The 140,381-nt window shown below is 40.8% G+C and overlaps 12 protein-coding genes and 3 non-coding genes across 19 annotated transcripts in view; 13 read left to right on the forward strand and 2 right to left on the reverse strand.

Annotated features, from left to right (window-relative positions):
• Window positions 1-17,162: 17,162 nt before the first annotated feature.
• zyx (zyxin) lies at window positions 17,163-33,243 on the forward strand. Of its 3 annotated transcripts, none has more exons than XM_073485800.1 (10): window positions 17,163-17,493; window positions 25,206-25,441; window positions 26,574-26,833; window positions 27,637-27,732; window positions 28,478-29,053; window positions 29,322-29,463; window positions 29,849-30,018; window positions 30,169-30,347; window positions 30,757-30,877; window positions 30,988-33,243. In XM_073485800.1, exons 2-10 carry the CDS (start codon window positions 25,219-25,221, stop codon window positions 31,099-31,101), a joined length of 1,881 nt encoding a protein of 626 aa, XP_073341901.1. In that variant the 5' UTR covers window positions 17,163-17,493; window positions 25,206-25,218; the 3' UTR covers window positions 31,102-33,243. The 3 variants fall into 3 exon arrangements, with proteins under 3 accessions (XP_073341901.1, XP_073341902.1, XP_073341903.1); XM_073485801.1 differs by lacking the exon at window positions 17,163-17,493 and adding an exon at window positions 17,901-18,040; XM_073485802.1 differs by lacking the exon at window positions 17,163-17,493 and adding an exon at window positions 18,136-18,210.
• Window positions 33,244-34,754: 1,511 nt separating this feature from the next.
• Window positions 34,755-42,717, forward strand: kel (Kell metallo-endopeptidase (Kell blood group)). The gene is made up of 18 exons (XM_073484557.1): window positions 34,755-34,948; window positions 36,768-37,062; window positions 37,158-37,457; window positions 37,595-37,716; window positions 38,841-38,999; window positions 39,107-39,178; window positions 39,281-39,469; window positions 39,561-39,721; window positions 39,814-39,931; window positions 40,030-40,125; window positions 40,224-40,322; window positions 40,402-40,479; window positions 40,623-40,729; window positions 40,807-40,896; window positions 40,999-41,066; window positions 41,874-42,034; window positions 42,122-42,211; window positions 42,292-42,717. The coding sequence occupies exons 1-18, from the start codon at window positions 34,922-34,924 to the stop codon at window positions 42,436-42,438; spliced, it is 2,379 nt and encodes a 792-aa protein (XP_073340658.1). The 5' UTR covers window positions 34,755-34,921; the 3' UTR covers window positions 42,439-42,717.
• Window positions 42,718-43,511: 794 nt separating this feature from the next.
• emg1 (EMG1 N1-specific pseudouridine methyltransferase) lies at window positions 43,512-46,476 on the reverse strand. The gene is made up of 5 exons (XM_073485534.1): window positions 46,305-46,476; window positions 46,036-46,137; window positions 44,353-44,494; window positions 44,041-44,246; window positions 43,512-43,953 (listed from the first exon to the last, which is right to left on the reverse strand). The coding sequence occupies exons 1-5, from the start codon at window positions 46,452-46,454 to the stop codon at window positions 43,840-43,842; spliced, it is 714 nt and encodes a 237-aa protein (XP_073341635.1). The 5' UTR covers window positions 46,455-46,476; the 3' UTR covers window positions 43,512-43,839.
• Window positions 46,477-46,721: 245 nt separating this feature from the next.
• On the forward strand, window positions 46,722-53,780 carry nop2 (NOP2 nucleolar protein homolog (yeast)). Its single transcript, XM_073485656.1, has 16 exons — window positions 46,722-46,811; window positions 47,847-47,974; window positions 48,100-48,142; window positions 48,222-48,286; window positions 48,509-48,858; window positions 49,156-49,384; window positions 49,478-49,677; window positions 50,194-50,283; window positions 50,627-50,714; window positions 50,835-50,975; window positions 51,269-51,408; window positions 51,507-51,596; window positions 51,692-51,814; window positions 52,625-52,722; window positions 52,813-52,949; window positions 53,044-53,780. The coding sequence occupies exons 2-16, from the start codon at window positions 47,869-47,871 to the stop codon at window positions 53,463-53,465; spliced, it is 2,322 nt and encodes a 773-aa protein (XP_073341757.1). The 5' UTR covers window positions 46,722-46,811; window positions 47,847-47,868; the 3' UTR covers window positions 53,466-53,780.
• Window positions 53,781-54,338: 558 nt separating this feature from the next.
• Window positions 54,339-59,481, forward strand: ing4 (inhibitor of growth family, member 4). Its single transcript, XM_073485265.1, has 8 exons — window positions 54,339-54,388; window positions 54,874-54,945; window positions 56,400-56,566; window positions 56,704-56,818; window positions 56,917-57,028; window positions 57,143-57,287; window positions 58,520-58,581; window positions 58,715-59,481. Exons 1-8 carry the CDS (start codon window positions 54,352-54,354, stop codon window positions 58,752-58,754), a joined length of 750 nt encoding a protein of 249 aa, XP_073341366.1. The 5' UTR covers window positions 54,339-54,351; the 3' UTR covers window positions 58,755-59,481.
• A 192-nt stretch (window positions 59,482-59,673) lies between these two features.
• ncapd2 (non-SMC condensin I complex, subunit D2) lies at window positions 59,674-82,384 on the forward strand. Its single transcript, XM_073486172.1, has 32 exons — window positions 59,674-59,783; window positions 60,315-60,434; window positions 60,557-60,632; window positions 60,715-60,773; window positions 60,869-61,044; window positions 61,489-61,631; window positions 62,140-62,267; window positions 62,466-62,589; window positions 62,705-62,852; window positions 64,484-64,681; window positions 64,762-64,896; window positions 64,986-65,073; window positions 66,519-66,723; window positions 66,856-66,974; window positions 68,698-68,898; window positions 68,984-69,158; window positions 70,072-70,156; window positions 70,344-70,480; window positions 72,972-73,104; window positions 73,324-73,399; window positions 73,483-73,698; window positions 73,796-73,956; window positions 76,025-76,136; window positions 76,278-76,401; window positions 76,978-77,133; window positions 79,026-79,203; window positions 79,317-79,411; window positions 79,600-79,680; window positions 80,186-80,369; window positions 80,449-80,617; window positions 80,726-80,845; window positions 82,104-82,384. Exons 2-32 carry the CDS (start codon window positions 60,317-60,319, stop codon window positions 82,184-82,186), a joined length of 4,203 nt encoding a protein of 1,400 aa, XP_073342273.1. The 5' UTR covers window positions 59,674-59,783; window positions 60,315-60,316; the 3' UTR covers window positions 82,187-82,384.
• Window positions 61,088-61,399, forward strand: LOC141012696 (small nucleolar RNA U85). Its single transcript, XR_012180400.1, has one exon. It is a non-coding gene; the product is annotated as a small nucleolar RNA U85 (small nucleolar RNA).
• LOC141012697 (small nucleolar RNA U85) lies at window positions 63,691-64,009 on the forward strand. The gene has a single exon (XR_012180401.1). It is a non-coding gene; the product is annotated as a small nucleolar RNA U85 (small nucleolar RNA).
• On the forward strand, window positions 65,139-65,460 carry LOC141012695 (small nucleolar RNA U85). Its single transcript, XR_012180399.1, has one exon. It is a non-coding gene; the product is annotated as a small nucleolar RNA U85 (small nucleolar RNA).
• A 2,418-nt stretch (window positions 82,385-84,802) lies between the features above and the next one.
• nppcl (natriuretic peptide C-like) lies at window positions 84,803-85,402 on the forward strand. The gene is made up of 2 exons (XM_073486072.1): window positions 84,803-84,901; window positions 85,106-85,402. The coding sequence occupies exons 1-2, from the start codon at window positions 84,803-84,805 to the stop codon at window positions 85,400-85,402; spliced, it is 396 nt and encodes a 131-aa protein (XP_073342173.1).
• A 4,548-nt stretch (window positions 85,403-89,950) lies between these two features.
• gapdh (glyceraldehyde-3-phosphate dehydrogenase) lies at window positions 89,951-96,368 on the forward strand. Its single transcript, XM_073484954.1, has 12 exons — window positions 89,951-90,127; window positions 90,610-90,655; window positions 92,966-93,065; window positions 93,900-94,006; window positions 94,114-94,204; window positions 94,315-94,430; window positions 94,882-94,963; window positions 95,135-95,286; window positions 95,392-95,470; window positions 95,634-95,717; window positions 95,800-95,897; window positions 95,984-96,368. Exons 2-12 carry the CDS (start codon window positions 90,633-90,635, stop codon window positions 96,051-96,053), a joined length of 1,002 nt encoding a protein of 333 aa, XP_073341055.1. The 5' UTR covers window positions 89,951-90,127; window positions 90,610-90,632; the 3' UTR covers window positions 96,054-96,368.
• A 4,905-nt stretch (window positions 96,369-101,273) lies between these two features.
• opn9 (opsin 9) lies at window positions 101,274-107,624 on the forward strand. The gene is made up of 8 exons (XM_073484632.1): window positions 101,274-101,394; window positions 102,127-102,277; window positions 102,436-102,575; window positions 102,918-103,056; window positions 103,142-103,256; window positions 104,906-104,986; window positions 105,057-105,567; window positions 107,506-107,624. The coding sequence occupies exons 1-8, from the start codon at window positions 101,274-101,276 to the stop codon at window positions 107,622-107,624; spliced, it is 1,377 nt and encodes a 458-aa protein (XP_073340733.1).
• On the forward strand, window positions 107,462-119,894 carry iffo1b (intermediate filament family orphan 1b). Its single transcript, XM_073485616.1, has 9 exons — window positions 107,462-108,717; window positions 113,564-113,624; window positions 114,607-114,702; window positions 116,318-116,458; window positions 116,554-116,738; window positions 116,845-116,971; window positions 118,202-118,294; window positions 118,883-119,013; window positions 119,613-119,894. Exons 1-9 carry the CDS (start codon window positions 107,774-107,776, stop codon window positions 119,695-119,697), a joined length of 1,863 nt encoding a protein of 620 aa, XP_073341717.1. The 5' UTR covers window positions 107,462-107,773; the 3' UTR covers window positions 119,698-119,894.
• Window positions 119,895-126,065: 6,171 nt separating this feature from the next.
• On the forward strand, window positions 126,066-132,736 carry LOC141011641 (uncharacterized). Of its 2 annotated transcripts, XM_073484865.1 has the most exons (11): window positions 126,066-126,159; window positions 126,327-126,396; window positions 126,576-126,618; window positions 126,963-127,073; window positions 127,272-127,409; window positions 129,610-129,706; window positions 129,898-129,950; window positions 131,305-131,421; window positions 131,629-131,654; window positions 131,760-131,862; window positions 132,067-132,736. In XM_073484865.1, the coding sequence occupies exons 2-11, from the start codon at window positions 126,328-126,330 to the stop codon at window positions 132,351-132,353; spliced, it is 1,044 nt and encodes a 347-aa protein (XP_073340966.1). In that variant the 5' UTR covers window positions 126,066-126,159; window position 126,327; the 3' UTR covers window positions 132,354-132,736. The 2 variants fall into 2 exon arrangements, with proteins under 2 accessions (XP_073340966.1, XP_073340964.1); XM_073484863.1 differs by lacking the exon at window positions 126,066-126,159 and having other exon boundaries at window positions 126,241-126,396; window positions 132,067-132,727.
• Window positions 132,713-140,381, reverse strand: part of LOC141011642 (uncharacterized) — a 10,892-nt gene continuing 3,223 nt past the window's right edge. The window contains exons 2-7 of one of the 2 annotated variants that reach the window (XM_073484867.1): window positions 138,800-138,941; window positions 138,578-138,700; window positions 134,810-134,956; window positions 133,606-133,662; window positions 133,405-133,500; window positions 132,713-133,265 (exon numbers count right to left, since the gene is read on the reverse strand). In XM_073484867.1, the coding sequence (XP_073340968.1) occupies window positions 133,120-133,265; window positions 133,405-133,500; window positions 133,606-133,662; window positions 134,810-134,956; window positions 138,578-138,700; window positions 138,800-138,941 (711 nt within the window). In that variant the 3' untranslated portion in view covers window positions 132,713-133,119. Of the gene's footprint in view, window positions 133,266-133,395; window positions 133,501-133,605; window positions 133,663-134,809; window positions 134,957-138,577; window positions 138,701-138,799; window positions 138,942-140,381 lie in introns of both variants that reach the window. The other variant, XM_073484866.1, reaches the window with a different exon arrangement.

Here is a 140,381-nt window from a genome sequence, read left to right on the forward strand (position 1 = left end):
CCTCGTCGGGCCAATTAGTAGATTAGCAGTCACTCTCTCCCCACATGAATCACAATATGGCTCAAGAGTCCTCTGGACTGCAGCAGCACAAACTACCACTACGAAGCCCTACAGCCTCTACACAGCAATGGACCAGAATCATTAAGTACATTGTGTGCACCTTTGTTTGTATATTATCTAATGTGTGCGAGCTTCAGCCTCATATGAGATTACATCAAAGCATGTGCTATTTGTGAAGTGAGCCAGGAGGGTTTGGATGTCTATATTATGCTGAGATTAGTCAGAGTTGTTTATAGTTCTCAGAATATCTCTATAGGTGATGGGTCAGTAGTCATCACCCAGCATCTCAGTGGTCTCTTCCACCACTGCACGCTCTGTGTTTCTATACTCGTGAAGGTGAAGCTCTGGGGCTCTCAGCAGCACAGTAAACGAATGCGTAATTCTGCTCCTGAGAAGCCAAGCAGGATCCCTCCTTGAGGAAACAGCAACAACAACGGAGCACATGACCGGAGCTCTGAGCCAGCTTTTCTTCCCCTGGCGCTCTCCCTCCTCCCCCGCACAACACAGCGGTGCGGTGCTGGATACCCCCCTGCGGTCATAGGGGAGCCAGGCTTAGCTCAGCCGAGGAGAAGGAGCGAGGAGGAGGAGTGAGGGCGGGTGGGGAGATGGAGGAGAGAAAAAAAAGAGGGAGCAGGGCGGCCGTGCGTAACGAACAGCCAAAGATCTGCAGCGGCTGCACTGTCAACTCCGGCTCTGACTGTAGTGGCTTGACGGCTCCCGCTGAAGTGGGAAGCGTTTGAGCGTCATCTGTCTTTTGTAGTCCCTGTGCCCTGCAGCACTAACGGCGAGGAACCAGGGGGCTTGGTGCTTGTTTACCGTGACAGCTGCAGTACGGCTGGTTGCCACGATGGGGTACCGGCTTGGATGGCAGCCCTCTTGCAGCGATATGTGCAGTTGCTCCAGAGTTCAGCAAGGAAACAGCTGAGGACCAGAGGCCAGATGGTTTTGAGAGTTTGTTTCGAGGGAAAAGGAGCTAAGTGTGTCTCAGGATATAATCCGCACATGTGCAGGGGCTCTGACTCTTACGTAGACACTCAAGCACAGCATGAGTTTCTGTCTTTTACCTGGTGAAATGGCATTCCCAATCTACATGTCCCTGTCTTAGACAGGCCTGACACACCTCATTAATCTATTTAAGCATGGATGTGTCTGCCTCCATCACTGATACAGGGTTAGTTACTGTGGTAACTGTAGCTTGGCACGTGCAGCTGCAGCCCAGCATCATAAACCTGGATCACTCCCATAAACTTCCTGCTGTCCTACTAAATATATAATGACATTTAGACCTGAAAAGGACAACATATTGTGAGCTGATTGTGTATAGACAAAGAGACGACAACCTGCAGGGACAGAGGAAATCAACCTTGTGAGCATTGTATCCGGGAAATCTTTATTTTCTCCCCGTCTTTCAGAACACAGCCTTTTCTTCTATATCAGCATTGAAGTGGCTTTAGTCGCTGCAGATAACGATGAGAATATCAGCGCTGGTTGATGCTGAGCACATCCACAAATGCACATAAATTCAAACACTCACATGGATCAAATTGTAGGGATGTTTCACAGAAATATGTATCAATTCTGTGAGTCACATTGTTAAAAAAAACAATCAAGCCTCTTACTTCTGACCTGCCACATGCACACACAGGCTGAGAATGATGTGTACAAGGGCATGCACGCACGCACACACACCCATATACATTTAAATCAGTTCCCCTCCAGTAATGATCCAGGATTGCAACATCCATTGACAAGGCGAACCATAATAGCACGCAGTTCAGAATATGACACAGAGACTCCCACACACACATAAATCAGGAGGTAAAGACTTCACGCTACATGCGCTACATTGGAGTCCTTGGATGTTTAAGCATACACACACTCACATACACACTCACTCACACGCGCTGACACACACTCACACAGGTAAGGGTCATCAGGTCCCGCTGTGTCTCTGAGGTACTACATCACTGAGTCATTCACCTTGAATGCGTTCATGTGCACAAGGCTTTTCCAACCTGGACACGAGCCAATCAATCAGCCTCCACCTCAGTCCGCCAGATCTGCTAGTTAACAGGCAGACTGCGAACTGGTAAATGCTGGGACATGGTTGTTGACTGAATGTGTGTAAAGGTTTGGTGCAGCGGGGGTGTTTGCTTTTTTTTTAATTTAATGGCAGGGAATCCCTCTCTGTAATGCAGCAGCAAAAAAAAAAGAGTGATGGGACACCATGTTGAAGCAACAGTGGCGCCTATACAGTATTCCCACCCACACAAGGGCCTACGTGCACATAAATATAGCAGCAGGAGGACGTTCATGCGAGATGTAAACTTAAGGTCATTCACTGATGCGTGCATGAACACGTATATACACATAAACATGCAGAAACAGAGGCTCTCAAGCTGGGGACTGTTGGAAATGATTCAAAATCAGCTATATGATCACTGAGTATGAAGAGATCCTTGTTTCAATATCTTCAAGGTCATATTGATAACACAGATAATTTTTCGAGCTTGTAGAAAGGTGCAGAATTAAAGTATATATTTTCCGTAAAGACATTTTTATGACTGTGAATTAATAATTTTACAATGAATGTCAGGTTCAAAATGATTGTTTTCTTTATCTCTGTGTAAGAATTCTGACAGTTGGTTCCAGCTTCTAACGAGGTTCATCAGCCAATAGTTTAACGCTGTTGGTGTCACGTGGTATTCGTGTTTTATCAGCTTTTATCAAGTTGCCAGTTTGTGGGGGAAAAAAATGTAAAAACGGCTGAGTTGTACAATATGTGCCCAGCATACTGTAACACCCTAAAGTTAATGTTAGCTAGCAATAGCAACATTAACATTTGCGTTGTCTTAGCTAGTCTCCATCTACTTCAGTTGTTCAGGAGAATGCTTCAAAGTTGTTTTGCTGTTAAGCTTCATAAATGTTTTGTGGATAACAAAACTACCACCTGACCTTCCATCTGCAGAGGGGTGAGTATATAATGACTGATATTCCATTTTTGGGTGAACTTATCCTTTAAATCCCTCTTGTTTGTATTGTCTTTATAATGCAATATGAACATTTTCTAAATGTCTTCTTTTTAATGCATTCTATGTCTCTGTAAAGCACTTTGAATTGCCCTTTTTTTCTGAACGGTGCTATATAAGTAAACATGCCTTGCCTAAATATTGTCTAAACACAGCTGCTGTGCAACAACTTTGACTAAAATTTGCAAAATGTTGACACAAGTCAGGAACTATCCGATCAAAGACTAAGCCAGACATTTGATGCCAGCTTTCAGCACTTGTGCTACAAACACTTTTCAGTCAGTACCGGAAAAATATGTGTGCAGACACTCACACACAAAAACAGAATCAGCTATTAGTGCTTATTGAATCAGTAAGTGGTGTGTCAGCAGTGGCACTTTACCAAAGCTAACTTAGAGAAGGTGAAGAGTGAGTGAAGGAGTCTGCTCACAGGCAGAACAAACAGGTGAGAGTGGTCATAATGTCCCACATTCATATCTATAATTTCAGCACTGCAGCCCGACCCACTGCAGTTATCTTCACACTGCACATAATGCCCTGAATTACACAATGATTAATGTTTCCAGCACTCACATGCACAGTGTGGTCTGGTTACTATATACAGAAAACTGCTCCTGGTGTGTAGCTTTTAGCACAGTGATGGGTAATAGCATTATCAACATCACATCTACAAATGTGATCAACATCATGGTGCTGTGACAGAATTACTAACACTGTGTTTGGCAGCTGTTGAAATCTGCTCTCAATGAGGCGGACAAAAGCTGTGTACTGCACACCCGAGCTGAGTCACTGACGAAAAAATACAGTTTGTAGTTATTTTGCAGTAAATCTCGTTGCCTTTCCTCGCCAATGAGGTGAAGAAGAATGTGCACCGCCCAGCGACCGCTTCTCAAGGCCTCTGCTCTCTGAAGCGGTGACGGATGCAGACACCTCATCTACTGTACATCGGTGTCTGTCTTCACCTGACCCAGTAAGCAGTGCTGATGAGGGGCAGCTGGGCTAAAGCAGATGTTTAATGTTTGGGGTCAGTACATTTTTCTTAGACTTTCAGTTTAAAACATAACCCAGAATAGAGTGCTGCAGGGATGACGTATTTTTTGTAGGCCGACCCTGGCTCCCTTGACAAAAAGCCTGTGGGATTTTTTCATTTGATTTTTGGTTGTTGCAGAAAATAAGTTCTGTGGCAAACAAAAGTTGATGATTTTTGAAGTGTAAATGCAAACACCAGAAGTTAAAAGCTAACATTAGATTGTAAAGGAACTACATTGCAGAGAAATGACTTCAATGTCACTACCGCTAAGGTTCTTACTACACTACTATACACACTTTACTATAGATTGATCAATAAACCAAGTTGAATAGACGTTTAATGTCCCCGAAAACCTCTGTAGTCTCGTTTAGCCAATATTTTAGGACATAAAAGCTTCAGAACTCACAAGTGGAGTATTTTATGGTCTAGGACAAATCATGAAAATCTCTTAATCTTGAGTTAACCACCAACCTTATTTCAGTATCAAAGAAAACACTCATTCAAATCACCCTTCGACACTGAAATAAGGAACTGCATTGATAAGGGAATTATTATTTGTAGACTGAACCTGTTATCCGCAAAACAGACTCTTAAATTCTCTAAAGAAAACCTCTGTGGATGGTAAAACTGAATTAACCCCAGCCCTGGAATTTATTACAGCCCTCATTTTCCATCTGGGTCTGAATTAAGAGCCACAAACTCACACACCTGCAGTAAAAACAACTATCCTCACAAATTGGAGTCAGGGTTTAAATTTTTTTTCTGCCTGCAGGTATCAATGTTTGCTGCTTTTCTGGCTTGAGTTTTTAATGTCTAGCCTCTGAAAGATCTCTAATAGCAAGTGATATCAATGTTAAAGGAACATTTGACCCAAAATCAAAAATACATATTTTTCCTTTTTCCTGTAGTGCTAATTTTCCATCTAGACTGTTTTGGTGTGAGTTGCAGAGTTTTGGAGATATTAGCTGTAGAGATGTCTGTCTTCTCTTGAATATAATGGAACTAGATGTCACTTGGCTTTTGGAGCTCAGAGGGTCAAAAAATTAATTTAAAAACCTCAACAGCAATGTCTCTTTCCAGAAATCATGACCCGGTTACTCAAGAAATCAACAGACCTTGTTGGGAGCAGTTTTATGTAGTAACTATTTTTCTTTCTAACAAACAATACCCACTAACTGTATCAGAGCTAGCTAGCATTACAGCTTGGCCAAGGAAGACAACATTAATGTCTACATCCTGCGCTGCCACGAGCATGAGTCTCTCGTCCATGAGTAGATGCACGCCAACCGTACCCTGGCACATTGGTGGGTGTAGTTTGGTAGAAAGAAAATAGTTCTTACATGAAACTCAGCACAAGGTCTGTAGATTATCTTGAGATTTTCAAATGTATTTTTCAGCACTTGGAGTGACATCTAGTTCCACTATATTTATGAGGAGGCAGACATCGCTATCTCCAAAACTCACCAACTCACACCAAAACAGTCTAGATGGATGAATAGCACTACAGATAAGAGAAAAAGTATGCATTTTCTTTTATTTGTGGGTGAACTTTCCCTTTCAGAATTATGTAGGGTAAAGCATTAATCTCACAAGGGGTGATAAAGGTTTCTATTAATATCGCTACTACCAACAAGATGCAACTATAGTTTCTTCGGTGTCACATTACCTAGGACATCCAAAACAAAGTAAAATGTACAGCTTGGTGCAGTATGTCACAGGAACAGATCTCATACTATGGCAGTGTGTGGATACAAACAGATATCGCAGTCTAACCACGGAGCACACTCCCAGATATGATGGAGCTTGGAGAGATAGTGTTACCAGCGGGCAGACAGATACATCAGGGCTACTCCTGTACGGCAACGGATCCAACCCTGCTGCTCCTCCTGTTGATCTCTGCTTGGCAGTGTGGACTGCAGTTGAGAGGACCGATCAATAGCACACACTACAGCCATTCTCACCCAGGATAAACAACGACCGCGCCTCGAGTCCGACAGCACTGCTGCTGCTGCTGTTGCTTACAGGGGGATCTCAGACTCCAGCTGCTGGTCTTACTTGCCTTAAGTAGTGCTTATTTACACATTGATGTTCGATTATAATGCACACATCTTAAGATAACGACAAACTGAAGGGAAATATTCCATTAAGTGGATGTACTATCTTTTCTACATGTGACTGGCAGGCTTCAGTGTACTTATGCATATTCTCCTTTATCACAGCGCTCCATCTCTTATCCCTGATTAGAAAATGCTATTACTAAACCAGTCTTATTGAATTCCTAAGCTTCTGTGATCACTTGTAGAAAAAGGAGCATCAGTATTCAGGTGGCTGACAATCAGATTAATGTGGCACCTTTCCAAAGCCTTCTGTCTACTTCAATCACATTATTTCCCATCGCTGGGCTCCTGTCTTGACCCGAGTGTTGACAGAGGATCCTGCCCTCATCTCCTGCTCTGCAATCTGTCAAATACTGTCATGAGGAAGGGCCTGAGCTAGTGTATAACACCGTTTCTGCTGTATTCAGCTCACACCTGCCTTCCTAACTGTGTCATGCTAGTGCTCTTACTTCTGCACTCACATATTCTGGATATTTTTAAAATCCTCTTCATCAAGAATTTAGTTCAAAAACAGGGTAAGCTGTGGAAATCCCTGCAAGCTGGTTTTGACATTCACGACCCCTGTAAAGGTTATGCACTTTTGTTTGCAGACTGGCGCTTTCCATAAACATGTTTAAGAGACCGATGTGCTAAGTGGCTCATTAATATTTAACAGCTCAGGAAGTCTGTGTTTATTTTTACCTTTGAGCGTGTTAAGACGTGCAGGACCTTAAAGTGCACTGCACCGTATCTGAAATAGACTCATGCAAATAGCTGTCCGTTTGACAAAAATCTCCCAATCTTTCTCCACATAACGATAGTCCTGATGTCGATTTAATTATCGAGGAGGGTCCTCACCTGAAACTCCCATCAATCCCACACAACCTCGCCTGCACATATTCGCCCCTCCCTCTCCCCCCTCTCTCCATCACCATCCGTCCGTCTCCCCTCCTCCCTGCCTCCCTGCCTGCATGCACTGAAATTCTTCCTCTGCTGCTCGTATCTTTATCCCTCTCTATCCCTATTATTCATGCAAATAATAACTAACTGTGCAAACACCCCTGACAATGGCATTATCCTTTTCCTCTTTTTCCTCTCTTTCTCCAAGCCACACCACCCTATAAATAAGCCCTATCTTCTGCCTCTCTCTCTCTCTCTCTCTCTCTCTCCTCTCCATCCCTCTCTCTACCTCCTACTCACACACATATACATACTGCCAAACAGCATCATAAATCAAGGGATGGGAGGAGGGAGAGGAGTGGGAAGGTGGGGGATGCAACCACACACACACAGTAGCACATCTTAACACATATTGTCTCTGACATTTTGCCTGTATACTCTGTACACAACCTCTGTGAGCATACATCCACAGCTCGCTTATACACTGAAAGAGAAGCAAACAGCTCACACACACACACACACACACACACACAGACACGTACACAAAGCCTGTCCGTAGTCTCCACACAGACCCTCGCTCCTGCAAGAACCCCATCCTCCCACCACCCTCAACCCGACCTCCCCTCTTGCCTGCAATGAGAGAGAGAGAGAGAGAGAGAGAGGGGAAGAGAAGTGGTGCTTACTCAGTCTCCTGGAGCCGATGCATCCCATGGTGTATTCACAAAGGCCCTGGATACAAGCGTGGAAGTGTTACCCAGACGCCGTGCATTCTCCCTCTCCCTCCTGCGACTCTCTTTCTCTCGGCTCGAGCTTCTTTTTCTTGCTCTCCTGTGCTCTCTCTTTTCCTCTCTCCCTCCTGCACCCACTCGATCACTCACACTCTCTCCCTCCCTCTCCCTCTCCCTCTCTCTCTCTCTCTCTCTCTCCCTCCCTCCCTCTCCCTCTCTCCGGTGCAGTGTCTTAGAAGAGATCCGGTTAGTAAGTCAGTATGCCTGAGGGAAATATATTGGGACTAAATAAAGATGTGAGGCATCATTAAAATAAATATGTCTTTTATGTATCAATATCACCAGTATGTCACCTGTAATTTCATGTTTAAAATATCCAGTTCAATTTGCAGTCATTATTACATTCACCTGAGTTACTGATGATTAAAACAAACAATTAGATTGACTGTGTGTGTGTGTCTGTGTGTGTGTGTGTGTATATTGGGTTGCCACTACAAGATCAATAGCACAGAGCTGAGAGTGCCGGGCTGCCATTGTTGTAGATATCTCTGCACTGCTGTAATATTGTTGAGCTAAAATGGGGGATTCTCTCTCTGTCTCCCTCTCCTGTGTGCGCTCAGCCTAACAATGTGCTGCAGCGGTTTCCACGCCACCTCCTCTCCCCTCTCCATCTCCATCTCCATCTCCATCTCCATCTCAATCACCCTCCCTCACACCGATCCCTCACAAAAAAAAGGAAAAAACGTAAGCACATACACCAATACTAAACAATCCTGAAAAAAACAGACAAGGGTTTTCCTTCACACTCTCAGCCGGTGCTGAGTCTCCACCTCTTTCTCTGTCGTCTCTCCGTATCGATCCGCCCCTCAGTCATCCCTGCGCCTATATTTTGCTTTCTGAGTCACATCCCTGCATCTTTAGTGTTTTCCTACCCTTCATCCCATCTTCACTGGAGAAAAAAAAATAGATGAGTGGCTATCATTTACAGCTCTCTCTCTCATTAGACATGTATCTATATCTCTAACATCACCACACCTTAAAGTCCTACCTCCCTGTATTTCTTACTCCTCTTCTGTCTGGGCAACCCCATGCCCTTCTCTTGGCTGATTACACATGTATGTGTTTGCTCCAGCAAATGAAGCAGGAGCAGTCTGGACAGTGAAGACGGTGTCTGTGTGGTCACTCATGTTTTGCTGACTTTACATACATGGGGCGAAAGAAGAAAGAGAGAGGAAGACAGCATGACAGATGGAAGGACAGACAGACAAAGACAACATGGGCAGATGGGGGGGGGGGGGGGGGGGAGTGATGGGAGTGATGGGAAGGAAAGCAAAGAACAGTTGAGTAATGTGCGGGAGAGGTGTGGATACGATGCTGTGTGAAATAAGAATTAGCACTCCAGAATGGCCGCAGGAAAAAGACAACAATCTAACCGCCTAGTTTGAGAATTAAACAGATGCGGAAAAGAGATGTAGGGACATGGGTATAGCAAGAAAGGGTTTAAAGTGGATGTGTGACTTGCCAGACATAACAAATCATACATAATCCAGCCAATCCCTGCGCTGTGAGTTTATATATAGATGTGTGTTAGCTCTCTCCCACTGGGACAGAGGAGACGTGGCTGTAGGCTGCTGGAGGGGTCAGCTTTACTCAGGGGTGTTGTTAAAAAAAACAACAGGACTACTCCCCTCTGATATGAGTAATTGCAGAATGAGTATGTTGTCTTCGACCCCCTGTCTCCCTCTCTGGCTCTATTCCCCCTCCATCTGCCCAACACTGTCTGGAAGTCCGTATAATGATTCAGTCATCTGTCTCTTGTCACAGCGCCCTCACTAAAATCCTCAGTTAACCCTCGGTGTGTCTGTCCTGCTCTACCTGTTGTCCCTTGTCAGTGTGACTCATATTTGGATCTCATTTTCTTTCACACACTCTTCTGTATCAAAGTGCACAAGCTAAGTCAGATAACTGAGACGCTCCCAAAGAGTGTAAAAACACTCAGGAAAAGTTGATTGTGGTGAATTTTCCATTAACAGGATAATCATGAATCATGAATATCTTCACGAGTGACTTGGAGGAGCTGTCTAGCTCGCTAAAGTACAGTCCTATATTGATTTCCGGTTTATTTTGAATTGCCACAAGGCTGCAGCGTATTTTCATTTCAAAATCCTAAGCCTGTCCCCATGACTGACAGCACAGCTTGTCCACGGTATCCCTCACAAAAGAAAAAGTTAATTTGATGTGGGGAAATATATTCAACACCTTCAGTCTGCACTCCCATCTCCGTCTGTACAACATTCTTTCCTAAAAAACTGTGATGTCAAGTGATTTAGGTATGTTTTCGTGCCAACTACTTTTGCAAGCACATATGGCAAATGTTTGGTGATTCCAGCTTCTTAAAAGGGAGATTTTGCTGCTTTCATTCTCTTACATCACGATGAATTGAATATCTTTTGGTTGGTTGAACTATTCCAAGACATTTTATGATGTAACCTTGAGCTCTAGAAAATCGTGAGCCATTTTTCTCTGCATTTTTGAGGTTTCAAAAACCAAGCAAATAAAGTAGGGGCATAGATAGGGATATAAAAAATAGGGACCTTTAGATGAATCTATGATGAACATTAGGGACATTATGGACAGTTATCGGGGCAGATATTCGGCATTTCTCTGATTATCAGTGATTTCTCTGTCAGATTGATAAACTAATTTAAAAATGTGCTACTTTGGCTCTGATGCAGCATCCTCTCACACAATGCCCCACCTACAACAATCTCTGATTGATAACACATCACAGTTAATAGCCTATAAACAGTGAATAATCTGAATCTGCAAAGCAACTAGTAACCACATTTATCTTCTAAATGTAGTGGAGAGGAAGTACGAAGTAGCAGAAAATGGAAATACTCAAGAAAAGTATCTGAAAATTGTACGTAAGAACAGTAAGATTATCATTTTTACTCCAAATGAATATTGTTTCCAAATATCAGTTACTGGTCTCCTTGATTTCTAGTAATCCTATTGGTATCGACCCTGGAAAAGCCACATCGGTCGACCCCTAATGAAAATAATCGTTTGTTGCAGCCTGATTACGCACACTCAAATGCTTCGTATCTATACAGTACACCTGTGACAACATGGTGATCTATGATACGGGCCGTCGATGCGGGACAAGGTCAGCCACAGAGGGAAGAAATTCTTTACACTAATCTCACTCATGACACAGCGATGACTACCTCTCACCGCCTGTCTAAGTCTTCCACATACTAACAAAGCATGTGCAATAACATGAAACCTCCCTGCAACACATGACACGTACGACTTCTACCATGTTCCTGTCAGCACGTCTCTTGTTTTCTTATCTGGGGCGAAGATGCTGTGTGGAATTTAAATGCAGCAGCCTCTGTTTAATATTATCTCAGGGACCCACACAGACCTCATTCCTGTAATCAGTGACTTTCATGTACCTGTCACTATCTGTCTATCAGCTCCGGGCTGTTATGTAGGTTGCACCTCAAGGATAATGAATAACAGCTTTAATACTGTCTCATTCAAGCACTCTAAAGATGTTCTGCGCTGATGAATGGAAATGCCTGTTTAGAAAAGTCGTTGTAAAGGTTAGAGAATCATTTTTCTTTAGAGAAAACTAGCTCTGACTGGTTAAAGATGCTGTTAAACGTGCAAATATCTATTGCCCGTTGTCTTTTCCTCATCACTGCCCACTGCTTTCCACATACCTTCCTTCTGTGCTCCACTGAGCCTAACTGCTGCTAGTGTGTGTTATTACATGTGTTAATTGAAACCACATGTTACGCATCTGCCCTCAAGGAGCCACCAAGTTAGTTAGAAGGGGAATGTGTGTGTGTGTGTGTGTGTGTGTGTGTGTGTGTGTGTGTGTGTGTGTGTGTGTGTGTGTGTGTGTGTGTGTGTGTGTGTGTGTCTGCATTGGGTTTCACATATGAAAAAGAAGAAGAGAAACTATGTGGGGAAGGAGAAGCGAAGGGGGGAAGAGTGGACGGAGAGAGACGAGAAGAAGATGAAACGGGAAGTAAAATGAGGGGGAGGAAATTATGTGGCTTGTTTTTGAGGAGAGAAGGGGCGTAGGAGGTGGGTGGGGATGAGGGAGAGATATAAATGTTGTTATGAAAAGAGGCAGCCTCTCATACAGTGTTCTCTAATGGCTGTGCTTATCTGATTAGCTTTGTGTTAGCCGGTGGGAGATACACTTGATGTGTATTATTACTTGCTGCCTTGGGCAGGCAGGAATTTTTTCAACACACACAATTTTTGGGGTGTTTTATATTTGTGCGTGGGTGGTATGAGGAGTCTCTGTGCCCATGATGTCTGTGTGTGTGTTTGTGCACTCACACAAGACCTTGCGTATGAGGAGTTCCCAACTCTCCTCCATTATTTACAATTCTCTTTCCTTCTCTCCTGCACATTACCCCACATTCTCTCCCGCTCCGGCCCTCCTTGTCTGGACCTCCACCACCCACCACTGCGGCTGCACTGTTCATCCTCCTGCTGCTCATGTGTCCAGCTATTTTATCATTTCATACATTCTCCTCAAAAGTCTCTTATATGTCAGTTTCTGTGTGACTCCTCTTCACACACCCTGCTGTCCTTTATCACATCTCTGACTGATGTGGATTTGCTTTCTGTCAGAGACTCTTGGAGAATCTTCTTCCCTCGAGGCATTTTTAGTCTGGCTGTGCATGCCACCGTAATGCTGTGTATCAGTCTGACACCTGCTGGTGGGACTGGGCCACTGCAGTCTCACACTGGCTTTGAATGGAAGCCAGTTTGGCAGCAGAGAGATTTTTCCTCCGGGTGCTGAGTGAAGAGACCATGTTCTGTCTCAAGTATGCAGGTTTTCATCCTGTCTACAGTACGCCGGGAATTTCTGCTTGATGGCTAAACGGTTTATGCTTTGCGGGCATAGCTATCGTCATCCATTGCAGGCTACACTTTATGCTTATACAATATTGGGGAAGATTTGTAGTTTGTACTATTTTACAGCCTCTTTCATCAACTGTATCTTGAACTGTATCTTTAGTTTTTAAGGGAAGCTAGTTAGTGTTGATTATAGCTAAAAGAATATAAAATAAAATAAAATGTCATCACAAACAAAGCTATTTATGTACATTTATTTATTGGAGCATTCACAAGAATCACTCAAAATCAATAGAGGAGGTGCATAAAAAACAGCTGTTTACGGTTTTAAGGAAGGCAAGATCCAGCATGGATAAAGCTCTTTCATACTTGTTGGGGTTTTTTGTGTATTTTAAACCTTTCCTTGTGTGCAGTAATGTCACTACAGCAAGATTCATGGCACATTTAAGCAGCAAAACTAAAAACTATAGTTACAAACTTGGCAGGACAGAGGAAACTCTCCAGAGGAAACAGAATTCAACTTTTAGCTGCTGAAATAAATATTTTTTAGACAGCTCTGATGGAGCTCAGGATTTATCAGGTGGACAGCTGCTTTACTCCAAACAATTTCACTGTATGAATCTGGACTGTCTGTGTGTGTCCTTTGGGATGTGTGGAAGGACACGGTTAATGTAATTAACATTAGATTCTGACTGATTCTGTCAAGAGATTTAAACAATCGCTGAAATTAAACTGCTGTGTCTTGTGCGTAAATGTACACGGGGGACGCACTTATGTTACTGCCACTGGGGGATTGCTGCAGGTAATATAACTAATATTTACATCCCATCTGCTATTAATCATAATGTTGATTTTATGATCAGGCCTCCCAATCCGTGGATTAGCCTGTGGATGTAACTGCGATCCGACGTCACTAAATATGAATAATAGTTAGCAGTAAATTTATGGAAGGCTTAACCGCCTCAGGCCTACATTATTCACCACCCCTGCAGTTTGTTATTAAAAATATATCGACAATATCAATTCCAGCATTAAAGGCTGTGTAGGAGGCATTTTCCCATACCGGTATTGGCATTAGAACAACCCTATATGGAAGCTTGAACCCCCACTCTCTACAGCTACAGTAAAAGATCATGTTTAGTCTTGGAAAGATATACAAGCCTTATTTGGATTTGTCATAGACATGATAACTGGTGGTGGAATTGTTATAAAATAATGCGACCATCTTTGTCTAACCTTTGAAAAACACCTTTGATTGTGTGTCTTGTGTCTTGTGTCTTGTGCATGTGGGGCCTGGGGATGCAAGAGCCTGGACCAGTGCGTTTATTTGTACATTTTGTTCAAATTTGAAAGCTTGAAAACGCGATTCTCACATCAAGTAATTTGTATGTGCAACATTTTATATCAATGGAGGAAAAGTGGAAAGCACGACAAAGTTATAATTTTCAGCTGCTCAGACAGAACACAAACAGACAGCCTCCTCTGCCTTGCTCATGTTCTTTGCCTTCGGGTGTGAGCGATTAAAAACATTTACCTTACATTCAAGTGGCTTCCAACTTTTCCTTTGTTGAGAAAATGAGTGTGTCCAGAGAGAGAGAGAAAGAAAGAGACTATGCCTCTGTGCAGACCAGGAATGATCCAAGATCAGGATATTAACTCTGATCACTGTGGTATTATGGGCAGGTTCTGACTCACATGAGCAGTGGGAGGTGGTAAGGGTGGAGCGGAAAGAAAGATGGGAAGGGAAATAAAAGTGCAGCGTATGGAGGGCTGACTGGGAAATAGAGGGATTGGGGGAGAAAATTGGGGGAAAAAATGCAGCATAAAGAAGAGAGATGGAGAAGGAGGGAGAGAGAAGTATGGCACTTAAGAGAGGGAGGGGGAGAGGAACTGTTCATTCCAAGGTTTGGCTGCATTCCAGCCTGTCTGGCTCTGATTCTGACGGCCTCCTGTTACTTTTTTTTTTTTGTTTTACCTCCAGACTGACTGGACCCCAGAGCTGCCTTCTCCCTGCCTGATCCAAACTTTCCAAACTTCAGTCACCACCTGATGTTTGCAGCTGGCTGAAAAAGAGGCAGAAGAGTGTTACACATCTGTCATTTCAGCGTCCTCACTCCCCTCAGACAGAAAGCAAGCCCATGAATTGAAAGCAAGCCCATGAACGACCTCTTCCCTTTGCATTTCACCTGCATGAGAGCCGGCAGCCGGGATGGGATGTGCTTTTTTTTCCTCTCAGCACCAGAGTTGCTGTGGAAATCTCTGAGTGGAAATCCGACACAGTTTTTTGTCCCAGTGGAAGTGGGGAGAGACTGGAAACATTCCTTGCGGGACAATAGGCTATCAAAGACCCCAATGACCACTCCCTGTAGGTCATAGACATGAATCAGGCAGCAACAGGTTACACAACAGTTACTGCAGGGGTTTGATTGTAGCCTATAGTTTCACAACCTGAATTAAGTGTAAGTGTGCTGTGTCACAACCTGAACTTCATCTGGTGATCAGCAATCTTGTAAGAGGTGCCATGAGTCAGAATAAAAAGTGCAGAAGAAATGACTTCATTCACTTGAAAGACATTAATTTGAAAATGTTATTCATTAGCAATTTTAGTCATTAGCAAAGATATGACAGAGAAAAAAATTGCCAGTAGGACGAGATGACTGATCTGCTGATTATGGTTTTACTTTGTGATTCTGTGTGTGTGTCTCTCATCATAGCTTAATGTGGTCCATGAGGCACCTTTTGTAACGGAAACTTCCTCAGAAGCGATTTTGGGTATTTTGCCAGGTGATTATATGTCTGCCGTCGGTCTGTGGATAGATTTTTGTCAGCGTGACAGCTTCACAGCTGTGCAAAATACAGTCACCACACATTACAGGTGTGCAGTTGAGATCACAATGAGGCCGAATTAGAAGATGGGTGTCATCCGAGCAAGGGGGCCAGAACTAGGGAGGTTGGTTGTAGGAGAGGGGCTACTGGCCCCCAATGTTACGCCCCTGGCCCACATTCTCTTGTGCAGCTGGTGTTGTTTTCACCCTGTCTGTGTGTGGACAGATTTTGTCACCGTGATGCGTCACAACCGTGTAAGAGGCAGACATGAAACTTTACAGGTGTGTAGTCGAGATAAAAATGAACGCCAAGTTCAAAGATGGGTGTGGTCTCAAATAATAACGTAATCACTACTGAATAGTCATGGGTTAGAACAAGAATATGTTGGCAGGCGTTTGGCTGGTGTGATCCCATCAGAGGATCACATTTCTCATTTTCTCATTTTTAAATAATGTTTGGTAAAATAAAAGTCACACATAATTAAATTGCTTGTTTTGTCCAACCAACACTCTAAAAACTGAAGATATTCAGTTTATTATCACATAAGAAAAACAGAGAAGTATTTTACCTTAATAACTGACCTGTTATTAAGAATAGTTGATTATTTATCTGCTGATTGACTAATTAATGGACGGACTTCAGCTTTAACACAGAACATGGTATTCTTACTGCAAAGTTGACATTAATTCAAGCAAAATCTTGAATTCTTGAATTGTTTTGTGTAAGGAAGAGGGTGAAACATCTCACTCTCACTCTTCAAAATGTTAAAATTAAAAATGTGATATAACAAATGTCAGAATAACATTAAAATTAATGTAGAAATGTTTCCGTTGTTTGCTTGGTACAAGCAATGACGACACCTGAAAGTGTGATAAGATAAAAATGTGGGTTTCGAGAGCATGATGTCTGTGTGAGTGTGGTGCGTGTGGGTGGGTGACACATAAAAGGATATTAAGTCATAGAAGTGGCTGATGTGCAGGATGGGAGGTGTCATTTAACACCAGTTTGAGGGCGATCACATCCTTATTGTCAGGAAGAACAACAGTAAGACTTCAGAGAGAGCCATAAAAAGTACTTACTCTCTATAATCAGGCGTACTAATCGTGTACAGAGGAGCAGTCTAAGCCTCTGCATGTTTACTGCCTTAGTGCAAAGCAAATAACGATGTGGCAGCGCACTTGGCAGACACAATAACGCCTTTACAATCTGATCCTCGGCTTTGCCTGTCGAGGCAAGTGGAAGAAAAGCATAAAAACCTGCCTTATTTTTTTCCTGCCAGTAAATAAAGCTGAAATAGTGAACCTTCTCCACAGCCAAGCCCTTTCTGAGCATACTTTCTTCAGCAGTTATGCCTTCTTGTGTTTGAAAACCCTGACCGCTTTCAGTGCCTGTATCTAATCAAGCCTCTAGCCCCATTATCTCTCCCTCCCTCTCGCTCTCTCATTCCCTCAGTCTGACCTTACAAGGAGAGGCAACAGGGTTGATGTCATTGACTGAAGAATGCTGCAAGAATCCAGAGAGAAAAGAGAGCAGGAGGAGGAGGAGGAGGAGGAGGAGGGGTCTGACTGGACAGTTTATGAACACACACACACACACACACATATCCACACACACTCACGGAGAGAGAGAGAGAGAGAGAGAGAGAGAGAGAGAGAGAGAGAGAGAGAGAGAGAGAGAGAGAGAGAGGTGCTGTTTACATAGTAATACACAAGTACTGAGCCAAAGTCTAACGAGAAAGAACTTGTTTGGAAGGATGGTGTCATTCCTTTTCCAGACCGAAAAGCACAGGGGGAGGGTCCAATAGCTGGAGAGGGGAAGAGAGAAAGAGAAGTTACCATTACAGTCAACTCTTACTCAGCCTGGACCAAGAGAAAAAGCAGAACAAAAGGAAGAGGGGGAAGGAAAAGGGAGATTCACATTGAAGCTGCAGTAACAGGGTGAGTACAGTGTGTGTGTGTGTGTGTGTGTGTATGTGTATGTGTGTGTGAATGAGGATAATAGCTGGCATGTCATATTTTTTTTTTTTGGGAGGGGGGCAGACTGTTGGAGATTACCTAATAAGGTAAAGTCTTTTGTCAATGCGTGGATCATGATAGCACAGATTTATTGATCACAAAGTGAAGGGTGCTGTTACCACCTCAGGGAGTGACATCTTTGTGAAGTGACAACCACTGTGGGTTATGCTATACGTGACATATAAAAAAAAAACTACTGCAGACTCCCTGTTGAAAGATACCTTTCGGTGGGTGAATGAGAACAAATCTCTCTGAACTGCACTGTACGCTGCAACACCAGCTGATGGACACCGACCGATAAGGATCGCGCTATGCGGAAGCTCCAACAGGAAGTCCAGCTAAAAAGTTGACCAAGCTAGCTAGCTTGTTAGCAATGCAGCTGTGAGCGATAATGCGCTTCAGAGAGTAGCGAAATTATTAAACTTGATGACAGCACAGCTAAGGGAAGCCGTCTTCTTTGCCATATGAGGTAAGAAAAAAAAAATGGGGCGGCGTTTCGCCTCCGAAACTAACTGACCGACGCTCAGGAGTGGTGGTTAGGGGTGTGTGCGAGCGAAGCTAACATTACCGTGGTGTGATTGATGACAAGCCAGAGAGGTTGATCGTCAAAGAAAAGGTGGCTGGTCCTCACACTCGCAGGTCAGTGGGATTTCTCATTCAACCGTGTGTGGATTAAACGTCTGCGCTAACGTGTGTTGAAGCTATGACCTGATTCAACCTGGAAGACGAGCGTCATGTACTTTGAATACTCTGTAGGCTAATGTTAACATAAACGTGATTTGTCCTCTTAGCCACCTAGCTAGTCCATGACGTCCATGCTTCAGCTTGAGCTAGAGCTAGAAACCTCCATTGCCCCCCTTCTGTATATTGCTAGTTAGTGGTGAAAGGTTGTGTTTAATTAACCTATAGCTGTCTGCCTTCATTTGCTGTGTTTGTGACCGCTCACCCATAGCTGTCAGCTGTCAGAGCAGTGGCTAACAGTTGGCTAACCCTGTCTAATCAATGGAGGGAGGTGGGTGGAGCACCCTGGCACAGTATGTTTAACTTATTGATAGTGCCAATTACATGGGAATCTGTTATCAGGTGCCACGTTTGAGGAGGCCTGCAAGTATAGTCTTCACAATTAAGCTAGCTATATTGCTGCCTGATTGGGTTTCAGGTCATGTATGAGTGGATGTGAAGAGATGTGCCACAGCTCTCTGCACTAAACAGAGGACGTTGGGAGAATACATGAGAATTAAGGCCATTTCATCACAGGATTTTCAATGTGAAAATCCTGTGATTATCAGTGTTTGTGCCTTGCCTCTCTAATTTGCCTTTTCATCAACAAAATAGGAGGGGAGCCTCAACCCAAGACCACAGAAAGCCGTGTTTAAGAATAACTTGTAACAAGAAGGCTCGGGTTTGCCTGTGGTTAGTGTGGTGCTTGTGTTTGAAAAGACAGAGATTTAATCTGTGAATGAAGATGATCTATGAACAGCTATGTGCTCAATCTTCTTGACTTGGGTGATGAGGAATCCTCCTTAATTGTAGCCTACGTGAGTCAAGATAAGCAGGCTATTTTAGGGCATCCCTTTGCCCAGAATCACAGCATGTCTAGCTCCTTGATTGTGTCTTGTGACTCTTGTTTGGCCCACTCCATTCTAGTGTATGTCAGTGCGAGCAGATAAGGTTGTGTTTGGGTGAGAGCTTGACACTGAGCCCATTCGCTGATGTTATTACCAGTTTTTGAAATGCTGTCTGTTCAATCATTCATCTAACTGTAGTCTGAGAGTGAGCATAACACTGGTGCTGCATGCATGTCCAGTGACCTGTAAGACTGGACTTAATAGGGTTGTTTGTCCCCGCATTAGTGACCCCCGGCCTAGACACGCTTCCCCAGAAACTGGGTGTGCTATTAACATCCGAACAATGGAGAGTTTCATCAACAACACGCTGGTCACTGATACAATGACTGACTAGACATGGAAAGAATTGGAAACTGTTTAGGTTTCTCTACAGGTTAACTATTATGGTACCTGCCTTTTTATAAATGTGGAACTGAGTTTCTGTTTTTATTTGACTTCTCTACTGTTTTAAGAGCTGCAACTAAAGATTATTTTCATTATCAATGAATCTGTCACTTACTTGATTATTGGTTTAGTTGTTTGGTCTATAAAATGTGAGAGAAAGGCAAAAAACTGTTGATAACTAAAGATATTTAGTTCACTGTTCACTATAGAGGACTAAGGAGACCAGAAAATCATCAGATTTTAGGAGCTGAAATCAGAAAATTTGGGGCATATGCCAATCGTATATATTTAGCAGGCAACTAATGAACTTCTTACTGATTTGGGACCCTTAGCTATACTGGTGTTGTTTTTAATCTCTTTTGGTAGAAAAACTGCAACCAAAAATGCTTCTTACTGAATCTGTGTAGGTATAGTTGGTTCTTGAAGAAGATGTCTCTATGTGTCTTCTCACAATAGGTAGATGTTTTGATTTTGGAGAAGATGAGGACAAAGAAGACTTCAGTTCAGCACAGCACCACGCTTCAACACTTACATATATGACCTTTTAAAAAGCAGAAGCACAGTTTATAAACCACATTTAGTTCCTCCATTACCATAAAAGTAATAAAGCACTGCTGAGTTGAACAGTTTTCCTTTTGAAAAGTGTAAAGCCCTCTCGTCAACAGCTGCTGCATCACGTAGTCTGTGCCCTCAGAGGAAGGTGGGTGTTTGTGTGAAACTTGAGACAAACACAAACGATAATAGAAAGTGTGGCACAAAAAGAGCTGAGTTTTAATTGTGTTTGTTTGCACTGTTTAACAGTCTATATGGGTGCTGAGTCTCAAGTCTGCAGCCATGCTCTCTTTAGTATATCCTTTAAGGTAGTTAGGTTGAGTACATTCATGTGTAAATCTGTAAACTTGGCTGTTGTACCCAAACAAGGGTTGAGAACCAATTTTCTAGCCTGTAAAAGCTGTCTAGCTATGTGGAGTTTACACAGAGAACAGTATGTAATTTATGCTGGGGCCGTACATATCTAAAGTCTACAAAATGCCATCCTCCATCACAGCTGTAAAGTAGAATGATTAAACGCAGCCCCAAATGATGTCATTCAGTCCAAGTGGTGGGTGAGCGATGAATGATGAGGTTGAGGAAAGCATGAGAGTGAAAGAGATAAAATGGTTGTGGTCCACCACACAACACCAGTCTATACATCAGATTGTGAGAGCGAGCCAGAGCTTGATACAGGCACTCCATCATTATTTAGGGAGTACAAAAAAGAGGAAAACAGCAAAGAGAGGCTGAATGGAGAGAAACAAAAAAAGGTGATGTCATTGAGTTGTAGCGCCAAATATGTTCCTCAGTCGAGGGTCTCTCTCATCTCAAGGATCAGGTTTCAAGATAGATTTGCAGTAGGACCTCTGGAGCTGAGTGTGGAGCTGATCTCATCGTATTAAACCCCTCAGGACCGTATCAAGAAACAGATGGAACCTGACCACAAGTTATCATCAGTGTTGAATAATTGAGAGGACTATTGCATATTGTCTCTTAGAAACAAGGTAGTTTTTAAGTACTTCAACAACAAGATTAAATCACCGTCTATACCCACTCTTGTCAAGCACTCCTTTTAGAAAGCCATAGCACCATGTGTGCTGTTTCAAGTACTATTATATTCATCCTTTGCAAACGTTAATTAATCCAAGATCTTTATCTTGACCGTAACTAGTCAATCTGTTTTTGCATTAACTGTCCACTCCCATTCAACTTGAAGTAGGCCTTGATACTAGGTTAATAAGTAGCCAGCTGTTTCTCCGTCCTTTGTCTCTTTCCTTTGGTTTGCTATTTAATTTTCCATTAATCCAAGGTGCTCCACCACAATTTGCCTGTGTGCCTTTAGAAAGTTGGCAACCAAAACAGTTTTCATCTCCATTAGAGCCTCACCATCTCCTCTTATTGATTCATGGAGCAATTTTCTGAATTATTTAAGTGGGATAGTGAAGTGGAGCTAAGATTCTGTAGGCTGATGTTTTTGTAACTCAGGGGACAGTGACATTTGAGAGTGAATCTCATGCCAATGGAGTGCTTCTCCACTGAATGTTCAATCAATAATGCTGTTGTACTCCGATCACATCGTCAGGGATTGTTCTTCTTGTCATTCTCGTGTCTAGTAAGATTGGAAAGCTGTAAAAAAAAAAAAAAAAAAAAAAAGGAAACTTTCCACTGGTATTTGTCTAAATCATATACCTTGTTACATGATAAACATACCGGTGCATACACACATATAGAGCTACTACAGTGGCCCTGAGGGTCAAAACAACAATATTTTGGAAAACACAACATTTCTGAAATGTTTTGTGAAATGTTTTTTTTAGCCTGAAATGTTTCGTAGTGTGAAATGTAATCGTTTCAAAAATGTCATATTTTCTGAAATGTCATGTTTTGTGAAATTATGTGTTTTGACCCTCAGGGCCACCGTAGGTAGCTCTATATGTGTGTATGTATGTATGTTTTATCGTGTAATAAGGTGAGACAGTATATTTTTTCATGTTTTTAGACAAATACCAGTTACAATTTATTATGTTGTTGTATTATGACCCTCAGGGACACCGTAGATATCTGATAAAAATGCATATACATGCACATACAAATGATGAATGATGTCGCTGTACAGTTAAAGTGGTGTTTAAGAGGTTTAGTACATCAGTGTTTTATAATGGGACATCTTAGACTATCTAATGAAACAGATGACACCTCCATATATCTAAAGGACATCATGGCCTTGGATATACTGTATGTGGTTTAAAGTGTTCAACGTCAGTAAATGTTGATTTAAAGCCACTTCAAGGACCTTCATTTTTTTGTTGATTCTGGAGATAACTTGGACAAAAGCTGACGATGGTGAAATAAAGTAATAAATGTTTGTGCTGTACCACCAGACCACAGAGTGAGACTCCTCAATTCATCCACAGCACTCCGCCAATAAAAAATAGTATCAATTTCATGACTTATCAAACCCGCATAAGATGTAAGAGCAACAATAATAATGACTCAGAAATAACCTTATTCTTTATAACAGTCTCGTTTGCTTATGTAGGTTATGTAAAGGGATCAGTATTAAATCGAGACTGTTTCATAATCAGTTAAAAGTTTCCTAGTACGTTTAAGGAAGCTGACACACAAAGCAGAAGAGAAGCCGTTGCACTTCTCTCACGTCAGAGAAGCTGCTTATATCACGAGCAGCAGAGATTCTTTGATGAGCGAAGGGGTTCTTGTCTTGTCAGAACTTGAAGCATTGCGTGTGTGTCCCAACAAAGTGGAATGAGGATGAATTACTTGAATACTTAAACATTTGCTGGTTGGTTTAACTTTTTCATTTCAGCTTGGCAACAGGTCTGCATGATAATTTAAGGCTGTGTCAGACTTGATCTCTTCTTGGAAAGTTTATTTTCTCGAATGCAAACTCATTTATATCTAAATGGTGGAAACCACTGATAGTCTCTATTTCAACCCACAGTGCAAACAAAGTTTTCTGTGGCTTTTGGAGATGTCTCAACAATTCAGCAGTGTGTGCACAGGGTATATTTGAATGTAACAACTTAAGATAAAGTGAGTTTAACTAGAAGGAGTCTGTTTTAAAGCCCTAAATGTATGGAATAAAAGACAACTGCTACCCCTTCAGTTAGTTCAATATTTGCAATTTTTGATATTTTGTTTTCTTTCTGTAGTGTTCTCTTTTATTTACCTCATCATCAATTATGTTATTATTGAGAGCAGCAAACTTGACTACACTATCAACGTACTAGGATGTTTATTTCCATTTTTAAGGAAAAACCATCCACTTCAAACCCCCATACTTTAAAAGAAATATTAAAAATAACACAAGAAAGCTGAATCAAGACACATGAAATTACCTTAATCGCTGTTTTTCTTTTATCTGTTCTGGCTGCAAGGATTGGTGAAGCTTTAGTCCTGCGAACAAACAATAAATGGAGAATTTCTTGAAGTCCTATTGGAATTATAGATGAGAAAATAATCACAACACTCTTCTTATATAGTAAGTTTGACATTTATGGAGGCATCAATGCCATGTAGCCTTCGTTAGGATTTAGAGGATAAATGCCACACAACAAAGAGATGGTAATCACATATTGTTTGTGCGCTGGAAAATGTTATCTCCAATTTGTCTAATTTTTACCACCTGCGACTCATTCTGTTACAGGTTATGTGTTGTGCCTGACATTTATCTTTTACAACCTGTAAAAAGACTGCATAAAAAGTTCAAACACAAGTGTGCTAATTGTCGTCTCAGTTGTAATCATTATTATTATTATGAGCAGTATGCAGTTATTTTAGAGCTTTAGGGTAGAATACTTTGTTAAACAGTGAGTTAAGACAGCCAGTGTGTGTACAGATGTGTTTGAGTGCGTTGGTGGAGGAGGTCAGTAAGAACAGCCACACTTTTGACTAAAGGTCATGTTCGGGGCCGGTGGCCTTCAGGGAAATGTGTTCGGACTTTGCGAGGAATCTCGATAGAGACACTGAAGTAACATCAACATTTGTTTAACTACCAGCATGTGCGAAGTAAATATTTGAGCTCAGCCTCTTTTTGACGCACCTCACATGAAAATGTTATGATAGTTTTTTGCTATCGTCCACGCTTCAAACAAAACTTGCAGTCATCGTGTTTTTATGTCACTGTAAACAGCCATGTGTTAAATATTGTAAATCGTCTCCGGCATCTGGGAGTGCCACTATGTCTGCTCTGTACACATGGCCTGAGGAAATGTTCACACACTTTTCTCTCATTCCACTGTCAACTATTTGCCAGAGCTTAAAGAGTAACACTGGATTTGCAGAATGCCTGCTGGTTACCTTTTTTTTTTTTTTTTTAAATGCTATTTCACTAAATCCAGAAATAGTTCAAGTCCAAACTACATTTTAAGAGACACTGCAAGCCACAATAAACCTCTATTTTAATTAGTTTTTCTCAGACTTCAGGGATCAAGACAGCTGTGTCCCAGTCATAAAGTGTACAGTAGGTACCAATCTTCATAGTTGACTGTTTTTGCAGTTAATATAGGAGAAGTTAGTGTTTTGCACAGGAAATGCTAAACAATATGCACAGATTGAAAAAATCAAGCTGCAACTTTAGGAAGCTGTTGGCCATTCTGAAGTTGGAAATAGAAACAGAGAGAAAGAAACATGTATTACTCTACTGTTAAAAATGTTGTGAGTTGTTCCCACAGCTGCCTCATCATTTAATGACAACTATCATTCGACACAGCTCTCAAACATCAAGCAAATTTAATCGGTATCTCTGAGTATTGTTAATTTTCTCACTTATTCACTGTTAAGGCATTATGCTCTAAATCTGCTTACAATTAGTATGCACTTTGGACTGGCCAAATGTTTTGTTGATGTGTCATCACCACTAATTCTCCAGCAAAAGACTCGACATGCTTACACTGCCAAGGAATGCAAGCCCTTTGACTAGTCAGCTGATTAATGCTGGTGTCATTATGTGGGGTGAGAGAGAGAGAGACTCCTGAGTCTGGAGTTTGAACTTCACTGCAAACCTAGTTCATACCTTTTTGCTATAAAAATTAATATTATCCTGTAACTGTTTCTTCCGTTCATCCACAGATAAACACACAAAATGGATGACTCCAACAGCAGCAAGCCGGTCATGGTGACATCGTCTCTGAACTTCAAAGTCACCACGCCGTCCTTCTACAACCAGCCAAAGAAGTTTGCTTCTGTGGCACCACCACGGCCCAAAAGTCTGACACCACCCTCCGCTCCATCACCGACACCAATAGGCACAGCTGTGATTGGTCGAGTGGGAGATCTGCCTCCGCCACCACCTTCGCTCTGTGATGGTATTTACATTATTTATACTATTTTGTGAACCATTTTTCTGACTATCTTAAGTCATATCCAGTCAGCAGCCCTCCCCAATCCCAAAGCCTGCTGCTTTTTACGCAATGGCATGCAGAGCTTCACAGTTGAGCACATGATAGATTCAGTTGTGTGGTGCTGTTGTTTTTATGTTAATTACTATAATTTCTGTCTTTCGGACATTTAGTCAAATGTTGAGATAGTTACAGAGTTTTCTTAGCTTTTGGGGTAATTTTATTTTTTTTGCTTTTAAAGCTGTGCATAATTATTCCGCTAGAATGAATTTGAAGACGTGTTAGCTGATAGAAATAATGGACACAGTCAGTCCTTGCCAAATTAAAGGTACCCTGTGGAGTTTTTGACCACTATGGATTAGTGTTTTTACAAGTGGGTCCCTTTTTTGTGTGTATTGAGTATGAGGACACAGGCTGCTTGCTTGCAAGCAAACATGGAAGTAAAAAGTGCAGGATTTGAAATATATTAAAAATCTGAGTCCCAAATGTTTTATGAGGGTAGAAATTTGTTCAGCGTGTTTGTAACAAAGACCTCAAGGATACACACAGTGCATTTTGGAAAGGAGAGCAGAAACAGTGAATCTAAACAAACATATTATTTGTTTACAAGAATACTCTGAAGAGCACCTACAAAGCAGAACTTGGCTCATCAGATACCTCCCAACTGGCCAAATACTGGAGTTTTTTTTGTTTAGTGTTTTTTCTTTCAAACCTTTGTTGTGCTGTTTTTTTTTTTTGTTGTTGCTATTGACTTATGATGTTAAAGCACTCAGTATATCTGATAAATGATTGGTACAAAGTATGAGGCTGCAGTTACACATACGCGACTGTAGGCAAATGAAAATTGCCTCCCAGTGCTGAATTTGGCTGGTCCAGAGTGTAAAGCACATGCCGGTCAAAGTTTACACAAATTGAACTCCTCGCGAAGGCAAGATGCAGATTTGCTTCACCACTGGATGTGAAGGTTTTTTTGCCCTTTCGTACACATAAAATAGAAATGTATGGGAGGCAAATGTCAATTTCGCGTATGCGTGACTGTGGCCTATAGAAACAATTCTGTCACTGCTTTTAACCAATCAACCCTCCTCATTTCTGTCAGACTTCCCACCCCCTCCTCCTCCTCCACTGGATGATGATTTGCCAGCCCCTCCTCCCGAATGCCAAACCATACCCAATGCCTCTGACGCCTTCCCTCCCACCTTCCCCGCCCCACCTCCAGTAGCAGACGACCTGCCCCTCCCAGCTCCCCCTGAGGAGAGTGCCTGTCCACCTACCTCCCCCTCTCCCCCTCCTCCCCCACCCCCTCCGCCACTCCCCACCTCCGGTACCAGTATTCCCAGTGCTGTTGGGAACCCACAGGTGAGTCATGATGGAATCTTAAGTTGCTTTGCCTGTCTGCATGTTTCTTCCTTCCACTGCATGTAACTGCATTTCAGTATAATTTGATAATCAGTTGGGACACTGGAGGACATTGTTGCAGGACCATAGTGAGTCTGTGGAGTGTTGGCAGGAAATACTGTCTTTTGAGAATTTCCCACAAATTATATTAGCATTAGTCTGGGGTAAATCACCCAGCTTCATGCTTCTAACAGGATTATTACCCATTTGTTTTACTGAAATAGTTTTTACAGTAACAAAAAAAAGTAACAAAAGGTTTATTGGAGAAAGGTTTATTGTAGGACTGCTTAATAGCAGCTGGTTTATCAGACTACAAAGACATCCATGTTGGGAATTAGACGTTGTAAGCCACCGTTGAGGAAAATAGCACAATATCTCATATTCAGTGCCTTTCAGCAAACAATCCAATGAATCAGAAATTAAGTAATTGAATTAATCAGTATTCTCTTTCATCCAACCAGGGAAATAAAATTCATTTATTCATTCACATCATAAATTACTTCATTGAGTTTGTTTGTTTCGTCTTTTCATTCTTGGTTTTCCACCCCAGTAACAGCCAGAAGTTTTTTATACCGTTGCCACATTTCATTCTGCATTTTGGAATAGATAGAGAGCCAAACTCTCTTGAGTCATTACTAACAGTCTGTAACAATTTCACATCGTCATCCACCTTTTTATTCTTGGCTCGTCCTCACCTCATCCTCCTTTTGCTTCACTGTGATCACTTTATGTGTGTAAATAATTTTTATGTCTTCCTCTGCCAGAGACTGATAGAAAAGCAGACCAGCTTCGACAAACAGCTCGACTCTCTGACTGACTTGCTGTCTGAGATGGAGACCAGGGGACCTTTCAACCCTAAGGTACAAAGCGTTACGGATAGAAAAATGAGCCAAAGAGCAGATGAGAGAGAAAATGACAGCAGGCGTTGACTCACAGGAGCCGCACTGTAGAAAAAGAGAATGAGTCACACACAGAGGGAAGAGAAGGGAAAAACAGCAAGGTAGGTCAGTGGAAATAGTTTGGATAGATGCCAGCTTGGTTTCATTAGTCTCCCTTTATCTGTTCAGGTTGAAAGCTCAATGATAAGTGAACTGCATATACAGCACATCAGACCTGAAAGAGGGAACGAACAGTGAGGTAGCTGGTGATTCACACTGAGCGAGAGAGAGTGATGCACACAGAACTGAGTGGGGAGCATGAGAGTGTGATGAAGCCAAAGTGTGCTGCCAGAGACCCAGTGAGAGGGCCATAAATGGAGAGTGTTTTTATCCAACTGGGAGGTACTGGATCACGGCAGAATAACGTTGGCTCAAAACCACAGAATAAATGTCAGAAAGACGAAGCACTTCTGATAAGCACAAACTGTGGAGCGCTTCCAATGTTTACTTTAATCAAAGTAGCTCATTCAACATAATAAAAGTGTCTGCTTGCACCATTTCAGCATGCAATGTTACACACTAGATATTAACTTCCTCTGTTGAATTATGGTTAAAAGATAAAAGGAAGTTTTATGTTGCTGAACAAGCTGAATGCTTGTGCAGAATGGGCTCACACTGCATAAGCCTGTGAAAAGAACATTTGAATTGTTTGTCTTTTTATCCGCAGTTACCCAACCAGTATACTGCAGCACCAGCAACCAAGCCTTCAGCTCCTCCTCCGACTGCTCCCAAACCGACACTCTCCTTCCTCCCACCCCCTGAGATGGGAGACCGCCCGCCTCCAGCACCCTGGGCGGAAGAACTCAAAGCCAGAACAAACCGACAAGCCAATCACAACAACTCTGCACCAACCGCTGTTGCTCAGCCGTTCGCTAAGGCTCCAGTTGTGGCTCCCAAATCTGGTTTCGGAGGGAGAACGCCGACATCATCAACCGCCCTCGCACAGAAACTGAACCAGAACCTGAACCAGAATACCACCCCAATCAGTGTTACACCAAAACCTTCCCCTTCCTCTGCCACCAGCTCTTTCCCTCCACCTCCAGCAGCTCCCCCGGCACCTCCTGCTCAGCCAAACAATATGGCGGCTGCCCCGGCCTTCAATCACATTAAGAGTTCTCCTTTTACCAGTCAGGTGAACGCAAACCAAAACCCTCCTGCTGCTGTGCCTCCTCCTCAACCCAAGACGATGGTGTCTCCCCCCTCCTCTTTTAGCCAACCAATGAAAACACCCCCTGCATCAACGGTATGTTCCGGCTTTATTTTAGTTACACACAGACACTCTTTGCTTTGTTTATACAGTAGAAAAGCACAGGAAATACAAATTATTTAGCCTATAGTCAACAGATCAGATTTACGTATACTCTGGACATGCTGTAAGTGTTTTTAAAGGTAAACTGCTCAGTCATAAATAACAAAATGTTCTATAAGGCATGTTGTAGGTATGTAAATAATGTATATGTATGTACTAATGGCTCTTGTGTGTGTATGTGCGTGTGTACATGTACAAGCAGCCGTCACCACCTGGCCCAATTGCTATCCCTGGTGGAGGTGTTCCTCTGAATATGAGGGAAGTGGAGGAGCTGGAGAGAATGACCAAGGACTTCATTAAAGACATGGACACACACGCACCTGTCATCACCTCCCCTCCTACAGGTACACACACACAGTGGTGGCTGTAATATTCATGGTTCTGGATTAATTACACTTACACTTGCATACGTTGTAGACTTTTATTTATCTCTACTGTGGTTCTGTTTGCTGCAGTGGTCATTCAAATTCTTTCCTCCTTATCTGCTGTTTGATAACAAATATGACCTTGTGGACCATTAAGCCACATGTGTTGTATTAAACTGTTGCAAAAGAGTACAAATACACAACATTATTAATATTAATACAATTAATATTTTCACAAAACTATCCTCGCTAATTAGATTATACTGTAAGTAGCACAAGAGGTGATGATTTAGAAAGATGGATGTATTATTATTATATGTTTTATGTTACTTTTGTAAACCCCCTTTCTCTCTCCTCATTTTAGAGGTTTGTGGGAAGTGTGGCGAGGCTCTCTCCCGTACCCAGCCGGCAGTGAGGGCCATGGATAAACTCTTCCACTCCAACTGCTTCTGTTGCATGAGCTGCCATCGCCCCCTGCAGGGCATGCAGTTCTATGACAGGGACGGCTCACCTCAGTGTGAGGACTGCTATGTGGTGAGGAGAGGCACACTGATTGTCTTTCTTTTATTATTTTCACTTTCAACAGTTACAACTCACATTATGTTAGTTTTATTATTATATTTTGTGTGTTTTTAGTAAAAAGTGTCGCTTCATACATCTTATGTTCTTTCTGTTCCTCCTCAGAGTTCCCTGGCGGTGTGTTCCCGATGTGGAGAGAAGATCACAGACCGTGTGCTGAAGGCGGTGGGCCAGTGTTTCCATGCCCACTGTTTCCGCTGCAGCACCTGCTCCTGCGTACTTGAGGGGGCGCCTTTCATCACTGATGACAACAACAACCCCTACTGTGTCCAGGATTACCACAGGTGACTACTGGCTATTTATGCCTCACTGATTAACCTGACAATACAGGGGTGGGCGTTCTAACATCACGATCTATTTAACAACAATCCCAAGACACAATCTAAACTGAAATCCTTCTTCTCAATTTTTGACGATAGCCAGACTTGAAATAGCATATCAATTTCTCCATTTGCACCAGGCAGGAACACTTCTTACTCATTTGATTCGGACCAACTGAAACTTGTCTCTCCATTTCCTGCTGATAACAAGTCAACATAGCATGCTAAACTGTGGATAAAATAATTGAATTGTGCAAACATGATTAATCCTCACTATCAGTAGGAAACAGGCCCAGAATTATCACATTTGATATGGTTGATTTGGTGTGAATGAGTGAGAATTTAACTGAAGGCCATCACCTTTTTATTTCAGGCGTTTCTCCCCTCTGTGTGTGAGCTGTAATGAACCCATCATTCCAGCTGCGGGAAGCGAAGAGACAGTCCGAGTGGTGGCTCTCGACAGGAACTTTCACCTTAAGTGTTACCGTTGTGAGGTAAGACATTTAAACATTACATTTTATTAAAATATTATTTTTATTTATTTCTTCAGTGCACCCTTAAAAGAAACAAAATGCTAATAAAGAAATGTATTTATGTTCTGTAGGATTGCACTCGCCCTCTCTCCATAGAAGCGGATGAAAACGGCTGCTATCCATTGGATGGTAGGATCCTGTGTATGAAGTGCCACACCCAGCGAGCCAAGCAAGCTGCGCAGTGAATGGCTGAAGCAGCATCACTCAGATTAACTATGAACCAAATCCAAAAAGCACAGGATTCATTCAGCTGCCGGTTTTGCCTTTGCGACAGGGCTTTATTCAGTATATGTGCGCAGGTGTGAGCGTGAATGAGCTGTGTGAAAAGGTATGTTTGCATGCAGATACAGTGTAGTATTCCCTTCATCTCTGTTAACACCACTTCAGTGCAGAAGTAATGTACTGCATTGAAATAAACTCCCCTCATCTTTCACTCCTGATCATTCTCCAATCTCCCATGTAGCCTTCTTTGTGTACTAGAGGGTATTTTTTGTGCCAATTGTATGTTTACGCTAAAAAATTCCAGCATAACTTGCACAATAACAGTTTGGTCAAAAGAGCAGTCTGATGAATAAAAAGTTGCCTTTCTTTATCTCTTCTCAATATTGTTAGTAGCATCATGTAGTGAAATATTTCCTTCTTAAGACTTTAAGGCTGGTCTCTTTCCCTTTGCAGCAATGTAACTATATCAGTGTTACTGTGACAGATAGTTAGCATGGGGAGAGGAGTATCAGGGACCATTCTGCAGCTTCCATCACTCTGATTGGCTGTCGGTAGAGCATATCTTTAACACTTTGGCAGTTGTTGTGCCTGCAAGCATGGTTAATGATGCATTCCTGTCTACAAAGTGCTTCATATCAGCCAATCTACTTTGATAGCATTTTAAAGTCATCGAGGGCTAAACGTTGACTGCAAAAAAAAGATTAAAACAGTGAATGTTGCTCGTAGTTTTTGTGTGTTGTGAACTTGATCATTTACAGGCATGCGTTGACTTATCTCTCGTTGCTCTCTCTTATTTGATCATACATACTGTGTAAGGGCGAGATTAGAACAAAAATCAGCCATTTTCTTCTCAAAAATAGTTCGGGGCTGATTTAACAGCGTATTTTTAGATGCATGCTTTTTGGATGCACATATTTTGAACAAACAGACAAGCACAGATTTGCCAAGCACAGATTCCATTCCAGGGATCTCATAATTTAAAAAACAGTGTAGTTACAAATGCCAGCTGCATGGCTGAAAACAGGACCTATTATGTGATAGTTGCACATTTCCATAGTGAAAAAAAAATTTTTTTAGTGTCACTTTGACTCTAAAGCCCCCACTCATGATCAATTTAGTTAGTTTTCTAAGTAGAAGCCATCTAGAAACATAGCAGTAGCTTTTGATATGCATTTTCTTGGAATTTCTTGCTTTAAATAATTTAATTTATGGACCCTTTTTTTTCATTAAGTGTTAAGGTTATATAAGTACCAGTACTAAAATAACCTGTCCTTACAGGAGTGGTAGAACAGTAGAGGCATTAGCTTTGAGCTTTAGGTAACTGATGTTAAGACATAGTGACCAAATATGTCTAAGCAGCAAGATAAAGGTTAATTAATAAAACAGTTATGGGATTCAATGTTTGGACATTCATGTGTTTCATCATCTTTTTGTGTTTGAGCCCAGTTTTTGGTCTTGATCTGTATTGTTACAGTAAATACCACTATTCTTTCCATTATTCCTCTTTTGTACTGTTCATGTCGGTTATATACTATTTTATACTTAACTTACTGTACTGTATTTCATTGATAAATGCTTACAATTATTTGGTTTCCTTTTTTACCTGGAGATGTGCCTTCTCCACTATTGTATTCCATTGTTCCTTTTGAATTGAGCCTGATTTGCAGCCACGAAAATTAATTCCACAATAAGAAAACAGTTGTTACTTGTTCTTGCATTGAGCCTGGTGCAGTACAGCACCAGAGTGACTAACATGGCAATAGTTATTCAGCATTGCATGCTATCTGTGTAGGTGGTGGTGGCATTAATTCAAGTATTATGTCTTCTGTTTGCACCAACTATGCCACCTGTGTGGCCCCCGCCTCTGTCATCACTATGTGATATTATACATGTGATGATGCCTTCAGTTGCATTTATCTGGCGTTTTGTTGTGTTATGTCCTGTTGTATTACATGCTGATGCCTTGTCTTTTCATATACCTTTTTTTATAAATTCCTGTTTGATATGTGTGAATGTGTATATGTTTAAGAACATTATTTAGCCCCACCCCTTCTCCTTTGGCTGTATCAAAAGATAAACAAATAAATAAAATGCTAAATACCAAACATTTTTGTCTGATTTCTAACTGTCAGCTAAAGACACCTACAGTACATGAAATGTTGTAGTGGTGCAGTAGGCAGTGGTGATGGAGTCAGATCATTTACCAGTATTAGTACTTATATCTCTGTAAAAAATGTACCTGTGGCTGCTATACTATTATACAGAAAATTGTATCATTAGATTATCATTACCATTAATGCATTAACATACACAACAAACCTAATCTAACTAGAGCTAACTAACTAATAATTACTTTTTTCTTAAGGCATTAATCTTATTATTTTTTTGATTTACTGATTGTTTGGTTTGTAGAAATTCAGAAAATGGCGACAAGTGCCGTCATAATTACCCAGAGCCAAAAGTGACAATGTTTGTTTTGTCCAACCCAATGGTAAAAAACTCAAAATTATTTAAAAAATAAACTTAAATTATTAAAATAATTGAACAGAAAAACAGCAAATCCTCACACACTTGCTGCATGAAAAATTATTTAACAAATCCCAAAATAGGGGATTCATTTCCTTAAATTGACTGATTTATTAATGAACTAATAGTTTCAGTTGTTTGTTTTGTATGCAACAATCTTAAAGTAACTAATTAAATGAAAAGTACAATATTTCCCTTCTAAAATTTAATGGGCTAGATGTTTTAAGTGGCATGAAAAGAACATATTCAACTAAGTAAAAGTAAAAGCACCTCGAATTTGAATTAAGTACATTACTTGAGTAGTTACATTCCTTCATTGTGCAGCGTCATTGGGAAGTTGCACACAATTAGAGTTAGTCATTTTTGTTTTTGCCAAAATATTCTGTCTGTGGCTGGCCTCCACGTGACATCCATGAAACGTGTCTCCTCCTACACGCTCAATGATGTGCCACAGCGTAACAGGAGACGCCAAACTGCTCTATCAGTTGTTAACAACCATGTGTTGCGCTGATAATGACGACAGCGGACGTGTGTGTGTGTGCGCATCTACGAGTGTTTACTTTCCAGGAAGTGCTGCCCTCATTCAATGCTGTGTAACAATGTATGTGCACAAGCACTGTTAGTCAGTTGGTAACCAGTCCCAGCCTTCTGGCCTCAAGCTTTTGTCACTGCGGGCAGGTTGGCCAGTTAAAACACAAGTTAGAGACCTCATGTTGAGTTTCTCCCGGGTTCACAAGCCACAAACATCCACATGCGTGACCCAGATTACAACCCTGATTCCAAGAAAGTTGGGACTGTTTGAAACGTAAATAAAAACAGAACAGCAATCACTTGCAAAGGAACTGTGTTAACCAACAATGGTTTTATTTAGTGTTCCAAAGCCCATTAATGATCATATATTTACCAAAATCTGTTTTCAAAGGAGTATATGTCAAAGGATTAGAAAATAATCATATTCTGTTTAATTTATATTATACACAGTGTCCCGGATTTTTGGTAATCGGGGTTATAGAACCACAGTCTCTCCTTGATTATCTGTGTACTGGAGAGGAGAGTAGCCGTAGACGTAGCCGGCAGAGTTGTTTTTATCAGTGTGTCAGATGAGGAGAGAAGTGAGTGATGACAGGAGATAGAGAGCTGAGATGACAGCTGTTTGACGGAGGAACAGCAGGAGGACGTAGCACATGTGAAACATCAAATGTAAAAGAGGATGCAACACGCTGGAGGAACACAAAGCAGGACACCCATACACTAAGAATGAGTGAAATTCCACTAGAGCTTGAGGTAGGATCTCTCCAAAAATGAAAAGTTGACCATGTTATGATGCTCAGTTTACTATGTTCACATGGTAATGATGCTAATGTCATTGTTTTTGTTGCTGGAAACTGGAGTCATTTATGTTCCTGGGGAATTATATGATTCAAATTATGTGGTTTGCTGAGGTCTGCAGTGTGCCAACTTGTGGGTTGTTGGATGCCAAGATACAAACTGTTTTTTTATTTTTATTTGCATTCTCCAGTTACTCTGAATAATTTTAGATAGTATGACAGAAAACATGCGGTATAATTTTACTGAGCTGTAAAGCGATATTTGAATAGTAAAGTATACATCAGTGGAGATATCTAAGTATATAGTTGTGTTTTGTGGTTTTTGTTTTTAATACCACTTCGTAATGAGGTCCATATCATGTGGCAGCTCTTGATAATGTTTCATAGGAAAGTTAAGTGTCTGATCTGAGTGGGATATTTGTCGATGAAAGTGAGAGCAGAAATTCCTGAGTGGTTCTTTTAGGAAAAATTAAGAGGCTTCTTGTGCCAAGCGGTGGAAATAATTCAAGCTGTGACCAGATGTTAAGAACTGATGTGTTTTGCATGTGTTTTGATGCAAACACTTTGGTGTGGCTTATCAGTCTGGATGTTTGCATGGTGGTCCCGTAATTTTACGATGATATAGCCTGATGTTTAATGTTTAGCCCATGATACACTGTTATGGTCAGTACTGAGTAAACAGGCTACATCAGTGGCTACCAACTTGGGGATCTGGACCCTCCCAGGGGTTGCAAGACAAATCTAAGGTGTCACCAGATGATTAATGGCACGGGGAAAAAAACGTCTTATTAATGGTCCAATGTGTATTATTTAGTTGAGTTTGGGGCAGAATGGTATATAATATTCAGGATTATGTTTTCATTAGTGTCAAAATCCCCTGAAACTAAGAACCATTGTGTTTTCTCTACCTTAAAATGAGCCTTTATATCCTCAGAGGGGGTGGGTTCTCTTCCATAGAGTCCGCCATGTTGAGCCGCCATGTTTCTACAGTAACCCAGACTGCACAAACCAAGCACTAGCTCTAGAGAGGGCCTTTCATGTAGGGGAGGGTGAGACGAGGGGTGTTCAACTGGTTGCAGTCACCAACCTTACCGCTAGATGCCACTAAATCCTACACACTGGACCTTTAATTCAAACTTTTTCTTAATTACTTGCTTTTTGCAAAATACTGGAGATGTTTATTAAAAGGAAACTTTTTGGTTGAACTGTTCGTAGACATTACAATCTATGCTGAGAAATCATTGGTGGACATTGCTTAACTATTGAAGGGGCTCTATGTAACAATATATAGCAATTTAAATGTATTAATCACTTTCTTATTGGCCATACGTCAGTGGATTGTAACCTGAAAAATGAGATGCTTCCTTATCTGTCTCGGTTGCCTATACAAGCCTGTTGGCGATTTATTTAAGTTGTCTAATGCTGCTGAGCCGTGGATTTCGTTGTGAAGGATTTCTGCATTCTCAAGTGCCTCGTTTCAGCACCAGTTTCATTTCAGCACTAACATTACCAGTAGGTAACTAGGTAACTAACATTACCAGTAGGTAATGTTAGTTTGGAATTGGAGTCTGCAAACATAAACCAATGATCACCTTCCACCACAACACAAAAGTCTGCACTAGGCTGGGTTTTCCTCATAAAATCATGTATATTTCTATATTTATACAGTTAAAAAACAATATCAAAGCAACTACATGAACAATATATTTCAAAAAACGTTTTGGTATTTCAGTTGAACCAGTTACATTCTTGTTTCACTTGTTGTTGTCTTTCAGCCTCAGCTATCAGTCCAACCATCGTCACAGCCAGAACCTGAGAGGGGGCTTCGGCCTCCACCTCTGTTTCAGCTGCCACTCCCTAACCAAGATCTCTCTGAGACCCATCACCAACCCCAGCTACAGCTGTCAGAGTATGTCCCCGAGCACCAGCACCAAACACAACCAGTGTGGATTAACCATCGAAGGCTGCTTCTCCTTCTTTTGGGGTTGTCCTTATGTGCTGTCATTCTGGGAGTAATTTACTACATGCATCACGATCATCAAAATAGGAGCAAAAACCTGGCGGGGACTGGTAGGCCTCAAGAGAAATACAATGACACAACAACATAGCACAAAAATTCAGAATTTGCCCAATTTCTCTAACTGTTCTCTCGCTCTTTCCTGTAGAGACTTCATGTGTCTCCCCAGCCTGTCAAAGGGCCTCAGCCCGTCTGTCCATGACTGCTGATCCCTTCACGCAGCCCTGTGATTACTTCCTGTTCACATGTGGCTCTGACAGACTTTCACCAGACAGTGGGGGGCGACAAAGGGGTCAGGGCATCCCTGGACATCCACAGAACCAGAAGGAAGAGGCCGTGGGGCCAGAGAGGAAAGCACAAAAGAAAAAGAGAGAAGACAGAAGACTGCGAGAGGATAAAATCCCGAACAGAAATACCGTGCTGCTGCAGTATCTCAGCGAGATTTTGGGTAGGAGTCGCCACTAAAATGTCCTCTAATGTACACCACTCTGTATTGTATTAATTAATCCGATCATATTGCTGTATAAGAGAGCATATCATATAAACGTATTGTCTGAATTGTGTTTTTCGTGATCTATCCGTCAGAATCAAAGGACAGACTGGGTAGTACAGCGGTGCAGAAGGCCAAAGGATTCTACCATTCCTGTTTGGACACCAAATCCATAGAGACAGCAGGAGCGGAGCCCTTCCTCGAACTCATCCAGAAAGTGAGATAAAATGCCCTTAACATGTGAGCCTTTGGATAATAAATCCAAAAAGACATTATGTCAAATACAATGTTCCCTTATCACCCTTCTTTAAAGGTTAAGGGGAATTAATTTGTCCATTATATACTGCATCTCAGGCAACAGTTCAGATTTTCCGAGACACAAAAAAAATAGTAGCCACATGTCTCGTTCATTTAGATGATGAAGCCTGAAGACTTTGGTGATCCTCTGACTTTCCCTCTAGCACCACCATGAGGTTGACATTTGTGGTTTGGAGCAAAATGTCTCAACAACTGTTGCACTGCTGAATTGTGATGAGATGTGCTACACACATTCATACATTCAAAGAAAGTGTTTGTGTGCAGACAAATTAAGTTATTTGATGGTGTTTAAGTGCAATGTTACACCGCCACCTACTGGCCTGGCATGCATACTACAGCTTTGTAGAAACCTTTCCGTTTTCAGTAAAACTGTTGACATATTAATAGGGCCTTAGTTGAGTTTTTCCTGCTTGACATAGGTATTTAGAAGCACAGTTTCACGTATTTGTTACAGATTGTCTCAGATTGGAGATGCATTATTTGTAAAGGTGACATATGTAAATGTTTTAATATGTGTGTCTCAGGCTGGGCGGTATGGTCGTAAAATAATATCACAATATTTTTAGACCAGATCGTGATATACAATATGTCCCTTGATGTTTGAAATCTTATGAAAAGCACTTAAATATTAAATGTTAGGACTGGGCAACAAAATCGAATATCACAATATTTTTGACCAAATAGGCCCTACTTCAATATCAGTATTGCAACAATATTGTAGGGATGATATTCACAAAATACTGATCAAAAACCATCAGTACTTGGGATGTAATGACTAAGTGGGTAAAGGCAAGTATAAACAAGTACAACAGTCTGGTTATTTCAGAAAATGACATCACTTTACTGTAATGCAGCCTTTAAAACCAGGAAACGACAACATCTACATGTATGATATCCAAAATATAAGACGGTTTATAGTCTCATATCATGACAACGATATATATCGTATATATTACCCAGCCCTACCTGTGTCCCACTCTCCCTCTTTGTATTTCATCATTGTATCTTTCTCTCTGCGTGCAGTTGGGAGGCTGGGCAGTATCAGGCCAGTGGAATCGGACCGATATCAACTCCACCCTGAGCCTGCTAATGAGAGACTATGCCACATTCCCATTCTTCAGCCTCTCTGTGGGCAGAGACCCAAAAGAAACTGCCCGCGGGACAACCAGAAGATACATACAGGCCAGTATCCATTAGGCTAATTTGTGAGTCCTAAAGTGCTGGTGGGAGCACTGCCACCGCAAAGTTTTATTTTATTTCCCTAACTCCGGTCTCCTCTTTGTCAACAGATTGATCAGCCAGATCTGTTGATCCCCATTGAATGGAACAGCAAGACGCAGAAGTCTCAAGCTAGAACTCAGGTTGTTGACTTTGCCAGACCACTATTGATTCAAGAAATATAATAATATTCATCCATCAGACTAATGCATTTCTTTATCATTCTTCTGTCTCTTTTCATCCAGACGTTACGTCCCTTCTTGGCATCATGTCAGAGGTACCTGGAACTGTTGGGGGCCCCGCCCAGCACCAGAATGATCCACGTGGGCACGTTCATCTCTCTGTCCTCTGAGCTCGCTGTGGCTGCTGCACCTCTGCACTATCGCCTGTCGAAAGGGCAGCTCTATCAGCGCATGACCATCAAAGAGCTACAGGTACCAGAGGAGGAGGATGTGTCACTGTACACACACACTGTGTCTAAATCTGTTTTAATAATTGATTTTCTTTATGTAAATATGCCAACAGAGCCAGGCCCCTGCCATTGATTGGTTGGGCTGTCTGCAGGCCACTTTCCATCCACTGCCCCTCACTGAAGATGATCATGTCCTTCTACATAACTTACCTTATATGGTGCAAATGTCCCGCATCATTGGCAATTGGCTGAACAGGCATGAGCTGAGAACCAGGTACTGTAAAGTGACACATAACAAACCACAATCAAATATATTTCCCTTTTTTTCTTTTTTGCCCTTATGCTGCCACATTTCGCTCCACTCAGCGGCCCACTTCATACTTACATGGTCTTCAATCTGCTGCACACCCTGATGCCCGCTCTAGACTCCAGATTTTCTGAAACACAGAAGAATTTGTCTGTGGCTCTGGGTAAAAGTGAAGGGGTGAGTCCACACAGACTTTGCCTTCTGTACTTTTATAAAAGATGACACGGATGAGTTGGTTTGTTGAGTCACATCTTCATTATGGGCCTCCTCACCAGGTAGCCCCTCGCTGGAGAGACTGTGTGTTGGAGACTGAGAGAGGATTTGACTTAGTTCTTACAGACCTTCTCAAAAGAAGGACAGCACACAGAGAGGTAAGTAGCCATCATAGGAATTTGTAGCATATGATTTGAGCAGTGTTTGAAATTATAAGGCCAGTATGAAGTGTATTAAAATATATGTTGTTCAACAGGCAGAGGAGATTATTCAAAACATCTTTACTTCCTTCAAGTCAAAATTACGCAAACTCAAATGGACAAATCAGACATCTCTCCAGCTTGTCATGAAAAAGGTAACGTGATGCAAGTTTCTTATCTTGTCTTTTTGGAACTTTGGTGTTTGGATGTCAATAAAAGCCCGTCTTCCTGCAGGTTCACTCTTTAATTCCAAGACTTTGGACAACAACAGAGATCTCTAGTGAGGCTGAGCTTGACCTGCTTTATTCTGAGGTATGTTACAGACCACAATTGGCTCTAACAGATGACGTATTTAAAGTTTTTTACCTCCTTAATAACCCCGGCTGAACCCACCTGAACTCACTTAACTCACAAAACAAAGAACACCATTAACTCTACAGCCTGTATGATTCTAGGTGACAGGTGGTCCACAAAGCTTCTTCTCAAACTATGTCCAGCTACTGTCCTTGTGGCAAAAGAGACGCCGTAAACTCTTGACAGAGCAGACCGAGGCCGCTGATATGTGAGTGTCTATATTCTGAAAGTCGAGAAACATGAATGTTTTCAGCATGTATGTAATATTTTCTCGTTTTCTTTTAGCCTGTCTGTCACACCAATCCTCCAGGGTAATGAGCTCCTCTTTCCCATGGGAATGTTTGTCCCTCCTCTCTTCCATCCTACGTATCCGAGGTAATATTATTACTATTAATGTTTATTTTTTATTTTAGGCTTATTATCAAACATTATAATACATTACAAACATATTTGTTTTACTGTTGTATTTTTTTACAGGGCAATGAATTATGGTGTAATAGGTTTCCTTATCGCCAAGGATATCCTCCACATGATCCTGCCTGACAGTAAGAGAAGCTCACATTTGTCCTCTACTTGAAAAAAAAAACGCGTTTGGTATCACGTTTAGGTTACAAATACAGTTGATTTACCTTAAAGGGGCAATTTGTAAGATATGGCAGGAATTTTGTTTAAAACATTTTTTTTAAAATGAACTAACATTATCAACAGAATGTGAAGAAACAACAGTGTTGACGTTGTGTCAAAGACATTTATGTATTGTGTTGCAGAGATATCTACTGAAGTTAGCATGCTAACCAGCTAGCCCCAGCCCGTCCTGTCTCCTAAGGCTGCATTCAGACAGAATCCAGCATAGTGACGATTAGCCCAGTGTTGTGTGGCGGTGTGGGAGTGTTTAACCCTGGCGGATCAGTTTGCCGAAAGGAGAAGCTGCACTGTGGCTCTGCTACTAGCATACTGGTCATACGAGTGATTGTTTGTCCACATAAACAGGTCAAAGAAATATTAGTAAATGACCAGGATACAAGACTAGCATTACGTGGAGTTTTCGCCGCAAAGTTGGATTTGGTCTGAATCAGAATCAGAATCAGAAATACTTTATTGATCCCCGAGGGGAAATTGCTTGCATTACAGCTGCTCCCATTCAAAGTCCAAAAATATGCAGAAAAATAATAATATATTATATATAGAAAGATATTTACACCAAAGAATATAGCAAACAGCAGTTGTCAGTTACTCTGGTGACGTGCTGCCATCTCCTGGCCATATTTTACACATTACACCTTTAACGACCTCTACACTCCACTCATAGATTGTTAATGTATTATCATATTAATCTCTCTGTTGTGGTGTAGTTTATTCTCAGAGTGAGACGGTGCATGCTGTGGGGGAATGTGTGTGGGCTCACTACCTCACTGTGACAGAAAAAGCCAGCCGAGGTGGAGTGTTTTCTCTCTCAGCAGCGCAGCAGCAGGAGGTGTGGGTGCAGTATTCTGCACTGCAGATAGCATTGCAGGTGAGCAGCCATCTTCAGGCTTTGTTCTCTGTGTGTGCAACAACATTAGGTTCATAAATCCACATTTATGTCCACGTCTTTCCTCAGGCTTATCATCAGAGTCTAAAGAACCATCCGAGCGACACCTCCCTCTCAGGACTATCACACACTCGTCTATTCCTCACGTCTTTTTCTCAGGTACTGTGCTATCTGTTATTTCAATGTTTATCTCTTTTCCTCTCAACTACTCATCCTGCCTTTTAATGTATCTTTTCCAGGTTAACTGTGACTCAGACCCATACCGTGGATTCATGCCCTTGGAGCCCTCATTCCTGATTACAGTCGTCTGCGCCAAATCTGGCCTGTGTCCTACAAACCTGGAGTGCCCAAGTAAAACCCAGCAGCATGTATTACAGACATGCTGAACACACTCCTCTGATGTCCAGCAGGTTTTGTTTTTGTAATTACTGATTATTATGGATAGTATTAAGCCCACTGTGGATGTTGGCAAACTGTTGTTGGGATAAAGATTATTAATTAATTAAGTTTAAATAACATATTTATAGTGAGGATACCTAAAGTATGTAAAAAGCAAAGAAAACACTGACTTTTTTTGTATCTGTAGTTGTTGTTAAGACATGTTTGCATGTCCATAAAATGCACAACCTGTTAAGTATTTGTGTAAAATAAAATAAGTCAATTTGAAAAACTATTTTCACTTTGTGTTTCATTGTATGTACTGCCACTTAGTTTTAAAAATGAGCCCCTAATTAAGCTGCAGTTAAGATTTGTCTGTTAGTTCTGGATCAGTCACACAGCAACCAAAAGAAATGTTATTTATCACAACAAATCACAAAATTATTGCTTGAAGATCAGGACATGTCTACTTGTCAAACTTTCCAACAACCAACTGAAAAGCCAAGAAAGCCCACTGTGAAATGCTAATAACAGCATTAAATCAAGTGGAAATGCACAGTTGAAGGTGGTAAAACAAACAGTGAGACTTACCAAAACTCAGAAGAGAAATGACATCTTCAAGAAGAAAATCACAGCAGGGAAGAAAAGCAGATCTGCAATGAACAAAACAGCGCGGGTTCGAAAGGCACCTAGGAAGGCTCAAAGAGCTTGGAGACGTCGACCAAACCAGAACCGACATCTGTAAAAGTCTTCCCAAAGAAGACATCCAGCAAGATTAGGAATTCCCAAAACAAGATCAAGATTACAAACAAGGCAACGTCAGGTTGCTAGGAGAAGAGCTTACTATTATTAGCATTAAGAGAAATTCATGGTGAGCATTAATAAACTCAAACTTCTCAAGCATCCTAAAATTGTGTATTTTCTTTTGATGTGTTGAAAATGTTTTTTCTAATGTCTTATACCTCCATGTTCTCAGGGAAACTCATGTTCTTCATCACCTTGTCATATTTTGTCTCCACTGTGCTTGTCATTTCTTTTAGTGAACTCTTCTCAGTCAATATGAAACAAAAACTAGTCATCATTTTGGTTGTATATTTTAATGTAACTGTATTGATTGATAATCCAAAACTTAGTAATTAATAATGGTAGAAAATATAGCCACACTTCTACATGAAGTGCGAACACTCGGTACAAATATCTATGTATACTTCACACAGTGGCCAAACACCATCATACAAATTTACACATACAGTGTGTAACAGGATACATGTCTGTATTCCACGTGGCATCACTGGGGAAATGGACAGTCAGCCCAACATTTCCATTATATCCATTTCTAGTCCATTAAAAAATGTCCATGTACTGTACTGCCTCCAGCTGGTCAACATCAGTAGTTCACTGACTGTTGGTCACAGGACGCCCCAAACTTCCTCAAAGGCAGAGCACATCTTGGCACAGGTCAGCGCCCCAGACAGTGGGTAGTTACTGATGGATACAGTCTTCTCTGTGTAGTCCACATTCACCTAATAAAGACAAGGAGATCAGCAACAAATATATTTGACGTGTAAAGCAGTGAATCAGCTTCCATCTACAGTAGAGCCATTTCTCACCGCTCCATGTGCAAACGCTCCAATCACCACTGCAGCCGGTCCCTCCGGCACCAAAGTTCGGGGGCAGACGGCCTCTCCAGAAGAGAAGGAGGTGCATATGCGGGGGCAGCCAGGAGGCAGGTGGTCCGACACTGGGTTTTTAATCATCCTCAGAAGCTTCTGAGGACCATCAGCAGCCCTGACGCTCAGCTTGTGCAACAGTTGAACTAAGATAGAAGAAGAGACAAAGGAATGTTTAGGAGATCAGCTCAGGTAAGTAAGACTGGCAGCTTAGTACTTAGCCACAGAAAGTATTCAACATTAGTAGTTTACCCATAAGGCCACAGAAGCGAGTGAAGGTTCTTGGGATGCGGGTCTGTGGGTTGATCTCTATTAAGGCGTTTTTCTCTGTGTGGATGTAAACCTGCAACAGGCCTGCCCTGTTCAGTGGACTGTCCATCAACATGAGCAGACACTAGTGAAAATAAAACAAGATATTTCAGTTATTTACATGGCCCTTTTTCGAAGACATGCCTAAGTTGAAGAACTTTACATAAGAAAAAACTGCTTACTTGTAGCAACACAGAAACATAAGAGTTACAGCATAGTAAGCAGACGTACGGAAGCCCTAAAGGGCCATGTATTCATATATTTTATTTCCTCCGTTTTCCCGTGATAACGACTTAATTTCATTTGTTTTCTCGAGATCTCGAGTTATTATCTCGAAATAACAACTGCCGTTTTCCCAAGATAACGGGATAATTTCTCGCGATTTCGAGATAACGAAACTTTGTTTTCCCGAGATAACGATATAATGAATTCTAGATCTTGAGTAAACAAAACAATAGTGTAGTACATTAAATCATTGCAGGAAACATCATTCAGTGTAGCAATGTCAGAGGAGCAGGAGCATATCGATCACCGCGTCACATATCTTTTCAATCAAGGCCTGACACAGGCTGAAATAGCATTATGCCTTGCTATTACAGATAATATACACATTAGTGTGCGTAATCTAAAAAGACGGTTAGCAAGGCTTCAGCTATATTGGTGGCGCAATCTAAGTGAGCCTGATGTCGTCGTTAACTACATAGCCGACCAGCTACGAGGTCCCGAGCATCTCCATAATCTCAGGCTTATCATATCACAGTCATTATCTTGAGATCTCGAATTAATTATTTCGTTATCTCGGGAAAACAAAGTTTCGTTATCTCGAGATCTCGAGAAAATTATCCCGTTATCTCGGGAAAACAAAGTTTCGTTATCTCGAGATCTCGAGAAAATTATCCCGTTATCTCGGGAAACCAAAGTTTCATTATCTCGAGAAAATTATCCCGTTATCTCGGGAAAACAAAGTTTTGTTATCTCGAGATCTCGAGACAATTATCCCGTCGGCTACATAGCCGACCAGCTACGAGGTCCCGAGCATCTCCATAATCTCAGGCTTATCATATCACAGTCATTATCTTGAGATCTCGAATTAATTATTTCGTTATCTCGGGAAAACAAAGTTTTGTTATCTCGAGATCTCGAGAAAATTATCCCATTATCTCGGAAAAACAGCAGTTGTTATTTCGAGATAATAACTCGAGATCTCGAGAAAACAAATGAAATTAACTTGTTATCACGGGAAAACGGAGGAAATAAAATGTATGAATGCATGGCCCTTTAGGGCTTCCATAAGTCTGTGCTCCCTGATGGACAAACTATGTACTGGTGACACTGTTTCTATGGTACTGCAAACGTGCAGGACTGCTTTATCATGTCAGTTTTCTCTGACGTATCTCTGATGAGCTAAAATCGCTCATGAAAGCAATATGTCTTTCAGGCTCTACATTTTAGCCTTCATTCTTGAGGCAGGATCTTGACTGGCCTCATCCAGACCTCTGAATCTCTGCCCAATTTTTTTTTCCTTCACTGATTCTAATGATAATTAAGTAAAACAAAATGGTACTGTCATGAGTCATGACATAGACATAGGTAAAGCGGTTGTACACAGTATTCTGTGAGTGTTACCTGATGTGTGATGTCTGGTCTTATGTTGCCAGGATTCCTTCCACTTTTGACGATCATATTTTTGTGTTGGTCACAGTTTAACAGCTCAAAGGTTTTTCCGACCTGGCAAATGCAAAAAATACACACAACATAAACTGTTTGGGTATAATAAATTCACTTATTTGTATTAGTGACCCCAATTTTAAAGGTATGGTCACTGATGCCACTTCCACTTGTAGCAGGTAGGGGCTGGATCACAACAGCACACAAACACAACCCTGACGCTTTACCTTCACTGTTTCTAACGATGCCCCCTCCAGAATAACAACCAGTCTCCTCTCTGCCATACGGTCGTGCAGGCTGCGGAGATGTTTGGCTGGTTTTGGTTCATATTCGTCCAAATGTTCAAGACCACGCTTCTTCGAGATAGGAACGTCCATGATGCCTTCTGATAGACAGTCGCAGAATGTGCGCGTCACGGCAAAAAAGCGCGTTCACGAAAGGGTGCCTAGTAACTAGTAAGTACTTAGTTTGCGCCTTTTAATTTAGCCTATATATTTTTTTAGTTACTGTATTAATGTAATAACGTTAAAACATTTTCTGTTTTCAATTTTTAAAAAGTGGTGTCTCCTCAACGGTCTTTATGTGTGCGCGCGTGATCACCAGCGCCATCATCACTCCGTCACTAATGTGCGCCGGATGTTCTTTTACAACGTGTTGAAGGAAAATTCACGTGTGGACGTTTTTATCTTACAGCGCAGAGTCAGAAGTTGGGTCAAAAAGAAGCAGATTAATCGGTGAGTATATGGAGAATTATTGCTGAGCTCATTAGGCAAACACTCAGTTAGAGTGTTCATAGCCGAGGTCTTGTTTTGAAAACACGACATGCGGAGTTGGGTTAACTCGTGTATTAGCTGCTCACTCTGTCATTTCTCACTGCAAGCGTGCAAAGACGTTTGAATGCCTTATATTTGAACATTTAGGGTGTATGTGTCTCCTGTAATGTACTCTTGAATCCATAAGAAACACCGTAAAATGAGTAGACAGTACAAGGAAAACATGTGACGTTAGCAATGGTGAACTGAGTAAATTGTAATACTGTATAGCTCTTGGTCACTTTTAAATAAGATACCTATGAGTGCATGTGATTATGACAACATGTCTGATATATGATTGGTCTGCATAGTTGTAGCGACCAGTTTCCCTTTAATGACTTAAGCTACACTGCTCAAGTTTTTAGCAGTTTCTCAGTCTGACAGTCTTTTGATTACTTAGATACTGAGAGTTATATTTTGTGTCATAAGCTGAATTCTGCTTCCCCTAATGATAGCAGATAGTGTAATAGTCTTCAGTAAAGGATTTTTTTTGTTTTTATTGACTTATTATTAATGTTTAATGTTTTATCTTGATTACAGAAGTCCTATCGGATCAAATAAAGTTTCTGAGTTTACTGGTGAACCTATACCATATATTTTTTGTGTCATTTAACAATACATTTGACTTTCATTACATTATATAAAAAAAAGAAATGCATATATGTAGGTCAGTGACTTTTTAATCTGCAGTGTATTTACATAAAGCAATACCTGATGATATGGTAGTGGTCAAGTAAATCTTAATTTTGTTGAATAATGATATTGTTTAATGGATGTTGTGGAATTTACTCAAGCTCAATACAACATGCTGTTACTTGCTGCATGTGCAGGTATATGTAATGTTTTGTGGTTCACCCAAAGTCCCTTTGCAACACAACATGGATGAAGGACAGCATTAACAGTGACCTATGTTCATATACACTGATATTGACAACACTATTTTCCTCCATTTTCTAGGCTATTTGTGTAGCTCGGAGTCATGGGTCGGAAGTTGGATCCCACCAGCAAGGTGAAGAGGGGGCCAGGGAAAAAAGCCAAAAAGCAGCAAGGAGCAGAGACAGAGTTGGCCAAGTTTATAGATGATGGTGATTATTGTGCCCTTATTATTTCACCCTCGAAATACACACCATGAAGTTTAACAAAAAACATTTTGTCTTTCTGACTGCATCATTATGGCTTGTTGGTAAAAGTGTTTCTTGTCCATTTACAGATGAAACTGGACCAAAACGCCTGTCAAGTAGAGGAAGGAAAAGGTAAGAGGTTGACTGATTAAATACCATGAAATAACATCAATCTGTTTACAAGTTGCTCATTTATGTTGTCATTTTACAGAGCTGCAAAAAGAGTCCAGAATTTGAATAAGCCTAAGGATTCTTCTGAGAAACAGCCAAAGAAAGGTAACAAAGGACTAAAGAACATAAACACATATGTGTGTTTGTGTATTTGGTTTGCAGTTAACTGTTGTGACAGATGATAAAGATTCAATGAATGAAAAAAGACATGGATGTGATCTTCTGTGGGTGTTCTTTGAGTGAATGGAGTGTTGGAGCCTTTTCAAGGGAAAATAAATGAGTTATTTTATGAATCAGAGAAAATATACATTTCCTTTTTCTCTGAAGGATTCAGTGATGAAAACAGTAAATGGTTGAAACCAACAAAGAGGAAGCGCAAAATCGATGAACCGGAAAGTGAAGATGACAGTGATGAGCACTGGGAGCAAGAGGAAGATGATGAAGAGGTGGAGGAGCAGCAGCAGCAGAAGAAGAAGGGAGGAAAAGACCAAGGAAAGAAGGCTGCCAAATTAGGAGTGAAAGAAGTGGAGGAGGAAGAGGAGGATGAAAAGGAGGATGACAAAGATGAGGGAGATGACGATGATGATGACGACGACGACGAAATGGTTGATGACTATGGTACCCTTGATGACGGCAGTGGTGAGGAAGAAGCTGAAGAAGAAAGTGATGGAGAGGAAGTACGTGAAATAGTTCTGCCAACTTTTAACTACCTAAACTTTTTTCCAACCACGACTTTGTTGTGTTTTTTGTACTTAAGACTGGAAATTTGACTAAAGTTGTGATTCAAAATGTCAAAACTTTATTATTGCCCAATTGCAAATTTCCATATACAACTCCAAATGTTCTCACACTTCACTAGTAATATATTAAAACAGTGCTATTGCTATATATCTTTCAAAGGATGGTTAATACGGTGAATATACTGTATTTGTATAATTAATGACAACTTTCTTTGGTTTTTGTTCCACATTTAGCTTCTTCCCATCGAGCGTGCAGCCAAGAAAGCGAAAAAGCTGAAAGAAACCATGGGCCTAGAGAGTGATGATGATGATGACGACGATGAGGAGGACGACGATGATGATGATGATGAGGAGGAGGAACAGAAATCAGATGCTGACATGGATGAGGAGGACACAGTACAGGCCAACATTGATGAAATGGATAAATTTAGGCTACCAGGGGCAGAGGAAAGTGAGAAAGAAGGTGGGTAACCTACAGTTTTTTCCTCCCTTTTTAAAGCAGTGAATGTAATTGTTTTGCATTAAGTCTAGATGTTTTTCTAATCTGCATTTATAGGTGTCCTGCCTCTGGACCTCAAGACAATCTATCAAAGAATTAAGGACAACATCGATGTTCTTTGTAATTTCTCAACAAAACGGGAGGAGGGCAAAGAGAGAGCAGAGTACGTCTCTCTTCTGAAGAAGGATCTCTGTACCTATTACAGCTACAACAACTTCCTCATTGAGAAATTGATAGACCTCTTTCCTCTTTCAGAGGTGGGTGATTTTTTTTTTTTTCTTTTCCCTGTTGTATGAAAGAAAGCGTGTTCTTATGATGAGAAGAACATCCCAATTTCAGTGATGAGTAGAACTGATTGATGCACACAATTCTACCCATAAAATTGTTTAAGGGTAGTTACAGATTCTTTTTTATTTGTAATCAAAGAGACCGGTGACCAATATTTGTAAACAATAGACTTGAAGTCAAAATGAAAAACTAAGTGTCAGAATTTAGAATAAGTAGTTATGGAATGTAACTATGCACAATTTACAATTTTGATTTTTTAGTTAGAGAGTCAGTTGCATCAGAGCCAGAGTAGTACAAATTATTTTATTAGCAATCTGACAAAAACAATTGCTGATTCTGATAATGGGAAAATACTGGATCCAATAATCTGTCAATCCCTAGTTTGAGTATGTGACAGTTGTCGAGACTTGATTGAGATTGTGTCAAGTTGAATGGGAAAAAAATAAATAAGAAAAACATGTTTTTTTTCTCCACCTTGCTTACAGCTGGTTGATTTCCTTGAGGCCAATGAAATTCACAGACCTGTCACCATTAGGACCAACACACTGAAAACAAGGAGGCGGGACCTTGCACAGGTAACTGCTCGGAATGCGAGAGAGGGTCAAAATTCATAAAGTGCTTCATAATATTTATTATTCTTGTCTATTTTTGTCTTTTTTTTTCTTCAGTAGTAGTAAGTAGTAGTACTAGTCATAGTAGTTGTAATATAATATGAAGACTGTGAACTAAGAATGTCAATGAAACAAATCGAGGAATGTCCAGATTCAAAGATACAGATGTTAATAGTTTGGCTGTAGTTTTGACCTTGTAATTAACCACCACTGGACAAAAAAGGGAACAAATGACTGAAGTAGTCTCCTGTCAAATCCTGCCTGAGTCAAATGTTGAACTCTGTGGTCTTTGTTTTCCCTTATTTAGGCCTTGATCAACAGAGGAGTGAACCTTGATCCACTGGGGAAATGGTCTAAAGTGGGCTTGGTCATCTATGACTCCTCAGTACCTATAGGTAAGTTTCAGTAAATTTGGCTATTTAAGTTCTCCTGTTGAGCATCTTTATGAGAGAATATCGAAGAACGACTGTAGCCACATAAGCTTTAACTGCGATTCTTTCTACATTTTAAATCAGGTGCAACCCCAGAGTATCTGTCTGGCCAGTACATGCTGCAGGGTGCCTCCAGTTTTCTGCCCGTCATGGCGCTCTCTCCACAGGAGGGAGAGTTAGTGCTGGACATGAGCTCAGCTCCAGGAGGCAAGACCACCTATATCGGTAAGATGTGCTGCAGTTATACTTTGTATAAATGACAATTACAGTAATTGTATGCTGTGTTTCAAACTGTGTAATGCGGTCTAGGGCTGCAACTAACCTGTGTCTATAAAATGTCAGATAATTCTGAAATGGTCATTATAATTATCTCACCATGAAGTATTTAAACGACTTGTTTTATTCAACTAACAGTGAAAACCCAAAGATATTCCCATCATATATGATAAATGTAAACTTTTCTCACATGAACATCAAACCTATTTACCGATGTACGTATGTGAATGCTCCACCTTTAGCTCAGCTGATGAGAAACACAGGAGTGATCGTTGCAAATGATGCCAATGCTGAAAGGTTGAAGAGTGTGGTGGGAAACATCCACCGTCTGGGAGTCACCAACACTGTTGTCTCCAACTACGATGGAAGGCAGTTTCCAAAGGTATTGTTCATACATGTGTAGAGGAACATTAACTCTGTGGTTTACATACACTTTGTAGTTTAATTTAGTGTACTGATTTGTTGAACTGTTGTCTACAGGTGATGGGCGGGTTTGACAGAGTGCTGCTCGATGCTCCGTGCTCAGGCACAGGAGTCATCGCTAAGGATCCAGCTGTAAAGACCAGCAAGGTAAAACGCCATTCACTGTTCATGTATACACACATACATAGATGCGTACTTTTGGTTTTGAATGGTGTTTAATACTTTTTCCTATTTTCTGATAGGATGATGCAGACATCCATCGCTCAGCTCACTTGCAGAAAGAGCTGATTCTGGCTGCCATCGACTCTGTTAATGCTGAGTCCCCTTCAGGAGGATATCTGGTCTACTGCACGTGTTCAATAATGGTATGTGTACTGTATATCAAAGACGTGGACTTGGACTGACAAATGTAATTACTTTAGACTTGACAAAATCAGATAAAGACTTATAGACTTGCACTAGGACTGTAACCCCTTGCTTGAACTTGAGCTTTTTGACTTGAAAATACTGGATACTTTCTAAAAAGCCCAAAGATGCAGCATGTTATTTAAAAAATGTGTCAAATATCAATTCATTTCCCTTTTATTTTCTGACTCAACAAATTTTAACGCTATTCATTCCCAGCAAGTTGACATTAAATTCCCCAGATCCACTTTGTTTGAACTAATTGTACAGCATCCAATCACGTTGCAGGTTGAACCATGAATAACTGTTACATTACTGAGCTCTAGTTGGAAAAAATGATACCAAAGATAATTTTGTTCATGTACAAAAACTATGCAGTGGTCAACAAAAAATGAATTGCAGTATACAAAACATGTGGGTTCAAAAGGGACAGACACAGCAACTTCCAACTTTGTACACCATATGAAGTTGCACAAAGAACTGTAAATCAAGACTGTTTTTAAAATGGAATTTAATTTGGTGTAGAACGCATTATGACTTTTTTAGGACTCTAAACTCAAAGTTCAGGACTTCGGACATTCGGAGTGCAAAGACATGAGACTTAGTTGTGACTTGCAAAACAATGACACGTTCCCGCCTCTGCTCTACTACTGTCAAAATGAGTTTTTTGTTCCATGTCTTCTGCCTTCATTCTTAGGTTTACATGTTTGTGAGTAGGGTCTGAAGTATTTAGCAGAGTCTTGGATATTGATCAAAATGTATTCCACCAGGTGGAGGAGAATGAATGGGTGGTGGACTACGCTTTGAAGAAAAGGAACGTCAAATTAGTTCCCACAGGACTTGACTTTGGCAAGGAAGGCTTCACCAGGTAAGTAAGATAACCAACGAGTGTTTTCACTCAGTTATTGAAAGCCTCTGATCTCCAGCTCTAAATGTATTTTCTTTTTCATCCTTCTAGGTTCAAAGAACGTAGATTCCATCCTACTCTTCGACTGTCTCGGCGCTTTTACCCTCATTCCCATAATATGGATGGCTTCTTTGTGGCCAAGCTGAAGAAATTCTCAAATGTAATTCCAACGGCACCGGCAGGAAAAGGTAACACTTCCTCCTATAAAAGCATTCTAACTTTCACCACGATATTTCCTCCCGTTTAACATGAACTCATCCTCTATGCGTGTTATTTTTTTAGAAGACGAAAGCGCGGATGCTCCTGAGGCCACAGTTGTTACAGACTCTCCTGAAAAGAAACCATCCAAGAGTGACAAGACCAAGAAGATTGTCCCTGGCAAGGAAGGCAACTTGAAAGGGAAAAATCAAGCTAATGGAAAAGCAGCTGGGAAAATGGCGAATGTAAAGCCAAAAGGCAAAAAGGACTCACCAGCTGGACCGAAAAAGGCAAAGATCGCCAAGATGGATGGAGAGACTGTGAAAGGGGCAAAGGCCAAGAAACCCGCAGTGAAGACAGCTGATGAAACAAACAAAAAGGATGGAAGCAGATTTGAGAAAAAGCAGGGCAAAAACAGAAACACACCCATGAAGGCAAAGAATAGATTGGGGAAGAATAAATTCAAAAAGTTGAAGAACATGTTGGAAAAACAAGAAATTGATTGATGGTGTGTACGAGATTATGTAAGAGCTTTGTAAAGCTCCCTTACGGACCCAGATCACCTTCCTTCAGCTAATGAGTAGTCAGATTTGTGATCTCTGTTGTCATAGCAGAGCATTGATACCGTTCGTGTCAGTCAGATATGATTATAATGCTCATGTACAAATGGACTGTTCAATGACGCTTTCTCCTGAGTTTGGTCCTGCCTTTTTTTATTTGTATTACAGAATATTCACTGTTTGTCTGTTGATTTAATTGCAGAGTGGGACAACGTCTATACATTTGTGAAACATAATAAATCTTTTAAGATATTTTCCTCATCACTTGTTTTGATTCATTAATAAGAAGGTTTTTTTGTCTTTACCATTACCTAGATCAACTGATTATTTGATGGATAGAGCTAAATTGTCAAGCCAGCTATGGAAAACACTTTTTGCATCAAATAGGTTTCACTTGATCACATTTTGGCTTGTTGGTTTAGTTTATTCGATCAGTCAATATCAATTTCAGATATGTATAACTGGAACGTTGGCTGGTGGTAGCCAGTTTTTAAACATTCAATTTGACACCTTTAATTGAAATTCTCTATAGTACTCAGTGGTTCACTGTCATCAGCAGAATGCATAAAGAAATTTCTTAAATCTGAATTTTGACAAGCTCACAATGTAATCAGCTACATCTTCAAATTAACTTTTGTCCAGTCATAAATACACTGAGGATATTTGTCATGTGTGAGGAAGTATTGATGATATTTATGAGTTATGACTTGATAAACTTGACAAACATGAGTTTTTGGTGGAAAGTCTTCCAGTAGTGTTGTCTGGACTGTGGAAACAACCAATCAGATTGCTCCCTTTCGGACCGGAAGCTGTGTTGTTTACATTTTCTAAGATGGCGGCGGGGATGTATTTGGAGCATTATTTGGACAGTAAGCTATTTATTATGCGTTAAACACGATATAATTAATTTAAACACACCTAGCTCCCTTTGTCTTTGTCTACTACAGTATAATATAGCTCATGGCTAACCCGTGTGCGGAACAGGCTGCTCTAACCGTTCCCCGACGGTCAGCGGATTTGGGCTCAGTCTATTTGCTGGGTTATCGCATCCCTTCGTAGCGCCGAAAGGATGCTGTTTGAGATTGTACATCACACATAACATAACTGCACCAGCAATACAGTAGCACCTAGTTTAAATCCCGTAAACAAGTATGGTCAATTATCTGTGTGCCCTTTCGAAATCACTGCAAGATTTGTGAATGCTAGTTCGCGCGGTATGGTTAATGGCAGCTGTAGCAGCATCCAGCGCATACGACTAAGCTAGCCATCCTGCTTGCACTAACACTACTGTTTCACGTTGATCTCACTGAAAGTGTGATTAAACTGTTTGTTTTCTCCACCTCCACCTTGCCAGGCATAGAAAACTTGCCATTCGAGTTGCAGAGAAACTTCAATTTGATGAGGGATCTAGATCAACGCACAGAGGGTGAGAACAATGAACTGTGTAACTAGTGTGGGTTTTAACTCTGAACTGGTGTGAAAACGCATCTGGTCTGCACTCCATTTTGTAAAAGAGGCCTGTTGAAGCTCACTAGGACAATTTTATTTCACATCTGAACACAACATATTTTAAGCAGGGGTTCCAACCTGGGGGTCGAGGGTCTGAGGGGTCATAACATGATCATAGGAATAAGAAAATGTTGTTTTGCCCTTGGTCAAGTAATGAATTCTTTAACTTCTTTAGGCCTTGCAAAATCCTTAAAACGATACAATCCATGACTGTACGATGCGATACCACTGATTTCTTTTGCCATCCAATGCCAAGTAAAACAAAGGCTGGTATCACAGATACCAGTACAACTGATAAAGCTCAATAAAAAGGCTTTCAATAGTTTTAAGAGTGGGGGAAATCCCATCATTTGAACATCAGCACACATACTTGTGACTTGACAGATATGAATCACTGTCCCACGTTCAGTGACAGTGATAAAAATCACAAATAGCTACACTCACTATATCTCTGTAGGCTACCTGGATAAGGTCGCCCTAGCAGCACCTACCCTTTCTTCCCCTCTTCTTTAGACTGTTGCTGCACAACTTCTTCATATTCTGTATTGTGATTAAACCTCATGGTGTTGACACAGTACCTCACAGTTCTCACACATATATCAAATACAGCATTGTTGCTGTTCGGAGGTCTAAAAAGCTCCACACATGACTGCGTCTGCCTTCAGCCGTCATCCATGTCAACTCTCTGTCAGAGGCAATTTACGCATTTACAGAGCTGTAGTTGGCATATGATTGTGATAGGCTGAAGAAGAAGCAGGTACTGTCAACTGGGTACTGCTTAGACTAGATTCCCCCTGTTGATAGTAAACTACACAACATTACTGAGCTTAGATATCAATCCCATAATATGAAAATTGATTCTAGAACAGAGATGTTTGAGATTTCATGTTTGATTTTTATGTATTGATCCGCGCACCACTAGTAGAATCATTCTTTGACATGACATGACTCCATTTTTAGGCGTCACAAGCCAAAATGTTTGGTAACCACTGATCTTCAGTAACAGACTAGTTCATATTACTCCTTAAGAGTTTATAAACATTTCTAAAGAACAGTCTTGTGGTATTATAAATATATCATATACTAAGATGTGAGTGATGTTTAAATTCTCAAAATCATTTAGCCAAGCTCCTATCATGCTCTGTCCTGTATTGCTCAACATGAGTTGTTTACAGGCATTCATACAATGAACGTCCATGCATGTTTAAGAAGAAAACACACCTAATGTAGTATATAGAATATTATCATGGTAGTTATTTTCTGGATACTTTAAAAGTATTACTTTTACACATTGAAGTTTTATGACACTATAACACTGACTCAACAGTTGTAGTGTTGTTTTGTGAGTTTTACTTTTTGTCTCTCTTTTAGATCTCAAAGGACAGATAGACTCTCTGGCTAAAGAGTACACAGCCAACGCCAGGACTCTTTCCTCTGAGCAAAAGCTGTCCATATTGAGGCAGATTCAGCAGTCTTACAGTAAATGCAAGGAGTTTGGCGATGATAAGGTGCAACTGGCCATGCAGACCTATGAAATGGTTAGTATCTTAGAAATAAACATAACGTTTTACATACATCTGTACGTGATATGTATGGGGAAACAAATCATACATCTGCTGTGCGGAATTGACATGAAATATCCACCACAATTAGTCCGCTCATCTGTTGTTTGCAGGTCGACAAACACATCAGACGTCTTGACACAGACCTGGCTCGGTTTGAGGCTGACTTGAAGGAAAAGCAAATTGAGAGCACAGACTACGATTCCACCTCCAGTAAGGGGAAGAAAGGTGTGTGTCTATTATATTTGCTTGGTATCTTTTTATGTTTTTTGCTGAGGACTTTTAGGGCAGCCAAAACCAAATTTTGCATGCTTGTGTTATTCCAGTTGACACCAGACAGAAGGAAAAGAAGACGGCTAAAACAAGGTCTAAAGTGAAGAGTTCAGATGAAGATGGCAGTCCCAAGAGTGCACAGAAGAAAGTCAAACTCCTTCAGCCGTACGTTATGCATCTACTTTCCAGCTTGTGTTTATCTTTCACATTTAAATGTAATCATCTTAGCTCACTTATAATCATACGTTCATTCTGGCAATACATTTCCTTCATCATCAGAGGGGAATTCAACAGCCCTACCACCAACTTTGGGAATGTGCACCCATCTGATGTGCTGGACATGCCGGTGGACCCAAACGAACCCACCTACTGTCTGTGCCATCAGGTGTCTTATGGCGAGATGATCGGCTGTGACAACACTGATGTGAGTTTTGGTCTATGGTCTCCTTTCAGTGTCAGTCATGGGTTCTATAAAGTGATGTTTGGGTGGAACTTAACGTAGTGAGAGATTTGACATGAGAATTTAAAAGTAGATGGGATGAACATTACATAAAGGACACTGATGCTGCTCTTCGCTCTATTTTTGTGGATAAATAATGTTTTACATCAGTTGCACTTAGAGAAAAAGTGGAGGCGTACAAAGGGCGAAGCTGTTTTATCTGTGTATGTATGGGCCTCTGGTAGAGGAGACAGCTGTTATTGGTGTTGATGATGTTAGGAACTGAAAAAGGAAAGGAAAATGACAAGAGCGCACAACATAATGCTCATTGCAAGTACAGAAGCCAACTTAACAAAAATACATACAAAGTATGTAATAAAAGTAAATGAAAATTTTGTGAGACAAAAGATAATAACTACAGATGCCTGCATTTGTAGGAATAAACTAGAGTGTGTTTATGGTTTTCTATGTAGTTTTGTACCTTGTTGATTCTGTATCTGTTTTTCCTACTGCTGGTTAGTTACATTGCCTTAAAATCTATAATCATATCTTATTGGATGGAATTTGTAAACATTCACAAGAGCAAGATCTATCAGCAAAGTAATGCGATCACATGGAAGAGGAACGGTGGAATGTTGGTATGCTAAAATGCCCTTTTCTGACATTTTGCACATAAAAAAAATAAATATACAACAATGCATCTCAGAGCACATAAAAAAGCAGAAAATGTATTTATTCATTTCATGGGACCTTTAATGTGAGTGCCCTGTCCAAACAAGTTATGATATTATGTGTGTATTTATTTAAATTACCTTAAAATGAGATACCAGTCTCACAAAGGTCAACAACATTGTACTTGCCTGAAATTGAGAAGATTAGATAAGAATAATGATAAAAGATAGAAGTACTAATAATGTCATATCAGTTATTGTACATAGAGTAGGTGTACCCTTGTCCCTTATATGTATTTCCGAGGCATGCTTAACACAAATTAAGAGGTTTAGGAGTCTTTTCCTTCTGTGGATAAGGTCACAGATTAAAGAGGCAATGATTGATTAGCAGATGCCACACCACTCATACTATATGTAATGTCTCTCCTTTGCAAGATTTTGGTTTTGATCTTTTGTTTTGAATAGTTTTTGTCTGGACTAAGTGCTCCATTTGCAGTGATACTTAACAGCACATTATCATACTGTTTTGTTTTTTCTTTACTCCAGTGCTCCATTGAGTGGTTCCATTTTGCATGCGTGGGCCTGACAACCAAACCAAGAGGCAAATGGTAAGAAAACTCAGTATCTGAAATGGAGGCTGTACATGCTAATTTTCCATTAGTGCAATAAAAGTGTGAGTTGTTACCCTTTCAAGTCAAGTAAATCTTTTCGCTGTATTTTTTTTTTGTCACTGCCATGCAGGTATTGTCCACGATGCTCTCAAGACAGAAAGAGGAAATAAAAACACCTGGTTGTCCTGGAACAAAATTTGGATGTTGATCAGATGGAAAACGAGAAGAATATTTCTTCATTAGTTACTAGAATTTTTTTTTGTTTTTCATCTTCCTTAACATTTGGTGCTTTTTCTTTTGGTTTACGTAATTTGCCTTGGTCTGATGCAGTGTGTGTGAAGGAACCAAGTGGTTACAAAAGTATTTAAATATTGATTTTCTTTTTCTTTTTTGTTAACGGTTGACATACTTTTTTTTAGTTAACTTTGGTGCTCTTATTGTGACTTCTTTTTTATATTTTGTTTTACGAGTGAATAATAAACACTACAACTGCCCCTATTGGATTAACAGTTCAAGTTTTCACAATGCCTTTTACTTCATTCTGATGTACAACTACAAAATTTAAGTATTTTCTCTGGAAAGTTTGGCCATGGATATTTTTTATTTTCTTTTGCTTTGTTGCATAGTTAGTTTCTTGTGCTTAGCCTGGGAACACTAGTTTTATGTTTTAAGTATAACAAGAGGGAAACAGAATATGAAGACAAATGCTGCATACTCACAGTATTAGTCATCTGTGGTAGTGAGTTCATCCATTTCATTTTAACATTTGATTGAGTGCTGTATAGAAAGTAAGACATTTTGTGAAAAGTATTGTCATTTCTGTAGCTGAAACATTGGTACAGGGGAGAGGGGGTGCTTGTGTTGTCAATCATTTGAATACAGCTACTACCTCAAAAACTTGCCTCTGTGGTCCTTGTCTCTGTGTTTTTCATTATACTGTACATTTGTAACCAATAATAGTTTTGGTCGCTCTAAAATTGTGCTGTAGTGTTCGTTGTCTTCCAGTAGGTGGCAGTGTTGTGTGAAACTACCTGTACCAAAGGCGCATGTGTATGACGTCACAGCTCCAAGCTTTGGCGCGATGTCCAAACAAATTTGAAAGTCAGAAGATTCAAACCGCTCGCAGACGGTAGACAGAGCGGACTACACCGCGGTTTTAAAGGTTTTAATTGTGGCCAACGGAACTGCCGGCGTCAAAGGTGAGTATTGTGTTTCAAAGTTAGAAAAACAATTGCTGAATAAGTTGAAGTAAAGACGTTTTTGTTAAATAACAAAGTTACAGCTCACAAGTTGAGCAACACAGCTGCGTTAGCCCAGCTAGTTAGCATGCTAACCCCTAACAGTAGTAGTTAGCTGACTGCTGTGTGTTTGACTTGCTTCATTCACAACAACAAAGCCAAACTGTTTGGTTACCAGTATTGAAAAACTTGTAAAATAAAGTCAGCCATAACGGCTACCATGTAGTGTGCAGGTTAGTATCGTGTGTTTTTAATTAGGCTCTTTAGCTTCCCCAGTTAGCATAAAGAACAGATCAAAATATAGTTAACAGTTAGCTACTTGTTGATATGATGAACACACATCCTAACGATACCTGGCTAACCATGTAGCCACAGTTCAAAGATGCATCCGCTTGGCTCTAGCGGTACATTTCTTTACGCTGCTAATTAAGTAGCTAGTTCAGTCAGCGCTGCAATTGAACTAATCTAATGCTGCCTTTTTTCTTGACTAAGGGATGTCGTGGGACTTTTTCGTGCCCGTGTGCGTGGGTGACCTGGTGAAGACCGGGGGCATCAACCAGTACGTTGTTCAGGATGTGGTGCCTCCTAAACAGCTGCCTCCCTACCTCAGTAGTAAGTAGTGAACCTACACATGTTTTGTAGCTTTTTCTACAAAACATGTGTACACGTGCTTTTTTCGTTGGGGGTTAGTGTCTAATGTTTGTTTGCTAAGGATTTGTTTTTTCCCCACACAGAATTCAAGGCATCACTGAGAAGCCAGGGTCCTTTGTGTGTACTGGAACACTTTGACACAGGCTACAGCGTACTACAGTAAGTATTTATCCTCGGTTCCCTGCTCTAGTTTTTGCTTAAGGACCCCATGACTATAAAGCTACTATGTTTTCTTTTCAAGGCACTATAATTCAGTGGAGCTGGGTGTGAAAGAGGATTTGCTGGAATTACTGGTGCAAGGTTAGACCTTTGTTTCTATGTTTAAACTGATACAAATGCAACCTTGATATGCATGGGTGATCACACACATTGTCTGGATTATTTTCCACTTTCAGTGGTTAGTGGCCTGGCTGCCACCCTGCCGTCCCTTCTCGTCTCCACCTCTGTCACAGCCGCGGAACGCAAGGAGAAACTGAATGCAGTTAAAATGAGTGTGTACCTGCTCTGCAAACTCACTGAGACCCTTGAGAGTGACTCCTGTCGACAGAGTATCATCACAGCACCAGGAAAGGTATGGTTTGCAGCGAATTGTTCTGTGTTTAATCATTTTAAATGCCCACTGATGAGATCATGGCAACTTTAATGATCCAGTCAGACCAAGAGGTTGTCGTCTCTAGCTTGCTGTTAGATGGGTAGTCTTGGAAGTGTAGTGGAGTTTTACTGCACTGCTGTAAGGGCCCATCAAAAGTAAACATGTCACCTTCTTTAACCTCTGACCCCCCAAGAGTAATGGGATGGGACAGGTAGGAGATGTCAAACAGTGTGTGTGTGTGTGTGTGTGTGTGTGTGTGTCAGTTGGCAAGAGGCTATAGTCTTAACAAAGTTGGTTTGGTGGGTATGAACTACTCTTTGGTAATCTGAGGGCATGTATTATATGTCAGTTTTAAGTAATATGAGTTTAGTGTCTATGAAACTTAACTGATTGAATTTATCAGCTTTGGTCTGTCCTGCACAGGGTGGTAAAAAAGGCAAAGCAGGTGAAGGACTGCTGCAGTGGGACTCGGAGAGAGAAAAGGTGCTGCAGGCCCTTGTCCAGCTCCTCCAGCTGGATATCCGTTCCCTCTGGAGCCTCTCCCTGGTGGAGGAAGAGTTCATCAGGTACCCTGCTGGTGGGGAGCTCTGGGCAAAAGTGCAGTATTAGGCTTAGCTGGTTTAATTCGGTTAGTTGGTGTAATTTCCCACTTTCATCTCCGGTTCTCTGCCCGGTCTAGACAATATTGTATGATATTGCCTTTCCATTAGTAATGTCACACCAAATCTAATAAAGTTAGATGATGTTGTAACTGCATGAAATTGCCTCATTTAATGCTTCCATTTGGAACACTTCCTCACAATGTCAGCTTTTTATTTTCAACAGGTTTTGAAGTGACTGTTTCCTATGGACAAGATTAGTTTTTTGTTTTCATGTCTGCGCTAGAAGTTCTTAATACTTAAGCTTTTGGCAAATAATCATCAAAAACAGTCTGCCTAGTTCTTTCTAAACAATAGAAAACTTTCTGTACGGACTTTAGAATTCGACATTGGCCTCAAGTCGCTTTTCATGCAGTTTTTACCTCACAACATGAACAAACTTTGAATTCTTTGTTCTCTCACTTTTCTCTCTTAGCTGTGTGACGTGCTGCTGCTACAAACTGCTTGAAAACCCAACCATCAGCCACGTCAAGAGCAAACCCACCAGAGATTGTATAATCCACCTGCTGGGGGTGCTAATCAAGAAGTACAATCACCTCCTGGGTTAGTCTCTCAGTCACATTCTGAAGCTGTAAACAAGATTTATAAATGAGGGAGCATATCAATCGTGTCAGTTTCAGGAGCATTATGTATAAAGAGCAAACAGCAGAAGAACATTAACTCATGTTATTCAGTATACATAGCTGATTTAGGTTGCAAATTACTTTGATTGTAGTGTATACTCTCGCTAAACTCTTACAGGTGCAAGTGTAAAAGTGATCCAGTTGCTGCAACACTTCGAGCAGTTGTCATCCGTGTTTGCCCAGGCTGTGTCTGTGTGGAGCACAGAATATGGAGTGAGGGCTATCATCGGGGAAGTAATAAGGTCAGCATGCATATTAAGTTACAACCAGCCATCCTCTTTGTAACTCTGTTCATGGAAATCTGATTTGTTCCCCTTTTCATAGACATTTGTCTTGTTATTTTTCCTGATCCTTCAGGGAGATTGGTCAGAAGTCGAGCGAGGAGCTTGCAAGAGAGGGGTCAGGGGTCAAAGCTTTTGCTACCTTCCTTTCCGAACTCGGAACCCTGGTGCCTGAATTAATGATCCCCAACATCAGTGTGCTCATCACACACCTGGAAGGAGAGGTACTGCACGCTGAACATGTTCCTGCTAATGTTGCATTATTAATTTACTGCGTCTGACCTGAATGCAAAACTAGCGTCCTTAAATCAATAGAAACCTGCTGCTACATTGATATGGCACAAAGGTTAATGCGACAATGTAAAGTGGTAAACCTTAATATTAATGACTCATCACTATGGTGTGTGAGCAACATGGCTGCTCATGCAATGAAAATAGTCCCTATGAGAGCACACACACACAGTTTGATTGAGTTGGGAGATTTCCATTCCCCATAAATCACTGTTCTTTGTGCCCGTCAAGACTTTCTATGTAGAGGTTTATGTAGTCTGGGAAGGACTGAGCTGTTTGGTCCATAAATTTCATTAACTGCTGTTAAGGCCCAGTCGTTATCCTGGGTCGTGATTGGCTTGTGCAGTAATGTCAACACATATATTAAAAAATGACACAAAAGAGAACCAAAAGAAGCAGAGTTCTTTCTCTTTTTCGTTTTCTGTGATAAGAGAGTGGTGGAGTGTTTTCTGCTTCACAGGGTAACAGACCACTAGTCACACAAAAAGGCAGTGACTTCACAGCACCCAATAAAGTTTTAGACAGCCTTCAAGTTTGAGTTTGCATTTACTATGAAGTGACTCTGAAGAAGGAACTTGAAAAGCAAAAATGTAATGTGTCGTGCTTAAGAAGGAATTGTCAAGTTTTTCTATTAGTGTGACATTGCACCACTCCTCAGATGGGACAAAATGAGCTTTGTCAAAGCACAGACTCTTTGAATTCTAATAGAATTGTCTCTTTCACACACACCTTGAGTGTTTTTTTTTTTTTTTCAATGTTCAGTCATCTTTTGCCCAATGATGAGACCAAGGCGAATACGAGCTCGCTGAATGAGAGTTGGGTTCTTCTTGCCTTGAGTGGCAGGTAATCTTGGCAGTGCAGGGGAGGATTCCTGCTCTGCTGTAAGGGCCTGCCTACAGCGACCTGGCTCAACCCAAATTATTCTTCTACAGTCACAGTGAGAGTAATTGCTGGGAGAAGCCTGACAGTGTGTGTGTGTGTGTGTGTATGTGAGTGTGTCTGTGTGTACGTGTGTGTAAGGCAAGGAGTTCACCCAGCTCTCTTTGCCATTCAGTTAGTAATGAGTTGCCTCTTTGGTAATCTGAGGGCAAAAGTCAGAAACTCATCTGGACACAAAATAATGTTTATTCTAAACTGTTTATTTTAATGCAGGGCTGCAGCTTACAATTATTTTCAATGGTGATTAATCCGTCGATTTATTAATCTGTTCTTTTCTTGATTAGTTTTTGTTCTGTAAAATGTACGAAATGGTGAAAAATGTTGATCAGTGTTTCCCAAAACCCAAGATGACGTCCTCCAAAGTCTTATTATTTTCTACAAAGATATTCAGTCGTAGAAAAGTGAAGAAACCAGAAAATATTCTAGCTTTAATCAAATAATTTGACCTTATTTTCTTCAACAACAGAAAAATAACACAAAACAATTAAGTTAGAAATATAAATTAATCTTAAGTTTTGCTGTGAAATATGACAACACATAAATCCTCATGAAAAAGTCTGTGATTAATATATTACTGATACAAGATTCAATGATGAATTATTCTCCATTTCCCATGTTTTTCCAGAGCCACACAATGCGTGTTGCGGTGTGTGAGGTGCTGGGAGAGATCCTTGTGCGGGTCCTCTGTGGTGACGGCCTAGACGAGTCTGGTAAAGCTGATCGCGACCGCTTCTTTGACACACTGCAGGAACATCTGCATGACACACATTCCCATGTCAGGGCACGTGTGTTGCAAGTCTACACTCGCATCGTCAACAGCAAAGTATGTTTTCAGACTTTTAATGTATCTGTAAATGCATGTTATCTAAATCTCTCGGTAACAAAAAGTGTCTCTGTGTTTAGGCACTGCCCCTGTGTCGGTACAGTGAAGTGATGGAGCTTGCTGTAGGACGACTGATGGACAAATCTATAAATGCAGTGAAGAGTGCCATCCAGTTACTGGCAGCCTTCATTGCACACAACCCCTATAGCTGCAAGGTAGATAAAAGCATCTTTATTTTCACCCAAAACAGCAGAAATGTCTCTTCAGATTTCACAATCTCACCAGAATATCTTGGTTCTTTCAGTTGAGCAGTGCAGATCTGAAGAAACCGCTGGAGAAAGAGACTGCTAAACTCCGAGAGTTGAAAGAGAAACTGGAGGGAAAGGCACCAGGTCAGGATGAACCCTGTCTTCTTTCAAAAAATGAAGTTTCATTTTCTTCATACTGTGTCACACTTGCCCTATGATGAGACCAAGGCGAATACGAGCTCACTGAATGAGAGTTGGGTCCTTCTTGCCTTGACTGGCAGGTAATCTTGGTAGGGTAGAGAAGCGTTCCTGCTCTGCTGTAAGGGCCTGCCTACAGTAATTTTGTCTCGCTCCCAAATTATTCCTTTAAAGTTATGGTGGAATAATCACAGGGATGAAGCTAACAGTGTGTGTGTATGTATGTGTGTGTGTGTGTGTTTGTGTGTGTGTGTGTGTAAGAGGCAAGGAGTTCACCCAACTCTCTTTGTGGTTCAGTCAGCCATGAGTTGCTTCTTTGGTAATCTGAGGGCAACGAAACTCAGAAACTCATTTGAACCCAACAGACCAGGTCTGTCCCCTAAAAAAAGAAGAATGTACACATGTAACTTTCAGCCACATCACACAGTTGGTAAAATTCTATATTTTTATTAAGTGCCAGGAGTTAATTTATTAGACAAAGTGCTTTAAGTCAAAAGTTACCAGGTATCGAAAGTCTTGTGGTTGTATATGCACGCAAAAAAACTTTCCCACTGGTCTTTGAATGCTGGTGAATCTGAGGGAACAAAATCAAGGCATGACGTTTTTGAAAATAAACAGGGGTCGTTGAAAGTGTTTGAACTTTTATATTTTGTGCTAGAACTGAAATTGGAAGTTCTTTTGATATTTTTGACTTAATGTTAGTAAATAGGTTACATTCTGCTATCTACAAGTGTCTTCAGTTTTGTATTGCCATCACTGTAACACAGCACAGCAGAGAATGCTTCACACATTCAAGCCTCTCTTATTTTGTCTTACTTCTTGAAAGCCTGCTAGTTCTCATAATGAAAATTCTCAATGTTGTTGAGAAATTATCCTTGATCCGTGTCTCAAACTATGCGGTGTTGGATCCTTGAATTTTAGGGAATTGAGCTAGGGACGTCGTCAAAGTCTTCAAATTTGATATTTAAGAAGTTGAAGGAAATCTGGCTTTGTTTTGTTTTTACACAAACTGATCCTCCTGTTATTTGGGGGAAAAATACTTTTTCGAGGTGGGAAAGAAGATTCACAATTAATAAATTAAGCTTCAACCAGATAGCCGTTCCAGCCGCTGCTAGAAATCCTTTTGATTTTGGTTCTTTATTATCTTTAGTAAAAACATAACAGGAAACCCTTACATATGATCAAATGGTTGCACTCCAGAGCACAACATTACAGCCTAGATTTTTAACCCCATGAACAGTTGTTTTACCATCTGGTCCTGCTGCTAGTTGATTTCATTTGAAATTCCTTTTACGCCCATTTTTCCTCTGAAATTGTCTCTGTAGCTCTACCTTAAGTCGTCATTGCCTCATTGGACCTTTTTTTCCCTCCTTTCCTTTCTTGCCTGGCAGTGGCAGTGATTAAAGCATCTGAGCTGTGGGCCGCCATGGAGCCCGAGCTGCTTGTCACTGTCAGGACAGAGCTGGAGCCCACAAGTGAAGCAGAGGACGAGCAACAGGAGGACAATGGCAGAGATGTGGAGGAAGAAAAGGAGGAAGAAGACGACAGAGCCACTGCAGTGAAGATTGCTCAGTACCTTCGTGTCAACAAGTACAGGTGATGCTAATCACCAGTGTTGGCCTGGGTAAAAGTTGACTCAAGTGTCACTACCTGAAGGATGTTTTTCACCCACACTGTCAATTAGCCAACAATTTGATATGTGAAATTTCTTGTTTCCCTCCTCTACAGGAATGCTGTGCGTCTTTGTATAAGAGCTCACTCCTGCTTCCCAGAATCTGAGATGTTTGCCTCTCTGTCCACTCTCACCCCTGAGACTTTAATGAACACACTGGCTCTCATCTTCAAAGGTAAAGCCCTGGCACTGTTCATCTGAGACATTTCTATCCAGATATACTCATCAGAAGTGCTCTCTGATGTGAGTCTTAATGGAAGCAAGATTGAACACACTTAGGGGGCAATTCTTTGTATTTCCTCTTGTCTAAAAGGTAATATATAAAATCAGTTTCCTTCAGTGTCAATTCATTACAGTACAGGATATATTTTAGAACATAGAGCACTACACCACCATCTCGTTCGTGATATATTTCATAACACTTGATGACTATGATGAGTATGACACAACTTCCACCAACGCTATGCTGCAGTTTTACAGTCATGTCAGATGATACACATGTCGAGTCGCTACAAAAAGTTGCTATCATTACATAAAAGAAGTTAGCAACCTGTTTCACATCACAATACTGAAACAGGACATGTTTAATGTCTTTTCGAAGCCTTTTTGTTATGACTGTTCTGGCATCCAACAGGTCAGGTGGGGACGATTGCTAATCGCGGGTAGGAGCGCTTCCTGGGTTCAAATTGAGTCTGTTAGAGGTGCTCTTTGGATACAAATACATGTAGACACAAAAAAAATCCCAAGAAAACTCCAAGGCACTCTGTTTAAAATGATAAGTGTTTTGAGTCCCTGGCGAAGGCTTGATACTGAATCACGTTGGAGTTTGTTTTAAATTTCTAAGACCATGGCATATAAAGGCATAAAGGCATTTTAATAGGTTAAAAGAATGCCTTGGAGTTTTCTTGAGATTTTTTATAATTACCTGTATATGTCTGCTTTAAAAGAAGTCTGTCTCTTTTCATCTGCAGGGTTTTCTCTTACAGTCTATATATAAGTTGGCTATCATAAGAGTTTAAAAAAAAAAATCTGAGCAAACTAAGTGCTATAAAACTAATCTATAATCCATAAGCAAATGGCACAACACAGGAGGGCTAGCCCCTCAGGTCAAGTCTCTGCTTTCCACTTAGATCTGAAGGAGAAAAATCATTCCTTTGAGGCCAACAATGTTCACATCTTGGCCAGAGAGGTCAGATTGGGGGAAAAAAAGGGGTAAAAGAATCCATCTACGTCAAGCTAGAATGACTCTCTTAGTACAGCATTGTAGGTGTCATAAGCCACCTCCTCTGTTCAGAGTTCCCTCCCCAGACATCTTATCCATTCACACCTGGGCTCACCTAGCCCTAGCAACCCACATGAAGGACGGTTGGGTCAATGGCCCTAATGACTCTGAAACTTAGAGTGCACACGTGTCCTTCACGTCTCTGTAAGGACACTCCCATGGAGGGTTTAAAGCCTGCAACTCCCCTCCAGTTAGTTAGAACTGAAGAAGACCACTTGGATGAGAGGTGAAACATCTTCAAGAAACTGAAACAAGTTCAGTTGCCTATGATAGAGCACTTCATCAACTAGCAGAGTATACCTTCATATACATTTAGTATACACTGGCCCTGTAATTCTGACAGACAGAAAAAAATTAGACTACTGTGCAAAGGCAATCAAAATTTGACGTCTCATTCCTTAGCGTGCTCTTAATGTAAGTTTAACACTTCTTCCTTACACACACTAAAAGCCTCTTGGCCAAGAGAATAGATTTGACTTAATTACTATACAGCAGCTGCAGGAAGTGTTGAGTTATTGAGCAGCAATGGAAAATGGTTTATTAGTTGAATCCTAGACGATTGCTTTTCAACTTACTTTGACATTATGTTCCCTTATTTAATTTTTTTTCCCCTCAGGCTCTGATGAGGACACCTCTGAGCTCAGTCAGAACTTACCACCAACCCCACAGAAGGAGGGAGAGAAGGAGGGGGAGGATGGGGAGCTGAAGAAGCAGGAGATGCTGGTGCAGTACCTGAAAGATACAGAAACCTTCGCCTTACAAGTGGAAAGAGCAATCTCTGTCATTAACACCATGCTCTACTGGAAAACCACTTCAGGTAGAAGGCAATATTCACCAGAGTGCGAACCTATTCAAACTTATTTAATATTTTCACATTCATCAATTGAAGTGTTTGGTTCTAGTGGTCCAGGAGGCTGTACAGTTCTGCGTGACGGTGTGTGAGTTCAGTGTTGCCAACTCTGTCAGTGGGGTGAGAAAGATGTTGCCTCTGGTCTGGTCAACGGACGCTGCCATTAAAGATGCTGTGGTTCAGGCCTACAGGCGCCTGTATCTGAACCCCCAGGGGGACTCAGTCAGGTCTGTAAAACTCTTTCACACATAAGTGACTATTCATATGTGACGAATATGAAGAGCTGTAACAAGTACACAAGCTGTTCATCCCTTCTGTGTGTTGTTAATTTAATATGATTTCAGCTATACGATTGTGATTTAGCTGGGGTGTCACGATTTTGCTTCTAAATGAAAAATAAATCTAAAAATCAGGATTGGCGATTCTCCCTGTATTGTTTTTTTAGTCCAACCCCACCTACTTGAGCACATCCAAAAAAAGGAAACACTTCAAAGACAACACACCTAGCTTACAGGTAATCTGCAGCTGCACTTCCAGACATTTATCCTGTGTGCACAAAGACAGTCCACTGACTGGAGGTAACTCCAACAGCGTCATAGATGTTGGGTTAATTTTCTTTTCAAACATCCTTTTATTGATTTGTTTGGGAAGAGGGTTTACTTGGGACAGATTGGAGAAACCGAACTTTGTAAGAAACTAAATGTTGTTTTTTTTGTTGACATTGTTCTGCAAAGAATTTAATGGCTATTATTCAACACCACAGCTCAGGACAAGCAACTTGACTGGTGCTCGAAGGCATAATGCTGTGCGGCGGTAATTCTAGTTTGTAAATATTATTTAATCTTGCCTAACCATAACCTGCAAAAGCCACCAGGATAAAGTCAAGCTGTTGTTGTGAAATACCCCTATCTTTTTATAGAGATTATGAAAATGTTAATGGAAGTTGTCCAGATTTGATAGTGTAACAATAGTGTAGTGGTCAGTGCTGGGAACATTTTTCAAACGTGGCATCTAACTCTGGATTTAGAGAAACGTGACACCCCTACTAAATTACTAGCATGCCATATGGGCATGAAAGCAAACCTAAAAACACTTGTTACAGATTTGTGTTCTTAAAGTAGCTGTCTCATCTTTAATTAGGACGAAAGCCCAGACTCTTGTGGACAGTCTGTCTGAGCTGATGGTGGATGCATCTCTGGGAACAATCCAATGTCTTGAGGAAATAGTGAGTAACATTTATTACTCTAACATGGATTATTTCTGTGTGATAGTCAGATATATGAGCACAACTATGCAGAATATTGAGGGACATGTTTGTACCTGCCATGAAATGTATACATTTGTTTTCTTTACTTCTTTTCTACTGTATTTTTTGGGGTTGTAACCAAACATGTTTCTGGGTGTTTCTTCAGGTGCAGGAGTTCTTTGGCAGTAGCAGCAATCTCCAGTCCACTGTAGTGCAGGTGTTGTGGGAGAGGTTTACTGGCAAACGAGAAACGTCTGGCCTAAACAGGCGGGCTGCAGTGTTACTGCTGGGCATGGCTGCACGGTAAGAACACTAGACAACTTTCAGTTTGCTCCTGAGAAATAATCTCCCCTTTGCCAAGATGAAGAAACGGTCATGCACGTTTACTAAATGAGAGGTTTTAACTTTTCTTTGACTGACCGGTAATTTTGGTAGCATTTTCTACTCTGCTCTAAAAGAAAAGGCCAAAGTGACTCAGTCCCTCCTACTCAGGCTGTGTAGAGTCAGATGAGTTGTTAAGTGGTCACAGTGTGTGCATGCATTTTGTTTTGTGTTTAAGCCATGGAAATGTAAAATTCAGTCAGTCAAAATCTGCTTGATTCGCACCGGTGTTTTGATCTGAATCTAGATCTAGAGGGTGTTACAAAATATTGATACTAATCTATCGATTTGCTTCTTTTCGGTCCGATGAATGAAACACTGCACTCACGCTGGCTTGCCTCTCCTTCCCTTTTCTCTCTCCCGTTTTCTCTCTACCAGCAGCGTTATCTGCTTTATTCATCAGAAGTACGTTTTTTATGAAGTCGGCCAAAAAACATCTTGTGTTTAGGATTTGTTTTTTCCACACAAGATTCCGTTGTGACAACAGCAGGTGAGCCACATGTGGAGGAAGAAGCTTGTTAAGTACGCAGCCAATCAAAAGCAACGTGCACTGAACAACAATGAAACTACAACATTAAATAGGAGTGGTCGCATAACAATCAGTATGTTTACAGGAGGGATGTTATACCAGAGAGACACACTCTCACTCTCTTTCTGCAGAGCATGTTAGATTCACAGTAGATGGAGAGAGAAGGCAGGTTATCCACTATTTAATCAATCGTAGATGGCATTGCTCTCGGATGGATAAAAAAAATAAAAGTGTGAAATGCTAAAATGGGTTGCCAGATATACTTTGGCGACTGTTGGTATACCTGGGTGGCCCGTCTGAGTAAAGTTTGTGTGGGGAACCACAGCAGAATCGCTTCATCATCATTTGATTGTTATCATGGGCAAGGTATCATGAATTGTTTCGTGCAATACTCTGATTCCCACTCCTAATTTGGATACTGCTCTGTGCCAACACAGCTCGTGTTGATTCACTTTCTCATTCTGTTCACGTTGTGCTCTGATCTCATTTTGCACACACTACACAGTGCAGTAGAGTAGGTGGGGATGTCAACCAAAACAAATGCATCAAAGTTGTATTATAATTAGACATGATGGTCTACAGTTTGTATTGATTTAAATGTTTTTTTAAAAGGCAACATAAGCAACTGTATTTGTTATGGTCGTGCTTTCTGGTGCTGTGCATACTTATGACTTGTTTACTATGGATGTGGGAGAGGTGTGTTGACGCAAGAACAGATTTAAGTGGAGCTCTGCTGAGGAGTGTGGCAAATTTCAGACTGAGTCATGATGTTTCTGCAACACTGAGCGGTCCATTCTCACAACATGGTAAATTGCATTTACATGTGGCTGATGTTACAAATTATGATGGGAATATAATCAGATTTTTGACAGAGTGCTATGGATGAGAAAATGCATTTCATCTTGAAGCAACAGTATTACTCATTTTGAATAAACTCAGTATTACTGGCTATCAAGTCATATAGAAGTTACAATAATGCCCAATAATGTGGCAGTCTCAGTAGCATGGCTTTTCAAATATACTTTCTCTAAACCTCATATTGGTTTATTTCTGTTGTGACTTGCAATAGCATTTTGATTGCACATTAATAATCTTTAATGAATGAATTACAACTGATGAGGTTAGTAATATTTTTGCCCAAAAAAATTTTTTAGATCCGAATTCATACTGTATTTAAATGCAGGTATAAACTGGATGTTATCAATTTAAATGTTTTTGCCCCGAGAATAAACCCTCCCTGTCTTATATTAAAATGAACGGGGTGCTGTTTCATCTATTGGCAGAGAAAATCTTATGGTTTTTTTTTTTTGTTTAAGTTTGGTTGACTACAGTTTTAAAGCATGTAAAATCTTAGAAATTCTCACTGCACAAAGCCACTTCCTGCTACATTCTGGTGCTGCCTCAGCTACTTGACATTCAGCAAATCCTCTCATTAGTCAGAAAACAGGCTCAGCCTCGGCTCCTCTTCATTGTAATCGAAGTCACGACCATATAACTAGGCTCCTTGCCAGTGTATTTCTCTGAATATATATATATATATATATATTTTTTTTTAGTGTTCCCCCTCAATCTACCTCAAAGACTGCCACTGCTGTAGGGAAGAGTGAGCAAGCAAGAGAGTAAAGAGAGACTATCTGTAATCCACCCACACTGCTGCCTCTCTTCATCCAGCCGGCAGCATTCATAACCTATTAAATCTTATGTGCTTCTCCTAACCCATCCTCCTACACGCATTATCTGGGCAGCAGCCTAGCACTGGCAAGGCCAGCGCACAGCAGTTGGGGTGATATAGGGCAGAGATGTTATTACTTCCCTTTGCATAATCGCATGATCATTTGGGAATTAAAAATATGTATGTATTTTTTATGTATGTGAATCTTACAGGGCAGAGAGAGAGGTGGTCCTCAGTAATCTGGACACTCTTTGTTCCGTGGCTCTGGGAGAAAAGGTGACTGAAGACTTTCTTCTGGCCAGAGACACAGTAATCACCATCTGCAGCATCACTGACCACGTCAGGGTAAGGGGACACAAACCACGGTTTCTTCGAAATCACTTCTTTATTACCAGAGGGCCACATTGATTTGAGCCTGTTGATTGAGTCAGTAGGTCAAGCATCTTCTCTTCTACAAGAGATTTAAAACTAAAACCTCCATCATTTCCAATTAGTTAACTCATTAATTTTTGCTTTTTGCTGCTGTATGAATCTTTATTTATTGCACTTATTACATACCACCAGCAATCAAAAGGCGCTCCATCCAGACTGCCCCAGGACCATCAGCTTTTCACCTGCCTCACACAGGCTGTTGCCGAAGGTAAATGCTGACAAATGTGCCCTTTGTTGAGATACCACTATTGGTTTCTTTCCTCTGACTTGGTCTGTTGGTACTTGTTCAAGGTGTGGTGATGGAGGACCCATATTGGCAGGGCTTCATGGAGCAGGCTGTCCGTCTCATCTACTTCCTGGCTGAATCTCCTGACCAGCTGTGCTCCCGGCTGCTCCAGCGCAGCGCTCGCCTCTTACTAGATCAGATTGCAGAAGGCGGCGAGATCAACAAGGATGCTAGCCAAATGCAAGAAGGATCTCAAGAGTCCAATGAGCAAGGTGAACAAGGTGAGTCCCAGTGTGTCTCTGTCTACTCGTTGTAACCTGTCCCAATGCGCCTTGCTCTCTCAGCATACTCCTAATCACATGTGTTTCTCTACTGCAGTGAACTGTGTGTGTCTGGCCCAGCTGTTGGCTCTGTGTGGCTGCGTGGCTTTCTGGCAGGTGTCTCACCTTGAGCGCAGTGTGAGTGCTGAGCTGCGGAGGAGGAGAGGAGAGACGGAAGAGAGGGAGGAGAAGGAAAAGGGCCCGTCCAGCAAAGCTAAGGTAATGAGGCTGCAGATACATGTACATAACACCCGAACAGTTGTATAAAACAATGTAGTACAATGTCCTTGAAATGAAATGGTACCTTGGCTAAAGTGGAGTGTGCTGTGCCAAAAGTGATGTCATCCACCTCTTGTGTCCAGCATGTAGACTACTCAAGTCGCCCCAGCACGTGGTCATGCACCTACCAATGAGAGACTACATGCCCACTTTTCATTTCAATATGGACAACTTCAAAGGTTTTTTTCTCACTTTGGAGAATACAAAAGTTTAAAGAGGCACCTGTAGAACTAGATATTATTTCATTACAATACACAGTATTAATTAAGTCCTTCCCCATCTCTCTTGGTTGCCCATACAAGTTGTTTAATGCTGCTGGACTGTGGATTTCTGTGTTAAGGACAGTCCAAAGAATGTGACTTTATGCACGTTCTCGAATGCCTAACAGAGAACAGTAGTAGCTAACATTAGTTGGGAATTGGAGTCAGTTTATGTTAACAAACGATCGCCTTCCAGCAAATTACATTTGGATAAATAATATTGTGCCAGCAGAATCAAATTGTTTGATAATATTCAACCATCATAGAATACATTTTTAAAAATACTTTACTTCCATCTTTACGGGGACTGTTAAACAGAGACAATTCTTCTTCTGCTTTGAGGAGTATGTCAAAGAGTGTGTAGTGATGTTTTGTTTATGGCGTTCTTCTGGTAAACGTTGTTGACTTCTTGCTGCTTCGCAGAATGTTTTGTTTGTATATCCTATGGTGTTTTCAGTGAATGATATAGTGGCTAGCCGATTGTCTTGCGCAAGCGTAAACAAAGATATAATGTACTACAGTGTTGAGTTAAAACTATAAGTTGATTATTTGATTAGTCAATCGATAGAAAATAAATCAACAATTATTCTGACGATCGATTAAGCACTTGAGTCATTTTTAAAAATGCCAAACATCTGATGTTCCAGCCTCTCCAATGTGAGGATATGCTGCTTTTCTGTTTTCTATTATGTTTACTGAATCTTTGGTTTTGCAATGATGGTTATGTAAAAATGATGTGGCATTTTATAGACGAAACAATTAATCGGTTGATCAAGAAAATATAATCACTCATGAATATAATCATTAGTTACAGTCCCATTTAAGTTCATATTGTATTTACTGGAGTCTTATCAGGTGTCACCTAAATGTCAGGTCTCTGTTTTGTTTAGAAGACCTTCTGCAGACACTTTAATGTTACAATGAAAACAAAACAACCCCCTGTGTGTTGAAAATCAGCAGGATGACTAAACAAGGTTTATTATAGTGGCACAGTCAGATGAGTGACGGCTCATAACTGTTCAGCCCATCAGGGAGCAGGAAGGTAAACGTCGCCTTAATTAGCATTAGAAGTTTTTCACATTTTTGCCTAGATAAGCAGAAAGTGGCTTCACACGTAGAATCATACCTTGCCAGTTGGTGTACCTGCCAGGAGGAGTGATTGTCCATGCAAAATGCCACATGAGTGAACTGAGTTTCATGTTTAAATACTTTTCCCTATCCTGTAAAAACGTTCATTATTGGAATCCCTTATAGCCGCCTTTCAAATCTATTGGCAGTACTTCATACAAAAAATCATCCACTTAATATCACTAAGTATCACTTTAAGCCTCTTTAAGCTGCAGTCAGACCCAAATCCAGCAGGTGAAATTTATTGCATGATGTAGTGAAAAGCAGAAAGACAGTAGATGGTCAAACATCACACAGTCTCTGACCTTAGTCTCACTACAGCCAAACAGTTTTCTCTGCTGTTTGTATTATTTTGCCTGCAGTTGTAAAACCGCGATCAACAAACATTTCCTGAATGAAACTGGCTAGACACTTACAGAGCCTTACAGTTTTGTTTTTTAGAGCTCAATCAGATTGATACAAATATGTCTTGCCCCGTTCCACATAGGAATGAAAGGGAAGCAAAATACATCTGTGCTATTAGTGCAGTGTGTGCTACAAGTCAGAAAGCATCACGTTTCATCATGATGTTTCTTAGAGAGAAGTGGCTGTTTTGTGAAGCTTTTATGTTTTTCCAACAGCAAGCTGCTAATGAGAGTGCTATGGAGGAGGAGCTGGGGTTGATGGGTGCCTCTGCTGAAGATACAGAGGCTGAACTCATCAGAAAAATCTGCGAGACTGAATTACTTGCTGGTAATAAAAACCTCTTTTCTTTTGTTTTTCTGCCCCACATGAAACTGGGTTTAATACCCACTCTTCCATATTTTGATAATACAGTGCTTTCATATGTTTCTATAACATCTTCTCCCCACTGTCCTCCCTCTACTTGTTTAGAGGAGAACCTGCTGTGTGCGTTCCTTCCCCTGCTGGTGAGAGTCTGCAGCTCCCCAGGACGCTATTCCCACCCACAGCTCACCACTGCTGCCTGCCTGGCACTCTCTCAGTACATGATGATAAGGTTAACACTTTTTTATTGTTCTTTTACCATATACGTAACACTGATGGATTTTTCCATAACTTCGTCCACTTATTATTATATACAGTGAACAGTCTGTATACAGTTGAGACAAAACGTCACCAGTTCATCCTCCAAAATGATCATAAATTTGACTCATCATCATTTTTGTGAAATGACAAATCGATTGTCAAAATAGTTGATTAATCAATTGTAGTCCTATATTAAGCAAAAATGCAAAAAACACTAATTGCTGGTTTCCTCCATCTGATATTAAATAGGACCTTCCAGTCTTTTTTTACATTAGAAGCTTTTGTCGATGTTTTTGAATGAAGCTTTGAACGTCATCATCCTAAAATACATTTAAAATCCTCAATTTCAATATAGTGATTCATTGGATTAAATGAGTTGCCAAGTTTTTTGTGTGTAACAATTTACATAATTTTCTTTAATAGTGTTGAAGCCAAAATAGAAAATTTTGTTTAAATGTAATTTATGGTGCTCTAAGATTGCTGCTAGACTGCCCCGTTAAAGGTTTGCCAAAATGTCTAATTCTGTGATTTCGTTATCCTTTGTCAGCCCATCAGCATGTGAAGAAAACATCCGTCTCATGTTTACGGTGCTGGAGCGCTCTGCTCTTCCCGTGGTCAGGGCAAATGCCATAATAGCCCTGGGAGACCTCACCGTCCGTTTTCCAAACATTTTGGAGCCCTGGACACAGAATCTCTACGCCAGGTAATGTAATGACTGCAATATAAAGCAAATTTGTCATTTTCATAGCAGCTCAAGCTCATCATCCCCAATTAAGACGAACATTAACATCATATTCGTAGCTTGTTTTGTTATAAGGAACATTCTATGCCTGGTGGCTCAGCTGAGTGGGTGTGCTGTAAATGACGTTTCCCCCTCTGCTTGTACACTTGAGCCATGTTCATCTGGATCCCACCACCACGATGTCTCAGTGTGTTGTTCCCCTCAGCCACTGAAGTGACGCGGCTGTCACAATGCTCCACTGAGCCACATGATGGGAAAAGTTTACTCTTTCCATCAGGACTTTATAATGGGGTGGGGGAAGCTAACTTTTAGATGATCTATGTGGGCAAACTCTTGATTTCTGCCTCGTATTCTGACCTCTTTGGTTGCCACAGAAACCAGCCAGAGCTTCATTCATGGCCAGTAGAAAAGACAAACCCCCAGGGGTGAACTGGGGTGGAGCCTTGGACATCTTAGACACGGGCACTTTTAGACAACGAACAACATAATTACTATCTGTGATACAGATTGTGACTAAAACCAATGACTAGTGTGTTGTAATTATACAGACCGGTTGGGTGAGCAGAAGGGAATGATTTGGGGTCAAGACAAAGGTTCGACAAGGGTTGAAGCTTGTAGGTACGCTTTAATTTAAAAACCTTTAATGGTTTCCGTGTGTTTCTCTACTGTTGCACTGTTTCCCTACAGCCAACACAGAAGCTGTAGTTTTATGAAGAGTGGTATTAATTATAATAGTCGATAATGTTCATATTGAGGTGTTTCAGAAGTGTAAAACATTGTTCTTTTTTTTTTTTATGCGTCATTGCCCTTCTAGTGTTTTCTGCCTGATTAGTATTTCATAGCGTTCCCTAATTGTCTCCCACACACCAACACCTCCACTGTTCTCAAGGCTGCTGCCCTGGAGCCTCCTGATAAGCGCATTAAGAATTAATTACCAGTTCATTGCTGTTGTAAGCTCCTGCATTGGCATGTGGAAGTGCCATGTACGGGTGTTTGATCCTCTGCCAGGAGTCTTGCACTTTGGCATAAATGAGAAATGGTTAATGAGTTTCTTTTGTTCAGTGGTTTTGGGCGAGGGTAAGTCTAAATTGGTCTCCGAATGCTGTCAGATTGCCCTGCCACAGCCTGTCCAATCCCATTGTATTCAGCCCGAGGCTGTGACAGTCGTTTGGTTTCAGTAACGTTCTGCCTAATAACCCAGTCTAAACGGAGAGCTTAATTGAGACTGGAACTGGGAAATAACAAATGCACAGGTGGCAAGAGTTTGGATTGTCATTATATTTTGCACAGACATTCATGGTGCCCAGAAGCTGAAATGTAAAAGGACTTTTGTGAAACAATTTGTTTATTAAATTGGTGCTTAAATCAGGTAGGGCAGAAATATTTACCACATCATGATACAATGTCTATCGGTGTCTTATCCTTGCAGTCTTGCTTTCTTGGAGATTTGTTGTGATGACAGCAAGCACATTACAGTAGATACAACTGAAGTCCACACGTCCAGTGGGTTTCAGCCATTGCACTCTTCAAAATGTGCTCCACCAACTTCAGTTCAGAAAATTGGAAATAACCAAAATTGTGATGGAAAATGTCGTGTTCACATAGGACGCCATCACTCGTAGTAAAAAAACGATTGAGAAAATAGGTTTTCTGATTTAGTTAATGAATTTACATGGTAAAGTTATACCCGCTATATATGAGCATATTAGCCATGCTGACATCAGCATTCAGCTCAAAACTCCACTTTTCCAAGTTCAACCTTCCAGAGCGGCTAGCATGACTGTAGACTGTCATTCTTGGTACAGAAAAGGCAGCAAATTATTCAGGCAGTAATTTCATATCCTCTTCTCCAGGCTCAGTGACGAGGTTCCTTCAGTGAGGCAGACAGCTGTGACAGTTCTAACTCAGTTGGTGCTTAAGGATGTGCTCAAGGTCAAAGGTCAAGTCAGCGAGGTGGCTGTGCTGCTAATTGACCCTGAGCCTCACATTACCAGCCTGGCCCTGAACTTCTTCAATGAGCTTGCCACCAAGGTACACACACACACACACACACACACACACACACACACACACACACACACTTCCTTAATGGAGCCTGAATAATTGGGAGGGTTTTGAACTCTGTTCTTGGTGTTACCCATCAGGACAATGCCATCTACAACCTGCTCCCAGACATCATCAGTCGCCTGTCAGACCCAGACAGAGGCATCCCCTCAGAGGACTTCAATACCATCATGAAGTGAGTTGGATGGCTTTTCAGTACATGTCGAGTCCCATTTGGTGCCTTCGCCCGCAGAGGGTTTGTCCACACTGAGCAGCACTCAGCAGCCCCGGGACAAATCGTGACTTGTTTAAGGAGGAGGAGAAAATTGACAGTTTTGCTATTTAGTGGGCTTTGTTTAGATGCTGTATTGTGTGTTTTTTCAGACAGCTATTCTCCTACATCACCAAAGAAAGGCAGACCGAGTCCCTGGTAGAGAAACTGTGTCAGCGCTTCAGAACTGCCAAGTGAGTACATCTCCACCTCCTTTTTTTCTCATCCTCACACCTCTGACCTGCATCTTTTCTTTCTTTTTTCTTTCTTTGTGTTTCGCTGCTCATTTCTGAGTCCATCCTGCAGTATTTCATTTGTTCAACATACACAGGGGTGGACACGTGGGTAATTAGAGGGTGTTTTCAGTGAGTGACCTATCACATACACTCTGACATCTTATTCACTCATTTTGTCATGGAAACCATCTTCCCATGTAGTTGAGGAATGTAGGTAGAACAATCGGCCTGGCCAGGCTTCGGTCTGCCTCTGACTCATGCTTCATCCATGCTCAAAGGAAGGACATTTTATATTACACAATGGCAAAGTGAATTTAGATACAAGAGGCTCCTGGTAAATGAGATTTAGTCCAAATGCCAGGGCAAATGAGCTTTTATGTTGAGGATGTAGAATTTATATGCATTTCACATAGTTTCTAATCAGGTTTAGTCCCGATGACTCTCATCCTACTTCTCTCCTTAGGACGGAGCGTCAGTGGTGCGACGTTGCCATGTCTCTGTCTCTGCTGTCCATGTGTGAGCGTGGTTTCAAGAGGCTGCAGGAGTGCTGGGAGTGTTACAGTGACAAGTTAACTGAGCCTGGAGTCTACCAGCCTCTGCTCTCCATCACCGCCAAGCTCCGCCGTGGGGCCAAACCTCAGTTTAAGGTGCTTTATGCTTATTTATGTTTTTTGTTATTTTGATGTAATCTTTGTGTTTACCAAGGGTAATGTCTTGTTTCTCCAGGCCCAGATAGATGAATTTGAAAAGCGGCTGACGGCGGTTCACACACGCGGGCTGGAGAATGTAGAAAGTCCGGAGATGGATGAGGACAACCAGAAACAAGGAGGACCCTCTGAGAGGACGGTCGTGCAGACACCTCTGGGCACCAGGGGTCGAACCAGGACAAAGAGAGGTCGGTTCTCAGAGGATTTGGCTGTCAAGGGTCCTGTTGTGTGCAAACGTGCATGCAGGAAAAAATGGTTGTTGTTTGTCACAAGCATTTTCTCGTTTTTTGTTACAGGTCAAACAAAGCCCTCCGTTTCTAACCGCGGTGACGACAGTTTTGTGACGCCTCAGAGAACTCGCAAGTCCAAGAAGCCAGTGGTCACCTTCAGCAGTGATGAAGAGGAGGATGAAGAGGGTGAGTGCCGCCACAGAGACACAAGGATTCTGTCTTTCAATTCAAATTCTCATTTTCTACAATTGATCAATTAGTGTGATGATTTTCATTTTAATATACATAAAATATATATAAATATATATTTTAAAGGCTGCAGCTACCAATTATTTTTATTATTCATAAAAATTAGTCCCATTCTCCATAATTAATTGGCTCAAAAAATGTCAGAAAATAGTGAAAAATACCCATCAAAGTTTTCTAAAGCCCAAAGTGACGTCTTTACTTTGCTTCTTTTGTCTGACTTATCATCCAAAACCAAAAGACATTCAGTTTAGTGTGACACAAGATGAAGAAAAGCAACATATACTCAGTTTAGAAGCTGTAATGAGTCATCGTTTCAGCTGTTGGTTTGATGTGTAGAATTTAGGTGATTATGATCTGGCACAAGTTAGTAATACTTTGGATCAATACAACAAAGTTCAGAGTTTTCGGAGCACTGAGCTGAACCACATGAAGAATCTGGAAGATTTAGGACTTTTACTTTTTACACTGAAAGTGAGCAGTGCGTAGCAGCAGTACTAATCCAAGATGTAAGGATGCATTTGATAGAAAGAAAGAAATCAATCTACGAATTACCAAAGATAACTTCAAAATAAAATAAATTGGTGAGTTATGTTTTTTTAGTGGTGTTTATACATGGTAAGGTTTTCTTTTAATAATCTCCTGTTTAAATTATTATTCACAATACAGTAATTGTTCTGTAAATTCAATGAAATGCTCTAAGATTAGCATATCATACCGTACTTCATCACATTTGATTATTTTCTTTTATTTGGAACTTCCACACAAACAAGAACTGCCTCACATGACACGTTAATTAAAAACAAAAATGAAAGCTTTCCCGCTCTGTATTTACAATGTCACTCTCCGTAGTTTCTTAACACTCTGTTCTGTGGCAAACCAGCTTAGAGGTGCGATGCCACCACTAACGTGGTGTGAGAATGTGGTAAGCAGTCCTGCTGCGCAAATCACATTACATGCAAGGCAGCTGGATTCACAAAAATCCCAAATATATACAGCAGAGGCACAAGGGATAGCTCCCAGTGGAAACGGTATTGCCAAGTCTCTTTTGTCGCACAGTGTACATTATCATATCGCCAGACCCTTGTTCAGACTTAACACTTGAAACCGTTCCTGGGCCCAGATTTGTGGCCAACTAGACAGTCCAGGACAGCATTATTTTGCTTTCTAGACTTCTTATCTTTATTTTCCCCATCAGATGCTGTAATGGCAGAGAGTGAGACCCCGAAAGTGACGACACCCATCGCCCGCACATCCCGACGAGCTCGCCTCAGAAACTGATCCATCTTCTGTTGTCTTGTTTCCTTTCTGTTTCCCTTTCAAGCTTGCATTTTTACATGTTTTTACTTTTTAATCTTTTTGTATATTTCTTTTAAAGATATTGGCATATAGCAACAAACTAAAGTAGTCTGATGATGTATCTAATGACATAGAATCAAGACTTGTTTTTAATAAACCTGTTTCTGGTTTTCATAAGAAGTCTACGGCTGTCTGTGTCTGTTTGAGCTGCGTCACTCACCGAAGAAAACTCCAGGGGCTGACACTGACAAATGTCTTGAGTGTCCGCTGGTTATGTCAAGTAAATTTATACCATCATTCAAGCGGCTTTGAATGTCTTGAATGTATGTGTTTGGACAGCGGTGTTTAATGGGTTGTCACAGCTTGCCCAGACAGAATTACTACCCCACATGCTTCTCCACTTCATTTTCCTCAATTTTCTTTTCCTTTCTCACAGCATGTTCTGTCATATCAGATTCCAGTCTCTATTGGCTCTATTCCTCAGCAGTGAGTGTGGCTGCATGTTGTTTATTTACAATCTTTTTTTTACCCTCTTGTTCTGTCTGACACATTTGCTGTTGCCTAGTTGGCCGCCTCTGTTCTCCTGTAATCAATCTCTTTTGTAGGTCTCCCTCCGCTCTTTCTGCCTCCCTCCCGTCCTCCTACTCTCCGTTGCCTACTTCTCCTCCAACAGCTCTCCTCTCTTCACTGACATCTCATGCACGGTAGTTTAACCCCCCCCTTCCCTCCCCTCCCCACATCGCTAATCTCTCTCCTTTTCGCCTACACCCTCTCCCACACGTTGTCCTCTCCGAAAAGATGAGAGGGGTGCATTTTCTGTATGTGTGATTGATATGTTATGTAAAGACACTTGCCAACAACAGGCTAACAGTATGATTGCAGCAGCACTTTAGGTTTTATCTGTGGACAAATTTCAGTTAAATGTATTCAGTGGGTGCTAAGTGTGCAAACATGAGTAAATTTGCCTGGTTCATAACTTTATTTGATGCTTGTTCGTGCTGGTATGAAAACACATTTTGCTCACTGAAGCTGCTTTAATTTCTAAGAGAAAATATTCACTGATTGCACGTTGGCTCTCTGACGTACATTTCTAATTGCTGGGGTTTATTTACTTGAAATAATCAGAGGCTGCTGAACTTTGAGGTCAGTGTGTTGGATCGTGCAGCTCCTGCTAGTGTTGTAATTTGGCGGCAGGGGGTACAGGGAGCAGATGGCACTGACAGACTGTAACTTACCCAGCAGAGAGGGGAGGTCAGTGCATGCTGGGAACAGCCACGGAGACAAAGGGGAGAGAGGGAGGCTAACCTGCGCAAGAAGCATTGTTACCACATGGGAAATGTATTATTCAGATTAAGTCGTGACATAAAACACGTGAGTCTCTCCAGCGAGCTCACTTCATAACTCATTGGTCTCATTGACGAGGCGCTCACTGACTGCTGCCCTCTGACCTCTCCTGTGCAGCACTAGTATGGCTCACGGTACACACAGTCACCTTGGCAATGACAATCACTCTCTAAGACTATGACATCACTCCAAAGAAAAGGAGATGAGGAGGAGGAGGAGGAAGAATGGGCGGGGGGGTCATCTCTGGCTCTACAAAACCTCTGCAGCATCCCAGCTGATGCCCCAACATTCAGCTCCTGCCAAGAGGACAGACGCAAGAGGAAGAAAATCATCCTTTTCAATTCCATCACGGAGCAAGGAGTAGGAGGAGTCAGCCGAGTGAGATAGTGATGCTCCCAGCAGGTGCCAACAAGTGAGAGGTAGCTGAGAGAGAGACCAAGAGCGAGGGAGATGGAGAAGAGCCTGTGAGAGCAAGAAGACACCCCGAGCTCTGAGAGAAAACCAACTACAGGTGAGCACACTTAGATTTTCTTTAAAATGGTTAGATATTTGTGTAAAACTTTATTTTATAGTTTTTATCAATGCAAATAGTTACTTTAACAGGATAACAATGAATCAAGTTAATTAAAATTGGTTGTAGCCACAAATGGAGCTGTTTTTTAAAGGAACTACACATTTTGAGAGAAAACAATTCATACTGCTTTAAAACCTGAACGCAACCTTAGGTACGATCATAAAGTAAGGAAATCAAAACTTGTAATGTAAAATGTTAAACATGTTTTACAAAGGATTGGACCTAATAAGTCCTACTTGAAACACTAACTGACCCTTAAATCATTTTGATTTTCTCCAAGAAAAAACTTTATATGATACTCCTATAATAAATGTATCCAGATTCTGTTTTATTGACTTATTTGTTTGTCTGTTTTAATCTAAATTTAGAAGCCTTACCAGAGACGGGGGCTGCAAATTAGCTCCGTTTAGATGCCCTATATACATCTGTTGCATTGCTTTTCTGTATGTATTTGAAATGTATACAAATAAATGAAGCAAATAATTATTTTTAAATCTTCAAAACACAGATTGAGACCTCTCACATTTTCTCAAAGATATTTCAATGCCATTTTTTTATATTTACAGTCTATATATTTGAGTGTTTTCTGCATGAGTCATTTTATGTATATTTGGGTGTTTGCAGCGTGTGTATTTTCAGTCCTCCTGCTCCAGTTTTTCCTGCCCGACATCGCTGCTGCCATGCTGTGTCCTGTGCTGCTTTGTGCCGCTCTGCTCCTCCTGACACCCCTGGAGATCACCGAGGCTCGCGCTCTGCACCCTTCTCCTGATGCCGCGCAGGTACAAGGGGAGAGGGGGAGGATGGAAAAGGAAGAAAAGAGTGGATTGAGAGTGGATGTAGGATATAAAAGAATAGTCCAGAAGGAGGGGAGGGAGTGACGGAAAGAATAAGAGGAGCAGGGAATGAAATGTATCACTGATTGAATTATTCTCCCTCGCACACTCCCTGACAATTAAATTTCATCTTTTTTTCCCCTCCTGTAGTTCATGGAGCAGTTTCTGGAACGCTACAATGACCTTTTGACCCTGGACGACCTGGAGAACCTGTTGAACAGCCAGCCAGAGGAGCAGTCCACCTTCTCCTCGGGGGCCAAAGCGGCCGAGTACCCCAAATGGGCCGACGCGCAAACGCAGGCTGAGACCCCCTGGCTGCGCCTGCTGAAGGGTGCTCTGGCCAATCAGAAGCGAGCAGAACCAGACCGGTCACGGAGGGGATGGAACCGAGGGTGCTTTGGTCTTAAACTGGATCGGATCGGGTCCATGAGCGGACTGGGCTGTTAGTGGAGAGAAAATAAAAAGACTGATGACATCCTTCTTAGAGTAAATAAGGGGAAAACACACATGTAAAGGTGTTGACATGCAGAGAGGGATGTTTACATGCGTGTACACTACATGTAGTATGGTGTTCACATGCAGCTAATGTGGTTTCATCCAGCGTAGGTACCATAGATCAGACGCTTCACACTATCCTGGCTGTTTTGACAGAGCAGCTGTAGTTTTATTCCATGTGTAAACTGAGTATTAGAACATGTGAGCTATGTTTACATCAAATGATCATCTTTGGCTGTTGGGCTTGTTTTTTAAGTAAATTGGCACTTTCTGTTTCTAGCCTTGTCTGCGTACAGTAAATGTAAAAGTGTTTAGATTATTTGTGGTCGGGGGATTGTGTGTAAAGTCAGGTCCATAAAGGACGGCACCTGTAATTCCTGCTGTTTGTTTTTATGTTTACTTATGATTTGCATGAATAAATGGATTTGACATTTGCTGTGTTCTCAATATTTTTGCGTGAGATTCGTCGTCCACTTCTGTCTCACATGTCAGTCCCAGTTTGTTGACTCTCTCAATTTGTCCTTCAAAGCGGACCTTCAAATTCTGATAGATTTTTTATTTATTTATTTTTTACTCTTAATGCTTTCTTAAATCTTCCAATAGTTGTTGGAGGAAGTTACATTTCTTCCCACATCATTCTGGAGGATTGGTGGCCAATCCTAATAACTGAATGTATGAGGACCCTCTGCTGCGTCCAAAAAAGATTCTGGCTTTACAGCCAAGTTCCCAGTGCAAAAAGAGTGAAGCAGACAAATCTAAATATATTGGCACTTTTTCCAGATAATCTCATTTAATATTCCACCCAATATTTATAAAGTATGTGTATAATGTAGATAAATATGATGCAGTTGTGCTGGTCTCTGCACCAGCAATGTGCCCAGTTTGAGAACAACAAATGAATTATTTTAAACTTTAAGGCGATGTGCAATGGTCCAAATCAAGACTCTCTAAATTAACAAATCAATCTCACCTCATGGTACATTTAGAAGCTATTCTGGAGCAATCATGAGAAATCTTTGGTCAAAGAATGGCAATAATTGCCTACAACTTTAAAAACTTGTGACTAAATAAGTAACCAAAGTACAAAACAACATGTTTAGGTGTTATATATTGAGAGTTTAACACTCATGAAGCCACCGACTGTCATCAGATATCCTGATTGGTGCAAGGAAGTACATGACATCACTTTTCTCTAACTGACCTTGCCCACTTTAAACCAGTGACAAGAGCACAGAGACAGAAACAAACACAGGAATCTCTGATGTTGAAAATGTATTACAGAATATTATGTTTTCATGTAGGACCTCAATGGTCATAATGAGAAGCCGATTGTGAAAGTAAATGTTCAGGGCATTTAAGGAGCTCCTGTCCATTTTGGTTTAAAAGTTAACACACAGTTCACTCTCAATTTAGGAAACAGCAGTTTACTGTCTCACCTCGGGATCCATTTCGTTATATCACATCATATTAATCACTAATAGGTCACAAAAAAACCAAACTGTATCTAAAATTTGATTACAACTGAGCAGTGGTTGCAAATGAAGATCATGTGATATGACTGAAAGCTCCAGAGCAGCTACTAAATGGGCCCTGAGGTGAGGCTGTTTAGTCAACTTTAACAAAAAATGAAAATTCATTGTTTATCTACCCGCTCCCGTGTTTCGCAGTCCACAAAACATTTCTGATCTCTGAGCTTCTGGAGACTTGGATTACAGCAGATTAGCTCTACAGAGACATTTTTAAGACCTTTAACATTTTAAAACAAGTCCACGTCTACTTCAGTTGTTTAGGAGAACAGAAGCTCCAGGCATACTTTGTGGACTACGAAACTTTTTCATCAGCATGGAAGTGAGTATATAAACACTGATTTATTTTATTTTTGGGTGAACTAGGGTCTGTTCACCTTGTCTATTTGAAGCTGATCAACTAACTGGTAGGTATCTGAAAACTAATTTATTTTCTCACATTTTCTTACACCAATTACAACAGTTTCCTACCATATAGTCTGTTTATTACTTCTGTTGCCACACTAGATGGCAGTCTAACTCCATCATGTGTTTATTTGTTCTTCACCACACAGAGCTGACCTCTGGACTTTGCACCGGACTTCAGTGCAGGACACAAGTTGTATAAATCTAGTGAAGGGCCCTTTTTACATGTGCACTCAACTGTGCATAGATCACCAAACTGCCATGCTTATGTTTTGCTGTCGCTGCACTTTATAACTGATATTTTGAGAAATAAGACTAATTTACAGACATGCTGCTGTGATTGAGTTAAAATGGTGATATAATGATAATCTTACAGTGAGCTTGAATTAATCATCCCCCCAGATATTTTATTCCATGGCTGCTCACTTCTCTCCCTACAGTTGGTAGTTTGACCAGTGAACATGTGATTTGTATGAGGCAGCATTTACAGTACTGGAAGCACAACATGGTCCAAGTGTTGACTAGCCAGCCAGCATCTAATCTTAGCCTGACCTTTACTTCCCCTCTTTGACCTTAAGCTGCAAAGCAGAGGCCAAGACTGGCACACAGTCGGGGTTGTGGTAGTTCAGCTATGCCTGGACATCTGGACAGCAGCCATAAAATATGCGCTGTTCGGTTCTGCTGCAGAGCTACATGTCTGTTAGCCTGCTGCAAAACATGTCTGACCACCTGACCTGCTGAGGTGGAAAATACATATAAATATATAGTGTTAGTTAGTGAATGTTTTCTTTGGTCAAGTTAGTTTTGTATTGTACTGCACCGTTATGGTCAGCTGTGGTGAAGAGATGCCATGTCATGGGTAAGGTATCAGTTCACTGTCTGGACTGCCTGCTGCTGAGGCCCAGTATGCAGCCAGCCCTGATGTAACAGAATTATATTTGACATATACTGTACCTAGATCTAATTTATCATTTTAAAAGGTGCAATATGTAAGAATTTAAGTTTGAAATACTCGAGAATTAACTTAAATTATCAACAGAATGCAAATAAATAGGAGATTTGACGTTAGTTCAAAGACAGTGATGTAATGTTTTGCAGAGATATCTGCTGAAGTCAGCATGCTTACCAGCTAGCCCCAGCTCGTCCTGTTTCCATAAAACCACTCCCAGCTCCCAGTGCGGACCGCTAGCTGCATGGCTAACTGAGCTAGCTACAGTTAGCAGCAGTTCGGGCTTACTGTGGTGATATGCTTCCCCCAATGTGTTTGGAGTTTGAGAGGTGGCCTTAGATTTTGCATGTTGAAGATTCTTTTCATTATTTTTTTTTATTCAACAGTGTTATGAGATTATTTTGACTTGTAATGACATTTCACACTGATGTGAAGAGTTGGCACAAGCTTGTGTTTGAATTAAGTGTCTTCATACATATTGAAGTATATATTTAATAATGTATTTGCAATATATTGATAAATTATATATTCTCTATATATTGACAAACATGCATTTCATGTATTGGATATACATATATACTATATATATAGTGTATATGAACAATGTTTGATTAAAATGTAAATTCATTATATTTTGTCATATATTCTTTAAAGAAGCAGTTCACCCAAAAATAAAAACTGTTTTGCATACGGCTGAATAGATAAATTGGTGAACTTATCCTTCAAGCAAAACAACAAAATGATGTATGCATCGTCAGATATATGTGGCCTCTTTCCTTAAATTAAATGTATTTTTTAATATATAACGTTACATTTTTCAGTATATGTCAAAATATTCTTGTTCCACAAGGGAGCAGGAATATTTCCTGCAGGATTCACCTTGCTGGTTCAAACTGACATCCTCATTATACTGATTCAACATTTTGTTTTAGCCTCTGGAGTGCTTTTCTTTTCAAATGCAAACTCTGCTGCCAGATAAAAAAGTCAAAATGAACTCAGAGAACAGACGTGTCACGTATTATGTGCACAATGAATAAAAGTGAAGACAGCAGCATAATGCATCACAGAGTGCAGCATGTGTAGTCGGACAAAGGAAACTGTCTCTCAGTGACATGTTTTAGCATTCAGATTCTGTTGGAGTTAATCATTTCTAATTAACCTGACAAAGCAACAAGATGGACTCCAACAGACCGAAGACGCCTCCTCTGCACATGCGTAATGATCATGTGTTCAGGTTCAGTAACCCAGAGTCAACTTTGACTTCTGCTGAGGAGACTCAGAGACAGAGGATGAAGGGCAGAAAGTGAAGGGTCATGGTCTTTGGACATTAAATGTCACAGTCACTAAGACAGAGATTTGATCCCTCACTTGCTCCCTCTGTGTGTCTGTATCTACTGAGAAGGTCAGTGAGGACCCCCTCTCTGTTTTCAGTCCACTATCTGAGGACTTTAATATCTGAGTATCTATATTCAGACAAGGAAGTTGGAAACTTGTGCTGAAAAAATGTGAATCCAAACAACAGATTTGACAGTTTTGGGCCTATAATTAGCAGCAGAAATGGGATGCCAAGACAGAAGCTTCTGGCCTGTTTAATCACATGAAGTTGCAGGGGCCAGCTTGCATTTCTCTCTGCAGGCTGATGACCTTGACATTCAGAGGGGGCGGGGCGAGGAGCAGTGACCTATGAGAATGGGGCGTGGCTTCAACCTCTGGTTAATCATAAAAGCACACAGCTAAACTTTGCTCTTCCCCACTCACACCCGGAGTAGCAAGACAGACTGAGGCATCTCACAAACGGTAAATACCTGCAATGATGATGAAATGATTGCAGTCAGAGAGAGTCAGGAGCCTGCAGGGCCTCAGCAACAGGCTGCATGACTGGATAACTTGATTTAGATCACCTGGGGACAATCTGCAGGGGCTTGATTGGAACTCATTTTAAAGCAAAGTGGTTGTAAAGTTAAATTAAATTGACTTTGCTTATTTGCTTACTTGCTTACTTGTTACTTCTGAGGCTGTGAAGTTGATTTTCAGTAGGTTTTACCCTTGCAGGGAAAGTTCTGGTCTGCAGATTTGCATTTACATTTTCTTGTTCTGTGGTCACAGATAGCTTATCAGTGAAAGTCTTTACCTTGTTCATTTAAACTCTTTGCTTATCTCAACATACAGCCTTTGTGAAGTGTCGGTCACTGAGTTAAAGCTAATATATGGCATCATAAATGATGGTGTATCATTAATTTAACAGGATGCACTAACCCTCCTCGTGTTTCTCCTTACAGAGGACTAAAACAACCCAGGCAAAATGGTGAAAGTTGGTATCAATGGGTAAGAGCTCGTTTTCATTCATCCCCTTAGTTAACACAACTAAATGAGCAACATCATTTTGTAGACCACTCTGCTTCTCTCTGCACCCCTAACTCACAATGCCACACCCCTCTGTGTGCACAGTGAACGCTTTGAAGAGATCTACCGTCAATGATTGAATTTAACTTATTACATTTACTCAAGTACTGTACTTGAATGCAGTTTTGAGGCACTTGTACTTGAGTGTTTCCATTTGAAGCAACTTTGTACCTTTCCTCCACATTTATTTCTCAGTTTGGAGATTCAGTTCATGAATATAAAGTAAACTGCTAATTATGATGTATCATTCGAGACTACTGTAATCTGTCCAGTAATCAGTTGAATCAGCTCCACTGTCATCAGCTGTAACTGAAGAAATTAACACTTGATGCAACTCTGTTTATAATCCAATAATATAATATACATTTTCTGAGATGGGCCATTCTGTGTAATGTGCTTTTAACTTTTACTTAAGTCATATTTTGCAAGCAGGTCTTTTACTTGTAACAGGGTATTTCTGCACTGTGGTATTGCTACTTTTGCAGTGGTGGAAGTAACTGATTACAACTACTCAAACCAGGTCATATTATACTAATTTTCAGGTTTGTTCTTTTATTTGGGGGTCCTAGTAGAATAGGTTTACAAACTTCAATTTTCAAAAAACAATATTTTTCTCATATGGTGCATTGCTGCTGCTCCCCTTTTCACGCTGTCTTAAACGCTCAATTTAAGCTAGAGAGAGAGAGACATCTCGCCTCTGTTCAATCTTTGGAGGCGTTTCAGGCAGTGCAGGAGCAGTGTTTTCTGTGGGAGTCACTCCCTTTGGTGTGGACTTTGGGCTTTTTCACTTTGCAGACCTTTCACATGCACACAAATGTTCATAACACAGTAAAGGAAAGGCAAAAACCCCAAAAGCATAATGACATCAAGTCATTTTTTTTCTTTCAAGTCTGTAATTTTGCTGGCACTTAAGTATGCATGACACCATATAATCTACTTGGTTACTTTTAAAATCATAATTGAGTAAAATTTGAATTAATATCCAGACCTTTCATCTACATATTTGTAGCCAATAAGGCTAACAGATCACAAGCAGAAACCCTTTCAGCTGAACGCCTGCTATTGATGATACGCTAAAAATCAACGATAAAAAAAGTAACTAATCCTCAGAGTTGTTTGAGATGAATACTTTGTACCTTCAATTACGTGTTACAGAACTGAGTAATATACTTGTACTTGAGTACAGATTTTCAGTACTTTTTCCACCACTGTACTTTCTTAAGTAAAGGATCTGAACTTCTTCCACTTTGTCCACTGAAAGTAAATAAACATGTATGTAGTTTATTGATACTAGAGACAGTTAAAAGATTAACCCTAATAACACTTTATATTGAGTGTTCTGAAGCTGTGGGACACTTCAAAAGAATCCACAGCATTTACATCCCTCTATGGAGCAAGAGCTCAATAAAAAGACTGGCACAGACTGTCTTTATCTGTGACTGACTCAACCTTGTGCTCTGAGGAAAACTGCCGTCACTCTGATTAACTAATGGTGACTCTGTACAGCACAGAGAGGTTCTGTACTGGAGGACATGCACAGATGCACATAATGGCGACCTGTGAACAGTCACCTGGTGTTGCACTTTGCCCCTGAGCAGATAACAATGAGGGCCTCAACATGACGAGGGTCATTCTTGTTTTTCTGCTGCCTGAAGCAGACTGAAGAGGACCTGCGCAACTTCAATATTATTGAACACGCATGATGTGACGTTAAAGGCTCCCTATCTGTTTCATGGATCTGTTCTTTATCTCCCTGCCCCTCCTCTTCCTCCTCATCCTCCTCCTCCTCCTCCTCCTCTACCACTGTCTGAGAACAGTGTTTCTGTGCCAGGATTTTGGACCCTCAGTTAAAAAGTAACTCAGCCGCTTGATCAAACAGCGCACGGCCGTCACCAGGATTACCACATTAGAGGTTCAGTTCGACTTTAGCCCCCAGAGAGGAGAGTGTGCAAGGCAACACACACCTCCCTCTGCCCCTCCTCCTGAACCTTGGCCTTCTGTCGGCTGTTTCAGGTCTCCTCGGGAGTTATTTATCTCACACAAAGGGAGAAGGCTTCAACAATAACAGATCGTAGGCCATGCTTAGGTTGAAGTGTCAGAAACACAACTCTGCATATTCATGACTGATTACTTCAGACATGACTGTAATCTCATCAACTGACTTTAGTCAGACTAACATGGTATTGCACCACCATCTAGAGGCCAAACTAAAAAACACTGTCCACTTTTCAGATTCGGCCGCATCGGTCGTCTGGTGACCCGTGCTGGATTCACCTCCAAGAAGGTGGAGATTGTGGCCATCAATGACCCCTTCATCGACCTGGAGTACATGGTAAGTAAAGATCAGACCATCAGGGTTTGGGTTTTAAATTCACACCAGCCATCAGCCAAACAAACTGTAGGTGACGTCTGGAAACTTTTTCAGCTGTTTTAGGAGCTTTGAAACTAAATTACAGTCTGTGGACAATGATATTTACTCAGAATTATGGTGAATTAAAAAAATGTTTAAAATATTGTCATGTCATTTCCATTGGCGTGCATTCACTTGGCAAATGCATCTTGTGTCTTTGAACACTGGCTAAATTTAAGCAGTACATTTACTCAAATACTGCACTTAAGTAACACTTTGAGGTACTTTTATCTTTACACTCCACTACATTTTGGAGGCAAATTTACTCCACTGCATTTATTTGATGACTATAGTAACTAGTTACTTTGCAGATTACCAGCTGCATCAGAGCCAAAGAAGTGCATTTCTTAATAAAATGTTTTAATTCAAATATTGAGGAAACATGCTGAATATTGGAGCTGATAACTGGCCGGGCCAGTAATTGGTATAAATAAAAGTTTTTAATAATGCATATATTTACGTGTGTGTGCATATACTGTATACTATAGGTCAACTGAAGTATGTTTATTTAGAAAATTACATTTAAAATCAGATACTTTAAGACTTTTACCCAAGTACTATTCCTATGGGTAACATTTTATTTGACTTTTGAGTACTTTTTATAACATTGAAATGAAATATGTAATGAAGTCTTTTGTGGTCTGAGATGTGTTTGTCATCTTTATATATTAATTAATTCCAAATTGGCATCTCTTCTACATTTATAATCACCGTTTAGTGAAAACTGTCATCTTTTATTTTATTTTTCCTCTTTAGGTCTACATGTTCAAGTATGACTCCACCCACGGCCGCTACAAGGGCGAGGTCAAGATGGAGGGTGACAAGCTCGTCATTGATGGACATAAAATCACCGTTTTCCACGAGTGAGTTCGCTTTAAATGTAGAAAGGGTGGTCATTTTACAAATATGCACATTAGCAAAAGGAAGAACTGACTCTTAACTTTTATGTTCTCTCTCTCTCTGTCTTCAGGAGGGACCCCGCTAACATCAAATGGGGTGATGCTGGTGCCCAGTACGTGGTTGAGTCCACTGGTGTGTTCACCACCATCGAGAAGGCCTCTGTACGTACTCAGTCCCATTACAAAAATATCATGTAAAGATAATTGGGACATGTGATGTGCACTTGGCCAAGAAGGATGTGGATTAAAAAATATTTCAAAAAAAATTGCAGGCTCACTTGAAGGGTGGTGCCAAGAGAGTCATCATCTCTGCACCCAGCGCCGACGCTCCCATGTTTGTCATGGGTGTCAACCATGAGAAGTACGACCATTCCCTCAAAGTCGTCAGGTAAGAATCAGAAAGTGTCTCACAGACAGCCAGTCTGGTTAATCTATTAGTGTCCATGTCTGTTTTTTAAAATTGAAAATTTGCAACAGAGATTTTAAATCTAAAGGCTGCAGTTCAAACTTATTATTATTATTATTATTATTATTATTATTATTATTATTATTATTATTGAGCATTTTGAGTCATAATTTAAGAAAATTATTTTATATATTTTTAGAATTCTACAGTTTTATGTAATTTTATTTAGTCAGATTTTCAAATATATTTTAATTTTCTTCAACAGATTAAATTTTTTTGACACTCCTATGACTGTATTTTATTTTGAAAATCCTCAGAACTCAGATAATTATAGAAACTTTATTTATTGATCGTGCAGCAGGGGAAATTCAAGGGTTACAAGATTTAAGAAAAACAAAAAACTGATGCTTTCACCTTTTTTGCCTATCCATAGCAATGCTTCCTGCACAACCAACTGCCTGGCCCCCCTGGCCAAGGTCATCAACGACAACTTCCACATTATTGAGGGTCTGATGGTGAGGATTAAAACACTCTGCTGGCTGAGAAACAATCTGGCAGAGAGATGCTCAGCAGCCCCTAAAACCAGATTAACAAACAGCCCAAAATGGCAACATGACATTAAAAGTTAGAGGAGCGTTAAGCCATATTCAATCATCCTCCTTTCTCTTCCTCTCTGTGTCCATCAGAGCACAGTTCATGCCATCACTGCCACCCAGAAGACCGTGGACGGTCCCTCTGGCAAGCTGTGGAGGGATGGCCGTGGTGCCAGCCAGAATATCATCCCCGCCTCCACCGGTGCTGCCAAAGCTGTTGGCAAGGTCATCCCCGAGCTCAACGGGTCAGTGCCAAAAACACACGACTTGTATCGCAGCGTAGTATGTTAATGCACTAAATCCTCTTCATTAAGTTTGACATTCACCTATTGATTGTCTGTAATTTACAGCAAGCTGACCGGCATGGCCTTCCGTGTCCCCACCCCCAACGTGTCAGTGGTTGACCTGACAGTCCGTCTGGAGAAACCAGTGAGTGAACACAAACCACAGTGCAAATACTGAGATAATGATGCGTTTTTATTTGGTTGCCTGTGTTTGAACATTGCTAGACTTTTTCTTTTTACTGTTATTTTACGTTTCTAATGAATGTAATTTTGTGTGATAAATGCATTTCTTCTTTACTTCTCAACAGGCCAAATACGATGACATCAAGAAGGTCGTCAAGGCTGCGGCTGAGGGACCCATGAAGGGCATCCTGGCATACACAGAGCACCAGGTATGCGTTTGTCTCTTCTCTATGATCTTGGAAAAGTTTGCCAGTCAGTTTTCTCGTTAACCTCTCTTTCGCTCTCCTGCAGGTCGTCTCCACAGACTTCAACGGTGACTGCCACTCCTCCATCTTTGATGCTGGCGCTGGCATTGCCCTCAATGAACACTTTGTCAAGCTGGTCTCATGGTACGCCTTCATCATGGATGGCTTTCATATCCAAATATCTACTTCCACAGACTCTTATTGACTCCTTTCTCTTGTTTCTTAACCAGGTACGACAATGAGTTTGGCTACAGCAACCGTGTCTGCGACCTGATGGCCCACATGGCCACCAAGGAGTAAACCAAACCTGCCGATCGACCGTCACCACACACAACTCTCCTGATACCAGAGTTATACGTGTACAATAAGACATTGTATTGCTATGATTCTGCCCGGTTCCATCAAGATAGTAGACCCCCATCTGATGCCTGAGGAAAAAAAATCCCACAGAGCAAACGAAAAAGATTCAAATTGGTGACCAATTACCTTTTTTGTATTTGTTAAATTCCCTGTTCTGTTCTTGTGTGAGATGGAGTGAAGGTGTGAGAGATTCTGTCTGTCTGTAGTGCTGAAGTGCTGCAGTCAGTGGTGGAATAAAGTCCTCTGTTTGTGAGATTCAAGTCCTCCTTTTCTCTTTTTTTTTAAATTTTTTTTTTTTTATCCCTGCACCGGACAGACCTATAGAGAAACTCCTCCAAAGGGATACATGCCGATATCTGTAGATGGATTCTTTAAAGGGGTCAGTGACTCTAGCCTAACAGAAGTTAAGACCAATTCCCTCCTGTGGGAATACACCAACACCTCTTAATTGCTTGGTTTCTTGAGTAATTGAGACCAGGGAGGATAATTTCTGCATGTTTGGCCTTTTCAAATCAATTCTCAGAACAGTCACACATCCATTTTGGAAATGTATTTCCCTCTGGTCCCGTTCAATACCTGGTCCATGTGGGAGAGTACTGCAGCATAGCTAACAACCTGACAAAAGCCAACTACAATGGCTCAATAAGAGGCATTTATGAAGTATGCCTGCTGGTGATTCACTCTCAAAATGTCAAGAGCGCTGAAAGTTCATTCAACAAGTTATTATTGTGACTTTGCTCACTGATCCGTCTATTTTGGTCATTTGTCTGAATCACTGGTTTTAATGGAGGCGAGTTGCTCGAGGATAAGATATCCTCGAGCAACTCTGCTGATCGACTGTAAATGAGAAGAATTTATTGATTATAACACCATGCCGATAGGAACATGCTCAATGTGAGCAAATTTAATGGTATTTCCCTCAATTTTGCTCTCAAATGAATTGAATTTGATTCCATTGAATCTTTATTTTTTAATTATTTTTTTCCCCCTGATTTATATGAATATGGGACAACAGTCATACAATGACTGGATGCAGTTTTAAGAGCTTAGAGTCAACCGTCTTTTTCAGTCCCATTCACATAAATATGAGTGTGTGTGTGTGTGTGTGTGTGTGTGTGTGTGTGTGTGTGTTCCAGTTTTCTTCCATTGTACACACAACTGGAACTATGCACACAATTTGCCCATCTGTCTAAAACAAAATGCCAGACCGCCAAACTCTAAGCACAAATCTCATCATTTAGCTCACTTTGTTCACCTGGAAGACACTTGCCTTCAAAATGCCACACCTTAATCACCATTTAGTCTCACTCACCTGTTGAAAAATCATCTGGCCAAACACCTCCATCACCTGTCAGAGCATAAAGGAGGTCTACAGGCGACATGGACTGGTTTTATTAGATCTGAACAACTTCGCTGCTTTGATACAATGATTGTCAGTTTTGTGTTACATTATTGCAACAGTCTTTAAACTGTATGCATCATACATTAATGGTCAAAAAAAAGTATAGTTTGTTAATTTGTATTTTTGTGTCACATGGGATTATTAGACACCATCAGCTCACCATAAAATAAAATCTGCCAGTAATACATATATGAGCAATAATAGAACATAAAATAGTATAAATATATAAAGAACTTATAGTTTATCATGATAAGGAGCATTTTTTTATTGTGTCCTGAACTTTCACCAGTTAACTGGTCTAAATGTTTCATATGTGAATATCCAGCTCAATCTCATCTATAAGCATCATCTATATTTACAAAATCAATATTGGCTTTGTTCTGTTTAGCGCTCCTCAAAATTGGAATCTTTTTCTGTTTTTTGTAACATTTAGGGGATTTTTTTGTGCGGCAAAGTTATGTGTGTATTTAATGTAGAAAAACCGTTATTTGATGCATAAGATATTCATATGATAGCTCTGCGCACCGTTTCTGTGGAGAGAATCAGCTTTGACAAGAGAGAGTGTGTTTTTATTTTGACAGAATGGTAAGCTGTTCTCAGTTTTGTGTTTAGAGTTTGGAGAAATTGAGCTCCAGTGTTTAAACTACAGGACAAAACTGTAATCAAAACATCAGATTAGTAATTCCTTCAATTAGAGTCAAATTGATGATCAGATACCATTATTTATTATTTATGAGTCTCATTATTTTCTGACACCTCTACCTTTTGCTTGCACCTGCAGAATAGAGGCCACAGTTCTGCCGTAAAACCTGATTAGTTATCACGATGTTCTTTCTGTGTGAACGCTTATATAGACTGTATTCAAATGTATTCATGTCTCTGTTCCTTTGTGTACTTTTAGAGTGACAACAATGAGCATCATAATTAAAGTGATGTAAAACTGGATCCCATTGACACACATTGATGTGTGGATTTTGTGGATAACAAAACAAAGACATTGGATAATGGAGAGGAGATAAAAGGCGGGACAGAGGTTAAAGCCTCGAGTACTCCCACCCCCTCTCTTCTCTCCCTCTGTTTCTCTCTCACACACTCTCAGTTCGCGTGCCTCTCCATCGCTGATTATTTCTAAGCCAGATTGACAACTGCAAATTTTCTCTCCAGCTCTCCAGAGAAATGCCACATGGATTAACAGCAGGAGGGTTCAGATTAAGATTATTTGATAATCTACAAGAAGATCTTTAACATAAAGACCAGCTGAGAGTTCACAGGGGGGGGACTGACAGACAGACAAGGGGAAGGTGAGTGCTGATGCTTGTTTTGGTGTGATGTGTAATGTGTTTTCCTCCCGGTGTGTGTTTGCTTTTGTGCATCTTGGATAAAGAGAGAGCAGAGAAGAAAAGTGTGGAGGGATTTTGATTATCTCAGGAGACCTCTGTTTTTGTTTCTCACTTGCTGTCTTGATGTGACTGCGTTCACTCATCTTTTTATGTTTGAGTTTATCACCCTGCTGTCCCTCATGAGACTCAGCTGACCAACTGCTGCAATCATCAGAGGGATCATCACATAAAGTCCTGCAGAAAAGAGTCCTTGTGTGATGTCCACAAGGATCATTAACAAGCCTTTAATTGTTACATTTAATTGTCAGGATACTGCTTCTGCAGCCTGAAGGCACGGACAGAGAGGCCGTGGAGAAGCTCTGTCTTTTAGTCAGTCAGAATATTGAAGAGCACTGCACTGCTGTTAATCTACTTTTAACCATTTTATCCATTTGTATCCTCATATCACCGTTTGCACCATCTAACTCATTACTGCACATTGCCACTTTCACTATTTGTATTAATATTTGTTTATAGTTGTGTGCAAGGGCGTCACTTTGTGTTGGAAAGAGGTGTGGACGCAGGAGCTCAGATGAAACAAGTTAAATAGTCTTCAACGTGTGATTTTAAGCAATGAATGGACAGATCTTAATGGATGATTACAGCAGGAAAAAACTTGCATAGTCTGAGCTACTACAGAGGTGACAATATGACAATACCAAGCATAAAACACACGGCAATATGAATCGTACAAGAACAGTGATCATACATGCTTTTTAACAATGGAGAAACAAAGTGTTCACAAGAGCTCGTGAGTCGAGGTTTAAATGTGTCAGAACATGAAGTAAACTGCAGCATCAGGGATGAGACGATTTCTACTTATTCACTCTTTTTAAATTAAGCACTATTACGCACACTCATATTTTCATATTTCCTATTACAAATATTTAAACAACTGAACTCAAAGGTATTTTTCAGAACATTTCAAAGAAATAATGCTTTTAAAAAGTGATGGGGACAAAAGCAGCCATTTTACAAAGTGGTGAAGACATGTTTCATGACACATATGGTTATGTATGTATATATTCCAGAGTGTAGACATGTTATAATATTTTATCTTCATCTTTTCATCTCCATATCTTGTCACTACTTTTTCCTTCTAATTTTACGAGCTATAAGCTGATCTTGGAGTGCCTGAAGTGCATTTCACCGCACATTATATTGGTAAGCTCAGTGCATGTTATTGATTGATTGATTGATTGATTCAGATCCCCAGTAGCCCCTACCAAGGTAGAATCTATATCTCCTTCTTCTCCACACCAGTAGAAACATCACATCATAATATGAAACAATTTAAAAGCACAAGGGAACAAAACAAACGAGCTACAAAAAAAAAAAAAAAAAAAAAAAAATCGCAACAGTAAAGCTACCTTGAACCTTGAACTTTGTAAATGATACACTCTTCTGATTCAGAAGTTTCCTGAGATATTACCAAAATATTTACAATCAGTGCAAAACTGTGAAGTGTCTGAAGGAATGTCAGTTTTTTATCATTAGAGATGCAAATTATGTTGCATCCAGAGAGGATCTGTCAGCCAGTAGAGGCAAGATGGCGTGACTGTTTGATCTGCATTCATTTACATTCATCTATGTAAATGTCAGCTGCTGATATCATCCATTACGTCATGATAATGCTTTGGCAGAGGAAACAAAAGCTAACTAGAAAGACAAGCTAAATAATCAAAAAAATGAAAGGGTAGGAGCGCTTCCTGGACTTAAATTCAGTTTGTTAGAGGTGCTCTTTGGACAGCGATAAATGTAGACATAAATATCATAAGAAAACTCTAAGACACTCTCTTTTAAAACATTAAAATATCTTTATGTAAGCTCTAACATGACCATACCAAGACAATAAAGGTATTTAAATACTTAAAAAGAGAGTGCCTTGGAGTTTTCTTGTGATTTTAAAGTCTAAAAGCTAAATAATGTGGAAAACTGAGGAGAGAGAAATGAGTAGCATGTGTTTGTTTGTTTTTAAGTTTATGTGCAATGCAGGGGTCAATGAGCAGTGATATAATATAAATATTATATAAATATTATATGAATATAATTTGTAAAGTGAATACGACTTTGAAAATATCCCACTGTCTCTCTCAGCCACTGTCTCCTGATCTTCTGCTCTACTGTTATTTCTGCCTGCACTTTAAAAGCAGAGGAGAGATTAGACTTGAATGAGCATTTCAGCGGAGACCACAGAGATCAGGACATGTTTGACAGAATAATTCCTCAGCTGCCTGACATTTCCGTCCTCATGAGTCATGACAAGTCTTTATCTATGCAGTATTTTTTTTATTATTCTCCTCTTTTTTTGAGCCTTCAGTGGCTCTTTGAGGCTGCCTCTCATCTCTGTATGCTGCTGTGGGTCGGTGCAGTACAGCCATGGGAGAGTCGGGCTCGCAGGGGGGCTCCTGGTTCGTCCCCTCATCCGTCCACCCGCTGTTCCTCTCCCAGCTGTCCCCTTCTGCAGACCTCGCCGTCGCTGCCTTCCTCACCTTCACGGGTAAGCAAGAGAATACTTTTACTAAATAATCTCTGGTTCATTTTTCTGAGGAGAGATGTTTTGAAGACACACTGAAATCTATGGTCAGGTTTCCCCAAAATACCAAATATATCAGGCCAGATTACATAAAGTGATAAAAAAAAGTTTTTGTTTAAAGGTGCACTGTGTAGTTTTGGGGAAGAAGTTTTAATCAGAAGACAAAGATCTTCACTGACTGAAATTATTTTAAATAAACAAACTCTCTTTGTTCTCATGACTGATTAAACTGAATAAACAAACTGACCTTAAAGGACAACACAATTCCATACCCTCTTACTTTTTGTTCTTTGCTCAACACAAAAGAACAAACTAGACGTTATCTCATTAACAGCAGGATGAAAACAGCTAACATCAAGCTGAACAAGAGAAAAATACTCTGACTCTCAAGCATCAACTTCACTGTTTGCTCTACACAACAAATCGGTGCAGAAGAACAGATGTTCTCCTGTCACAGCCAAACTTCAGCTCATTTGTGTCGGGCTTTCTCCGGGTTGGTTTGCTCCCTGTGGAGCAGCATGAGTGTTACAGTCGGAGAGCAGCTTGTTAGTGTGTGATTAAGAGGAAACTAAGTGGAAAACTGTGCATCGATCCACTCTGTGACCCACTTCATGTATTCATGTGCAACACATTTACAGACACTGTGAACTTCTGCTACATGTCCTTTTAATTTCCTCACTGTTACTCTCTCTGCAGGTGTCTTATCCGTGCTGGGAAACGGCACGGTGTTGTTAGTCTACTGCAGGAAAAGAAAGAAGCTCAGACCTCCAGAGCTCATGACCATCAACCTGGCTCTCTGTGATTTTGGCTTCAGCCTCTTGGGAGCACCATTTTTCATCATTTCCAGGTACAGAACACTTTTACATTTTTTATATTATGTTGTATCAACCAATAAGCAGCCAGGCCTGAATTTGTGGGGAGTTTAACACTAACAAGGGTTACATCAGCAGCCACTTGTCAGAGACAGAAGGTGATGATCCATTTAGCCTTCTCTCTCTCTGTCAGCCTGTGTCATGCCTGGGTGTTCGGGGAGGCTGGGTGCCTCTGGTACGGCATCCAGGGCTTTGTGTGTGGCATCGGCTCTCTGCTCACCACCTGTCTCATCTCTGTGGACCGCTGCCTGAAGATCTGCTGCTTAAGATATGGCAAGTCTGGCAACTTCTTCCAGCACAGACACAAGCTGAACAATCCACACAGGCATGACTGCACTCAAAATCCATCTGACTCTTCCTGAACAGATTTCTCTCTCCCTCTTCCTTGGCCTTCTTACACAACATACCTCTTTTGTTGTTGTTGTAATGATTTAAAGACTGATTTGAAAGCGGTTCCGTGCTTAAGTGACACTAAAGACCAATTAAACTTGCTGATGTTTCAAGAAAACGGAAAAGTGAAATGTCAAGAATTCCCTCAAGTGCACATTATGCTTACACCTTAACACACTGCTTGAATAGTTCATTAAGTGGTTTGCTTGTTTCTTGCCTCTCTAGGTCAATGGATTGAAAGGCGCCATGTGTCTCTGTCCATAGCTCTGGTGTGGATTTGCACATTGTTCTGGGCCTTGCTGCCTGCTTTTGGCTTTGGAAGTTATGGACCAGAACCTTATGGGACCAGCTGCACCATCAATTGGTAATCTCTCATTTCACTTTCAGTGCTGCTTGATGCACTACTGCTAGACATCTGTGTTGTTTCTGAATTGTACTCTTGATTCAAGGTGGAGAATGAGCTCGTCTCTAAATGACAGAATCTACATTTTCCTCATCCTGACTTTATGCTTCGGATTTCCAACCATCACCATCGTCACCTCGTATTTGGTCATCCTGCTGACGGTGAGGACAACAAAATGGTGGATGTGTGAGCTGTGTGTGTATATTATGTAATTATTTTTGTTTTAATGCATTAGTCAGCAGACAGCAGTGGATGCCACTACCTCCTCAGGGACCCAGGGGATTACCAAATGAGCACAGTGTGAAAAAGCTCTATTAGCCCTGATGCTCAGGGGCCCCAAAGGACCTTCATTCATTATGTGTCAATTGGTTTGTGGTAATTATATCATTTGTAGATTTCTTTGAGAATATCAAACCTAAAGCAATGTTAGAACCACTGACTGTATGAAATATGTCTTACACCTGCATTCTTTCTAATGGCCAGCAGAGGCCGACTCCACTCGTTTCAAAAATAAGTCTGTTTGTATGTAAGCTCATAAGAAAATGACCTTTTTTCCTTACTTGATTTATTACCTCAGTCAACTGTTTCCTAATGAGCTGCTGGTATCAATAACAAGTTTCAAGTCTTCTTCAATACAGCATGATGTCCATGCTGTAAATTATAATCCCTCCGTCTGCTGAGAGCAGACATGGTGGATCCGATGCAGGAGAGGGCAGGCAGGCGGGCAAATCAGTGGATGTTTTATTAAAGATAACAGTGGAAGGGACGTGACTGGACTTAGGCTGTTAACAGCTCCTGTCAGTCTGCTTTAAAGAGCAGAAGAGCAGGCTGCTGAGCTGGGAGCAGGAGCAGGAGGAGCAGGAGCAGGAGGAGGATTTGTTGGCGTGTGTTGGCTGCAGTGGTTGGGGGGGGGGGCCTGTAAACTGACCAGCGAGTCAGTTAGTACACAGTTGATTTCTCATGTAAAATATTCTCAGATGTCTAAGTTAAATAAATAAAATAAAATAAATCTGAAAATTATAAATACAACTCCAGAGTGGTGCTTGAACTGTCTGCCTTGGAGCCCGCCATCGGAACAGACGCAATGCATTCTGGGGCGGTTAGGTAAATACAGTAAGCAGTAAGACTGAAATGACAGGACCATGACACACATTTGGAGTAAACCAGACAAAAGGCAGGCTATGCTTTAGGGCGAGGCTACCTTGTGATTGACAAGTCACTACCACGGCATGCCCTCGGGTTCTCAATCAGATCCAATCAGTATCCTCCCTGTCTTGTCCAAATGTGGTCACTTCTGGCTCCAAAAATCAAGACGCATAAAATAAACAATAGAGGAGAACTACAAAAGAATAATGGCCTGCAAGTGTCAAAGCAATCACAGTAATATAACAGATCTGTCTGACACGAAGATTAAAGGATAATAAACCATCAGCTGACTGGGATTTCCTACACTATCGAAACAAAGCAAACAAAAGTAAAGGCAAACACCCTTCTACTAAAAAATAGTTGACATTGTCATGTTGAGATGTGTTTGCTGTATGTAAAATAAGTACAAGCTGCTAAATAATACAATAAAAGCTCACAACTTGCGTAACAGCAGTGGAATCAGGAATCCTGGAAACAACAATGTCCAGTATGCCATCAGAAGAGTTTAAAATAAGCTATAATTAGAGAAATGAGAAATTCTTCACATGCATATGTTAAAATATGTATATGAGTGTTTTATATATGTTGTCCTCTGAGAAATAAAGTGCTTGTAAATTGTGGTATAATCACAAAAAGCAGCGTTAACGGTTGCTTCTGTTTCCAGGTCTACAAATCTAATCGAACTCTGGCATCTATCTCGTCCTCCTCTGTCAGTCACACCAGCAAAGACCTGAGACTTACAAAGGTAAACCCTAGTGAGGATGATTTCTTTGATAAACATCCTGCAGGAAAAATAAACTGTGTCTTTATTTCAGATGGCTGCTGTGGTGTGCAGCACCTTCCTCCTGGCCTGGCTGCCCTATGCTACTGTGTCTCTGATCTCTGCACTCATGCCCAGAGACGACCAAGAGGCCGGCAGCACTTTACAGACTGTGGTGGAGGAGTCAACTGCCGTGGCCTCGAGCTCTCTAAACGCTCCAAAGATCCTGGACATCCCCTCATTGCTCAACTGGACCGTTACAGAAGGTTACAGACAGATTTACACTCCTGAGAACAAGTGGAGTGAAGTGAACAACACCAGTTCAGTCTCCATCACCTCCACCCCGAGCAAACACGCTGAGCCAATGACCAAGAGCCCCCAGCTGTTCTCCGCTCTTCCACCTGTTGTCACCTTGATCCCTGCGATGTTTGCCAAGTCCCACTCTATGATCAACCCTTTAATCTACCAGATCATGAACCAGGAATTCAGGGATGACGTCTATGCGATGGTGTTTGGCCAAGCAGAGAGGGGGCGAGTGCAGGCGAGAAGGGATAGTTTATATGAAAGTAAGCAACATCACTGTTTCCTGAGGTTGTTGTCTTTAAAAGGAAAGTTTTTGTTTTGTTGTCTTGAGTCTCTTTTTCTTCTCTTTTCTTTAAGGGAGCATCAGTCTCTCCTACTGCCAGAGCTGGAGGAGGAACAGGAGCCACCCCATGCCCTCGTCTATGGAAAGAAAAAATAGAAGTCTGAAAAAACAGAAGACTCGACGGAGCAGTGGGGAAACAGACTCCTGTCCAGATAATGCTACTAGATAATAGATATGTTGATGAAGGTTCTCAGTCATCCAGGTCATGGTAATTGTAAGTGCTGTATCGTAGGCAACTGGATGTGTTTCAGTTTCTTGAATACATTAAGTAACCTTCTTTAAGCGCAAGTTTTCTGAGCAACAATTAAAAATAATTATTTCTTCTACTCAAACAAAACAATTGTCTTTCTTTTCTTTTTGTTTTGTCATTCATATTTAAAAGCTTCCCCTTCCGATTTGCCCCAGGGAACTGTGTTTCAGAAAAACTTTGTATGGTAGTGAGACAAGTCATTTTTTGATCCCACTTGGATTGTGTCATGAATCACACATATGATGTTTGTCAATTTAAAAGATAATTTTCCAAGTCAAAAAAGTCGCATTTTGTAGTAATTAAAGTGAAATACCATCTAGTTTTGTGTGAAACCGCTCAGTGAACTACATCGTCTGGCTCAACACACAACCCCAACACCAACATGGCCGCCAGCTCGGTACAGAAAAGGTACCAAAAAAGGTGAAAATCTCAATAAATCTGGTCATATTGACACCTGGAGTTATGTAAAAGGGTACTTTGTCAGTTCTGTGAGCTGCTAATATATAGGACCAGCTCTACAATGTTTAAGTTACGGGTTTAAGTGACCGTTTAACAAGACGACAACGCTAATGCGGCAGTTACACTGGCTGTGTAGTCTTTATAATTATGTATTTTCAGTCTTATGTTCCATTAGTTTTATGACAAACTGACTGTCTGGACTTGGGAAATTATCTTAAATTGTCAAACATCATATGTGTGATTCATGGCACAACATGCAGGATTGAAAATTTGTCTCTCTACATTCACCACCATATAATTATTTTCCGAAATAAGGTCCCATGGAGCTAACTGGAGGGAGCATGACTTCGGCTCTCTCCAGTTTCTTGGAACATAACATCTCATTCAAACAGAAAGTTGTCGTTTTTTACACGTTGGTTTGTGTATTAACTTTTAAAAAAAATGCTATATAACATCTTAACTGTCTTTTTAAATCAAAACTTCAGATTTCTTAACAGCCTGTGGTCTTTTTTTTATTGGTTCAACTGTCACTGGTCTGAAAACGTTTGAGAAAACACTGATCTAGATGGATGAATAGCACTGCAGATAAGATGAAAACAAGCCTGTATATTTGTCCCTATAAGAAGCTGAAAAAAGGACATTTCTTACATTAATGCTTGAAAAATGACTGAAACAGTAATGAAATGACTAATCACAGCTCCAATTATCATGTCAGTTGATATTAACTTCCAATAATCAGATGATCACAAACAGTGAGAGTGAGGCCTGCTGGCTCTGGGCTCCTGTGTTTTGGGGCAGCTGCCTGATTAATAACCTAATCAAACCTTGGGTTCAACCCATTTTTTTTAACGTGGTTTATTAAGCTTTTGAAGATTGTATTCTAGTTTGTGTTTATCACTCATGTCTGGCCCCTATTTCTCCATGAAGTCCAGCCCTGATGAGTGTCCACAGAAAACAAAGAGTTAACGGATCAGCGCGCCTCTGGTCGGGTGTTTACGGTAGCTGCTCTCTTCCAATCCCGCAGCTCTCCTCCTGCCTGCGGTCACATCTTGTTGCCAGAACTTCAGTGACGCGGTGACACTGGATTTCATTGTTATTCATTCACGCTCTGCGTCTTTTTTCTTCGTTAAATCGCGTTTGTTTTTGCAGAGCATCTGACCGAGGCTCCGGTCCCGTGTTGCTCTCCCCGCTCGCAGCCCGTCTGGAGCCGCTTCTTGGTGTTTAGTTTGCGGACGGTGAAGGATCACGGATCCACCAGCCGACGTTAAGACCGCTCAGCTTTAAGGATAAAGATTCTTATTTAGAGGCGGTTATATAAGCAGGTAAATACTGGCTTCTTCTGTGCGCACGGCGTTGGTTTAACAGCTATTTATTATTCATTCAGTCATTTGGAGCAAGATAATTCCCGTCCGTGTTCATGCCAGATCTGCAGCGCTTTAGTTTTCCATACCATAGCATGAATCCTTTGTTGGGGGCCAATACGCATCTCCAACAGCATCCGCAGCAGAGCCACACTCCCGGACACCCAGACTCGCCCTCAGGCCTCCTCCCCGACGCCCTTTTCGGTGCCGACCCGGCGTCTTTCCTCCTGGGTGAGCAGCCTGACTCCGGGCCTGATCAGCCGGGGCCTGACTTCACCGCACCCTCCCAGACGTCACCTTATCTCCACCCCAGCAGCCACTACCAGCCCCGCGTTGTGCCGCATCCCCCCGCAGCCATGGCTCTCAGAAACGACCTGGGATCCAACATCAGCGTCCTGAAAACCCTCAACCTGAGGTTCAGATGCTTTTTGGCGAAAGTGCACGAGTTAGAGCGCAGGAATAAGATTTTAGAGAAGCAGCTGCAACAGGCGCTGGATGCCAACAAGGGCTGTCAGGGTGGATGCTGTGAGACCCAGGAGACAGGTGTGCAGACAGGATTTGTGGGGACCATACCGCTCAGGCCTGGCTCCCTCCCTTTCCACAACACCAACAACTCAGCCAGGAGGCCTACAACACTGTTCCCACCTGCAGCCGAAAACTCCAGCTCAACCCAAACAAACACCTGTAACCCATCCATCACCATCAGCCAGTCCTCTCCCTGTGTGGACTCCCCTGGCTCGGCCCCTAGATCTGCCCTCAACGCCACCACAGCCCAGGGGACCTCCACCAACCCTCCTCCACGCTTCCTCCCAGGCACCATCTGGTCCTACAACCACACCCGCAAGTTTGGCGCCGGTGCGGAGCGTCTGACCAGCCCAGGAGTGTCCTGGATGCACCCTGATGGAGTCGGGGTCCAGATTGACACCATCACCCCTGAGATTAGAGCGCTGTACAACGTCCTGGCCAAAGTGAAGAGGGAGAGAGACGAGTACAAACGCAGGTAAATGGAGTGAAAGCCTTTTATTACGCTTGTAACAGGCCTGCAGGGCACATGTAGCTTTCTTAAGTGTGTGTAATGTTCTACTTTGGAGCCGTAAAGCAGCTGCAGCCCAGCTGTCTCCACCCCAAGCAGAGTCAGCACAAAGCCGCTCCATCCAACCATCCATCCATCACCTCCAGCCTGACCCTGCATCCACTTCATGGCTGACCACCGAGGCAGGTGCTGCTGCTAGAAATAAAAAAAATAAAAAACCCACCTGTCATGAGCTAAATATAAAGAAGAATGAAGGTCAGAGCTTAAAAGAGAGGTGTGAAGATCAGTCTGTGGCACAAATGTTCACTTCAAAGCTCCATGACTCACCCATGGGTGGCTTAGTTACAGGAATATTAGGGAAAATCCACACAAACAGAGTTCATGATGATTAAGCAGCAGGTTTTTATCTTGTGAAACTGGACAAGATGAGAGAGGTACTGATGATGTCATCTAAAGACAAATCCAGGAGTTGGTCCAGACAGGCCTCTTATTGAAACAAACCTCTGGTGCTTTAACTGTAGATCTGATGCGTTTTCACCTATTAGCTATTTGATAACTGATTAATCGGTTTGAGTAATTTTTTAAAGAAAAATATATATTTAAGTTATGTTGTCTGGTTTCTTTACTCCTCTATCACAGTAAACTGAATATGTTTGGGTTGTGGACGAAACAAGACGTGAGGACGTCACATCGATCGACATCTTCTGACCAAACAATTAACAGATTAATCAGGAAAATAGACTTCAGATTAACTGACAATGAAACTAACTGTTAGCTGCAACCCAATTTAACAGCACCAAGAGTGATTTTACTGGGACATTTGTGATTCACAGCCTTAAAACTTAAGCTGGATCTCGAGCTGGGATGATTAGATGGAGCTATTTTTGTAATAGATTAATTGTTTCCGTCTTGTAAGTAAGTAAGATTATTCTGTTTTTTTTTCCTTTTATTAACAAACACATCATATAACTCACCAAAGAACCGACAAAAACGATAAACACAACACCAAAACTGCACTAAAACAATGCCAAACACAGAGAGAGACAGAGAGAGAGAGAGAGAGAGAACTAAACAGAATATAATAATCTCTTTTACTTAAAGGATAACTCATTAAAGTGTGTTTCCAGGTCTTGGGGTCTTAAATTGCCTCCAGTGATGTCACTCAGTGGCTAAGTTGCATTGTGGGTAATGTAGAAGGCAGGGTGCATCGCACTCCTATAACACTGTTGGACTCATTAAGGACAACCAGAGATATCTTCTTCTTTTTTTAAATCTAGGCATTCTTCTTCTTTCTTATCCTTCCAGAATAAAGTGATATTTAATAAACATTCTAACTTGATAAATGTGAAAGTGTTGTTCTGATTCATTTTGGAAGAAAATGAGCAATTTGATGACATCACTCTCAGGTCTGGGACACTCTGAGGGGCATTTCATACTTTTTTAATGACATTTTATAGAAAAAACAGTTTATTCATAACGAAAACAACCGATCATTGCTCCCTGTGGACCTTGTAACATCTCAAACAGAACTTCCCTGAACACACAGTCACTTCTTATTTATCATCATTGTACCATTTTACAACAGTGTGTCACCCGATGACATCACCAGTTTAAATGTGATTTCCAGGAGACGGCTGATCACTTTTCAGCACAAGGTGAGCTCTCTTTCTTGGAGAAATCAGCCCACGTCTAGTCGACTTATCGTGAATTTGGTTACGTGTTATGTGCCCTGCGTGAGCTCCAGTAGCCTCCATGTTCCAGCACATTCATCACCGAATTCCCTCATGTTAGGTCCAAATGAGCAGCCATGCATTCTTCACAGAGGAGATACCGACCGCAGCACAGTGGGCTCTTTGTGAACAAACTGCCCAGGAGTGTGTGACACCAGACAAGTGATGTAACCGTACGTAGAGACTCAAGAGTGGATGGTTTTTACTGACTTCTTGTCCAGAAAGTTGACATTTTTGTTTTGGTTTGTTTTTGTTTATCCCACTCGGTGTTCAATCTGTTCAGCCTTCTGTTCGGACTCTGGGCTGTTCCTCAGCCAATGTGAGCTGACTGTAGGTGTCAGTTTACCTCGGTACAATGGGGACATTTAAGTCTGTTCCTTCCAGTGAAACTCGCTCGTTTAGATTCATGACCATTACTGATGCAGTCAGATATTTACAACAGATCTCAATTCAATAATGAAATGCTTTTTGTTGCCCCTGTGAGTCATTTTCAATCTTTTTGAGGACTTTATAACCACCTATGTATCCCATTTGTTTTTAAAGATTTTGGTGCTTTTTCCGTCTTTAGTCAATCTTTTTTTTTTTTACCCTCTTCCAGCTCTTCTTAACCCTCCTTCTGCCCCCTCATTCCTTCCACTCTGCCCACCACAGTTTCACCTTCTCTTTCGCACAGAAACCTCACACGCTGAGCACTTCCTCTCCCCCTTTCTTCCCACTGCGCACCCCCCTCTCCCCTCTCCCCTCTCCACGCTGTATCTGCAATGCAGCATGCACTGCAAGCTGTAACGGCCGGACGGGGGCTTGGCTTGCAGAAGGAAGCACTTCTCTGCTTTCTGCACGCTCTCACCTTACCGATCAAACACACCTCCTCTACGACAACAACAACTCCTGCTTCATGACTCAGTTTCTTTCAGATTTAGTATTCCCTATAGGTGTAGACGTGCCGCAGCATTCTGCATTTCAAACAGCATTTATATAAGAAGCTACAGACTCTGCAGTGAGTGGATGTCCCCCCCCCCCGGACACGTGTGTTGTATGAAGTCACATGCAGGATCGGTGCTCAGGCTTTTAGATGTATTAAAGCTCAGATTCATGCACACAATTCATCAAACCAGCGATTCATTAGGGAGTGAATAAGCAAATCACTCACTGACTCAGTCACACTTTTCCCATTTACACCTGATTGTTTCATGCAACTTGCAAACTGCATTTACATTTTAATGTTAGATCGAGAGGCAATCAGCCAGATTGAAATCCAGTTGCAATTTTTGTGCATATAAAATGATAATCTAGCACTTGATTGTCAGCCTCTTGTGCTTGTGTCATTCCTCAACTTGCATTTGGTGTTGACTGATGCAGAAATGCAGTTTTATAGGGTGGTTTTAAAGGTGCCATATGGAGTTTTCTCGTAAACAACAAAAGTTATGTTAACATTCAGTGTTACTCACCAAAATGCCTTGTGTGTGTCGAGCATTGTTATCTGGGGATGGGAATTAATACAATTTTATTGATATCAATGCCATTATCGATTCTGCTTATAGGTCTGATTCTTTATAGATTCCCTGACTGCTTTCTGATCCATTTTTTTCGAGCTGGCTGTAGCAACAGTCATTATTTATTATTATTATGTCCACACTTAACTGGGTACTTATTAAAAATAAAGCTTTTTCTATTGGTTATCTATCTAGTTTAGGTTTTTTTAGTCAAAGAAAAAATCTGCGAAGCCTTCCTGCATGGCACTGATGTTATTATTACATAGGACATTTACCCTCAGTAACAGACATGCTGCTTAGTTGGGAAGTAGTGCCACTCATGCGTAGAGTGTAGAGATACATAGCATTGCTGTGGTGCCCCAGGAGCTCAACATGTAGAGCGTGCACCCCAGAGGCTGTGTCCTGGGTGCAGCAGCTCAGGTCGATCCCAGCCTGTGGCCCTTTGCTAGATGTCTTCTCTCTCTCTCTCCTCGTTTCCTGTTGCTCTTCGCCTGTCCTGTCAAATAAAGCCACGAAAACTACATGCAGACATTCCTGGAATTTAGGCTGTGTAGACCGATGTTTCAGCACATTGCTGGTATTTCCACCCTGGCTTGAAATTACCATTTCACAAAAAATTACAACAAGCACTGTTGTCATCTTTCTTGGTGAAATGAAGCCACGATTTGCACCATTTCTTCCTCTACGTCATGACTCCTCCTTGTTGTTTCCACCAAGGTAGACGCATGAGTGTGATGTCATTGTTTTGCAATGCACAGCTGTCAGAAAAACCTGCCAGCATCAATACAAGGAATTGGTAAGCTCAGAGGCGTATGATTCTGATGGATCAGAGAGTTTGGAACCGGGCCTCAACAGTTCTGTTTCTTGGTTTCCATCCCTCTTTACAACCATGTTTACTTGCTGTCTTCCGTGTCTGTGCTGGTTCATTGCTGCATTTCTTGGTGTGTTAGCACCAGGTGTAGATCAGTGGAATAGTGTGAAACCATGACACCTCACACATAGAAACACAGCGCCATAGCACTACTTGAACTTTTAAGTGCATTAAGTGTCCAGTCAGATATGTTTTATGTTAGTAGTAGATGCCATTTTCATAAATGGAGCTAGACAGATAGCAGCTTATTGTTGTTTCTATTTCAGCAGATGTACAGAAATGCTAAATTACGTTTGAGGTCATTTAGGAACAATGTCACCATTACATAGTCTGTCAAAGGTTACAGCTTCATACATCTATTTCTATAATCTGTCTGCTTTTTGGAGAATCCTGAACGCCAGCGTCATGTGATGATATGTGTTGGGAGGAGATTGTCACATTGTGGTGGTTTGGCAAGACAGATCCACTTAAAGTTGTATAAAATCTGGCTAGAATGATTTTAGCCTTTTTTTTTACCTTTAACACCTCTGAAGTAGTTCAGTCATGGGTCCATTTATACCTGCCCGTGACCTTGTGCACATGGGGCCAAATACACAGTCACATATTTATATGTACACAATAATGGATGTAACCCATGGCCTGTATGTTCTCTGTCTCTCTGTTTACATTAAGATAAACACTAAAAGATTGTTTTCTCATTTTATCCGTGTGTCTCTCAGATGGGAAGAAGAATACACTATGAGGATGGATCTGCAACAGAAAATTGCCGACCTACAGGAGGTAACATTATGCAAATCTTTGTGTGTGTGTGTGTGTGTGTGTGTGTGGGTACACATGGCAGGAGATCAACAATGCAGTGTGTCTTAATCGAAGTGTCTTATGTCCTCATATTTGTTTGACAGCTTTGACATCAGCATGACTCATTAAGACAACCAAAATAAATTGTAAGTGGTGACAGCGAGCTACCAGGCGTGTTTTCTGGTCAGTGGTTAAATATCTTAGATGTTTAGTTCTCAATAAACTGATGAGCTGGTTTAAATAGAGTATAGTGCAGCTGCAAGAGGCGGTAAGCTCTCACTCTGAAGGCACTGATCATCTCCTTTCTGCAACATCTATCATTGTTACATTGGTTCAAGTCCTGACTCATTCAAAGCTGCTGCACTCTTTTATAATTGGTTTTCTGTTTGTCTTTGACCACTGACCAGCAACTCATTAAAGTGCATGAACTCGTCTCATTTAAAAGTTGCAGAAATCTTCTATTCTGAATAAAATAGAGCTTTGTTTTTTATCTGACACCTGCTGTTATATTTGTGCTTCCTTCCAACAAATGTTTTGTTGATTTCCTGTGTGGGTGGGTAGGTGTGTGCACGTGTTTATGTACTTGTGAGTTCGAGTGCACATTTATCATTGCCAGGAATCTGCACCTGACCCTGTTTTGCCTGCAGCACCACATTGACATGAGACCACAAGCAGCAAACCACCAGCTGAAACTTGAAAAAGCCGGACCTGACTTGCAGCACATACTGTATGAATAAGTCATCAGGGAGAAGGGAGAATTATGATGCCATCAGTCAAATCTGCAGCTCCCCTGAGAAGATTATGCATTTAGGATTTACGATGTTTTTGTGCGGTTTGCCGACGTAGGCTAATATCCAGTAAAGTCAAGTGATGTGTCAGGCCCGCTCTGTGTGTGTATGTGGGCATGTTTGCACTTACATGTACTGTTTATGTGTGGTCTTCATGGCTTTCTTTATGTGTGCAGGACCTGCAGGAGAGTGAAGGCTGTCAGGACGAGCTGGCTCTCAGAGTTCAGCATCTGAAGGCAGAGCTGGTTCTCTTCAAAGGCCTCATGAGCAATGTGAGCCTAGCATTCAACTCTTTAAATCAATAAAGTAAAATGATATTATTATGTATTACTAAGTTACTAAGAGACCCTGTATAAAAGCTGTATAAGTTGAAACCATAATGAGTCATGTTTTAAGTGTCAGTAATAATCCATTAACTTTGGGTTGCCAGGTTTGTTGCCAGTGGAAAGAGATCTCTGGGAGGTGTTTATCCTCCTCCAGCTTGTCTTTTTAGCTAGACCTTTACGAGGAGGACCCCTCCAACGCTTTGACCAACTGACTAATGGGTACAAAAGGTTTTGGAATCGGTCCAGTAGATGACCTCAGCCCACAGCTGTGACACTGGCTGCAACATTACCTTTGAGGTCCACTAAAAGTGCTTGTTTTTTGCCCCTGACCTGCTCAGATTGTTATTATAAGTGTTTGATAATGCTGAGGAAAAAATGGAGAGAAACAGTAATTTTATTATCGTAAACCATTCAACAACATTAACATTAAAATTAAGATAAAGTTGGTTTGGTTGATTTAAACCCATAGTCCACCAAGTTAGATGGGAAAATATTATGGCTCTACACACTTGTGTTTTCCCCCCACTGCTACAGTGATGTCTGCCCTCCCTCTTGCTCCTTTCCCGATATTCTTACATCTAATGTGGTGAATTAAGGGTTTAATTTGACCAAACCAGAGTTGGTGATGTTGTCGGAACAGTGGAAAGTGGAACCTGCTGAGTTTAAATGAAGTCTGTTTTATGGTGATAAGATTAATGCGTCTGTAAATGGAGTCTGGTGGATTTGGCGAGATCAGCATAGTGTCTCTTTCTGGTTAAATGAAGAGGATTTTACTCTTGAATAAAAAGGTTAATCTTTGTGGGGCGGTGTTTAGCTCAGTTGGTTGAGCACCCGCCCCATGTGTTGAGGCTACAGTCCTCACTGCAGGCGGCCCCGGTTCGAATCCCGCATCGAGCGGCCCTATCCTGCGTGTCATTCCCCCCCTCTCTGCCTCCCATTTCCTGTCACTCTCTATATACTGTCCTATCCATTAAAGGCATAAAAAAGCCCCAAAAAAATATACTTAAAAAAGGTTAATCTTTGTGAGGATTCCATAATGTTGTCAGACACTTCACAACAACAATGCCGGTCTGTCAGCGGCAAAAACAGTCGCTTTCAGTGGACGTACTTTGATGAAAGTTGCAACTTCCAGCTGAGGTGATCTACTGGATCTACTGGATACAAACCTTTTTACCATTTGATACAGGGCTACAGAGCCCGTCAACTTATTATCAACTGATTCATATTTACACCTGCAGACTGGGTGGGTTATTAGAATAAGAAAGAAACCCAGACTTTACATGAAGTACCTACATTTATACCTGCATTACTATCAAATAGAAACATATGTATATTATAGAAATACAAGGTCATGCTGGAGGAAGAAATCAATCAACCAGAGAGTTTTTACAACCCAAAAGTTATTCTTCTTCATTTAATTTCTTCATTGATCTAAAAATCTGTGATTTTTTGGCTTTTATACAGCTGTAGATAGAAGTATTTTCTAGAAAGTTTTCCCTAGGAAGGTTTTTTAGGTTTTCCCTTTCTCTGTCTCATCTGGTTCCCTCCATCCTCTCTGTAGAACTTATCAGAGTTGGACAGTAAGATCCAGGAGAAAGCCATGAAGGTCGACATGGACATCTGCCGCAGGATCGATATCACCGCTCGTCTCTGTGACGTCGCTCAGCAGAGGAACTGCGAAGATGTGATCCAGATGTACCAGGTACCAGGAAGTTAATTTATCAAATCCACTTACTGTGAAGGTTTGTGCTGTATATGTTGATATCGTTGGTCTGAATCCTGAATATTTCCCTGCAGGTTCCAAACAACCAATCTCCCCTGAACTGCCACCGGAAACAAACGCCCCTGTCCTTGAACGGCAGCGATTGTGACAAAACAGTCAGCGCCTCTGAGAGTGACGGGGGCGTGGTCAAAGACGAAGAGCACTGCAGTTCATCGGCCAATCAGATCAATGAGGAGATGCAGAGGATGCTGAACCAACTGTGAGTGGTCTGAGTTTGCGATACGATGAGTGTAATGTCAGTGTCCTTCAGTCCTGCACTTTGGCTAATTATATTTCAATGTGCGTATGTCTGTTTTTATTTTAAGGCGTGAATGTGAGTTTGAGGATGATTGTGACAGTCTGGCCTGGGAGGAAACTGAGGAGACGCTGCTTCTTTGGGAAGACTTCCCAGGATGCACTTTACCTCCTGACCCCACCCACCCACCAGGAGAGGTAGGCTGCGGTAACATAACTCACTCCAATGAGACCTCTGAGCTCTGGTTTTACCCCCAGTATGTAATTTCTGTCATGAGAGAGAAGACTTGATGATGTCTTGAAGTAGCGTGGGATCATGGGAGTTGTTGTCTGCACTGTTGGACATCTGCGTTTGCCAATGAAAATCTATCTGCCATGAAATTTTCACAAATGACGTCATGTTTTAAAGTTTCATGTTACATTTAGCCCTGTTGCTGACTTCCTTCGTCACTCACTCTCTGACACATCAAGACAAGCGTTACCTTGAATAAAACATTCACTCTGGGTTTGATCATTGTAGGAAACACGTGGGATGATTTGAGTACAAAACCAAAAAAAAAATAACAAAGATCTAGTTGTTTTAGACATTTTAATGTGGTAATGTTACACGTCTTTCTACTATAAATGAACAGCAACATCTAGACAAGTCATGCAATCCAATACAACAGCTGCAACATATTTGAACTTTATGGAGCTTATCCCCATGCGATCACATGAGGAGGTGCATTGCTCCCCTCTGGTATGATAACCTAGCAGCCCGGTCTGTTATCAGTGATCATAATGTTGAGAATTGGGTTTTAAATTTTCGATTTTGATCTTTCAAGAAAGAATTGCGATTCATCAAGAATCGTTTTATCTCCCACCCCTAATGTCTGGCTTACAGATGCAGTGGATGTCTGACTCAGTCAGTGTGTGTAATTCTCAGGGAGGACGACGCTGAGAAAGCAGAATCAGTCTGTGCACTTTTTCACTCGTCATCCTACAGATGGCTGCATGCGTGTTGATATTGTTGGTTCAGATTTCAAAAAAGCTTTTAAAGTTCTGACGTCATGAGAGTTGATGTCCATTGGAATCCACTGACCTTCACAGCTCCACTGTGGCAAGGCCATTTGAGGACAGAACACCACCACACACACACACACACACACACACACACACACACTGAGACAGATGCTTGTATTGGTGTACAGTGTGTTTGTTTCCAAGAAATGCATGTAGGTGTTTGTTTTCATTCACCGGCTGTGTGGTGTCCGAACAGTCTGCAGGGTGGAGCTGCATTAGTCAGTGAAATCTGAGCTGATGGAGCATAAAACCAGCTGTGCTTTAATGATTAGCACACAAACTCATTTCTGTTTACTGCACAATGCTTCTACATTTTGTCACATGTATGTCCACCTCCACACACACTCAAAATCTCTTTCTCTCCAGCAGGAGGACTGTCTGGAACAGGTGATTAATGACACTGAATGTCTTTTCAAGTCCCGAGAGAAGGAATACCAAGAGACAATTGACCAGATTGAGGTCAGACACTTGCTCCGTATTTCTAAATTACAAATAGTTACAATAGTACTGTCAGCTTTTTTTTTTATCATGTCCTTTGCATTGTGCATTGAGCTCAAGAGCTTTTCTTCTGGCTTATAAATGCGCCTAAGGCTTTTGCAGTGCTCTGTTGCCTGCAAATTTAAGCCATGGCTCAGCATTTAGTGTCACACAGTTCTTCTGTTTCTGTTTTTGATTTGTTCATCTTTAATGGTGAATCATGTTGCTTTGATACATTCCTGAATCAAGGCTCAAGAGCCCCGTTATACATCTGTCCTTCCTGTTTTCTTGTTAAATTGCATTGTAATGCACATTTTCTTTAGTTAAATATACATCTATTGATGCACTTAGACACATCATCAGTGATGGAACCTGGGGTCATTGGGTGTTTCGGGTCTTTCAACATCATACACCCTTACCCAATCTCTGACATGAGTCATTCAACATCTTGAGAAATTGTTCTTTCCGCAGACATAAAAGGCATGTGAAGCTTAACCGCAGATGTAAATAAACTTTTTCACGGAAAACAAACATTCCAAATATGTCTGACTGTGTGTTTTCGGACTCCAGCTGGAACTGGCCACAGCGAAGAGTGACATGAACCGACACCTGCACGAGTACATGGAGATGTGCTCCATGAAGAGAGGCCTGGATGTTCAGATGGAGACCTGCAGGAGACTCATCACACAGAGTGGAGACAGGTGACACTCACACACACTGGATTCAGTCTGTGTTATCTTTCTGCCAGTCCTGTCCCTCCATTTTGTTTCTTTAGCTAATGCTTTATTTTACAGGACCTTTAGTTTCCTACAGTAACACTTTAGTTTAAGTCCCATTATAGCACATTTAAGCAGTATTCAAACATTTACTAAATGGTCTACAACATGATACAATGTTGTTTTATACAGCTATGATTACATTTCTAAGTATTTATTAATGTACAATATTTATCAACAATAATTAAGTTCTCCTGTGAAGACATATTTTAACATATTATGATTACAAGTGTACTTTACTATACAGGCATTCATGGTCTGTTTCCACTCATGAGCGCTCACAGGAGGAGTTGTAGTTGTTGACAGCAGGATTCTCATGGGTCCTTGAAATCCTCGACAGATGGGAATTTGATTTTGATAGGCATTTGTTATTGAGAGTGCTTGAATTTATATTTTGTAATGCAAGTCTGCATGTGGGTTTCCTGCAGTTTTCTGCCATCGCTGCAACTCATAGTATGGCAGAAAACTGGCAGACTCACTTTTCTTTTTCCGGTACTATATAAAAATGTATTTCTTCATCATAGTAACCCTGCAGCACCTGCGTCCACTGACGACAGCGACCGCTCTTCAGCATCTCCACCATCTTCCTCGAGCGCCGTGAGATCTTGACACTTCCTCCCTCCGGCAGCAAAGGGGACGTGACCCCTGCTGACGTCCAGCTACAGTACCACACCATCGCAATACACACCTGTAACTATGGCAACACCATGTTTACATACAGACCTTTTCATTTACTGAGTCATGCTGTTTATTCTTCCTGCGGTCAGCTTTGGTCTGAGGAGACTTTGAGCATTTGAACTGTGATTGAGTAGCAGAGCTGATTTTTTGTCCTGACTCCTTCATGCAGATGTCACTGCCCTGCAGAGGGGAGAGCTCTTCTCGTAGTTGGACCTGTACTCTTGTGTTAGGTGCTTAAGAAAATGAATATTATAAATGATTGTCCTGTGAAGATTCAGAATGTTGCAGATCCTGAATTTATCATTGCTGTTCTTGTCTTGTTGTGTAGTGAGACAGTACTGTAGGATACAGGAAAACATAGTATGACTTTCACCCCACGCACAATAAAAAGAATAGTGGATAACTCTCAGCTAATCAAGCGAGGAACCTCATGTCCATTTCACACCTGATTATTTACCTTCTACCAGTAAACACAGAAAAAAAACAGAGCAGGATGGTCTGAGTTGTGCAACAAAGGTTGTCCTGGAGGTAATGAGTGTATGTCTGAGTATGATCAGCGAGTTTGGTATTAATAATGATGAGCGTGAGTCTTGAATGTCTAATAAGATGTCATGATTCAGCATTTTACTGCCTTACAGCTGCAGCTTCTGAGCTTGTGTGTGTACACTAACAGACTAAATCACAGGCAAACCTTAAACGCACAGTATGTTGCTGCAATGAAACCTAATGACCAAAAGTTTCATGACGTCGTGAAGTAGGATCGTGGGAGTTGTTGTGTTTATTATTATCCACCACTGCACTTGAAAATGATGTGACTGAGGCAGAAAAGTTCAAGGATGAGGGCATGTTTTAAAGTTTTACTCATGTTAGGTTTAGTCACCCTCGCCTACTTCCTTCCCCACCTCCCGCCATATCCTCTGGTGTTTCCCCGGTAGTTATAGCAACAGGCAACCAAATAAAATGCGCCGTACCTTGGATAAAATTATTATGGATTTCTCTGTTTGAACAATGTTGGGAATATAATGTAACACAAACGCAACTTAAAAAAAATATATCAAAGGTCTAGTCATTTTTAAACATTTTAATGAAAATGGAAATGTTACTTATATCTCTTGGTTATAAATAAATCATAACATCTTCGCTTTATTCAGCAAAGCAAAAAGTGGTCATTTTATTTTAAGAAACAACCAAATCTTTAGGTGTGTGTAAATGGGAGCAGCAGAGTTTTGCCTCATGCCTCCTCCTCCTTGCTAATATAAATTCGATATGATACTGAAAACAGTAAAAAGAAAGTGTGTTTTCTCTGATTTAGCTGCATCCAAACTAGAGTTTATGGGAGAAATCCACCAGTTCAACAGTTGAACCATCTTATCCACCGCTGAGGTACTTTGGAGCGCCTAGCTCAGTAAATGTTGCATTAAACCTATGAATGAATAAACATCACAATACAATCACTGCAGTTACAAAACATTTTAACAGTACTTACATTATTGGCTTTAAAAATCACCATAATTTTGGTGTCAGGCTTAGGAAAAGAGGAAACCAGACAGAGGCACCGACATCAATTTCTCAGTGGGAATTGTTGGAAATAAATTTGGACTGTAACTAAGTAGAAGCAGAAGCATTTTTAAGGAAAGTTAGAACCCCAACTAGGGAAACACCATTTATATCATATAACAAAAAACACATCAGAGATGCGTCGAACATCACAGATAAACAGTTTGAGGCACACAATATATACTGGACTGATAGATTATCTGCCGAAAATCAAACTATAGCTGATAAATAGAGCCGTTAATACAAAGCCAAGTTGCTTTCACTGACTTAAGCGCAGCATGTACACACTCCGATACAGTGGGTGTCAATATGCACCTTTTAAAGTTGGTTTCTGATTCACCAATAAACACACAAGAAGAACAACAACAAGCGCAGCACGTTGTTGTCGCACTCATGACATCAAACTGCAGCACCAGTCAAACATGTCATCGCCGGCATGCACGTTTTTTACGGTTTCGGAGGAAGACAGCATGATTGCAATTTGCAATAAATGTTCCGCAAAAGGTTTAGAGAGGAGGAAAAAAGACTATGTGTTTTAACATACATTATTAGAGCTATGGACAGGTTAGGAAAAATATAAAACTGGCGTTTATCTTATCGGCAATGAGAAGCAGGTAATTACTGGCTACAAAAAGACACCATATCGCTCATCCCTATTTAGAGGTGTGTATTTTCTATTCATGGTGCTTCATAAGAAACGTAAAGGTGTTGTTTTCAGCTCTAAGTGTAGCCGCAGTCTTCGTCCTGTGCTGTTAAAACTCAGTCAGCACCCTCTCAAAGCTGATCTTGAGTCAGTTCCTTCTGCTCTCTGTGTCACTGACACCCAGACAAGAAAAGTCAAGTGTGACAAGGGACAAGTGTGTGACTACTACAGAATGCTTCGATTAGAGACGGATCCGGTGTTATTCCAGCAGAGCTGCATGGTTGAGCTGAATCCGTGTAAGGATAGTAAAAGAAGTTAGCTGCTGAGTGCCAAAATAAAATGGTCAGGTCAAGGAACAACAGGAAATTGCTGGAAGAAAAAAAAAAAGATTGACTAAATATAGCTGCCGAAGCTATTTCACCAAGGTGCTTGATGTATATAACTAAACCTATTTTTGAGCCTGTAAACGTTTGCACATAGAAAGGAAGAGCAAAGCAAAAATGTAAATGAAACAATCAGCACTATTAATTGTAGAACATGTAATGACAAATGTAAAAATAGAAAATTATATTTCTTCAATTCATATTTCCTCATATTTTACATGTTGCTGGTGGGGTACTAGAATAACAAATTAACACGAACACCTCATTTTTACTTTATTTATGTTTTCTGTGCACATTTAACCAACTTTAACTCTGACACTCTGCTACAGTAACTGTCAGGGGAACGGCCCCCCTGCTATCACTGCTGTATTATCAGACACTGTTGACTAAATGTAGTCCTGGCTGTAGTTTCTTCTGTGTGGTTGAACCAGGTGAAATGTTTTTCTTCTGCTTCGACTGCGACTTCAAGACTTTATTTCACTTGGAGGACCATTTAATTGAAGCTTATATAAACTCCTGCATGTGTGGCTGTTGGAATCAGCTGAACGCTAATCGCAATGTTTCACTAAACAGAAGGAGGATGTCAGAGATGAACTGTGTGAGACATAAAAACACACCATTTCCCTTTGTACAGGTTTACTTTCACACACTGAGTGAGTCTCTATGTATGCATGTGTCAGTGTGTGTGTTTTTGGGTGTTATGTCTGTAACGTGAGTGTTTTTTAAAAAAGACTTTTACTGGGGCAAATGTACAACATGAAGAAGAAGAAGGAAACATTACAAGTCCAATTGACTTAACAAGAGAAATTTGAGACTGAAGTGTCTTTTGACAAAATTGTAGATATTCAAATCAAATGACAATGGAGATATGTTTTCCATTGGTACTCTTTCTTTATGAGTGTATGGGGTTGCCAAATAAAGTCAATTTAAAAATAACTCAAGTAAAAAAACTACTGAAATGCAAATGCTTTAGCGAAATGACTGTACTGATGGCATTGATAATATATGTGTAAAGGAAATATAGCTTTGGATATATACTTGTTTTCAAAGACTGCAGAAGAAGATTGTCCACAGTCACGCACCTGAAAAGAAAACTGCTTTAAGTTTTCAATTAAGATGAAATTACCTGATTGCTCTATTTAGCTATTTAATGTAAACAAAGGCAGTTAGTGACAAAAACGTGTCACTTCAGAGGAGAAGACTTTTTTCAAAAATACTCCGATTCGATTTGTCTCATTAAAATGTTGACTGAATACTCCAGATGTGTGACTATGCAGCTTTAAATATCAAGACAGTAATCTAGGCTAAACAAGCTTCACTGCAGAGCTACAGTATGTAATGTGTCAAGAGAGACTGATAGAATAAAAGATGCAACTGAGCAACAAGATAAATGTGTCATTATTTGTTATTTCTGTGTATTTCCATTCAGCTTTTTCTGTCCATCTTGGAAAGTGAGTAAATCCGAACACTACAGCTCTCCATTGTGTTGGGTTTGTGATAAAAATCTCAAAACGTTTGTGACTGAAACTAAAACTATCTGCAGAGGTGGAAAGAAACATCCTTAAGTGTAATTTGAGGAATTGGAAATATTGTGCTTTTCACTACATTTATTTAAAAGCTTTAGTTACTATAGTTACTTTTTTAGAATAAGATTTTCGTCACTGATTACTTTATAAGAAAGAATAATTGTTTAAATTGGGGCTTTTTCTCAATTCAACCTATTAATGCACCTATTATGTTGAATTCTCAAGATGTGAGATGGTATTATACGGAAGTCCAGAGAGACAAGTGAGGAAATTCTGGTGATGCATTTTGTAAGTCGAATCTTTATTGTTTTCTCTCCTGTGTTTATGATGTAAGAACAGTTGAAAAAAGCTAATATTTCGATGTTCCTAATTTTTTTTCACTTGCCTCTCATCAGTAGTAGGATTCCAGGTTTCCTTGATTGACTGATTTGCTGCTCAGTTTGTCTGCCTGCCGTGCTCAGATTATGAAAAAAAGTCAGAAATCCTACATGGGTGTATTTAAAGAGCATCACAAAACATAGAACAGCATAAACAGGGATTCATAATATAATTTTCCACAAATCAAACTTTATGGCGGGCAAACTTTGGCTTGTGGATCCTACTTTTGGGCAGTCCTGGTTTGTATGAACGAGGTAACATGTGTCTCCCTCTCTCTTCTATGCTCTCAGTGTGTCATGAATAGCTGCAGGACTGCATGTCTGTTTGACCAAGGGCAGGGCTGAGCTACACGCATACACAGGCAGAGCAGAGAGGCAGACAGCTGACAGGATGATGCATGCACTTCGGCTGCATTGACACAAAATGTGGAGGAGTACGTGGAGGTGTGGGCAATCAGAAAATTATGTTTTATTTCCCTGATTCACTGCTTTGTTCTCACCCATGCCGCCCTCTCTCTTCATTCACTCCTTAGCTCTTTCTCCCTCTCTAACCCCTTGACACTGGTCCTCCTGAATTGACTCTGCAGTAGTCACAGGTATACATCGTCTCCACTTCGTATCAGCTATAATGTACCACCCAGGTGACCACACTAATATTGGCCACTCTTCAGGCACGATGCAGTGTGTTAAAGTTAACGAGTTTGAAAGAGAGACTGAAGTAAAATATATTTTAAAAAAAGAAACCACCGGGGTGGCTTCTGAGCCTGTCAGCTGCCTGATCAGTACTGCGCATGTGTAACTCTCAACAGAGATGAGAGAAGAAGTGGGATGTCTCACTACGACATGACGTATTCAGAATGTTAGTGTTAAAAACTTCTGGATGAAGTCTGAAGAGGTATATGATCTGCTGCTTTCTACTATTCCCTGTTTTTCTGGCATGATGACGAACATGACACACAAGAAAGAAATATTAAAAAAAGGAAAGGCAAACTTGTCCACTAACAATGTGAAGGCAGCTCTGGTGTAAAAGTGGTTACCTGTCTTGCTTTTATTTTTCAAACCTCCCAACATTTTACAAGCAATGTCTGATGGGTTACCTCTCTGTCAAGTTTTAGACGTTTATGAGCTGAAATCCATTCCATCAAAGAGATATTTCCTCACTAAATTTCTCAGAGGCTTTGTTTAAATAACTGCTCAAAGCCCAAAGAGGTCAAATTATTGCGTAATTTACACATCAAGAGAAAGAGAGAGAAAATCCCCCCCGAACAAGTGACAAATTTTTTACTTCTTTCCTCTCCCATCAATTATCTCACAGTCCCTTTTAGGAGGCCTGACCCTTAAGTTTGGAGTCTTGAAGTCTATTTAGCTGATGATACTTCTGTACTACAACCACCGACTATAAGTTGTTGGAGGTTTTTTTGTTAATTTTGGTGAACTAACCCTTTAATTGACCTCCAGATTCCATTTAATCGAGGAAATCTAGCGAAATGTAGACAAATATGGTAAAAAACCAAACATGACTTATTCAGAATCGTAACCGTCACTATCTAAAAGATCTGTTCTTCCATCGTGCTGTTGACACGCTGCACAGAGAGCAGTTCTTTGACTTCGTCAGATCTGACAGTTTGTATGGAAAGTAATGAGGCTTTGATGCATTACGGGTCTGCGCCTGAGAGCTGAACGGGTAAACAGGACCGCAGCAGCAGCAGCAGCAGCAGCAGCAGCAGCAGAAGACTGGTAAAGATCAGTGGGCGGGGGAGACAGGAAGATGTCACCAGGTAAGGAAACAGTGAGACATAGGATGGGTAGAGTGAGTGTGAGGACAGAGAGAAAGAGAGAAGGAGAGTCACACCTTAAGGAAGTTAACCAAACAATAGAAGGAGAACAAAAGACGCATCATACTGAAGGTAAAAATTATGTTTTTCTGTTAAATTTACATTAAATATTAATGTCACGCCTTGTTTTATCATTTTGCAGACTTTACAGAATGTGTCCTGCCTTTCAATGTGGTGTTTCTAACTGACCACTTGATATCTGCCTTTTATTTTCCTATGTTGTAAATGTTTCTCTATAGGATGGGACTCGTGCAATGTTTTGTGATAGTCTTGATGTTATCTGCAAAGTCGGCGTTCACCCTACCGGCGGTAAAATAGCCCTTCCTCTTCAGTTTATCTGTAATCTCACAGAAAAATGTTATGTTGTTTGCTTTTCAAGAATAAGAAAGAGCAAATGAGTAAACTGTGTCTGTACATGTGTAAACAAATTAATCAGGACTTTGCTCTAGTATAGTTGTTTGTGTCTAATTGTTTTAATGTGTTAACAGGCCACTATGAAAGGCACAAAGTGTGAAACAATGTGCCCTGCAGGTGAGAAAAACACAATATGGGCTTGAGTTTCTTCTGTTTCTGGATCTGTTCCTGTCCTCATTTGGCTTTGACTCACTGGTTTTAATGGTTGAATCAGCAGAAGTTCATATTTGGAAATAATTACAGAGCAGTGAAGCATACAGTATCTCTTTCTTTCTCTCTGTTTTTTTTTTTTTTTTTTTGCACTTCTCTCTGTTTGTCTTGATGAAAAATGACGCACGCTGCGCACTGGTTCATGCTGTATGACCACATCCTTCATTAATATGCACTCTGGGTGAGCAGTCTCTGTCTTGCTCTCCTTGTCATCCGGTTGTTGGCTCATTTGTTTCTTTCTGTTCTGTCAGGTACGTATCAGAAGTCTTGTACAGAGTGCGTGCCCTGTCCTGCTGAAAGATACACAAGTGACTGGAACGAAGAAGACAGCTGCCATCTCTGCTACCTAGACTGCAGACCAGGTACAGAAACTCATAGTCATTTCTGCCCAGCTAACAGTTTCACCGAGCCCAGTCAGGACTGTGATGATACCAGTGATCTTTAGGTTTCTGTATTAAAATGAAAATCTATTACTCTCATCCTTTTTTGCATTTCTGGAAATTACATTTTCCTGTGATTAAAATACCTAAAATCGTCTCTATTTTCCCTTTATGTCTCAGTTTTTCATCTGAAGGTGGTTCAGAATTGCACCAGCAAGTCCGATGTGAAGTGCATCTGTGAGGCTGGTTTTAAATGCTCTGAGTGGGATACTCTCCCCAAGCGCTGCAAATCCTGCACAAAGATCCAGGAAACAACTGGTAAATACAAAACAGACTCTCAATTCTGTCAGATGAGAACGGCCTCAACCAGCAGGGGGCCTTGTGACAAAAAAAATACACTTCAGGAGTTTTCGCTGACTGTAAAAGGAATGACCTATAGTAATCCGAAAGACTGTACATTAGTCATATACACATGTGACAGTATGAAGAAGTTGTGAGTTATAAGTGCGCTCTGGGGACTCCCCCTCTCAGTGAGGCGAACACTGTCACAAATAAATCATTACTATTAATAGTCCCATATTAAGTCCTACTTGAGTACACATGGCAAGAAAATATACTCAAATATTTAAAAAAAAAATAGTGTATGAATTTTCATTAAAGGTCTCATGTACAACTTCAACACTGGTGATGAGGAAATATGAAACAAATGAAATGAATGCTATGCTTTCAGATTAGTTGTAAGGTTACATGCAGGTCGAGACAAGTCAATCAATTAAAAGTGCATCTCAGTCAGGCTGGACCTCGACTGTTTATCACAGTATCAGTAAATCTGGACTGGACTATTTGGTGGGACATTTTATGCCTTTCTTGAGAGAGAGATGACAGGAAATGAGGAAAGAGGGAGCGAGAGATAGGAATGCAACAAAGGTCCTTGGTCGGACGCTAACCCGTGCAGTTCATGGTCAGTGCGTTAACCCCTAGACCGTTGACTCCTAAAGTGCCACAAACATATTATGATAATAAGAATAAGAATAATCCACTTTGTTTATATAGCACTTATCAAAGCAAACTTACAAAGTGCTGTAGAGGACAGCAATTAAACAGTTCAAAAGTTATACAACATTAAATCAACATTATGTAACTTTTTTACCTTAAAATAACAGCTTCAGGATCATTTTGGTGGTACAGTGTCTTGTAATAGGGTGAATGGTGTCTCTGTCTCAGCCACACTGTTGTTAGAGACCTGGGATTTGTATTTGCAACAATGGTGTTGCATTGTGGGGGAGCAGAATCAAACAAAATGGCAATTTCTATATAATGTTGCTTCAAACTAAAGAAGCTAAATATGAGGAGGAATAAAATGAATGATTAAAAACTAACACTAGAGATCATGGGATGGGATCACACCAGCCGTGACATCTATCATGTTTACATTTGGACCCGTGACTACTCAGTAGTATTTAATACATTACTACATGACAGCCATCTTTGAACTCGGCCTTCATTTTTATCTCAGCTACACAGTTGTTACGTTTTTTGCACAGTTGTGTTGCTATCGCACTGACTAAATCTGTCCACAAACAGAGACAAACACCTGGCAAAATACCCTAAACTGCTTCTGTGGTAGTTCACACTACATCAGGTGTCTCCAGGAACACAGTTGTGAGCCAGGGGCGCAAAGTGGGGTGGGCTATGTCCTTACTTCTGGCCCCGTGGCTTGGACCACCCCTATCTTCAAATTCGGCCTTCATTTTGACCTCAAGTACACACCTGTAAAATGTTGTGACTGCACGTTTAATGGCTTTGACGCTATCGTGCTGACAAAATCTGTCCACAGACAGAAAATTAAACACCTGGCCAAGTCCTCAGAACTGCTTCTGTGGTAGTTTCCTGCCGCAAAAGGTGTCACCATGACCACATTTTGCCATGATGACACAAACAAACACACAGACTCACAAGGTGAAAACGTTACAAGCTGGGGTTTAAGAGAGGACTTTAACTTAACAACGGTACATATTTTATCTAATTTCTAATTTATCTTTCTTTCTAATAAGTAGAAGTGGTAGATATAAAGACATAACTACAGCAGGTGTCATACAGGTACAATTATTCAGCTAACACAGCTAACCTCAAAAGAGAGGATGACAATAAGGAATAATGTTCCAAATATGGGTGTTTTGAGACAAAAAGCATTAAACCTCACAGATTTCTTCTGCCTAATGCTGTACATCGTACTTTCACTTGCTCGACTATGAATTTGATTGAAGCCAATTTTACCTTAAGACTCCCCTGGAGTAATTGTTTGGATTTTGTTTGGCTTATATTGGCATTTCTACAAAAAGGACCCTGTCTCACACGTTTATGTACATCTATGTATATCGGTACCATTTGTTGCACTTATTGCCACAAGATGTCAGTGAGGTTTTGTTTCGTCTGTTCTTTGTAAATCTGAAACCAAACCTGTGATGTTTTTTTTTAAAATGTATTCATTATTTTTGTGATGATTTGTGTTCTCCAGAAGCAGGACCCATTATCTCGGACCGAGATAAACAAACGCCTTCCTCAGCTTCCTCAGGACATAGCAGCACTCCTGCCAAGCCATGCCGATTTCCCAAGTGAGTCATGGATTTCCGTCGATACAGCACATAATAATCACCTCACAGAGCAGAGTGTTAAAACTCCACATTCTCATGACAGATTCAGTCTAGATGACTTATAATAGACTTTACAGATGTTATTAATACAGTCCTTGTTCATGTGGTCACATATTTTAGATACTTTAACCCTTCACTCTTATCTCACACAGATGTGTCTCTCCGGCAGTCCCAGCAGCAACAAATGGCCCACATCTCAAAACAGGTCAGTGTTTACAAAAAAAAAAGAGAACATGAGATCAGGAAGTGTAGAATATAATTCATTTTTATTGTTTTGAGGCTCAAGGATCTGTTTTTCCAGGAAAGGGGTCCAGACTACACTGTCCCCCCTCCCCTTTATTTTTCTGCAAATGCATGAATGCTTTTGTACAGACATTCTTGATTCCCAGAGGAAGAATCCTGTTGACATGGGTGATCCCCTGACCTTTTCTCTAGTGCCACCAGCTGGTATATATATATAGTGCCTTTAGTGGAATATCCAGACAACTATTGGATTGCCTTGGAATTAAGTACACTTGTTCACGGTTCCTAGAGGATAAATCATACTGACTTTGGTGATTCCCCAATTTTTCCTGTACTGCCATCAGCTGTTCAAAGTTTTTACATGCTGTGATATGTCTCAACATATACTGTACTAACTGGAACAAAAGTTTGAACAAACATTAATGATACCCAGAGGATTATTCCTACTGACTTTGATGATCCTCTGACGTGTCCACTGGCACAACCAGGAGGTTCGAGTTTAAGGTTTTATGTGAAATGGCTCTACAACTAAGGGACGGCTTGTCAGTTACATTTAGCTGCCTGGCTGCAACTTGACATGCGAGTGCCCTTCAGTACTACTACAGTATATAACTGTACTATTTAGTTATGAATTCTCCCTGACAGTCATCACAGATCTTGAAGGATGAATCAATCAGATACTTATTTTTGAGTTCTCCATAATTATCTGTGATCTTGAGAAAACAAGTTATTTTCTTGCAGTAAGTTACGGGAGACTGGGGGCAACTGTAACATCAAATTACAAGAAGCAGAAATGAGACAGAACCATGAAAATCATAATACACATGTTCTATGATGACACGTCTCTTTCTGCCAAATGACAAACTAATGACTTATACTGTACTTCAAATTTGATGTATGTCTGTAAGTCTTTTTTTTTTTCATCTCTACATCTCTCTACTCTAACATCGCTTGTAAAAACATCTGATGACTGATGATCTGATGATTGCCTCTGGTCTCCCCCACCTTTTGATCTTGAGAAATCAGCCTTTTGTTTTCTCTACACAAAGATATAAATTAATTAACTAGCACAAGAGAAATTTGCTTTGTTATCTTGAGGTATAACTTAGTCATTATTGAGTTAACCATTAACTTGTGCTGTCGATGTAGGCTAAATTACGTTGGGGTGTCTGGTCAATATTGCCTGCTTTCATCAGCCGCTTAGCATTGTCATTGTGAGCATGTTAGCATTTAGCTGAAAGCACTGCTTTGCCTTAGTACAGCCTCATAGAGCCACTAAGTGGCTGTGGACTCTTAATCTTGTTTCTTTTTCTCAGACAAGATGAGCAGTCAGCTGGCAGCCATCTTGTGTCCAGTGGTTATCATGGGATGCGTGGCCCTCATGATCCTGTTCTTCGTTCGTCGGCCTGGAGACGAATCATGTTTCAAGCAAGGTGAAATTTTGTTTACGTTCAGTAACTGGAGTCTCACTTTAACCAATCGAACCCTCTAACTTTATGGTCATCAAGAAATGTTTCATTAGCTTTGCAGATATGTTATAGATGGTTAGTTTCTGTGTAAACCATTTACATGTTGAGTCATCATTGGTGGGCAAATCCTGAAGGACTTTCTTCTAATTTATTTATCTATTTTTTTCCCAGCTATTGCATTGCTGATATGCAATGAGGTAAGTGGCTAATTTCAAACCTTCATTCTATCATGTACCTCCATATATGGCACCATTTCTCTTTTGTTTGCCCCACACTGATGATCATCACGTGTTCTTCTTTAGAGAGGTCGAGACGCTTCTCACAAGTCAAAGGAGTCAACGCATCAGTTCCCCAGAGACTCATTCAGTGCAAAGCAGCCACCATCCCTTTCAGCAGCCAATCTGGGTACTGATGAGTGAAATGAACACTTTCATGTGCCATACTTGACACTCTGTAGGGTCATTTTGAAAACAAAACATGTAAAAGATGCAGCTGTGTTACTGTTATGAGTCTGAGTTGTGACTAGTTGTTTCACTGTGTAAATTAACTTCTATGGGTCAATTAAATCATTCCTTTAAATGCACTATTTGCTTGTTTTTGTCTCTGTAGGTCCAGTACATGTCCACAATCCGGGGACGGTCATCTTTAGCTTGCTCAGTCAGTTCACAGGCCAAGTTGGTCCGACAATTGAAGCTGGGAAGGTGGCTGAGAGGAGGAGCGGCAAAGAAGAAGAAGAAGAAGAAGAAGAAGAGAGGGACTGTCCTGTGTTTCATCCCACATCCTCTCCCAGTATTCATCTCTCTGAGGAGGAGAGGAGTGGAGAGATTGACAGCTATTTCTTTCCCTCCCAGGAGCAGGGGAAGGATTACCACGTGTCCAAAGAGGAGGCGCTATGATGCACCGTAAAAACCTCAGAAGATTTGTAGCGGTGGTTGTGACCGCTGCAGTCCTGACTGATTCCAAAAACATTCTTTGAAAAGAACGGAACCATGAAATTGTGAAACCACAGATGAGTGAGGAGCATATTTATCTTTCTCTGGCAAACTGTGAATCACAGCGTTCTACAGACATTTTCATCTGCAGGCTCTGGGAAAACATGTGTTCAGTGCACATCAGAAACTTTAACTCTGGGAAGAACAGCTGGATTCTCCTTTGTAAGTTATAATTTACGATGTAAATACTCGTTAATAAGCTCTGGCAGCTATCTCTAAAGTACCTGCATGTTTAATGTTTTGCATAAATAATAGGCATCTGGTTGGCAGTGAAATTTTATTTTGAATCAAACTATGTAGAAATGTACGTAAGTTAAAAGCATTCACACATATGTATAATCGGACTGCGAATATGCAGCAAGAAGTCTATTTATATACGCCTATAAATGTAAAGATGTGAAATATCTTTAACTGTTGTGTACCATAGTACATACCACTGTTTTGCAATATACTGCATAACCTTCACAGTGTCGCATCTCAGTGTCTTTCAGGTGCATAATCTGTCCTTTTATACACTCATTTTAACGTCACAGATGTCAAACATTCATGTTTCATCTCAGCAAACAGCATAAGTCTTGAAACAAAAGTTGTGCGGTTCCATTCCTCAGCATGACCCGAGTGACGTTTGCCTTCATTTGTTATAAAAATGTCCGAAGCAACAAGTCACTTGTCACTGAATGTCTGTCTGTGAAATTAGTGATAATCCAAGTTCAGGATCTGTCTTGAGGTTGGTCACACTTCCTGCCTCCTGGACAGGCTGGGATACGTCTCCGTCCTGGGTCACTGGTGCAGGTGGTTTAGGAAAAAGGTTCAAGCCTGAGCAACAAGAGAATGGGGAAAGCATGAATTCATTATGACGTAATAATCACTTAAGATGTTATAAAATGATAAAGTACAATGCTCATTGCACCTCCTGTATGTGTACTCTTGATAATAGTGTACTAACCACACTTACATCTGATCCAGCGCAGAAAGGGCTTGCTATTTGTTAGAACAACGAGTAAGATTACTGCAGTCAGGAGGGCAGTTATCACCAGGAACCACACTGTATCTGTAAGAACAAGGAAGACAGACATTTTTTGAGTTTTTTAGATCAAGAGATCAAGATCAAGTATTTCCTTGTTGTGTACTGGCACAGACAAAACCTGTACTTTACCTCCGAGTGGTTTACTGGGTGTCGGGGGTGTGGCAGGGTTGGTTGTAGGTTTCAGGGCTGGAGGGAAGAGATTAAAAATTGTATCAGCTCACATTTTGACTTCGACGCATTTAAAAATTCAATGGAAATTGGAAACCGTTCATGGTTCAGATTAGTCATTGAGCTCACTCTCTTATTTTTAACTCTGTGGTCAGGAAGTCTTTTATTATCACAAAACAGGATTTATTATGAACTCGTGTCACCTTGTGTGTAGGACTTCACTCAGTGGATACCAGAGAGTATAAAAACATTCGCTAACTGTGAACATTTAAATAACGATTTTGTTTGTATTATTTTTAATGATTACATCAGCACCGATCTGTTTCAGTTGAACTTGGCAGCCAGCCTGGAATGCTGTAGCAGGATGTTGCCATGGTTAAAGTACTCTCTGCAGCGTAACATGTTGTCACGGTTGCAGTTCAAGTGAACTTTTCTCAGGGAGTACAAAAGGGTGCCACTTTTTATGGAGCAATGATCAGGGAAGACATCAACTACTGAGTCTTAATCTGCTCAGTGCCCTTTAAAACAGTAAAAGTTAAAGTTTTGGCTGCTTTCAGGCAGCAAAACAAACACAACACTGACATGTTATCACCTCAGAAGCTAGCAAACAATTGCCTTTTTACATATCCAGCAGACACACAGCAACATGACATTAATTTGGAGCCATTTTTCATGTTTCTCCCTCTCCTTTTTTTGCTCTGTTTGTCCTCCATCAACCCCTGAGGGAAATAATTAGCTTTTCAGCTGCTTAATGCTCAATTGTGTTCAACAGCTGGCAGTGCTGCATTATTATCAGTGTTGCAAAATCTAACAGGAGAAACAAGCAACCAGATCTAAGGAAACAAGCCCAAAAGAGGCGACGTGGCTTTAAAATTAAAAACCCAAAACCAGCAGCTTTACCTTATGTGAGAGAGAGTTTCCTCTTGATTAGTTTATATTGTGTATACAGCATATGTGTGAATGTATTTTGCATTTCTAACCAAACCCAACAGTGATGTCGGTGGCTACCTGTGTGATCACCTCTATGGTCACATCGCATCCTTGCATTCCCAGTCTTTTCTGTATTATACCGTATGCTGACTCTCAGGTGTCCGATGTCCACATCAACCCAAAATTTAAAAAAGAAACTCAACTTGTACAAACAATCTAAATGAATAAATCCTACCTGTAGTCGATGTAGGGGTTATGGGTGTGGTGGTACTTGGTATCGGCTCACACTCTAGACAGGGTTGTTCTCTGCATTGGTAGCCATCTTTACATCTGCACACAGCGTTATGAGTGGCGTTACATTTTGACTCATACTCCATGTTCGCTGTAAAAAAGAAACAAACAAACAAAAAACATTATCATTAAAAGAGTATGTTAGTGTGTGTGATGAACACACGTATGCACAAAGGTGAAATATGACACAAATCAGAAAATGAAAAATGACTCACAAGGCATGGCAGGTAATGATTCTGGATTAAAGTCATAAGACGGTTATATTATCACGCTAGAAACCCATTTTTTACAGACAGCTGTTACTTCTCAGTAAAAGCTGGGTTTCACTTTGATAAAACATTCTCTGTTATCAAATGCTTTAACACGCATACTTCAAAGTAAATTCACAAATGAACAAAGACCAAACTACTTGAATGAGCCCCCATAGTCATCACAAAACATTTGTTATAACCAATAGAACATAGTTTATAAAACTACTTCAATGATGATCAAGTTTTTGTGTCTTTTACAGTCATATATAGTTCAGAGAGGACCTTTGGATCGTAGTGGTTAAAGGGACAGTTCAACCCAAAATCAAACAAATATATATTTTTCCTCTTACCTGTAGTGATATTTATCCATGTAGATAATTTTTGTGTCAGTTGCTGTGTTTTGGAGATATTGGCCGCAGAGATCAGCCGTCTCTCAAATATAATGCACTCGGCTTGTCATGTCGAGAGAGTCATTGTCATGTCTCTCTCGTTTACTCAAGATAATCCACAGACTTTGTCCTGAGCAGTTTGATGTGTAAGATGTGTTTTCATGCAAGTGACAGCGCAGAATATGAATATTCATGGAGTCCTCCTCATCTGGGCTGTAGTCTTAGCTATTTTAGCTAGCTAGCTTGTTAGGTAGCTAGTAACCAGGTCATGATGTCTGCAAAGAGACATTTCTGTTGAGTTTTTCAAGTGTATTTCAAATGCACCACAAGCCAAGTGCCATCTAGTTCCATTAGATATGACAGAAGGCAGACTTCTCTACGATATCTAAAAAATTTGGCCACTCACACCAAAACAATCTAGATGGTTCAAAAGCACTGCAGGCAAGAGTAAAATATGCATTTTTGATTTAGGGGTGAACTGTCCCTTTAAATTTTGAGCATGTACTGATGTAACCACACGTGCCGACAGTCAAAACTTAATTATAACCTCAAACACAGACACGTTTTCATTATGTTTGCTGGGTGTAATTACATTATTACTACTATATTATTATCGTCAGTGCACTCAGTGTGCTACACCCCACTGTGACCCAGTGCTGACGACAAAATGTCTCCACGAGCACATTTTAAACTTGATATTTAGCTCGGATTATCTAAAACTCTGCAGGTGAGTAACATAATCATACATTTGACATTTTCAGGCGCTATTCTTTTTGTCTGAGCAGTGAATCTGGAGATCTTGGAGCTGACAAAGATTAAACTCAAGGGTTCTTGAGCAGGGTTAAGAGGTGACTTCCGTCTGCTGTGCCACAATGACCTTTTGTAGTTCAATGAAAAAAATTACTCTGGAAGTCTTCAAATGCTATTATTCTAAGATATCTACACTGGATTCTTATCGGATATGAATGTAAATGTAGAAGACAGAAACAAGCATAAAAGTTATGGGTGACTGCAGATTCAGAGCAGCAGATATAACTGATAATGCAACGGATTAAAGGGGATATGAGAACGAAGTTGAAGAAGACCAAAGTATAACCCAAAAAAACATTAAGCTGTTGTATTGCAAGAGCAGTGTGTGAATTTTTTGCGTGGGTTGAATCATTTCCACTTAAATTAGTTTCCATCGCCGTTAATTGGTATAAAGCCCCTGCACGATTCAAGTTTTTTTTTGACATTTTCACCACCCACCTTCATCACCTCAGATTGTACAACAGATATCAAAGGCTGCAGAATGTAAGGTCAGGTCAGAAAAGGTTTGTTTACTGCTGCACTGCGACTTAGAAATATGCTATGTCTTGTCTCTGTTAAAATATTAATGTACCCAAAAATTCAGACTTTATCTCACTTCTGTGTTTTCTCTCTTCTATGTTTTCCACAGTGACATTTGAAAATAAGCAAAACAGGCTGTTATTGCTCACCTGTCGCAGGGCAGAGACCTGAGTAATAATATAGAACATGACATTTATGTCTGCGCCTCTTTCCGATGTTTACCACTTTTCTGTGTTTTTCTTTTTTTTCCACTGACACAATGATGGTCTGCTTTATGAACCTCCTCCTGCCTTTGCCACAACTGGTGGGCTGTTCTGCTGATACTGCTGTTATTACCATGTAAAACATGAAGTTCTCCTGCAGAATCCCACCTTGATACCCCCCTGAGCTGCTTCTCAGAGGGTTTCTCAGACTCACCTCATCCCCCCTCCTATGAATCTCTCTCTGACTGTATCCCACCATGACACACACAAAGGGGAATACCCTTGCAGATGTGACCTTAAGTTCTGTCTGGGCAGATTTCTCTGAAATCATGTTCTCTATAGACAGAGTTGAGTAACAGCTAACAACCTGTCTTTTATAAGGCTTTGTGCCGTAACTGGACGAAGTTGGTGGTCAGGACTAGAAAGAAATGATGAGTCACTCACATTTCATGTTCAAAAGACAGACTCACAGACATCACACATGATACACACATAAAATAAACAGGGAACCAGGATGTTTCACACGGGGCTGAATTTCAGATGTGACACATGACATTTACTGCTCTGTGTTTCTGTGTTAAGCTCTGTTTTTCAAGATTTTAGGATTGTTAGCTTTCCTCCTCAACCTGCATATTTGATAATTTTATACAGTATTTGCGCATTGGTAATCTACAGACTTTACACTTTTATTCTCTATATAATGGGTTATGATACATGCATTATCACAAGGCAAAGTATCAAAACAAAGGGGGTTCAAAACATCCTTGTAGCTCTGTGAGTAGTGGCACGTGAGCTGAACATCATGCAAACATAATGATATCATTGTGGTTGCAGGCTGTTTCTGTCAAAGTACAAATACTTTGTTACTGTACTTAAGTAGATTTTTTAGGTATTTGTACTTTACTTGAGTATGTACTTTTTACTTTTACTCCCTATACTGTAACACAAATATATATTACTATACTATACTGTCTACTCCTTACATTTTCAAAACAGATAATAAACATAAAAATAATAATATAAAAAATAAAAAAATAAATTTTTTTCAAAATTATCGATTATTTTTATTTTTGCCTCATTGCTAAGACTGATTTCAACCTATCAGTGCATATCACACACAGCAGATGTAGCAAGAAGAAACTACGTAATTGACGTAACAAGATGGAAACTGACAAAGAGGGAGACTCGACTGGGGAGAGGAGGCGTGTTAAGTGTCTTGTATCTGCAGAGACCCTGCAGCCCTTCTTATTTTCTCAATTTTTTGCTTTGCAAACCCCAAATGTCTGTATTTGACATCCTGGAAACATCTTTCTGGTGAACAGTTCGGACAAATCGCACTGATTATACCTTTAAGTTTAATAGTCTTTGAATCAAATTAATATGACGTGAGGTTCCGTTAGCTTTGCACAGAAATGGTGAGTAGAAATGTCCCTAAGAGGGATACTTTTTACTTGTTTACTTTGAGTACATGTCAGAGCCTGTACTTTATTACTTTTACTTAAGTAAAAACATATGAGAGAAGAACTGTAAAATTACTCACGTTTTTCGCAGTTTGCACAAAAGTTGCAGGTCCTTTCCACATTATAGGCATCACTGAAAAACTTATCCCCGCAAGGTTTGCAATCAATTTTACAGTCTTCACGACGACCAAACAAATGTGTACCTGGAAAACACACAGTAATTTACAGTTACAGTAGTCTATGAGCTGTTTGCATCAAAACTGAAAAATGACATCCATCAAGATGAAAAGAAGTCATTGTACCTGGTGGGCAACTGTAACAGCAAAATGTGGGTTGTTCTGGTGGCCAGGGATATTGTGTCTTATTACACTGCATGGAAAGACCAAAAGAGAGGAAAGACAGACTGCACAGGACAGTAAAAGTGATATAAAAGAGTGGCTGCATCTGGAAGGAAGAGACCAAGAGGAAGAAGAAGGGGAGGAGGAGGATGAGAAGAAAGGTAGGAGGTAGAGGAAAAAAATCTTTTATGTGGTCAGATATATTCACATACTAACACTAACAGACACAGTGAAATTACATGCATCTTTGAAAAAAGGACAAAGTCTATAATGCTTTCAATATTCACACAAGTGATAATGGATACAGAATTTGGGAGCAAAGCATCACAATGCACCGTATACTCACAATTCAGATTTGTAAGACATATAACATACAATAGAACTGTCAGAGAAATTCAGCCTTGTAACAGTACAAACACTAGTAACTTCACTGCCAATGAGTTAACAGGAACATTAATAAATACATCTACTAACTTCAACTTCAACTCGACAGGACACGTTTATGTGACAGATACAGCTGAAAAAGTCTTTCTACAGTCTTGACTTACCCTGGCTGAGAAGGTGAGAGAAGATGTGACCTGAGACCCTCTGAGTGTAAGACTGAACAGGGGACCAGAAGTGTGTCAGGGGATTATTCATAAAATGTCAGTGATGACTGATGACTCATATCGAAAAGCCTAACACTATACTGTTGTCGTTCATATCTGTCAGCCCCGCTCTTTGATCCTCTCTCTGTTTCTCTGCTGCGACCCCCTGGCTCGGCACAAAAACATGCCCATGCAGCCTCCTCTTTTTTCCACAGGCGCCATCTCTCTCGTTTCATCCAAAATCAGTCTTTTTTTTGCTGCAAACAAATTAATGTTTTCTCTGCCACTTGCATGATGAGTTCATTTTGGTAAGAATATCATATACCACTCATTTAAGACCAAGCCATCCTGTTGTTCTTACAAAAAGCCGTTGAGAAGAACATTATTCCAAGAAACGGCATCATGCAGATGATGCTGCTCTGTACCTTTATGAGCAATAAAAGGAGATTCTTGTAAACAATACCAGATGCAAAGATATGATCAAACTTCCTTAATACGGAAGTGACATTAGTCATCTGATTATAAATGTCAAAAATCAGATATCAAGATGCAAAATTTACTGTAGGGATGATCTGAAATGTCTGGCTTTAGATGCAACATATTGAGAGGTGTAAAATAAATGCAGGGCTCCTGCAAGGTAGTGCTTGCCAACAGGTCACTCGCAGAGGAGCAGTCCAACCTTCAGACATCCAGCCTGTCCACTCTCTCTAGTCCAGAGACACGTCTGCAGCGAGAAGCAGCTCCAGAGGAGAAGTATAACCCTAGGAAGAGCAGCAGCCGGCCAGTCAGGAAGGTATGCAACAACCGATGAGTGCGGTGTGTTTACTGGGGAAACTACAGGTCACCGTCCCCGTTATTTGCTCCTTGGCTAAGCACGGAGGAGAAGCTGGAAAATGCGACTGACCAAACAGACCAATTACAGTCGTTATGGTCTGTGTTGTTGTGCCAAACTCCTGTCT

This window comes from Pagrus major, chromosome 17, assembly GCF_040436345.1.
Source record: "Pagrus major chromosome 17, Pma_NU_1.0".
NCBI lineage: Eukaryota > Metazoa > Chordata > Actinopteri > Spariformes > Sparidae > Pagrus > Pagrus major.

Bases quoted from the DNA above. Each gene is read 5' to 3' on its own strand.
- zyx (XM_073485800.1), top strand. From the start codon at position 25,219: ATGGATGACTCCAACAGCAGCAAGCCGGTCATGGTGACATCGTCTCTG. The intron at 29,464-29,848 runs GTACACACACAC...TCCTCATTTTAG, and splicing joins CATCACCTCCCCTCCTACAG to AGGTTTGTGGGAAGTGTGGC. The intron at 30,348-30,756 runs GTGACTACTGGC...TTTTTATTTCAG, and splicing joins TGTGTCCAGGATTACCACAG to GCGTTTCTCCCCTCTGTGTG.
- kel (XM_073484557.1), top strand. From the start codon at position 34,922: ATGAGTGAAATTCCACTAGAGCTTGAG. The intron at 39,470-39,560 runs GTACCAGAGGAG...ATATGCCAACAG, and splicing joins TGACCATCAAAGAGCTACAG to AGCCAGGCCCCTGCCATTGA. The intron at 42,212-42,291 runs GTACTGTGCTAT...TATCTTTTCCAG, and splicing joins TCCTCACGTCTTTTTCTCAG to GTTAACTGTGACTCAGACCC.
- emg1 (XM_073485534.1), bottom strand. From the start codon at position 46,454: ATGGACGTTCCTATCTCGAAGAAGCGTGGTCTTGAACATTTGGACGAA. The intron at 44,247-44,352 runs GTAAACTACTAA...CTTCTATCTTAG, and splicing joins TCGCTTCTGTGGCCTTATGG to TTCAACTGTTGCACAAGCTG. The intron at 43,954-44,040 runs GTGAGAAATGGC...TGTCTTTATTAG, and splicing joins GAGCGTTTGCACATGGAGCG to GTGAATGTGGACTACACAGA.
- nop2 (XM_073485656.1), top strand. From the start codon at position 47,869: ATGGGTCGGAAGTTGGATCCCACCAGCAAGGTGAAGAGGGGGCCAGGG. The intron at 49,678-50,193 runs GTGGGTGATTTT...CCTTGCTTACAG, and splicing joins ACCTCTTTCCTCTTTCAGAG to CTGGTTGATTTCCTTGAGGC. The intron at 51,409-51,506 runs GTATTGTTCATA...TGTTGTCTACAG, and splicing joins ATGGAAGGCAGTTTCCAAAG to GTGATGGGCGGGTTTGACAG.
- ing4 (XM_073485265.1), top strand. From the start codon at position 54,352: ATGGCGGCGGGGATGTATTTGGAGCATTATTTGGACA. The intron at 56,567-56,703 runs GTTAGTATCTTA...TGTTGTTTGCAG, and splicing joins CCATGCAGACCTATGAAATG to GTCGACAAACACATCAGACG. The intron at 57,288-58,519 runs GTGAGTTTTGGT...TCTTTACTCCAG, and splicing joins TCGGCTGTGACAACACTGAT to TGCTCCATTGAGTGGTTCCA.
- ncapd2 (XM_073486172.1), top strand. From the start codon at position 60,317: ATGTCGTGGGACTTTTTCGTGCCCGTGTGCGTGGGTGACCTGGTGAAG. The intron at 60,435-60,556 runs GTAAGTAGTGAA...TTCCCCACACAG, and splicing joins GCTGCCTCCCTACCTCAGTA to AATTCAAGGCATCACTGAGA. The intron at 80,846-82,103 runs GTGAGTGCCGCC...TTTCCCCATCAG, and splicing joins TGAAGAGGAGGATGAAGAGG to ATGCTGTAATGGCAGAGAGT.
- nppcl (XM_073486072.1), top strand. From the start codon at position 84,803: ATGCTGTGTCCTGTGCTGCTTTGTGCCGCTCTGCTCCTCCTGACACCC. The intron at 84,902-85,105 runs GTACAAGGGGAG...CCCCTCCTGTAG, and splicing joins CTTCTCCTGATGCCGCGCAG to TTCATGGAGCAGTTTCTGGA.
- gapdh (XM_073484954.1), top strand. From the start codon at position 90,633: ATGGTGAAAGTTGGTATCAATGG. The intron at 93,066-93,899 runs GTAAGTAAAGAT...TTTCCTCTTTAG, and splicing joins TCATCGACCTGGAGTACATG to GTCTACATGTTCAAGTATGA. The intron at 94,205-94,314 runs GTACGTACTCAG...AAAAAATTGCAG, and splicing joins CCACCATCGAGAAGGCCTCT to GCTCACTTGAAGGGTGGTGC.
- opn9 (XM_073484632.1), top strand. From the start codon at position 101,274: ATGGGAGAGTCGGGCTCGCAGGGGGGCTCCTGGTTCGTCCCCTCATCC. The intron at 103,057-103,141 runs GTAATCTCTCAT...TCTTGATTCAAG, and splicing joins ACCAGCTGCACCATCAATTG to GTGGAGAATGAGCTCGTCTC. The intron at 105,568-107,505 runs GTAAGCAACATC...TTGTTTTTGCAG, and splicing joins AAGGGATAGTTTATATGAAA to AGCATCTGACCGAGGCTCCG.
- iffo1b (XM_073485616.1), top strand. From the start codon at position 107,774: ATGCCAGATCTGCAGCGCTTTAGTTTTCCATACCATAGCATGAATCCT. The intron at 108,718-113,563 runs GTAAATGGAGTG...TGTGTCTCTCAG, and splicing joins AGAGACGAGTACAAACGCAG to ATGGGAAGAAGAATACACTA. The intron at 116,739-116,844 runs GTGAGTGGTCTG...TTTTATTTTAAG, and splicing joins CAGAGGATGCTGAACCAACT to GCGTGAATGTGAGTTTGAGG.
- LOC141011641 (XM_073484863.1), top strand. From the start codon at position 126,313: ATGTTTCTCTATAGGATGGGACTCGTGCAATGTTTTGTGATAGTCTTG. The intron at 127,074-127,271 runs GTACAGAAACTC...TTTATGTCTCAG, and splicing joins CTACCTAGACTGCAGACCAG to TTTTTCATCTGAAGGTGGTT. The intron at 129,951-131,304 runs GTCAGTGTTTAC...TCTTTTTCTCAG, and splicing joins TGGCCCACATCTCAAAACAG to ACAAGATGAGCAGTCAGCTG.